The sequence below is a fragment of the Myotis myotis genome, unplaced genomic scaffold (assembly GCF_014108235.1).
Source record: "Myotis myotis isolate mMyoMyo1 unplaced genomic scaffold, mMyoMyo1.p scaffold_m19_p_13, whole genome shotgun sequence".
Lineage (NCBI taxonomy): Eukaryota > Metazoa > Chordata > Mammalia > Chiroptera > Vespertilionidae > Myotis > Myotis myotis.
Window position 1 is genome coordinate 51,496,914 of NW_023416317.1, and position 105,639 is coordinate 51,602,552.

A 105,639-nucleotide genomic window follows, 5' to 3' on the forward strand; every position below is an offset into this window, starting at 1 on the left:
TTTAAAATCTGGTAAGTATTTTGCACTTACATCACATTGCTATTGAGACTAGCCATACTTCAAATATAGCCACATGTGACCAGGGTGACTGTATTGGACAAGGCAGCTCTAGACATTATCATATTGAAACCACGGCCCTCAGGGAGACTGACCCACTTGCACAGGTTTCAGTCACATGCCAGAGGTGCTCACACCTGAGTATGGTTTCATTATTTCCTCTTCATAGAGGCGATCACACTTCATCACCACCTTCTTGCCTGCCTTCCCACTACACTGAAACATCATGAGGGAGGGAACTGTGTCCACCCACCGCCAATGCCACCACCATCAATTCCCAGCAAGGATTTGTTGTCCGACTGCTTGCACAATTAGAGGAGAAGTGGCTATTTGCTCAGCACCCTCCCTGAGCTAGGCCCGCAGTCACTTTATCATCATTCCCCATCACAGTCCCAGAGGGCCCACAGCCACACATTCATTATGGAGCATAACACCATTTGGGGAGGGAAAGCCATTTGCCCAAGGTCACCCATGTGGTAAGTACCCAAGTGGGACTAGAATCCAGGCCTGGTCGGTTCCCACACTTCGTGCCTTCCACCTCACCAAGGGCAGTCTCAGAGGGGCTGTCATCATCCAGTCCAAGTCTGGTCTTTGGGGACAAGAAAGAGCTATATTTTATTATAAATGTTTACCACTGTTCAGTTTTTTGCATATATTACTGGGATAAAAATTAATTATAAGTTTAAAATCCCCTATATACCACCTCTCCTCCCCCGAGGAAAAGTGCATGAATTAACCTTTATGTGTTTCATAGGTCAGATAGCTATTTTTGTTTCTGCTCTGACGTTATCTGGAAATAAAATTATTTTGAGGTTTTCAACAAACCTGCTGACGTTATAAATTTCTGTATCTCTCTTGCTCATGTGAAGGGCTTTGTAATCATCCCTTCTTTGAATTTCCCACCTCCTGCCAGTTATCAGGGCCGGAGAAAATGCCCAGTCCACACCAAGTAGTGGGCACAGTGTTTTGGTAAGAGTGTTGAGATAAGACTTAGTTATAAAACAGTTGGTTAGAATAAGAGTTCTGTTCAAAAAGAAACAACAGGCTCAAGGTGGAGTCCCTTGTCCCCATCACAGCAAACCAAGGTATTTTTTTTAAATACATTTTATTGATTTTTTTTACAGAGAGGAAAGAAGAGGGATAGAGAGTTAGAAACATCAATCGGCTGCCTCCTGCACACTCCCCACTGGGGATGTGCCCGCAACCAAGGTACATGCCCTTGACCGGAATCAAACCCGGGACCCTTGAGTCCGCAGGCGACGCTCTATCCACTGAGCCAAATCGTCTACGGTGCAAACCAAGATTTAATTGCAATTTCAGCTCCTTCCGGATATGCGACCTTGAACCAATTTTTGTTCATTAAGAGTTCTGATCTGTAGCAAGTCCCCCAGTATCTCCTGAAACCTAACATTTTCATAGAGTTCTGGTGCTCAGGCAGCTGGCTTTGAGCCAATCTTGCCACTTATTAGCTCTGTGACCTTGGACAAGTTATTTAACTGATTTAAACTTGTTTCCTCATTCACAAAATGGAAATAATTATAATGTCCCCATTTCTTAAGAGTTTTGGTGAGGATTAAATGGGACAATGAATGTATGTGATAATGTATGTAGTATTTACTTGGATTGGCCAATAAATTAGCTATGGTCAGTATTATTTATAAGAACAATGTTGATCCTATGCAAACACCTGTATATGCAGTTAGCGTAAGTGGTATTAAAAGTAATATAATACATTAAAAATAATATTTCATGGGGTTGGTATTAGATAGACTGTAGTTCAGATCTGAGTCAGTTACTTGCCTTCTCTAGGATTCAAGTGCAGTGATCAAGCAAAGTTAAGGTGGTCTGTGCACCCCACTGGGGCTTATGTTAGTGCAGACCTCACATATCTGGGCCTACATTGATGAAACAAAATTCACTTGCTGAGATTTTTGAAATTTGATAAATAGAATTTGAAAATCAGCTTTCATCTTAGGGCCATATAGACAGCATATACAATGCAATAATGTCCATGATATAAAGAGTTCTTCTATGTCAATAAGAAAAAGGCAACTGAATAGAAAAATGGGCAAAGGTTCTGTCAGAAGAAATAGAACAAAATGCTACCTGTATGAAAAGATTTCCTAGCAGTAATACTCAAATAAGTGGAAACATTTTAAATAATACAAATGGTTGTTTTGGTGTATGGGAAACAAATTAATATTGGTGTTTGTTTGCTTAAATTAACCTTATTATTTTGAGATAATCATAGATTTACATGGATTTTAGGTAATAATACAAAGAGATCAGATGTACCCTTTACCTAGTGTCCCCCAATAAGTGTCTTGCAAAACTATAGAACATGTTTACAACCCGGGTATTGACACTGATACCGTCAGGATACAGAACAATTCTATCACCATAATGGCCTGTAATGTTGTTTTTTAGACTCATACCCAACCTTTTTGTGAGTGCGTGCCAAAACCAGCAAAATCTCTGAATCAAAATTCTTCTGCGTGCCAACCCTAATTTTTTGAGGACATGTTACGCCTACTTGATATCTCTTAAGGTGTATGTATGTGAAGAACCTTGAATAATAAAATTCATCCGAGCGACAAAAACACAGTATATGATGATGAAAAATACATTTACTTTTTAATGTATACATGTACACTGATAGTCCGACAGAAAACTTTATGACTCCGTCTGATATTATCAGTGGGACTTTTGCTGCTGCATCACTGATGACAGAGATTCTATATCAGGTTTCTATTTCGTGACCTTCAGAGATATGCAGGAGCTACTACTTTCATCCGTCAGGCTACTCCTATTACGAGACATAACAGAATTCATCACTGAGAACAAAGATTCACAAGCATATGTGGATGAAACCAAAACACTGGTCGGATCTAGGAAGGCAGGGAGAGTTAAGGCAGAGGCATAGAAATTGCTCTTCCCCTCTCTTGTCAATCCATGTTTATGGTCTTTAAGATAACTTGTTATGTAAAATTATTTATTTATCTAAGATGCACCTACACTGAATTTATCTGAAAAATAAAAAAGTCGATATTAAGAAAAAAATTGTAAATGGAAGATTATAAGGGAGGGTTTCGCGTGCCAGCAAGAGTTACTGGCGAGCCGTGTTTGGCACGCGTGCCAGGGGTTGCCCACCCCTGCCCTAGAATGTTATATATATGGAATCATACAGTATGTAAACATTTGGGCTTGGCTTTATCTTTTTTTCTTTCCACTTAGCCCAATTCTTCAGAAATTCATCCCACTTGTGATGTGTATCAATAGTTTGCTCCTTTTAACTGCCATTTGGTATTGCGTGGTTTGTTTGCTTGCTCTGAACAACTGGACCATTTAATAAATTATGCTGGCCAAACTGGTTATCCATGTGAAATAAATTTTTCATTATTATTTTGTTGCTGTTGTTAATCCTCACCTGATATTTTTCCTTTTTTTTTTTTTTTTTTTTTTTTTTAGGGAAAGTGGAAGAGAGAGGGAAAGACAGAGAGAGAAACATCCCTGTGAGAGAAACCCATCAACTGGTTGCCTCCTGGGGAGGAGCGTGCAGCATGCCCTTGATGGGAATCAATCCCCGGACCCTTTGGTCCGCAGGCCGACGCTCTATCCACTGAGCCAGACCAGCCAGGACTGAAATACAGTTTTTAAAGACATTTTTATCCCACAACCAAGGGCAAAGAAATGAATTTCAGCGGAATAAAAGGCTCCAATGAAACAAAGCTGTTTTACAGAAAACCGCTCCTACCCTAGTGAATGTCACCTTCCTGAATAAGAACGCAAAGTCAGAATCCAACAAACACAAGGGCGCTTTGGCGAACCCCAGACACACAGAACACACTGGTCTGGGCAAAATGTGTCCACATAGAGATGACATCGCTCGAAAGCATTTCCAACAAGGTTCATTCCTAGGTCATGTAAGAAATTCATGCAAACCAGCAAGCCAATTTGGGGGGAAAAAAGTCATGGAGAGTAAGGCCACCACAGGCCAAGCCAGGACCACACACGCAGCGTTGGCCACGCCACGCTTCCCCCAGGACGGCCTCGTTCCTTCGTCCCCTCCACCCGAGTCGCCACAATGACAAACGCAAGGAAACCGGACAGCCCTCCCTTCGCCCAAATGAAAAACCGAGTGCGGAAAAGCGAAACGCCAGCGCATACCCGCCATGCCGCCATGCCGCCACCCTGCGAGCGGGGCCGCCCTGCAGTCCTGGCGCCAGACTCCCCGGGGAGGACGCCTCCCCCAGAGCAGGAGCCCCACCCGGCCGGGCACCTGGCTCTCTGCCCGGCCCAGGCAGCATGGCGGCCGCTCCTCCCCGCAGGCCGCCGGCCTACCTTCGCCAGGCGGGGAGGTTCACCCACTCCGGTCCAGGTCCGCTCATCCAGGGCGGTGTCCGCACCGGTTCCGCGCGCAGGAAGCCCCGCGGGAGCGCAGTGGAGGGAACCCAGGGGGCGAAAGGCGATGGGCAGGTAGGTCTGGGCACAGGCACGGCCCTTCGGTCAGAAGCCTCAGGGCGCCAGCCGACTCTTAGCAGTGAGGGCCTCAGCGGGCAGGAGCTTCCGCTGCGAGAGGCCTCGGCTGGGAGCCATCACGTGTGGGCTGTGAGAAGTCGCGTGTGGGCTGTGAGACATCACGTGTCGGCTGGGTGATGTCACGTGTGGGCTGTGAGAAGTCGCGTGTTGGCTGGGAGACATTACGTGAGGGCTGTGAGAAGTCACGTGTCGGCTGTGAGACATCACGTGTCTGCTGTGAGAAGTCGCGTGTCTGCTGAGAGACCGACTGGGAGATGTCATGTGTCGACTGGAGACGTTTTGGCTGTAAGGCGACCTCGGTTATAAGGGGCCTCAGCTTTTAGAAGCCTGGGTTGTGAGGGCCCCGGGCTGTGCGGGCCCCGGGCTGTGAGGGTCCCCGGGCTGTGAGGGCCCCGGGCTGTGAGGGGTCCCGGGCTGTGAGGGCCCCCGGGCTGTGAGGGTCCCCGGGCTGTGAGGGCCCCCGGGCTGTGAGGGCCCCGGGCTGTGAGGGGCCCGGGCTGTGAGGGCCCCCGGGCTGTGAGGGGCCCCCGGGCTGTGCGGGCCCCGGGCTGTGAGGGTCCCGGGCTGTGAGGGGCCCCCGGGCTGTGAGGGGCCCCCGGGCTGTGAGGGTCCCGGGCTGTGCGGGCCCCGGGCTGTGAGGGCCCCGGGCTGTGAGGGGCCCCCGGGCTGTGAGGGCCCCGGGCTGTGCGGGCCCCGGGCTGTGAGGGTCCCGGGCTGTGAGGGCCCCGGGCTGTGAGGGCCCCGGGCTGTGAGGGCCCCGGGCTGTGAGGGGCCCGGGCTGTGCGGGGTCTGGGCTGTGAGGGTCCCCGGGCTGTGAGGGGCCCGGGCTGTGAGGGGCCCGGGCTGTGCGGGGTCTGGGCTGTGAGGGCCCCGGGCTGTGAGGGGCCCCGGGCTGTGAGTTGGCCCTCAATTTGGAAAAGGTCTGCCAGGCCCAGTAGGGTCTGCACAGTCCGCTCTCCTTCCCTCTCCCTAAGAGACAGGATGACCCGCTCTGGGGAGACATCTTTGCCCTCTGGGTCAGCACCACCCGGAGAACGCAGCCTGGGGGGGCAGGGGGGCGGGTAGCGATAGTCTGTGCGGGGTTTGTATGTAGTTCAGCCTCCACTCGCGTTCCTGGCAGTTGAGTTGTTGGCAGTTGGCGCTATTATAATTAACGCTGCTGTTAACATTCGTTTCAAATTTTTGTGTTTACTTACGTTTTCATTTCTCTGAATTAACACCTCAAGAGCAGTTCAACACCTCAAGAGCAGTTGCTGAGTTGTATGGTAGTTTCATGTTCAGTTTTTTTAAGAAACTGCCAAATATTTCAGAGTAGCTGTTATCAGTTTACATTCCTACCAGCAACGTCTGTAAATGATCCAGCTTCTCCATATCCTTACCAACATTTAAAAACCGTAGCTGTTCATATGCGCGTGTGGGGGTATCACAGTGTAGTTTTAGTGAGGTCAACCATCATTTCAAGTACTTCTTTGGGGGCATTTTAAATTTAGGTTTGTTTTATTTAGAGTTTAATGTCCATCCCATGTTGTGTTTCAGTAAGAACAGTGCAGATGCGGTATCTCTGGCTCCAGTCCGGTACCCAGTGGTACAAATTAGCTCCAAGCTACACATCCTGAACAAAAGAGGTGCGTGAGTGAGAGGAGGGGGGGCAGAGAGGCAGGAGAAGAAACAAAGAGCTGAGCGTGCATGCGGGCTTTTCCTACCGCCTTCCATGCGAGCCTGCTCAGAGGGAGAGGAACAGCAGGCAAGGAGGCGCGGCCGCGGATTGTTGAACTGTTACCGGCACCATGCTTTTCAGCAACATTTCGGCAGAGTTAGAAACACTTTTTACAGCAGAACGATTACAACCAACTCCCCCAAACAACCTTTAACCACCTCAGGCGAACACCCAGTTAATTGTGAACCTTGGTATAAAATTCAATTTAAACAATTAAAAAAGGGGGGAACGATAACACATCGTTATCTGTAGTGTGATTAACCTCTCCCCTAGATGCTTGCTTGGCATAGAAGTCATTTCTGTTTCTAATGGCGACATCTGGCAGGAGACAATGCAGTGATGCTGAAAAAGCCTCCATGCAGTCCTGTTAGTGTGCTTTTTTTTTTTTTTTTTACTTTAATTGATTTGAGAGAGAGAGAGGAAAGGAGAGAGGGGAGGGGAGAGAGAAAGAGAGACAGACATCGACTGGTCACCTCCAGTTATGAGTACCTAAAACCCACAACCTGGGTGTGTGCCCTGGCTGAGAATTGAACCCACAACCGTGGTGTATTGGGAGGACACTCCAACCAACTGAGCTATGGGACCAGGGCTATGGTCCTGTTAGTGTCTTAAAGAACTTAAAAGTTGGGATGAGTAAAATCCACAGAAATTCATTCTGGTCTTTACGAACTTTTGGAAACTGTGTTTAAAAAAACCAATAGGGCAGGAACCTAAATCCTGAGACCAAATGAAAAAGTCAGATTTGGTGGTTCTCAGTGACAATGGGGGAATTTCCAAGGGAGGGGCGATGGAAAGCAGTGGCGTGATCAGAAGTACAGAGGTTTCTCTTGTTGGCCTTTATTTCATTGATCATCTTCCACATCCTGCACACAGCGCTTCTTTATGCTGCTCTTCACTCTGCATGACTGAAGTCTGTAGTGTCCGATTTAAGAGACCAGTTGGGAGCCGAAAACCAGGATTTCAGGCTTTATTAGGGGAAAGAGACCTGCCGGGCTGTCTCGCAATGGGAGGACAGCAACCCATGCAGAGGTGAACACATCTTTTGAGGGGAGGAATGGGGGCTTAGTGTACTTGGCGTATGCTGATTGGTGGCTTAATGTATGGTCCATATAGGAACAAGGGCTTAGGGTATTTGGCAGGTGTTGATTGGTGGTTTAATGTATAGTCCATATAAGGTACATGGTTAGTCACTCAGGTATTTCCAGGCTGCAGGTTACGTCATACTCCGCCCACCAGTTGGGGGAAGGGAGGATTATCAGGTAACAACTGCATAAATGTAGAGTCCTTACAGCTTTCTTCACTCAGCATATCCAGTTCTGCATTTGCGTCATCAAAAGCTGGTTTTGCCAACCTGCAGGCATGGGCAGGGGCTTTAAAAATTTAATATTGGAGCCCTATCTGGTTTGGTTTAGTGGATAGAGCCTCAATCCTTGGACTGAAGGGTCTTGGGTACAATTCCGGTCAAGGGCACATACCTTGATTGTAGGCTCAATCCCTGGCCCTGGACAGGGCCCATGTGAGAGGCAACCAATCTCACATCAGTGTTTTTCTCTCTCTCTGTCTCTCCCCATCCCTTCCACTCTCTCTAAAAAAAGAAAATGTCTACTGTGAAAGTCCACGGCCAGCATGGCTTTCTGGGTTCAAAGGCTTGGAGGAAGAGCTGATGCACAAATGACACACAAGATGAAATATTAATTTTGATACCAGGGGAACCAGAGGAAACCTTGACCATAGCAGTCAAGTTCTCTTGAGTCTCCATTCCCAGCTGCTTTTATTTACTAGAATACACAATTGCCTTTTAGGAATGCAAACAGACATATCAATGGTAATGTTTAATAAACAGTAAGATTGTCAGGTTTTGGGGGAGTTTGCTTTAGGCCATAGAGTCAGCAGCAAGTAATAAAATGTAAATATTCACCCTGTGAATATCAAAAGGAGTACCAGCTAGCCTTCTGCCAGACTCCTCACATTTATATTAATTACTGTTGATCTTGGTTTCCAGCAGTCTACCCTATATATAAAAAAAAAATAAGCTTTTTAAAAAAGGAATTTCATAGTGGAATACAGGAAAATTGAGAGCAAGATCTCCATCTCCCCAATTCTTGTCTCCCACCTCTCCCTCCCTCAGATGCTGCTCCCAAAGGCATCCCTTAATAAACTCCCTGAACTCTAATCTTCATTTTGGAGTCTGCTTCCCGGGGCACCCACTTGCAGCAGTCAATGCCAGAAGTGGTCCAAGAAAGCAGATGCTGAGATGAGATTTTATTGCCTCTAGAAATTTGTTTTCTTGGCATAGCACTAAACCCATACCAGTCCCCTAAAATAATCTCTTCATAGGATTCCTCATTTTTTACAAAATCATAATTGTATGTCATCTGGGTCTGAAGCTCACATCCTTCATCAAATGTAAGTTGTACCTATACTTTCTCCTCTACTGCCCCAATCTCCAGACCAAGACACTGCCTCTTGGAGGCTGGCTCAGATGGCTGTGGAGTGTCTCTGTCCTGAGTTGAGCCCCAAAGTGGCCTTGAGCTCACCTGTTCCATGCTTCTCTGCCCCTTGGTGCACCTGCCCCAGTCCTTTACTGGGCTGTGTTCAAAACTCGCTATAGGGCTGCCAGGGGTTAACTGACTTTAAAGAAAATGGAAACTAACAGAAAAGCCCTACTCTGGATTTGGACAGAGTGGGTGTTTGTATGTATTTCCTTGCTCTCTTGCAAGGCTTCCTGCCTCTGCAGAGATTCATTTCCCACAGTAGCTCTAGAGGTTGGTGGGCACTCGCAGAAGTCTATCAGCAACCACAAAGCATCCTTGCTTTACCCTCTTCTGTTTCTTCTCCAGTGGTCTCTCCACTGAGTGTTATCAGAGTGGTGAGTTTTCCTGGCACTTGTGACATTTCTGATTGCTCAGCTGCCATATCTACTAGGTGTGGCCATCTCTTCAGGCATCAAGCAATGGAGATGCACAGGGCCCCACTCCCAGTTTATTGGACAAATCTCAAAATACCCCATCCCACAATAATAATACATTCCATTTTTAAACAAGATCTCCATTGAGTAACCAGGGTTTCGGCAGACCAGATGAGAAAGAAGTTAACTCTGACTGTTCTGATGACTTTGGGTAGTTTTAGATAGCTCACTCCATTTCTGATGAGGATTGATAAGAGGTAAGAGAAGGGGCATTGGTGTCCAAGTGGATGTTATAATCTGGACTGTACCTGTTCCTCCCCATAAGAGTGTGCAAATCTTAGAAAAGTTATCTAAAATACCTACATGGTTGTTCTGAGGATTGGATTTACTGTAGGTGAAATGCCAGTGTGGCTGGTAGTCTTTTATAAACTGTAGCCTTGCCCGAGCTGATGTGACTCAGTGGTTTGGCATCTGCTTATGAACCAGAAGGTCTTGGTTCAAATCCTGGTCAGGCTACATGTCGGGATTTCAGACTCATTCCCCAGTAAGGGGCATGCAGGAGGCAGCCTATCAATGAATCTCTCTCATCATTGATATTTCTATTTCTCTCTCTCCCTCTCCTTCTCCCTTCCTCTCTGAAATCAATAAAAATATATTTAAAAAGAAAAGACATGTCATCATTAAAGAAAACTTGAAAAATAATGAGGAATAATCTAATCTATGACTTTTAATTTGTGCTTATTTCATTCTGGTATGTGATCACATGTACCCATGTCTCATTACAGATAAGCATAAGCATTCATGCCACCTTAGTCTGCTTTGTTGTTGTTTTTTAATGCCCCTGACCAAAATCGAACCCAGAACCCTTCACTCTGCAGGCTGATGCTCTATCCACTGAGCCAAACCAGTTAGGGATATTAGTCTTCTTTTTTTTTTAATCTTAAGATTATTCTGGGTTTCTACATAGTTTTCATAATGATTTTTTTAAAATATATTTTATTGATTTTTTACAGAGAGGAAGGGAGAGAGATAGTCAGAAACATCAATGAGAGAGAAACATCGACCAGCTGCCTCCTGCACATCTCCCACTGGAGATGTGCCCGCAACCCAGGTACATGCCCTTGACCGGAATCGAACCCGGGACCCTTCAGTCCGCAGGCCTACGCTCTATCCACTGAGCCAAACCGGTTGATTTTTTTCTTTAAGAGACGCACTACCTCCTGGGACTTCTGTGATGAAAGTGCCTTTGATTGCTAAACTCCTTAAGGGAGGAACCATATACTTTCAACCCTTCTAATGACTAGAACAGTGTGGGAATATGCTAGTCCTCATTAAGTGTTTGTAGCCTTGAAACACACACACACACACACACACACACACACACACTAGTAGAAGATAAATTCTGGGAATAAATGACCATCAAAGGACTGAGATCTAATCAATCCTTGCACACAATGTGGCATGAGTTTCCTGAAAATGCAGCTAAAAACGCAAGTACTATCAACCACACATAGTTCTCCATGTTCAAACCTTCAAAACAATATTGTGGTCATACCTTTGACTCTATGCAGGCAATGTTCCTGCCTACACTTACACAGAAAATAAAAATAGACCACATGTTAGGCCACAAAATAAGTCTTAATAAATTCAAGAAAATTGAAATATCAAGAATCTTCTTTGACCACAAAAATATGAAACTAGAAATCAATTACAAAAATATAGGAAAATTACACATGGACGCTACAAAACATGTTATTAAACAATGAATGGGTTAACAGTGAGGTCAAGGAAGAAATCAAAAGTTACCTTGAGAGAAAATAAAAACACAACAACACAAATTTTATGGGACACTGAAAAAATAGTCCTCAGAGAAAAATTCAGCAATAGAGGCCTTCCTTAGGAAGTAAGAAGTCTCAATCTAACCTTTTACCTAAAGGAACTAGAAACACAACAACAAACAAATCTTAACGTGAGTAGAAGGAAGGAAATAATAAAGCTCAGAGTGGAAATAAATGAAGTAGATCTAAAAAGCAATGCAAAAGATCAATGAAACCAAGGGTTTGTTCTTTGAAAAGATAAACAAGATCAATAAACTTTTAACCAGAGTCACCAAGAAACAACGAGAGAAGACCCAAATAAATAAAATAAGAAGTGAAGGAGAAAAGTAATAACTGACACCTCAGAAATACAAAATATTATAGCCCTAGCTTGCAGACTGAAGGGTCCCGAGATGTTTCTCTCTCTTTGTCTCTCCCTCTCCCTTCCACTCTTTCAAAAAGTCAATGGAAAAAGATCCTCAGGTGAAGATTAACACACACACACACACACACAGGAAATATTACACAACTGTATGCCAACAAATTGGACAATCTGGAAAAAATGGATCAATTCCTAGAAACATACAGCCTTTCACAATTGAATCAAGAAGAAACAAAACTGAACAGACCAATTAGAGCTAATGAAATAGATAAGAATAAACTACTAGCTAACAAAAGTCCTGGATGGATGGATTAACAGGTGAGTTGTACCAAACATTCAGTAAAAGAACTGGTGCCTATACTCTTCAAACTATCCAAAAAATCCAAGAGGAAGGAACACTTCCAAGCTCTTTTCATGAGGCCAGCATTATCCTAATGCCAAAACTAGATAAAGACACTACAAAGAGTATTACAGGCCAATATCCCTGATGAACATCGATGCTAAAATCCTCAACAAAATATTAGCAAATTGGATCCAGCAGTATATTAAAAAGATCATACATCATGACCAAGTGGGATTTATTCCAGGGATGCAAGGTTGGTACAATATTTGCAAATCAATAAACATGACACATCACTAAACAAATCGAAAGACAAAAATCACATGATCATACCAATAGAAGCAGAAAAAGCATTCGACAAAATGCAACACCCATTTTTGATAAAAACTCTCAGTAAAATGGGAATAGAGGGAGCATATATCAACATAATAAAAGCCATATATGACAAACCTACAGTGAATATCATACTCAATGGGAAAAAACTAAAAACATTTCCCCTAAGAAGAGGAACAAAACAGGGATGTCCACTTTTACCACTCTTATTCAACATAGTACTAGAAGTCCTAGCCACAACAATCATACAAGAAGAGGAAATAAAAGGCATCAATATTGGAAAGGAAGAAGTAAAACTCTCATTATTCACAGGTGACATGATATTGTACATAGAAACACCTAAAGGTTCCACCAAAAAACTACTAGATTTAATGAATTTTACAATGTAGCAGGATACAAAATCAACACCTCAAAATCAGTGGCTTTGTTATACACCAATAATGAATTCTCAGAAAGAGAAACTAAACAATCTCATTTACCATTGCAACAAAAAATTTAAAATACTTAGGAATAAACTTAACCAAGGAGGTAAGAGACTTGTACTCAAAAAACTATAGGACATTGAAAAAAGAGAAGATATAAACAAGTGGGAGAATATACCGTGTTCATGGATTGGTAGAATCAACATCATTAAAATGTCCATACTACCCAAGATAATCTACAGATTCAATGTAATACCTATTAAAATACCAACAGCATATTTCCCAGATCTAGAAAAAATACTCCAAAAATTTATATGGAACCAAAAAAAAAAAAACCCTGAATAGCTGCAGCAATCTTAAGAAAGAACAACAAACTTTGAGGAATCACAATACCAGATATCAAGTTACACTTTAAAGCCACCATAATCAAAACAGCCTGGTACTGGCACAAGAACAAACATATAGATTAGTGGAACAAAACAGAGACCCCAGAAATAGACCCAAGCCATTACACTCAATTAATATTTGACAAAGGAAGCAAGAGCATACAATGGGGTCAAGACAATCTCTTCAATAAATGGTGTTGGGAAAATTGGACAGATACATGCAAAAAAATGAAACTAGCCCACCAACTTACACTATACATAAGAATAAACTCAAAATGAATAAAAGACTTAAATGTAAGTTGGGAAATGATAAAAATCCTAGAAGAAACTAAAATCTCAGACATCTATTGTAGCAATATATTGACAGATACATCTCCTCGGGCCAAGGAAACTGAGGAGAAAATAAACAAGTGGGACTGTATCAAAATAAAAAGCTCTGCACAGCAAAAGAAATCATCAACAAAATGAAAAGGGAGCCCACTGTATGGGAGAACATACTTGGCAATGATACATCTAATAAAGGGTTAATGTCCAAAATATATAAGGAATTCATACAATTTAACAAAAGATAAACAATCCAATTAAACAATGTGCAACGGACCTAAATAGACACTCTTCAAAGTGGACATACAGAAGGTCAAGAGACATGAAAAAAATGCTCAAAGTCACTAGTCATCTGAGAGATGCAAATAAAAATGACAATGAGGTATCACCTCACACCTGTCAGAATGGCTATCAGCCAATCAAATGACAGGTGCTGGTGATGATGTGGAGAAAAGGGAACCCTAGTACACTCCTGCCATTATGGAAAACAGTATGGAATTTCCCCAAAAAATTAAATATGGAACTGATACTTGAACTAGTGATCCCACCTCCAGGAATATATCCTAAGAAACCCTAAACACCAATCAAAAAGAATGTATGCACCCCTGTGTTCGTTGCAGCACAATTTACAATAGCTAAGATCTGGAAACAGCCCAAGTGCCCATCAGTAGATGAGTGGATAAAAAAGCTGTGGTACAGCCCTAGCCAGCTTGGCTCAGTGGGTAGAGCGTCAGCCTGCGGACTGAAGGGTCCCAGGTTCAATTCTGGCCAAGGGCACATGCCTGGGTTGCGGGCTCGATCCCCAGTAGGGGGTGTGCAGGAGGTAGCCAATCAATGATTCTCATCATTTGTGTTTCTCTCTCTCCCTCTCCCTTCCTCTCTGAAATCAATAAAGAAATATATATATATATATATATATATATATATATATATATATATTTTAAAAAGCTGTGGTACATTTATACCATGGAATACTATGCAGCAGTAAAAAAGAAGAATCTCTTACCCTTTGAGACAGCATGGAGGGACTTGGAGAGTATCATGCTACGTGAAATAAGCCAGTCAGAGAAAGACAAGTATCACATGATCTCACTCATATGTGGAATCTAATTAACAAAATAAACTGATGAACAGAGTGGATCCAGAGACATGGAATCATGGAACAGAGTGTGGAATCTAGGGGGGAAGGTGGGTGGGACGTAATGAACCAAAGAATTTGTATGCATATACATATACAGTATACATAACCCATGTACACAGACAATAGAGTGGTGAAGGCCTTGGGCAGGGGTGGGGGGTTGGAGGGGGTCAATGGGGAGAAAAAGGAGGCATCTGAAATACTTTGAACAATAAAGAATTATTTTAAAACATTTACTTTTATTTTTTTTAAATGTATTTTATTGATTTTTTTTACAGAGAAGAAGGGAGAGGGCTAGAGAGTTAGAAACACCAATGAGAGAGAAACATTGACCAGCTGCCTCCTGCACACCCCCTACTGGGGATGTGCCCGCAACCAAGGTACATGCCCTTGACCAGAATCGAACCTAGGACCTTTCAGTCCACAGGCCGATGCTCTATCCACTGAGCCAAACCAGTTAGGGCTAATTTTTTTTAAATTAAAAAAAAAAAACCCCACACAGGATGTCTATACGTAGGTTCAACCTCTTACCACAGAGGTATTATCACACATGCATGCAGACTCTGAAAAGAAGAAACTAGCAACTGAAACAAAGGCTGGAATTAAGGTATGTGTTAATCAACCTCGGAGAACAAGGATAGGGACATGTTTATGTTCTTGGGAAGGAGGCTAAGGGGAGGCTAATATTTCAAAGGTTTGCTATAAGTGGTAATTTTTTTAAATCTTTGTATGTCCCAGCTTACACAAATCCTGCATGTCTTAGTGGCTGCCTATAGCTCTGGCTGAAGGAACTGTGTTTGTAAAATATATTTGGAGTAAATACTTAAATAAAATTAATATCTTTAAAGTTTTTTATTTTTAATATATTTTATTGATTTTTTACAGAGAGGAAAGGAGAGGGATAGTTAGAAACATCGATAAGAGAGAAACATTGATCAGCTGCCTCCTGCATACTCCCTACTGGGGATGTGCCTGCAACCAAGGTACATGCCCTTGACTGGAATCGAATCTGGGACCCCTTAGTCCGCAGGCCAACGCATAATCCACTGAGCCAAACCGGCTAGGGCAAAATTAATATCTTTAAAAATGGCTATCTTGCTTGGAATTTCAAATTAGAGAAAGGTGGCATAGTGAATAGGGATTTCTGAGTGTTCAGCAATCAAATGCCTTGAAAAATAGTAAGTGTAGATTGAAATTACTTTGAATGAATATATCAATTTGAGAAAAAATTATTTTTTTCTAATGAATTTATTGGAGTTGCATTGGTCAATAAAATTATACAATCAAACCAGTTCTCGAACATCTCCCATCTCAAACAATTGGGTTCTTGACCAAGTTATTCATGGAGAACATATCTTGGTTATTGGAATAAATTTCAGTTCTCAACCTGACAACCTTTTCAGGCTGATACAGCAGCATGATAAAAAAAAAAACCTCTCTCAGGCCACAAAGGAGAAAATACAATATGAGTCAGGTTACCTTAAATCTCACCTTGTTAACATCTCAGGAAATTGTGCTGTGAATTTTCCCCCCTGTGGTTGCTATTGAAATAGACGATTAGCACAATTTTAAAATATAAAGAGGCTATCAAGAGTGCTGATTTCGCTACAGGTGTGAAAGTGTTCATGAAACACTTGAACAGGCAATGGAACAGGTAGAAAAGTTATTGATTTGGATAAATGAAAGGAAGTCAGCTAGTGACAGCATTTCAGAGGCAATGGTATGTGAAAAAGTGAAGATGCTGCATTTGACCTCCTGAAAGACACCCTTGGAATGAATGCTGAAAGTGATTTGTTTAAGGCTTGTAGGGGATGGTTTGATAAATTAAGAAAAGAATTGTGTTTGCTTATAGATTAAACAGTACATTAAACATGTACTTCATACAAGAAAGGTGAAAACAATCATTTGGAGGTCTGGAACAAATTAATTCAATTTTCATTATTTCTAATGAGGAAAAAATGATTTAGTTTTTGAACAAATTGCTTCTCTAACAGCCTTCTGGAATGAATTAAGTTCGGGAACCAAAGTTCCACTGTATAGGTATCAAGTGTACCATCTATAGTACATTGTCTGCACGTTGCATTGTGCACTTTGCATTTAAAGTCTAGTCTCCTTTTTTATTTTTTTAAAATATATATTTCTTTATTGATTTCAGAGAGGAAGGGAGAAGGAGAGATAGAAACATCAATGACAAGAGAGAATCATTGATCGGGGATTGAGCCCACAACCCAGGCATGTGCCCTTAACCAGAATCGAATCTGGGACCCTTCAGTCTGCAGGCTGACGCTTTATCCACTGAGCCTAGCCAGCTAGGGCGTTCCCTTTTTTCATTATGAATCCCCTTTACCCCTTTTCCCTCTTCCATCTATCCCTACACTCCTCCCCGCCCCTGCCCCCTCCTCGCCCCCCCCCCCCCCCCCCCCCCGCTTCCCCTAGTAATCACCATACTGTGGTCTGTGTCTATGAGCCTTTTTTTTTTCTTAATTCCTTTACCTATTTCACTCACCCCTCCAGCCCTCTCCCCTCTGACAGCTGTCAGTCTGTTCTCCATATCTATGAGTCTGTTTCTATTTTGTTTATTCATTTTGTTCATTAGATTTCACATATAAGTGAAATGATATGGTATTTGTCTTTCTCTGACTGGCTTATTTCACATAGCATAATACCAGGTTCATCCAGGCTGTTGCAAAAGGTAAAATTTCCTTTTTTACAGCTGAGTAGTATTCCATTGTTTAAATGTACCACAGCTTTTTAGTCTGATGGGCACTTGGGCTGCTTCCAAAACTTGGCTGTTGTAACTAGCACTGCAATGAACATAGGAGGGGTCACATATTCTTCCAATTAGTGTGTCAGCTTTCTTTGGATATATTCCCAGAAGGTGAATCACTGGGTCAAGGCAGTTTTATTTTTAATTTTTTAAAGAACCTCCACACTGTTTTCTACAGTGGCTGTATCAGCCTGCATTCCCACCAACAGTGTATGAGGGTTCCCTTTTCTCCACATCCTGGCCAGCATTTGTGGAGTCTTTAATCATAGCCACTCTGACAGGTGTGAGGAAATATCTCATTGTAGTTTTAATTTGCATTTCTCTGATGATTAGTGACATTGAGCATCTTTTCATATGTCTATTGGCAATCTGTACGTCCTCTTTGGAAAAGTGTCTGCTCAGGTCCTTTGCCCATTTTTTAATTGGATTGTTTGTTTTTTTGGTGTTGAGTTTTTTTATAAATTTTTGATATTAACCCCTTATCAATGCATCATTGGCAAATATGTTACCCCATTCAGTGAGTTGTTTTTTCATGTTGTTGATCATTTCCTTTGCTGTGCAAAAACTTTTTAGTTTGATATAGTCCCATTTGTTCGTGGGGTTTTTTTTCTTTTGTTTCCCTTGCCCAAGGAGATATATCACACACAAAAATTGCTACAAAGAATTTGCAGAGAGAGGGGGGTCTTTGGTATCTCATCCTTTTCTTATGAGGACATCAGTTTAATCAGATCAGGGCGCCACTCGTAGGACCTCTTTTAATCTTCATTACCTTTCTAAAGCCTTATCTCCGAATAACATCACATTGGGGGTTAGGGCTTCAATATCTGACTTTCGGGGTGGACACACATCAGTCCATTACTCTAGTCTCACAAAATTCATGTCCTTCTTACATGCAAAATACATCCACTCCATTTCAACATCTTCCACAATCTTAACCCATTCCAGCATCAAAAGCTTCATCTAGATATCATCTAAATCAGGTCTGTGTGAAACTGAGCTATGATTCATTTTGAATTCTTGAGAGAGAAGCAAGAATGTTTAGTCTGAAACAGGGCTTTAAGACTTCAATATATGAGTTGGGAGTTGGGGAGGCACATTCAGTCTGTACTTTTGAATTAAAATATTTTTAAAGTTGAATATCTCTTAGGTACTCCGTGACCAGGTCCTCCTGCCTTGATGGATTATACACTCGAACCCAACATGACAACAAGTGACTACTACTACCCTGATATGTTCTCAAGCCCCTGTGATGGGGAAGTTATCCAGAGAGAAAGCAAATTGCTTCTCGCCATCTTTTACTGCCTCCTGTTTGTGTTCGGTCTTCTGGGAAACAGCGTGGTCATCCTGGTCCTTGTCATCTGCAAGAAGCTGAAGAGCATCACAGACATCTACCTCTTGAACCTGGCCCTGTCTGACCTGCTTTTTGTCTTCTCCTTCCCCTTTCAGACTCACTATCAGCTCGACCAGTGGGTGTTTGGGACTGTTATGTGCAAGGTAGTCTCTGGCTTTTATTACATTGGCTTCTTCAGCAGCATGTTCTTTATCACCCTCATGAGCGTGGACAGATACCTGGCAATTGTCCACGCTGTGTATGCCATGAACGTGAGGACAGCCAGAATGGGCACAGCCCTGAGCCTGGGAGTCTGGCTGGTCGCCATCATGGCCACCAGCCCACTGCTCGTATTTTACCAAGTGGCCTCTGAAGATGGCGTCCTCCAGTGTTATTCGTCTTACAATCACCAGACTTTAAAGTGGAAGCTCTTCACCCACTTTGAAATAAATATCTTTGGCCTGCTGATCCCATTCACCATCCTAATGTTTTGCTACATTAGCATCCTGCACCAGCTCAAGAGTTGCCAGAACCAGAACAAGACCAAGGCCATCCAGTTGGTACTCATCGTGGTGATCGCATCTTTAGTCTTCTGGGTCCCATTCAATGTGGTCCTCTTCCTCACTTCCCTGCATGACCTGCACGTCTTGGACGGATGTGCCATGAGCCAGCAGCTGATTTATGCCACCCATGTCACAGAAATCATTTCCTTCACTCACTGCTGCGTGAACCCTGTTATTTATGCTTTCGTGGGTGAGAAGTTCAAGAAACACCTCTCAGAAATATTTCAGAAAAGTTGCAACCACATCTTCCTCTTCTTGGGGAGGCCAATCATCAAGGATATGGGGGAGAAACCATCCTCCTCCTACCAGCACTCCACCCGTTCCTCCAGCATAGACTACATTTTGTGAGGACGGTGCCTCAAAGTGGGTCTCTGCTTTCCCAGCCACTCCTCTTCCAAAGGACAAAAATGGTTTATACTGGGGTCTGAGTATCTTTTTAGTCTTAGAAATTTGGTTATAGACACAAGATATATTTCACATTATACTTGTATTAGTAGGAATGTATTGAAGTTGTATATAGGAAACCTTTCTCAAAAACACTTTCAAGTGCTGTTATAATTCTTATTTCAATGCTTTTGCATACAAAATAAAAGTATTTTGTTTTGAGTGACTGAAGTTTCTGGGGTAAAATGACTGGGCTTGTATAGCAGGGATCCAAAGGATAAAATTAATCAGGGCGAATTTTATTTTGTTACTTTTTTTTTAGCTGTGGAATTTTAGGCAACTTACTTTAAATGCTTCAGTTAGTTTCCTTACATGTAAAATACATACCTTTGATTTATGTGAGAGGATCATACAGGGTTACGAAGCTGTGTTCTGATGCCACCTACCTGCCATTCAGTAGCTGACAGTGACAAGAGTCGCCTGCAGTAGAAGAACTGGAGCTTAGTTCTGTATGCGTTTGGTTATATGTGTCATATGTTAAGAATATGTCAAGGGAAGACTGAAGAACTATTCCAGATTGAAGGAGACTAAAGAGACATGACCGCTAACAAGTATATAATCCTAAATTGGATTCTAAATCCAGGGGGAAGTGCTGTGAAGGACCGTTTGGGTACAGTTGGTAAAATCTGAATTTGAACTATATATGCGATAACCCAAGTATGAAAGTATCAGAAGAGATAAAACAGAGAAACACCGCCCTGACCGGTTTGGTTCAGTGGATAGAACATCAGCCTGCGGACTGAAAGGTCCCAGGTTTAATTCCAGTCAAGGGCATGTACCTTGGTTGCGGACACATCCCCAGTAGAGGGTGTGCAGGAGGCAGTTGATCGATGTTTCTAACTCTCTATCCGTCTCCCTTCCTTTCTGTAAAAAATTAAAAAAACACACACACACAAAGAAACAGAACAGTACAGGTACAACAGTGAATGTTACCTGTTATTACTTACTAGGAAGTAAGCCCCATGAGGGCATCAACTTCATCTGTTTTATTCACTGCTGTATCCCCAGAGCCTGGAACAGCCCCCAAAACAAAATTCCTCCGGAAGTACCTACCATGCTCCGGGGTGGGGGCAGGGAAACGGCGGGTCCTGCAGTTCCGATGTCTTCACCAGGTGGCAGTAAGGAGCGCGCCCTCACCTGCTCCAGGCCAGCCTCCGACCCCGGAAGTTAAATCCCCGGGCTCTTTCTAGTTCCTCCAGCCTTCTCCACCCCTGATACATTGAGCCGAATCCTCTCCAGCCCTGAAGTCTGGGCAGGATGTACCGAAGGGCAGAGCCGCGGTGTCTGCCCAGCGAGTGAAAAGCTGCTCGTGGTTCCCGGGCGCAGGCTCGTACGCCAGCCCGGAGCCACGCGCGCAGCCCGGGACCCCGCAGGTCCCAACGCCGACAGGTGCAGACGGTAGCGAGCCCCCGCCTAGAAACGCGTCATCTCCTCCAGAGTCGCCAGGGCCGGGCCGGAGCTGCCGCCCACGGCCCCCCGAGTCCCGTGCACTCGCAGACCTCCTCCATGATTCAGAAGTCACGCCCGGCGCTGCTGCAACCTCAGGATGTGGGAGACAGGATGGAAACGCTTATGGTAAACTGCGGGGAAGGGAAGGCAGAGGGTCCCGGGCTGCCGGCTCAGGGAGGCTGCCAAGGCTCAGCGGCCCTTGTGGACCCTTTCCCGCGCCCCGGGTGCGTGCAGATTGGGGGGCTTGGCGAGGAGGGAGGAGGGAGGAGAGGATTGCAGCTTGGGACACACGACCAAAGGTCGCGCCGGTGCAGTGAATGGTATCTGGGTAGAGATGGGCGGAATTGCCGGGCCCGGGGGGCGGGACAGGTCGGGGAGGGGGGGGCGGGTCGGGGAATGTGCACGTGAGGCCCCAAACGAGGTGCGAGCGCTGCGGGTCGCCGCTTAGAGTTGGGTGCCTGGAGTGACGGAGGGGGAGGACAGTGGGCAGTTATTTGGACCATCTCAAGGCCAAGGCGGAGACGTTGGCATCGCTGCGGGCGGAGGGAGGGGCATCTTCGGGTCTCCAGCCCCCAGCGGGCAGGGAAGGGGTGCGGTCGGCCGGCGCCGCGAGGCCACGCCCCCGGGCGTCCGGATTGGCTGCCGCGGTTGAGCCACCGAGTCCCCATTGGTGGTGACGGAGGCGGGGCTGCTACGTCAAGCTCTGGCCCGGAGATTTATCGGATTTACAATTGAATTGGATTTAGGATTTCCTTGTTTACTTTTAAACTTTTTTTTTTTTTTAATTGATTTCAGAGATGAAGGGAGAGGGAGAGAGAAACATCACGGATGAGAGAGAATCATCCATCTGCTGCCTCCTGCACGCCCCCTTCTGGGGATCTAGCCACAACCTGGCTTGTGCCCTGACCAGGAATAGAACCATGACCACCTGGTTCATAGGTTGACGCTCAAGCACTGAGCCATGCCGGCTGGGCTAGGATTTTTTTTTTTTTTTAAAGGGGTGTAAAAATTGCTTGGGGAACTAGTTTGCTGACTATTTAAGTGCTACTATTTGTGTACCTGTGTAGTATAGTTTGGTTCTTTTTGCCCTACAAAACAAAGAAACTGGATTACTCATTTTATTTACCTTGAATAATTTTGGCTATTTAGGAAAAAATCAAATAGTTATCGGCTCTATTTATATATTTTTCAAATATTTATTGAGCCAATAATATGCCTAAGCACTGTGCTATGAAAAAAGGATGTGAAAAAGATAGTTTATGTAATGGAGAAGGTTCTTTTTTTAATCCTCACCTGCTTTTTTATTGGTTTTATAGGACATATTTGTAACCTGTGAGAGGAAGAGAGAGAAACATTGATGTGAGAGTGAAACATCGATTGGTTGCCTCCTGCGTGCAACTCAACCAGGGATGGAACCCAAAACCTGGGTATGTGCCCTGACAGGGAATTGAACCCAAGATCTCTCATGTTCCAATGACACCCCAAACGTCTGAGCCACACCAGCCAGGGCTGATTCATTCATTTTTTTTTTTAATATATTTTATTGATTTTTTACAGAGAGGAAGGGAGAGAGATAGTTAGAAACATCGATGGGAGAGAAACATCGATCAGCTGCCTCCTGCACATCTCTTACTGGGGATATGCCCGCAACCCAGGTACATGCCCTTGACCGGAATCGAACCTGGGACCCCTCAGTCCGCAGGCCGACGCTCTATCCACTGAGCCAAACCGGTTTTGGCAAATGATTCATTCATTTTTGACAGTTGAGCACCTACAGTGTACCAGGCTCCATGCTAGAGGTACCCATGAGCTGTACAACCAGGACCTGTCCTGGACCCTCAGTCATAGGGACATGGGCTCAGGTGTGGTGGAAGCACGGATGGGGGTTAGGTCTAAGCGGAGGCCCTGATTAATTAGACATGGGAGGAGCGTGGGCAGAGTTCTCACAGGTGAGAAGAAGGCAGAGAGTCCATTGTAACTGCAGAGTGTAAGAGGCAGGAGGCTGAGAGCACAGGCAACAAAGATAAGATGGGGCCTGTTGATTCATGGAAGGTTCTGCAAACCAGCAGTTTGGACTTTGTCCTGAGAGGAATAGAAACAAACAGCATTGTTTTTAAATTTTAATTCAAGTCTCTCCCTGAAGATGTTTGTGCCTGGAAGCAGTGTGGTCAGATTTGCAGTTTTAAAAGATGACTGTGGCTGCAGGCTAGAGGGATCAAAGAGATGAGGTGAGGGAAGAGGTGGTGGCTGTCACCAAGGATGCTGGGGCCCTGAGCTGGGATGACAGCAGGTGAATTTGAGAGCTGTTAGGTCCACAGCAGTTCTCAACCTGTGGGTTACGACCCCTTTGGCAGTCGAACGACCCTTTCACAGGGGTCGCCTAAGACCATCCTGCATATCAGATATTTACATTACGATTCATAACAGTAGCAACATTGCAGTTATGAAGTAGCAACGAAAATAATTTATGGTTGGGTCACAACATGAGGAACTGTATTTAAAGGGCCAGAAGGTTGAGAACCACTGTGTTAGGAGGTAGGATGAGCAGGTGCAGAGGGACCGAGTCAGGGGAGCTGCCCAGGTTTCTGGCTAGGGCAGTGGGTCGGTAAATAGCATGGCATTCACTGGGATAGGGCAGCCAGGAGAAGGAGCAGGTTGGGGGTGAGGGAGGGAGATGAGTTCAGGTTTGGAAATGTGCCTGTGGCACAGCTGAGTACATGGATATGTGGGTCTGAAGCTCTGGAAGGAGTTGCAAGTGTGGACAGAGGGCTGGAGATGGAGCCATGGGAGTGGACTGTTGTCAGGGAAAGAAGGGGAGCGTTTCCACCCAAAAAAGAGGCCAGAGAAGTGGGATGCAATCCCTGAAGCCAGGAGAGAGCATCCCAAGACGAAGCCAGCAGTGGTCAACAGTGGAGCCAAGTGCCCACTTCAGGCTGGGAGTGTGGTGAAAAGAGCCTGAACTTTGAGTCCCCGCCCATTGCTTCAAACGCTGGGTCTTAGACACATTTGTAACCTGTGTGAGCTCTAGTTTCATTTGCCAAATGGGTAAACACCTAGCTCTTAAGTGTTGTGAGATTTTTGAGGTGGTGGGTGTAGGTGCCTTGCCCAGTGCTGCTCTGGGAGCACGGTGGAGGGTGGGTTGGCACAGTTAGGGCTGGAGAATGCCCAGGAGGCCACCAGGATGGATCAGTGGGGGCAGACTCTGGGTGAGGGGTCATCAGCAGGGCTTGGTCCTGAAGCAGTAGATAGACTGAGGAGTCTTATAAATTTCCCATGGGATAAGTCGTTGTGGATTGGAGAGGAGGCAAGTGTGTGGAGAACTGTTGGCTGAGTTTCCGTGTTGGAATGTTGAGTTTGAGATGCCTGTGTGCCAATGGGAGGTGGAGGGGGCGTGGGAATATCGGTGTCTGGACGGAGGCTCCTGGGCTGGAGGTGTGGGTGTGGGCGTGGGCGTGAGCAGGGTGAGGTTGCCCTAAGAGGCTGCAGCTGGAGGAGATAAGAGGAACAGCAACATCTGCAGGCAGGCCGAGGAAAAGGAGACACAGCAGGGCAGCCGGAAGAAGAGAGAGAATCCCAAACTGAGAGGGGAGGCCATCAGCCATCTCAGATGCACCAGAGAAGCCACGTAAGAAACGGATAAAGACGGGAATGGGGTCCTGGGTGCTGTGGGTCCTTGGCAAGCTCACAGGGCAGCTTAGTGGAGAAGCCTCGGCTGGGTGGCAGGTGATGGTGGGGGCCTGAGGGGTGAAGAGGGAGAGGAGAGGGCTGGCCGTGGAGCTGGGAAGCTGGGGGGGCTTATGAGCTTGTTTCCAGGCAACGGAGAGGATGCCTCTGGGTCGGAGAGGCCAAGAGTGCAGGGAAGAACGCTCATTGGTGACGTCTCGGACGAGGCTGAAAAACACAACACTTGGGGGATGAATATGTGTTAGCAGAAGGAGCAGGCCCCGCTCCTTGGGGGAGGGGCTTTGTGACACAGACCTGTAGTACTACGAATTTTGCTCTGTTTCACTGTTGTCTTACCGATTCTTTTTTAAAAAATATTTTTTTATTGATTTCAGAGAGGAAAGGGGGGAGAGAGAGAAACATCAGTGATGAGAGAGAACCATTGATCGGCTGCCTCCTGCACACCCCACACTGGGGATCAAGCCCACAATCCAGGCATGTGCCCTGACTGGGAATCAACCACTGAGCCACTGGCCAGGTTGTCTTGCCAATTCTACCATCCTTTGATACTTTTACAAGCTGCCTGAACGTGGTTATAAACTCCACTACTTACTGTCTGAACTTATCTAACCCTTTCCCCAACAATTTTTTAAGTAAGAGATTATAACTTATAACTTGCGACTTGGTCGTTTGGTGGAATGTGGAATGATCTCTCTTCTCTGGAAAGCAAATATCACAGATCATAATCATTTTGGTTACATGATGTGCATAAAGGCAACTTTATATTCATCTTAATAGTGTTTTAGGACCATGTATGCCATTTATTTAAAAATAGCAAGGGGGCCCTAGCTGGTTTGGCTCAGTGGATAGAGCGTAGGCCTGAAGACTGAGGGGTCCCAGGTTCGATTCCAGTCAAAGACACAGGCCCAGGTTGCAGGCTCGTTCCCCAGTAGGGGGCGTTCAGGAGACAGTCGATCAGTGATTCTCATCATTGATGTTTCTATTCTCTCCCTCTCCCTTCCCCTCTGAAATCAATAAAAATATACTAAAAAAAATAAATAACGAGTGGGAGAAGACCGTTTTGAATGGAGCTTGCCAAGTAATTCTTTGGAGAAGGCTTTCTTTCTTGACTAGATTTTTATTTTTCACAGTATTTTTTAATTGTTTATCTATCAAGAGCTATTCCTTAGCTCAGATATTCATGTTCCATAGTTCAGGGACTCAGGTCAGTGACAAACTTCCGTGGAACACAACCCAGAGAGATTCTTGACATTCCAAAGGCACTTTGCACTCTGAAAGATGTCAGTCTTCCTCATCTCCTCAAAATCTTTCTTGGGATCGTAATTTCTGTAGAAATCTGCAAATGTCTTCTTTCTTGGTTCAGCCACACAACACTTACAGCAAGCTGCAACCCCGGGGATGCAGTGATCGCTCCAACAATATGAATCGCAGACGTGTGGCCAGAAGGCTGCGCAGCTGAGGTTTTGTCAAAGCACTGGAAGGCCGGCTCGTCCTACTCATCTTAACACCAGCAGCTGGGGAAACGGGGCGGGGGTGGAGGGTGGGGGGCTGATTGGATTTGTGCAAGTGACTTTTCTTTTTTTTTTTTTTCTTTTTTTTTTGCAAGTGACTTTTCACAGCCCCATGTAACCGAGGCTGGATCCTGGGGCATGCTGTGAAGGCTCTGCAGCTTGCCTGGGGGAGGACATTTCGTTTTTGATGGGTTGCTGCCCTTCCGGGTGGTGCCTCTGGATTCATCGGTGTGTGACAGTCCTGACTTAGAGGAGAGCCAGCAAAACCAGCACAGGCCACCGGGCTACCGCACCCTCAGCCAGCTGCATAGGTCTCAGTGAGATGGGTGGTGTCAGGAAAGGGGAAAATTTTAAATGAAGGAAACCCATAGGTTTCACAGGAAGTGGCGCCTATGGTCTTACTGTGGCCGAGCTTAAGGTTTCATTTCCTTTGTCTTGTTCCTATAAGCATCGGCAGGCCCTGCGGCCGGGTAGCCTGGAAACCAGCCGTTCAGAGTCCAAACACTGTGTTCAGTCGGTTTTGCTTTTGTGAAGATAAGGAGATAGCCAATCATTTTTATTGTGGGGACACAGATGAAATAGACATGTCGCCCAGTGGGAGCCAAGGTATCAATATGGAGACCAGAGAGCGCCCTGCCGTGTACTATGCTCTCAGCAACCTTGCAGCCCCGTTCACTACTGACTGCGGTTTTCCCTTCTCCCGAGCATGAAGCCAGTAGAGGGCGCCACCAGGTGGTTTCTAGGAGGTCCTTCCCCGGGTGAGGCCGCCTGTGGCTGCCCCGCTGACAGCGTTCTCTTGCCCTGCAGTTGCACCCGGTGATCAAGGCTTTCCTGTGCGGCTCCATCAGTGGCACCTGCTCTACCCTCCTTTTCCAGCCCCTGGATCTCCTCAAAACACGCCTGCAGATGCTCCAGCCCTCAGCCCATGGGTAAGGCCTGCTGCCCCCCATTTCCCTGAGGAACTGGTCTCAGAACCTCTCTCCGGCCAGGAGCACCTGTACCGTGTGAAGTCCACCTCCATTCTGTTGGCTGCTGGCTGTTGGAAGCAGGCCAGGCCCTACCTTCATGGGTTTTGTGTATATCTTCTCTGTGAATATTTTTTTATATTAATTAGTGTAATTGATGTAATTTAATGTTGATTGAACGGGGTCCTGCCCTGAGCAGCTTCCTGGATCTGCCGGGGTGACATTTGCCTGTTATTGTGCTAGCCCATCGTGTCCCTGTGCTGCCAGTATGGAGTGTCTTTCTTGCTTCCCCGCCTTGGGCTCAGCACTGTGGGCAGTGTACTAAATATGCATGAACTGGAAGGATAAATCAGGTTATTCCATTGTTTGTAGGATGACTGGGCAGATAAACATGTAAGTGTCAAATCATGACACTTAAGAACTCCGAGATTCCAAGACGCACTGTAGATTCTAAGTGCCCTGAAGGGTCCACGCAGAGGAGTCTTGGAGCAGGGAGTTCCCCATGCGGATGTGGTCTGTGACTTTCCCTCCCTGTTGTCTGCCCCCAGATCCAGGCGCATTGGAATGCTCACTCTGCTCCTGCAGGTGGTCCGCACCGAGAGTCTTCTGGGTCTGTGGAAAGGGATGTCCCCTGTAAGTTGCCTTTTAAACTTTATCTTGCACCCTCTCCTTCATAACCACTTCTCATCTACCCCATGTTTCCTCCTTTAAGCAAACGTGAGAGGTGGGAGTGGTGGGAGGACCTGCGTGGTCTTCCTGCCTGTCTTGCTGTTGCTCCCTTTCTGTGTTAGGGCTGGGAGACATGCACCAGTTCTGTAACAAGGTCCAGTGCGCCTGTACACTAACAAGGTCCAGTGCGCCTGTACACTAACAAGGTCCAGTGCGCCTGTACTGTAACAAGGTCTAGTGAGCCTGTACTCTAACAAGGTCTAGTGCGCCTGTACTGTAACAAGATCTAGTGAGCCTGTACTCTAACAAGGTCTAGTGAGCCTGTACTCTAACAAGGTCTAGTGCGCCTGTACTGTAACAAGATCTAGTGAGCCTGTACTCTAACAAGGTCTAGTGCGCCTGTACTGTAACAAGATCTAGTGAGCCTGTACTCTAACAAGGTCCAGTGCGCCTGTACACTAACAAGATCTAGTGAGCCTGTACTCTAACAAGGTCTAGTGCGCCTGTACTCTAACAAGGTCTAGTGCGCCTGTACTCTAACAAGGTCTAGTGCGCCTGTACTGTAACAAGATCTAGTGAGCCTGTACTCTAACAAGGTCTAGTGCGCCTGTACTCTAACAAGGTCCAGTGCGCCTGTACTCTAACAAGGTCCAGTGCGCCTGTACTCTAACAAGGGCCAGTGCGCCTGTACTCTAACAAGGTCCAGTGCGCCTGTACTCTAACAAGGGCCAGTGCGCCTGTACTCTAACAAGGTCTAGTGCGCCTGTACTGTAAGAAGGTCTAGTGCGCCTGTACACTAACAAGGGCCAGTGTGCCTGTACACTAACAAGGGCCAGTGCGCCTGTACTCTAACAAGGGCCAGTGCGCCTGTACTCTAACAAGGTCTAGTGCGCCTTGTACACTAACAAGGTCTAGTGCGCCTGTACTGTAACAAGGTCTAGTGCGCCTGTACACTAACAAGGTCTAGTGCGCCTGTACTCTAACAAGGTCTAGTGCGCCTGTACTCTAACAAGGTCTAGTGCGCCTGTACTGTAAGAAGGTCTAGTGCGCCTGTACACTAACAAGGTCTAGTGCGCCTGTACTGTAAGAAGGTCCAGTGCGCCTGTACTGTAAGAAGGTCTAGTGCGCCTGTACACTAACAAGGTCTAGTGCGCCTGTACTCTAACAAGCTAGTGCAGCCTCTACCTCACTCCCCTCCTCGGGTGGAGGGTAACTCTGAGGCATGCCCTCCACCTATGCCCAGAGTTCCCCAAAGGGATTCCGTTGCCCATGGGAGTAACTGATTAGATAACACGCCCTCTGTTGACCATCTTCCCTCTCTCCTGTTGGTGTTCCCTCCACACCTTAAAGTTTAAGGCTTAAACCAACTGCTTGCATGCAAATCCCGGGTCCTTTGGGGAAACCCAGCTAAGACAGTATCTGATAGTGCCCGTCTTTGATTTCTTTCCTCCTCCAACTCTTACCACTCCCACCCCGCTTCCCTGCAGTCCATTGTGAGGTGTGTCCCTGGTGTTGGAATCTACTTCGGGACTCTCTACTCTCTGAAGCAATACTTCCTGCGAGGCCATCCCCCCACTGCCATGGAGTCCGTCATGCTGGGGGTGGGCTCTCGCTCGGTCGCAGGGGTCTGCATGTCGCCTATCACTGTGATCAAGACGCGTTACGAGGTGAGTTTGACCGCTTTAGGCCCTCGGGATGGGTAAACAGAGGCCTGAAGCTCCTTGAGTCCAGTGACCACTGATGTCACCTCCCAGAGAACCCATTTGAGTATTCAGGCCAAGACATGTGTGAGCCAAGGCCCCAGTGCTCTGGTAAGGCCCCCCACCCTGCAGTTGGCTTGCTTCAGTGCTCACACCCAGGGCCACTGTGCGAGCCCCTGTTCTGTGCTTCCTTTGCAGAGCGGGAGGTACGGCTACGAGAGCGTCTACGCAGCCCTGCGGAGCATCTACCGCAGCGAGGGCCACCGGGGCCTCTTCAGTGGCCTGACGGCGACACTCCTTCGTGATGCCCCCTTTTCTGGAATCTACCTAATGTTTTACAACCAGACCAAAGCCATCGTGCCCCATGGTACGGGTAAAGGAAGGTGTGGTGGGGAAAAGATCTCCCGAAACGCATTCTCACCACTTTCTCTGCGACTGTGAAACTGTTCATTACTCTTAGCAGCTCCAGATCCTCAGCAGAGTTTTAAGAACTGAGCCAGGGCCAGGCGCTGGGGTGCAGTGGGCAGCACAGACGTGGTCTCTGCTCTTTCACGTGCAGCCTTTGGAAAGGGATGTACTGTAATTCTTGGTGGGGGATGGGGCAGAACAGAGCACTTCTCCATAGGCCCTTAAGAATACTTCCTAAATTTGCCTGATTCTAAGATTGCAAGAGGACCACGTAAGTGATATTGTGTACCTTAATATCGGGAAGCTCATGACATTAGTCTGACACATTGTGGGTAATGTTAACTTTTTATCATGTGGATAAGGTAGCATCTCCATTGAAAACTCTATTATTATCATTATTATTATTATTATTATTATTTTGTAATTTGTATCTCTGTGGGGAGATACTTTGAAACTACATAAATCCATATAAAACTTCCCGTTCCCTTCATCCCTATGTTTGAACACTAGTCATTGGTTCTTGTTGAATCAATTGTGATGATTGTAAAAAGGTGAATTTTCACTCCATCAACACTTATTCGTTATACCTTTAAATTTTTTAATTCTTAACTTTGTTTGAATCCAGGCCCTTCTGGCTATGGGGAAAAATTAGTGGGCAACTTGGCATTGATACTTATCTGATGAATGAGATTTATTTACAACTGAATGTTCCCTCTGTCCTATTTCAGACCAGTTGGATGCAGCCCTTATTCCTGTTGTAAATTTCAGCTGTGGGATATTTGCTGGTGTTCTGGCCTCACTGGTGACTCAGCCTGCAGATGTTATCAAAACTCATATGCAGCTCTCCCCAGTGAAATTTCGGTGGATTGGCCAGGCAGTGACAATCATCTTCAAAGTAAGGCTGTACAATCAATATTTGTTCTTATTGTGATTGTGCTTAAGGCACTCTCTCTAGAGTAGCAGTAGCCCTTATCCTTTACCCAGTAGAATCACCTGGGGAGCTTTTAAAAATCCCCACAACCTGGGCTGATTACAGCAGAATTTTTGGGGGGTGAAACCCAGGTATCAGAATTTTAAGTTCCCCAGTGGTTCCAATGTGTTGCCAAGATTGAGAGCCACTGCTGAAAACCTGTGGTCAGTGGTTTGTTTGTTTGTTTGTTTGTTTGTTTGTTTTACCAGGGGCCCTACATTAGGACAACCTGTGATATTTGTTAAGCATGTAGATTGTAGATTGTCTGGGGTAGCCCAGACCTATTGAATCAGGCGATCCGGGGGGGGGCTTGTCAAGGACCCAGGAGGAAATATAGTCAAAAAAACCACAAGCACATTTTGTTTCTCACATTTGCTCTTATATAAATGATGTTACTGAAGATAACAAGCACAGTAGACATAAATGCTTTGAAGGACTATCTAAAGCCACTGAGTTGGCCCTTGGGAAACATGTACTATTATCACCCACCAGATACTCTTGTTTGCGGTAAATTTATCACCTGTATCTTTAGATTTTTCTGTACGTCTCAGTTTCTCTATGCAGCAGAGGAAACCTGAGCATATGCATCAGGTTCCACCCTAGATAAAAGCAGATATTTCTGAATCTGATCTTATCTTCACACTGCTTAGGTTGCCTGCTTCCTTCTTCTCTGTACCTAAAGTCACATAGTCTGAAATATATTCATATATATATATATATATATATATGTATATATATATGTATATATATATGTATATATATATACTTATTGTTGATAGTATTACAGATATCTCCCATTTCCCTGCTTCCCCCCCTCCCCCAGCCCCTACCCGAAATGTATTCTTCAGTATATGAAAAATGGCAGGAATGATAACAATAGGAATGAACAAATCAATTTACATTATGGGGGATGAAAAAGAGGTGTTTTGTCTTTAATTCTTATATAGAGCCATCAAGAATATACAGTGAGTTACCCCCCTTCCCCTCCCCCCTCCCTAAAAAGCTCCCAGAGAAATTGCCAAAAAGGCACCTGTTCCTTTTGCCCGGAGCCAGGGCCCAGGGCTGGGCGAGCAGACCTTGGTCTGGATTTCCGCTGCCACTGGGACCTAGTGCTTCTGTGCACTGCACAAGCTCTACACCTGTACAGCTAAGGAATAAATCCCCTGGGGAGGGAGTAAACCTGTAAAGAAAGTTTAGCAAGTAAGAAAGAAAAAAAAATTATTACAATGTTACTTTATGGTAATTGCATGGATATTAATTTCAGTAGGAAATTTTCAGCTTAGAAAACTCAAACCCAATGAAAGAAATACAATACTAAAATGTACAGAAGCTCCTTTGGAGTAAGGGACAATACTAGACATGTCATGAATTTAATGACGCCAAAGTGCTTGTCCTATAAAAGGTTGCCAAATCCATTTCTTGTCCCTCTCATTGGTAAGAATGGCCTCCCTGGGACTTAGCACAAAGTGAGACTATTTCTACAGCAAATGTTGAAGCCTGGGTTTTTGGAGTCCAAGTGGATGGGACCTCCAAATTCTGCCCCTACTGCAGTGTGGCTGACCATCCTCTGGAAATATAGCCTCTTTTCAGGGTGAAAAAAAATTATTTTAAAGTTCAGTGTCTTCTTGAGCTCACTAGTCATAGTTTGGACATTATTTATAAAAGTCTTCAGACTCAAAAATGGGGTACAGAGAGACCTCACTCTTGTGGCAGGTATATAATTATATTGCTACTTACCAGAGTTTTGACACTCATTTCCCCCCTAGGACTATGGGCTGCGTGGCTTCTTCCAAGGCGGCGTCCCCCGGGCCCTCCGCAGGACTCTGATGGCAGCCATGGCATGGACAGTCTATGAAGAGATGATGGCCAAGATGGGCCTGAAGTCCTGACCCAGCAGCACTGGGAAAAGATGGGATCTGGTGCCCTGCCTGGTTTCTGCTGAGAGCTGCTTCATCTCTAACCTGGACTGAGGTGAAGTCCTGTGGGGAAAGCCAGGCAGATGTGTCACCTTGTTACCCAGTTCACGTAGCGAATAGGTGGGCCAGACTCGAGCTTTCAGTATCTCCCGGAAGAGGAGCCACTGAGACAGACAGCACACGGGGGAGTTTGCAGAAGGGCTTGCACACCCTGCAAACCTGAAAGCACTTCCAGGGAGAGAGCTCTGTCGGGGGTCTCCACTTCAGCCACCCACCTATACCACGGTGCCTCTTTGGGTCTGTTCTTTGCAAGGAATTGCAAAGCCAGAGAAGCTGTGGGCCACCTGCCGTGACTGAGGAACTCCAGCAGGGCGCTGGTTCTGCAGAAAGAGGAGTCCCTGTCACCAGGCCGGAGATGATGTTGGGATGAGAAAGAAAAGGTGTCATGATGACTTAATTAGTTTATTAACCTGGCAGAGGTTCTGCAGAAGGGGGGACAGTGGCTTCCTAGCCTCTCAGTGTCCAAATAAAGGTTTTTTATTTTGTCCCAGCTCTGTTTCAACTCTGAGTTCTGGCATTTTCTGCAGCTGAAGTCCAGATAAAGAAATTGAAGCACTTTATCATTGAAAACTGCTTGGAAAACCTAAGTAGTGTCATCACTCTGTTTTAAGACCTAGATAGGTCCTAAGTTTTAGGACCTAAATTGTAAACAGCATTATGTTACTTGTCATCAGTGTGCCCATTACAAATACACAATTCAGTGATTTTTAGTAACTTTATTGCATTCATCACCATCAATCAATTTTAGAACACATTTATCCCTCCCTAAGATCTCTCAAAGTTAACCCTCGTTCCGGACCCCGACCCCAGGCAGCCACTGGTCTGCTTTTTGTCTTAAATTTGCCTTTTCTCTATATCTCATGTCAATGGAGCCATACAATATGTAGGTTCTTGTGTGTCTGGCTTCTTTCACTTTGCATAATGTGTTTAAGGTTCATCTATGATGTGGCATATCCAACACTTTATCCTTTTTTAATGTCAGAATACTATTGTATTGTATGCCTAGACCCTATGTTATTTATCCATCAGTGAACTAATATTTTGTTTCCACTTTGGAGTTCTTATGAATGATGCCACTATGAACATTCATGTACACATGTTAGTATGGATGTATATTTTTGTTTCCCTTGCATATACAGGGATGGCCAAAAATAGATTTGCATAATGCAAATCCTGTATAATAAAGATGTAATATGCAAATGGTTGTTACGCTGTGAAGCATAACAACCGACCACGTAATGACTGGATCATGGATCAGCAGGAGGGTGAGGCAGCGAGCTAAAAGCAGGTGGTGGAGAGCTACAGGAGGGGGCAGGGCAGCAAGCTGTGAGGGGGGACTGGCGGGGGGAGCTCCTGGAGGGTGGCAGCGAGCTACTGACACATGGATTCATGCCCAGGGCTACTAGTAATATAATCTATACTGATAATAGATAAATATGTAAATTGACCATCCCTTCATGATGCCCACAGCCAATCATAAGTGAGTATGCAAATTAAACCGACAAAGATGGTGGGCCTGTAGGGAAGCATGCACACGCACAGCCACTCCGGGCTTCTGGGCAGCGTGGGAAGGCAGAAAGGTGGTTCTGGGCCAGAGCGAAGGCAGTGTCAGCAGCCAGGGGAAGGAAGGCCTATTCTTACACACATCTTTGTGCATCAGGCCTCTAGTAATCAATCCTGTATAATAAAAGGGTAATATGCAAATTGACCCTATCAGCAGAACTGGGAATGACTGGTCACTATGACACATACTGACCACCAGGGGGCAGACGCTCAATGCAGGAGCTGCCCCCTGGTGGTCAGTGCACTCCCAAAGGGGGAGCTCTGCTCAGCCACAAGCCAGGCTGACGGCTGCCAGCACAGCGGTGGTGGCGGGAGCCTCTCCTGCCTCCTCAGCAGTGCTAAGGATGTCCAACTGCAGCTTAGGCCTGCTCCCCGCTGGCAAGTGGACATCCCCTGAGGGCTCCTGGGGTGCCAGAGGGATGTCTGACTGCCAGCTTAGGCCCAATCCCCTGGGGAGCGGGCCTAAGCCAGCAAATGGACATCCCCCGAGGAGTCCCAGACTGCGAGAGGGCACAGGCCAGGCTGAGGGACCCCCCCCCCCCCAAGTGCACAAATGTTTGTGCCCCAGGCCTCTAGTAATAATATAAGAATAAACTTTCCTGTACTCACAACTGTAGACCTACTTTTGCCCACCCCTCTAGGTCTAGGAGTGTAATTTGCTGGATCACATGTTAACTATAACCAATGGAGAAACTACCAGATTGTTCTCCAAAGTGGCTGCACCATTTTACATCACCAGCAACAGTGTATGAGGTTTCCAATTTCCCCACATTTTCCTCAACACGTGATATTTATTGCCTGTTATTTATTATAGCCATCCAAGTTTTTCTATCAACTTTCAAGCTTAGGAAAGGGCTGTTACTTTAAGCACCAGAAAGGGGAAGTTTGGTCTCCTGGTTAAGAATATGACCTGTGATCCAGGTTGAAAGCCTGGCTCTCCACTTACTGGACACACTTAAAATTGTGTAGAAAATGGAGGTAGTAACATTTCCTAACCCTAGCGTGGTGGTGAGGGTTAAATGAGCAGTTTGTATTAGTTTCCTAGGGCTGCCACAATAAATTTGCACAAACGGTGGCTTCTAAACAGCAAATTTATTCTCACAGTCCCGGATGCTATAGCATGAAATCAAGGTGTCAGCAAGGCCATACTCTGAAGGCTCTAGTTCCTTGTCTCCCCCAGCATCTGGTGGCTACTGGCAATTCTTGGCACTCACCACTCCAATCTCTGCCTGTGTGTCTCTAAGTGTCCAAATTCCCACCTTCTCTCTCCTTTTTTTTTTTTTCATCCTCACCCGAAGATATTTTTCCATTGATTAGAGAGAGTGGAAGAGAGAAGGAAATACAGAAATATTGATGGGAGAGAAATGTATCGATTGATTGCCTCCTGTACCAACCCCGACCAGGGCCTGGGCCGGGGAGGAGCCTGCAACCAAGATATGTGCCCTTGGCTGGAATCGAACCTGTCACCCTTTGGTCCACAGGCCGACACCCTATCCACTGAGCCAAACCGGCTAGGGCTCCATCTTCTCTTAAAGACACCAATCACTGGAGTAAGGCCCATCTACTCCAGAATGACCCCATCTTAACTTGATGATGTTATGCCCAGATTTCAAGATTCCCAAGAGCCCACCAGGGAGCCAGCGAGTCCGATACAAAAGCAAAGAGTCCTTTATTTCAAACCTAGGTCTGGCTCCCCCACCCTCCTTACTGACACAGCAGCAGGTGGCATAGAGAGGCCTAGCCTGATGGAACGAGGAGTTTTATAGGGGGGTGGAGTAAGGGCAGGAAAGGGGACTGTGGGCCCCGCCGACTGGCCAGGCGCAAGTCGGTGTCTCATTACACAGGATGTGGTCATATTGATGGCGTGCACTTCCCTTGATTATCATTGGTTAGTCCAAAGAAATCCTGGGTGTGGCTAGCAGAGGCTTGGGCTTCTGGGAAGAAGCCTTGCCGAGCACATGGCTCTGCCCAAAAATGGAGGACCCAGGGTAAGATGGAGGGCGTAGTCCTCGCCCTTTCAATGACATCTGCAAAGGCCCTATTTCCAAATACACTTGCATAACTGGGGCTTAGGACTCCAACATCTTTGGGGGGGAAACAAATCAACCCATAACATTAAGCTCAATGATTTATAAGTTTATACTTAAGGTTAAAATGCCCTATTTTTATTTTATTATTATTTTTAAAATATCTTTATTGATTTCAGAGAGGAAGGGAGAGGGGGAGAGAGAGATAGAAACATTAATGATGAGAATCATTGATCAGCTGCCTCCTGCACACCCACCACTGGGGATTGAGCCCACAACCCGGGCATGTGCCCTTGACCAGAATCGAACCCGGGACCCTTCAGTCCATAGGCCGACTTTCTATCCACTGAGCCAAACCGGATGGGGCTATTTTTATTTTGTAATCACATGGGAAGGAGTATAGGAGAGAACAGAGTAGGATACGAACCTCATAGTGGCACCTGAGTCCCTAGTGCTTGGTGTCAGGTGAGGCCTTGTGCTGGGGAAAGCAGGGGAGCACTTAGGACTGGAAATGGTGTGTTGGGACAGGAAGGAGACAGGTTAACACAAACACGGAGGAGCGGCTGTCTCCTAAGGACTCAGCCCTGGCATTCAGGTCCTTTCTGAGGGCCGCTTCAGGCTCCTTTGATTCTCATGTTGGGCCTCTGGAGCCTAAAGTCAGTGAGGCCCCTGGGAGGGGAGGGTCAGAGGTGAGGCCCAGCGGCGTGGGCTTCATCCCAGCGCAGATTTGCCGACCTTACACTTGGCTGGTGAATTTCAGCCACCAGAGACCCCATTCCATGCTCTTCATTTGTTCTTTTTGGGTCAAATAATCAAAAGATTGGAGAAATAGTCTAATTGTCTCTGAACCTGGGGTAAAACTGAAACTTGCCTTTGTGAACCTTGATTCCAGAGGCAAGTGACCCTGGGGTTTGCATATCCCAGGCCCCAAGAGTTTGTTTTTTCCTGTTCTGCAGTCTCCCAAGGATATTAAATTTCAGAAAGGAAGTGACTGTAAACAGGGCTCACTGTCCCCCTCCCCCCTTTTCTTTTAAATGGATTCATTTCTTGGCTGCCTCAGACAAATTACTTAGAGGCAGGGCTTCATGGGAGGAGAGAGAGAGAGAGAGAGAGAGAGAGAGAGAGAGAGAGAGAGAGAGAGAGAGAGAGACCTGGTAAGGCAGAGCTAAAAGAGGACAGATGCCAAGCTTTCAAGCTGCCATTATACTCAGTTTCCGCATATACATTGGGAAGTATTCCAAACAATCACAGGAATGGAGCAAATGGTGTGCATGGCCTTTCATTCACATCACCCCGATGGAACAGGTACCAGGATTTGCCACTCTTGTGTGGCTCTCCACTCTTGCCCCCACTTTTGTCCTTTGTGAAGCGTTTAAAAGCAGACCCCAGACATCACACCTTTCACCTTTCCACACTTCAATGTGCATCTCAAAAAACCAGACAGTTTGGTGTGTTTTTTTTTACATGACTGCAATGTTATTATCCCACTTGGAAAAAGTCAGTATTTTTTGGTATATCCTCCAATACCCAGCCTATATTCCCATTTCTCTGGTCTCTGCGGTGCACTTTCTTACAAGCCCCTGCCTGGGGCTCTTGCTCCTCCCGGCGATTTTCCTGTTATTCTCACGATTGGGTTCCTGAATAACCGACTTCAGTTTCCAGTAACCCACCTCACCCAGTTTCCAATGGACACCTACACCCGGCCCCCACCTGCACTTGGTCCCACCCCTTACTGGGACTGACCTTGACAAAGAGGCATAAATATTCCACTCCCTCTCCTCTGCCCCGCTGACGCCATTTTGGTCTCAGGCCTTCTGCTCGTAGATGTAACAATGAATTTATAGTTCTTTACCACTCTGGGCCTCCTGCATTCCTCCTTCAGCACTCTAACTGCCTCAAAAATGTTTACAATAGGGTTTATTTGAATCAGGATTCAAATAAGGTCCTGAGATCCTTTCACCAGCTGCTCAAAAGGGTGAGTCATTTGTGGGGGGCAAACCGTGATTAGAGTCACTGTCCCCCCCCCCCCCCCCCACGGGCCTAATCAAGCCAGGGAACCTAGCAATAAAGACTCTGGGGATTGTGAAACTGAGATCTGCTCACCAAGGTTTTTTTAAATTGTTGTTTAAGTTTTATGATGGATATTTTAAACATATACTAAAGTAGAGAGACTGGAAAAACGGATTCTCCAAACCGCAGCCCCGCATACTCATCCTGCTTCAACAATTAGCAACATAATGGTCAGTCTTGTTTCATCCCACAGGCTGAGCAGTGTGCACTTCTAACTTCTTGCTGATACCAACTTCTCAAATCTCAGCTTTCTGTCCCCAGGCTGTCTCCCCCAAAAGTTGGTTCAATGCAGCAGCCTCTAATGTTTCAGCTTCCAGGTGCTGGCTCCTTGGGAACCGCTGGCTAGGGAGCTGATAAACACCCTGGAGTGTAAGGTCCGTGGTTCTCAAACTTGGATAACCACTGGAGTCATCTGGAGAGCTTTCAAACCTACTGATGCCCGCGTCTGCCCCCCCAGAGATCCTAATATCTGCAGCCTAGGTGGTGGCCTGGGCGCGAAGAGCTTGGGCTGCTGCGCTTTGGGGTGATTGGCCCTAACGCGCAGCAGCCCAAGGCAGAGGACCACGGGGGAGCCCTGCAGGCTCGATTCCTCCTTCAGCTCCCGCAACCTGAGCTCCAAGGGTTAAGTCAGAGCTCGTTGGGGGGACGGGGCGGGAGCGCGTTGGAGGAAGAGGGGAGCTGGGGTGAGGGGCGGGGCTGGAGGGAAGGCGGGAGCGGCCATAGGCCCGGCAGCAGCAATTCAAGCGGAACCGCCCCGTGTTTTTTTTTTCAAAACAAAGAGGAGAGACGGGAGGCGTGAGCGGCGCGCGGGGCGCAGAGCTCCTCGGATTGGCCGGGCCTCCGGGGGCTTCCGATCGGTTGGGCGAAGATGGAGGGGAGCCTCGAAGGCGGCGGTCTCTCGGGGCCCGACGGCCCCCAGACCAACGGGGAGACCACGCAGACCTGTAAGGAGATGCAGAGCCGCGTGCAGGAGACCCTGGAGTGGCTGTCCCCGCAGGAGCTGCGCAAGTTCCGCGCCATCCTGCAGAAGGTGGACGAGGAGCCGCGCGTGACCGCGCTGAAGCTGGAGCTGGAGGGCGGCAGCACCCGGGGGCTGGCCCGGCTCCTCGCCAAGCACTACCACCCGTGGGCCGCGCCGCGCGTCCTCATCAAGGTCCTGCGGCAGCTGCCCCGCACCGACCTGCTGCCGCGCTGGCAGAGCGACCCCGCCGACGGCCAGGGTGAGCCTGGGGCCGAGGTGGTCCTCGCGGGGCGCGGGCTCCCGCCCTGCCGGCCCGCCCGGGGATTTCCAGCGGGTCCCCAGGGGCCTCTCCGCGCCCAGATCAGAGGCAGGAAGGGGGTGGGTGGGGGTGTCTGAACCAGGAGGGTGTGAGCATCGAGGGACTAATTGAACCTGCGGCGGGGAAGTGGGGTGGAGGTGGGGTGGGGGAGGGGTGGGGGTGGGATCCGGGGTGCGTGGGCAGGGTAGGCACCATTTCCAGGCTAGGAAACCCTGTGTCCAGTTGAAGAATAGCCATCAGGATCTACTCGTGCGTTTTGAGGCGGGCTCAGAGGTCAGAGGGACTCAGCAGGCCCGAGAAGCATTTTTAACAAGTACTGCACCTCCAAGGGTTTGTGATGTGGGAGGTTTTTAAGTGAGCAAGGAGCAGCCCCGTGTTGGAATCCTCGCTGCCATATCTCCAGTGGGTGTTTGGGGGAGGGAGGTCTTCGCCTCCTTGCACACCGTTAGCTCGTGGCCAAAATCTGGGAAGATGTGGTATAGGATCAAGACACGCAGCAGGAAAACAGTTAGTCCCTCCACCCCCAGTGTAATCCGTGTATGTGTGTGTAATATATGAGTGAACAGTGAGAGGCAGAGACAAGGCAATGCGTATATGGGAGGCTTTGAGGTGGACACTGAAATGTGCTGTCCCTGGCCCGTGCCCTCAGCCTGCCGATGATCTGGTTGAGTTTGAGGTACGGAGCCGTTGCTGATTTTTGCAGGTTGGCAACGGATGAGAACTGTAATTGCCAACAAACAAGGCCTGTGGCGGGATTCTGGTCCCATTGACCTTTGATTCCCCTTTCGTTTGCTGCACCTGCACAGCGCTTACATGGTCCCTCCGTTAGTTGTTTCTGTATCACAGTTTAATTACCATTTCCTTTACTTCATCTTCTCTTTATTGACGTCTTGGTCTCTTCCTCAGGAAGTGCGCGTGCCTAATATCAATTAGTTCTTGTCCTTTTAACCTCTGGCTGGGGTCTTTCTGTCCCTGAACCTCACTAGGGCCTAAAGGAGTTCTGTTTTGGGGTTCTAGCCTCATGAGTTGGGGGAAGGGGGCATTCCTAAGCCAAAGGAACCTGTTCTAAAAGGAGATCGAAGCCTGCTGGACCCAAAAACGTAAGAGGCAATTGAAATGCTTGGGAGGAGCTTGATTCAAAAGAAGAAAAAAAAAAAATAATAATAATGCTCTTTTTCTGTTCTCTTTCCATGAAAATTCATCCAGTGATCCCAAGGAAAGCTCTAAAGAGAAGCTATGACTGTGTGGACGGTGACTTGGTAAATATCATCACTCTTACTCCCACACTGGTTATTAAAAGCTAGTATTTGGCCACCACTGGAACATTTTAGGTGCTGCTCCTATTGGGTTAAAGATGACTCACTTATCTCCGGTGGTCAGATCTCACTGCTTTCTGTTATAACAGTGCAAGCCAGTTCAAACCACTGCTACTATCTCTATTTTACAAGTCAAAGAAAGTGACCACTGGAGATAAAACACTGTTTGCCGGCTTTAGGTTTATTTTAAATTGTTGTTTAAGTTTTACTATGGATATTTTAAACGTATGATAAAGTAGAGAGACTGGAAAAATGGCTCCTCCAAACCTCAGGCCAGCACACTTAGTGCTTCAGCAATTAGCAACATAATGGCCAGTCCTGTTTTATCTGGTCCCGCCTCTCCCTTATTTTAAAGCAAATCCAGATAGCTTATCACTTTCATCTGCATATACTTTATTTTAGTATGTATTTCTGAGAAAGCGTTTCTCCAAAACAGAACCGTAATTCCCTACTTCTACCGAAAACAAATCCCTTAAGCTTGGCAACGATGCAGTCAGCATTCAGATATCCTTGACTGGTTCCTATTGGACAGTTGGTTTGTTGGAATCAGAACTCTGGTCTACCCAACTACATTTGACTGGTTTGTCTCTTAAGACTTCTCCCTACCCTGGCCGGTTTAGCAAAGTGGGCAGAGCGCTGAACCCAGATAAAGGGTCCCGGGTTCGATTCTGGTAAAGGGCACTTAGTACATCGGTTGTAGGCTCCTCCCCACTCGGGCCCTAGATGGGGCGCGTGCAGGATGCAGGAGGCAACCAATTGATGTGTTTCTCTCACATAGATATTTCTGCCTTTCTTTTTTTTTTTTTAAATATATTTTATTGATTTTTTACAGAGAGGAAGGGAGAGAGATAGTGAGAAACATCGATGAGAGAGAAACATCGATCAGCTGCCTCCCGCACATCTCCCACTGGGGATGTGCCCAAAACCCAGGTACATGCCCTTGACCGGAATCGAACCTGGTACCTTTCAGTCCTCAGGCCGACGCTCTATCCACTGAGCCAAACCGGTTTCGGCAATATATTTCTGCCTTTCCCTCTCTCTTCTACTCTATCTCTAAAAAAAATGGAAAAATATCCTTGGGTGAGGATTTCAAAACAACAAAACACAAAAAACTTCTTCCTTCTTTAACCCTTTTCTAGTTGCATATATGTTGAAGAAACCAGAATCTCCTGTAAAATATCCCACATTCTGGATTTTAATGACTGCAACCCTGTGTTGTCATTTACCACTTTCCTCTGTCTGTCCTACTTCCTGAAACTGGTAGCTATGGTTGTATATAGAAATTTTCTGAGATTGGTCTGCTAGTCCTGGTCTGAGAAAGGTATTTGAACGAATTATAAATCAAGTCATGTCCCCCCCGCCCCCCCCCCCCCCCCACCCCCAGAGCTGGTAAGAGAGGCCATCACTATTGTGCCCCTGATCTGAACTGGGAAATCTCACCATTAATCCCAGAAGAAACTCATCGTTTCATGTACCGTTTCATGAACAACACAGGTTGGAACTGCGCGGGGTCCACTTACACAAGGAGTTTTCCATTGGCCAGCGCATTTCCAACCCGCATTGTTCAGGGTCAGCCATCCGTGCTGTATTTGGCTTTCCAAGTGTGGGTTGATCTAAATATTGTTTCTTGGCTTTGCTGGAAAACAGGACTGTTACGACCTGAGAGGCAGGCGGAACGCTTTCCTCATGTGTGTGAAGAAGAACAGGCCAGGGTCTGACCGGGATGTTGTTCTCATGAAGGAATGGCTTGGCCAGTGCCAGTTTGAATATACGTCATGCATCGACCCTGACAAAAAGGTAACAAAAGCAAAAATGAAAAATTGTAGTTGGGATTTTATAAGCTTCCTTCCTTTTTTTAGATAAATAGTTGGGCCCGACTGGTGTGGCTCAGTGCTTGAGCCTATGAACCAGGAGGTCACAGTTCGATTCCCAGTCAGGGCACAAGCCTGGGTTTCGGGCTCAATCCCCAGTGGAGCCATGCAAGAGGCAGCCAATCAATGATTCTCATCATGGATGTTTCTATCTCTCCCTCTCCCTTCCTCTCTAAAATCAATAAAAAAATATATTTTAAAAAAAATTGGGGCCTTAGTACCTTGGCAAGAACCAGGACCTGCTGAGCAGTGACCTGTATATCCTGATGAAATTGTTGGTACTTTTATAATTGGATGTGTGACACTCCAATCCCCTTCCAGTCAACCAGGTCCTCTTGGGTTTCAGTCTTAGCTGGGGCTGTGCAGTTGAAGAGGGAAAGGGAACTCAGGAAGATGTCCTAGGCAACATGGACAAGGAGGCCCAAGGATGAGCTGTGAGTCCAGAGTGGGCAAGGTTCAGGACATCTGGGAGAAGGGAAGACCAAGGAAATGGCTTTGAGAGGTCAGCAGAAGGCCAGGTCAGGGATTTCAGCAACACTGGAGCCCCTGGGCTTTGAAAAGTCCTTGTGGGACTTACCTGGAACCATGTGAGAGGTGGGTTACTGAAATCCTGGGCAGAACTGCTTTGTGCCTTAAGTAGATGACACAGAAAAAATAAGATTGATGAGCAGTGGGGAGGATGGGAACTCCGTGTTGATCTCTGACCCTAGCTCACTAGTGGCCTAGAGCTGCCATTATTGTGGGACAAGGACATAGGAAAACCCTTCAAGATCCCAGGAGTCACTGCTAGTGAGCATCAGGGAGCAGCATAGCAGAGGGGCTGCGAATGCAGTGCAGATGCCAGAGTTGGAATCCTGTCTCTTACTGGTGTGTTACGTTATATCTGGTTCTCAGCTGAAGGTGACTTTGTCCCCCAGAGGACATTTGGCAATGTGTGGAGACATTTTTGGTTGTCACAACTGATAACTAAAATGGGAGGGGGGACTATTTCCTTAATAAATAAAAAGTGCCTACAAATCAAAAAGGAAAAAACCTCAACAACCCAAAAGAAAGATGCGCAAAGGATATGGAAAGCAGCAAGTGGTGTCCAGTGGGTAGAAGCCAGGGAATGCTGCTAAGCATCCTGCAATGCCCAAGACAGCCACCTGCAGCAAAGAATGTTCTGGCCCCAAATGTCAATAATAAAATTGTTTTAGAAACCTTGCCTCAAATTATTTGACTACTAATGGATATTTTTTCATTGATTTTTAGAGAGAGTAGAAGGGAGGGGGAGAGATAGAGAGAGAAACATCGATGTGAGAGAGACACATCACTTGGTTTCCTTCTGAATGGGCCTCGAGAATAGGCCCTGGTAGGGGCCCAGGATCAAGCCTGCAACCGAGGTATGTGCCCTTGACCGGACTCAAACCCCAGGACTCTTCAGTCCACCGGCCGACACTCTATCACTGAGCCAAACCAGCTAGGGCTCATTGACTACCTTCTTATCTTTACAATGGGGGTGATGATAGTCAATTCTCTTGTAGGGTGCTTGTGAGGATGAAATAAGCTTCTGTATGTAAAAGTTCTCAGAATAGTAGCTGACTTATAGTTAAGTGCTCATATCAGTGTTGATTTTATTATTCCAAAGCTAAAAACAGGCTCCTTCATTTATCCCAAGGATTGTACAGAGTCTCTTCCGAGTTACATGATTTTTCATCAAGTCCCTTCCATTCGGATGGCAGATATTGCTAATGTTCTTTTGGTTTATTCTCTTAAAGATCTGGATGTAGCCCCTTTCTCTATATCCTGTCAACATTCATTTATAAATATTTCGTAATCTTACTGGCAAAAGAATTTCACTGTTTTAAGTTTCATTTTCTAGGTCATTAGTTCGGTTGAACATCTTTCGGCCATTTTTTTTTTCCTTCTGTGAAATATCTGTATCTTTTTTCCCCACTGGACTTTTTTTTTTTTTTTTACATTTTTATTGTTTTCAGAGAGGAAGGGAGAAGGATAGAGAGATAGAAACATCAATGATGAGAGGGAATCACTGATCGGCTGCCTCCTGCACTCCCCCTACTGGGGATCGAGCCCATAACCCAGGCATGTGCCCTTGGCCTGAACTGAACCTGGGATCCTTCCGTCCACAGGTCGATGCTCTCTCCATTGAGCCAAACTGGCTAGGGCTGGATTTTCTTTTTCTTATTCTACAGTTATTTTCCTGGACACTATTCATTTACAAAACATAGTGCAGATATTTTTCTCCTACCTTGTTACTTGCCTTCTGACAAATTTTGACTTTTTGTTGTCTTAAGTTATAGTGAAGTCTTCTACATTTTGTGAGTAAACTGGTCAGTTTTTTCTGTTTATAGGCTCTTCTTTCTTGTGTCTTGATTAAACCCACTGCCTTCCCAATTTAAAAAAGTTAAAATTATTTTTCTGTGACTTTCTTAAAATTAAGTTTTACCTTCTTCCTGTAATTTTAGTTTTGTAACAGCGTGGTGTAGGAGGTCATTCTAATTTTATTTCCAAATGGATAGTCAGTCCTCTGTATATTTATTGAATGATACACATTCTTCTCTCACATACACCTTTGTCATGAACTAAATTCCTATAGAGAGCACTTGAATTAGTTTCTGGATTCTAAAATATTCCATTCACATAGTTGTTTGTAGTTATACCAGTATATCACTATTTTCTTCACCACTATTTTATAGTACATTTTGAGGTCTGATAAGACTTATCCCCCACTCTTTTTTTCTTCTGAACATTCTTAGTATTCTTGAGAATGACCTGTTCTCTATGGCCTTGAGAATCATCTGGTTAACTTCTACAGAAATTCTTTGGGATTTTGATTGGCATGACACGAATTAAGATTAATTTGGAGTGAATTAGCAAATTAAAAGTATTGAGTCATCTCAGCCAGAAGCATCAGCATGTCATGGTTTGTTTATGCTCCCTCTTCACCAAATACATATATATTTTTGGTTTTCTTCACTTAGTAATGCGTATTCCTTGCTGGGTTTTTCTTTTCTCTGGGTATTTTAGTTTTGTGGTGACCATGGATGGGATCCCCTTTTCCATTATGTGGCTTAAATGATTATTGCTGGGTAATTGGGGGAATATAGACTCTGTAAGTGCATCTTGTATCTGGTCAACTTGATGATCTCTAATTCTAACAGTTTTTTTAGTTGATTTATTTTATATTTCTAGATAGTCATGTTATCTGTATATAATGAGTTTTGGCTCTTTGTTTCCAATATTTGAACTTCATTTAATTTTTTTTTAAATATATTTATTTATTTATTTATTTATTTATTTATTTATATATTTTATTGATTTTTTACAGAGAGGAAGGGAGAGGGATAGAGAGTTAGAAACATCTATCAGCTGCCTCCTGCACATCCCCCACTGGGGATGTGCCCGCAACCCAGGTACATGCCCTTGCCGGGAATCAAACCTGGGACCTTTCAGTCCGCAGGCCGATGCTCTATCCACTGAGCCAAACCGGTTAGGGCTATTTTTAATATATTTTATTGATTTTTTACAGAGAGGAAGGGAGAGGGATAGAGAGTTAGAAACATCAATGAAAGAGAAACATCAATCAGCTGCCTCCTACTTCATTTAATTTTTACTTTACTTCATTGAGATGGGTAGGGTCTTTATTAGGACATGCATGGGAGTAGAGATGGCTGCCCCCTGTGGGTGGACTTTGATAACATCTGCTGATAGGCTCTGGCAGGTGTATATTAATGGCTGGACTCTTCCATTCCCTTCCATTTCTACCTTATTAAGATTACTAATTTTATAAAATACTTTTTATATATTAAAATAAGTTAATACTAAGAACTAAAAACACCAGCCCTTTGAAGAGCTATAATTCTGTTGTATTTTGCGGTAGATAATCAGAAATGCTCTAATTTTGTCAAACTAGAACCAGTAGCACAAGAAGAAATCAAATGAATTCTGAGAGCAACCAAAAGGGAGTGACAAGTCAAGAAACGAATATTTACCTCATACTAACTCTGTTAGAGACGTAGGTATTTTCATATTTATCATCTCGTTGGATCACTTCCTTGTGTTTCTGAATTCCTCCCACCTTCAGTTCTTATCTATATATATAAAAGCCTAATATGCAAAGTGTCCCCTCAGGAGTTTGACCGACCAGGAGTTCGCTCGCTTGCTATGACGTGCGCTGACCATCGGGGTGGTGCGGAACAAAGAAAGGCCCCGGCCAGTAGCCGGCAGCTGCTAGGGACCCTACCCGTGCCCAAATTTTGTGCACCGGGGCCTCTAGTTTTAATATATTATTCTATTTCACAGGAGTTACTTGAAAAACTAACATCATTTCGTGATGGATTAAATGAAATTAAAGATGAAATTAGCTGCTGCCTTGTCACTCTTATGTCCCATGGAGAAAAAGGCTCTCTTAAAATAAGAGATGATGAAAGAGTCAGCCTGGAAGAGATTTTTGAAATGTTTAATAATAAAAATTGTCCAGCACTTAAGGAGAAACCAAAGATCTTTATAATCCAGGCCTGCAGAGGAGGTAAGTGGAAACGTCTTTGTAATCATCGTGTTTTTAGGGAATTCTCATACTGATGACAGAGTAAAGAAGAATAGGTTTAAAAACATATATGAGTAAATAATATATTTTAAATTAGAGGATCCTTAGCTGTTGTAACTTCAGTCGTGTAGTTATACTAGCGACTGAGCTGGGAGGAAGGGATGGATGGAAAACTTACCTGGGATAGAATAGCTAACTTGGGCTGAGGAACAGTCCAAGTCACTGACTTCATGAGGTAGGTCTGGGAGCCTCAAGTTCTGGGAGAGGTGTGTACAGTTTCCAAGGGATGTCCCACCTTCCAGGTGATTCCAGGTGGTTTGTGGGACTAACATCTGACTTAGCTTATTTCTCTCTTCTTATGAGGATACAAGCCGTGGTGACATTTATTTTATTTAAAAAAAAATTTTAAATATGTTTTTATTGATTTTTAGAGGGAGAAGGGAGAGAGAAATAGAAACATTGATGAGAGAGAAACATCAGTGGGCGGCCCCCTGCATGCCCCAACTGGGATGGGCTGCCTCCTGCATGCTCCCTACTGGGGATCGAGCCAGCAACCCTGGCAGGTGCCCTGACCAGGAATCAAACCAGCGACCTTTTGGTGCATGGGTCGATGCTCAACGACTGAGCCACGCTGGCCGGGCACGGAGATGTTTATTAAGGGTCGCTGGTGTCAGTGATATATCATTGTAGTTTGTCTCTTCATTCCTCAAAAAACAGAGAGAAGAGATAGTGGTGTTGAAACAGATGATGAACCCATGGACTTGGATGACATATCAGAGAAGAAGAGGCTGCCCACGTTCAGTGATTATTTCATCATCTATCCTACCCAGGCAGGTAAGACAGCAAAGCTCGATGATTGTGAGATGTCCGTTACCTCCTCCATCTCCCTTCAAAAATGGTTCCTATTTTCAGAAATGGTAGGTTGGCATCTTACCGTTCATTTCTTCCAGGAAGACATCAACCTCTGAGTAAAGTACCACAAAGTAAATAAGGTCATTGGCTGTCATGTGAAAACGATGTTGGCCCAAAAGCTAACTCTGTCACTGCTATCTTTTAGACCCTGCAATATTTTTTATGTCAGCTTGTGTTTGTTTTTTTTAATCCTTATCTGAGGATATTTTTCCATTGATTATAGAGAGAGTGGAAGAGAGAGGGAAAGACAGAGAAATATCAGTGTGAGAGAAGCACATCGATTGGTTGCCTCCTGCACGAGCCCTGGCCAGGGCCAGGGCCAGGAAGGAACCTGCAACCGAGGTATGTGCCCTTGATCGGAATTGAACCCAGAACCCTTCAGTCCCCAGGCTAATGCTCTATCCACTGAGCCAAGCTGGCTAGGGTGAGTATATATATATTTTTAATATATTTTTATTGATTTCAGAGAGGAAAGGAAAGGGATAAAGAGATAGAAACATCAATGATGAGAGAGAATCATTGATCAGTTGCCTCCTGCATGCCCCCGCACTGGAGACGGAGCCTGCAACCCAGTCATGTGCCCTTGACTGGAATTGAACCCAGGACCCTTCAGTCCACAGGCCAGTACTCTATCCACTGAGCCAAACCAGCTAGGACTAGGGTGAGTTTCTTCATGTAAAATGAGTGATAAAATTTACTTATGTCATTAGGATGTTATGTAAATTAAATTATGTAATGTAGGTGCTGTGCTTATCGTAATTGGCACAATAAATATCAAAAAATTAGCTAATATTATTACTAATGTATTTTGCTAATAACATCATTATTATTACTAATACTGTTACTAATAAGTTAAAAGTTTTAAAAAATCTTATGTGCTGAAGGGTGGACCTGACAGGGAAATGTAGAGAAGATAGAAGTAAATGGTCAAGGACATTTATTTAGCTGTTTTTATCTTAACCTTCAAAAAGGATTAAGGTAGTATGTAAGTATATATATATATATATATATATATATATATATATATATATATATACAGTTCAAGATAAAATGTTAGTGAAGAAATGGAAGCTAAGGATGTAAGGGCAGTAACGTAAAATGAAACATACTGAGTGGTGAGACATGAAAAATGTCCCCACTAAAGTTAGATGTAAGATTCCACTTCTTGGTTATTTACTCAAGAGAGATGAAAGCATAGGTCCTCATAGTCATTTGTACACACATGTTCATAGTGTACAAATAGTTATTTGAAATAGTCAAAAACTCTAAATAACCCAAATGACCATCAACAGGTGATTGGATAAGCAAATCATGGTATATCATATTTTGAATACTACTCGGCATTAAAAAGAAATGAGCTCCAGCCCAACCAGTGTGGCTCAATGGTTGAGCATCAGCCTATGAACCAGGAGGTCAGGGTTCGATTCCCAGTCAGGGCACATGCCTGGGTTTTGGGCTCAATCCCCAGTAGGTAGTTTGCAGGAGACAGCCCATCAATGATTCTCTCATCATTGATGATTCTATCTCTCTCCCTCTCCCATCCTCACTAAAACCAATAAAAATATATTTTTTAAAAATGGAAGAGAGATAAAATGAAGCAAATGTCAAAATGATGAAAACCATTGAATCTGAGGGATGATTATATGGGGGATTGTGAAACTTTGCTTTCCACCTTTGTGTATATTTGAAAACCTTTACTAAAAGAATGCCTTATTGAGAGGTTTTTGTGCTGTTCGTCACATGGACCAACTGTTATGGCCCCAGGCACACTTCTGCTAATGCAAGAGTGTTTCTGTGCTCTCAGTTCAACGCCATTTCCGAGGCTTCAACTATGGGCACAAGAACAGTTACGCAAGTGGAGGAGGAACATGGACGAAAGGTTTGTGTTTCAATTTGTAGATCATGTTGCTTTACGGCACCCCCGCACTGGCTCTGTGATGATCGAAGCAATGACTGAAATCTATCAACGGCATGGAAATAAGTGGCACATCGTTGACTTTTTCACCAAAGTAAGTCAGTTCCAAGGGTCTTTGTGCTTCATTCACTCCAAAGATGATGCACTTGATGAGAAGGTTATAATGACAAGATTGACCTTGGCCATGTAATCAGTGTTTGTGTTGGCTGTTACTGTGCTCATTTGCAACCTTTTCTAATTAACTCTCTTTTCACATAAAAATGCCAGATTAAGAAGAAACTTCCCCTGGCTGGCGTTGCTCACTTGCACAGGGGTGCTAGGTCAGCTCTTTGGTGTCAGCATGTACACCAAAGGGTTGCAGGTTTGATCCCTGTTCCAGGTCGGGGCACGGGCAGGAGGCAACCAATCAATGTGTCTCACATCAATGTTTCTCTCTTCTCTCTCTCTCCTCCTCCTCCTCCCTCTCTCCTTTTCATTCTCTCTTAAAAAATCAATGGAAAAAATATCCTGGGGTGAGGATTAACAAAATAAATTAATTAAAGTCAATGAAAGGAAAAAGAAGAGAAGAAAATGACTATTCAAAACCTGATGATAAATCACTGTAATTGGCCATTCTCCAAACTATGGTTCCTGTGTAAGCTCTTGCTGACTAGACAGACACTGGTGAAAAAAGTCCAGAACTGAGGATGAGGTGGCCTCTGCAGGTGACAGATGTGCTGACAGCCACCCCTGGAATTGTACAGCTGTTGGATACGTTGGACATAACGCACTCACACGCTTTCATCTCACCATGAGTGCCAAGGCTCAGAAAGGCTTCCTGCCGGGCCTGAGGCGGCCCAGGGGCAAGTTGGAGAGGGAGCCCAGGTCTGTGGGCTCCTCGGTCCGATGCTCTCTCCGCCTCACAGGCCCGAGCACGTGTTGGGACATCTCCCTTTAGGGATGTTGGCCTTGCGCTCCCAGGGGTCAGCGTTCTGCCGCCTCCTCCCGTGGGGTTTCCCGCTCGGGGCTTCGCAGGCTCGTGGACAGTTTGTGCTCTTCTCTTCCAGGTGAACAACAAGGTGGTGCACACGGAATTTTTTCTACGCGAGGAACCAATAAAAGTGTCGCTCGTCATGGAATCAACCCTAACTAGATTCGTGTACTTTTGACGTCGGGACGGTTTAGGAAATAAGGACTTCTTTATCATAGACTTTGTAAAGAACTGTGAGGCTTTGTAGCATAGGACAAATGAGTATCATTTTGTCTAATTTTTGTCACTGGTTGTATTTCTCTCATTTGTTTTGTATACGTATGCTGTTTTTCTAAGATTTAACTCCGCGTATTTGGAGTTTGTAAATAATTAGACTTTTTTTTTTACTGAATTTCTTACTTCCTGAACTGTTATGAAAACATGGAAGTCCAGCCCCCATGTGTGTACTGTTTTATCAATGTACTTCTCTTGCTGATCACCCCCATCCTCTCCACTGTCAGTGTGGTGCCGGTGTTAAGCCTCATCTTCTTGGCTTAGTATTCAGGAACTGCCTTTATGTGGTCTTCCTCTGGTCCCCGTTTCCCCATATTGCTGTCTGACCTTGGGTATCTCTACTTGTCCTTTGTGTCCTTGATGCCTTCATGTTTTCTCCCCCACCCATTCTCCAGCTTCCTCCTCGCTGCCTCAGTACCTTTGAACTGCTGGTTTCTGCCTGGAACACTCTGTTCCACACCATAGGCAAGTCCCTTCTGTCCTTCCAAGTTTAGTTCAGGATTCAGAGACCCTCTGCTTTCCTTCTGTAGCATTGAACACTACTGTACTTACATGACTGTGTCGTGGCTCTTAGTCTCTCTCCCCGTTCAGTTATAAGCTCCAAGAGGCAGAGGCTATGGGTCTTATTCATAACTGTATTCCAGCTTCCATCTGTGCCTTAAGACAGAGAGAAGCCCTGTGAGAAATGTTTAGCAAGTGACTGATGCCTGTCTTTTCATTATTTTATCCGTTCCTCAGACCTCACCTTATTACCTCTATGCCTATCTAGCCACATGCTAGTCATCCCCACCTATGTGTCCCATGGCCACTTTTAAAATATATATATATTGATTTCAGAGAGGAAGGGAGAGGGAGAGAGAAATAGAAACATCAATGATGAGAGAGAATCATTGATCGGCTGCCTCCTGCACGTCCCCCACTGGGGGTTGAGCCCGCAACCCGACCATGTGCCCTGACCTGGAATTGAACCTGACCTTCTGGTTCATAGGTTGATGCTCAACCATTGAGCCAGGCTCCATGGCCACTTTAATCAGTTGGAAGTTAAGCTGTTTCCCCTAAGTCTCCCCTAAATGCCCCCGATTGTTAATCCTTACACTCCTCACTGCCTACAGAATATGCTCCAGATTTTCTTCGGAGAATATCCCAAGTCCTCTGCCAGGCCCTACCGACACTACCGGAGTGCTCCGTTTGTCCTGGTCGTGGCTATTCCAGATGATCTGCTGTTCCCTCAGTCACCCCCTCACCAAATGGGACTTGTGATTTAATGAATGTTGACTGAACACTCTCAGATACTTTATGTCATAGTTCACTCTCCTTCCCACCTGAAACGCCCTCAGTTCTGACTGTGCTTCCTCCAGAACACATTCTCCAGGGTGCCTCTTGGGTCCCAACCCACTAAAAGGGAAATCTGAATGCAGACCAGTGTCTTCACAGTAACAAGCTGTGGATTGGGCATGGGCTTTCATTGTAATGATGTTCTAACTTCCTATGTGACGTGGACTGTGTTGGGACCTCGGTTTCCCCATCTGTAGAAAAGGAGATGTGGCCCAGCTGACTCAGAACTCTTCCCACTGGACCTCAGGGAACTTTGACTTCTCAGGGAACTTGCTCGTGAACATCCTGCAGAGGTGACTGTTCCTAAACCCGGAGGTTCGAGATGGCATTTGCATCCGACTGTTGGGCCTGCAGGAGAAGGCAGGTGGTTTGGTGAGGATGCTGTGAAGATTGACGGGAGCAACCCAGGATTTCCAGGCCCATTTCCATTTCAGGGATAGTTGTGTCCTTTTTGGTTAGTGTGATTTCTTAAGCTTACATACATGTGACTTAATTTTGTAACTTTAATTTTTGCATAAAACATTAAAAATGCCTGCTTGGTTCATAAATAACACCAGGTGAGCCTCTGCATTCACTTGCGTCTGTAGGATTTCCAGGGGGACGCTTCCAGGAGGATGGCAGCACCTGAATTATCACCAGCTCTCATTTCCTAGGAGAGGTTAAGTGACCTGTTCAGAGTCACAGTTAGAAGGTGGTACAGCTGGGGTTCCAAAGCATGAATTTAACCTAAGACGCAGAGTGCAAAGTGATGGAGAAAAGTTATACAGAGGAAAGCTTGCGGTGGACAGAAGGGACCATACCATGTAACAGGGCATGAGAGCTTTGGAACAAAGGAGGGAAGAGGGATTTTGGGTCATTGCTCAGGCCACTACAGCTAAAGTGCACGGAGAGGACCATCGGACAGCTAGGTATCAGGCAGACAGGTGAAGAGGAGCGATAAGGAAGTCTGGTTAGGAAGCGTGGTGGGAAGATGCCCAAGATGAACTTGATGCCTGGGGCCAATTAGATGCCCCATATTCTCCCAGCTTCAAATCTCTTCGCTACCCAATGCCATGTGAAGCGTAGTCCAAAATACTATGGTCCCTAGCACAATTTTATATTTGGGGGAAAAATAATTCATTTAGTTTTTAAATACAAGGCCCAGAAACCAAAGTTTGGAAAAGGAAGGCTCTGAGATCTTTCTTCATCACAAGTGGGCATGAATAAAAAAATGATGGAGCCCTAACCGGTTTGGCTCAGTGGATAGAGTGTCGGCCTGCAGACTCAAGGGTCCCAGGTTCTATTCCTGTCAAGGGCATGTACCTGGGTTGCGGGCACGTCCCCAGTAGCGGGTGTGCAGGAGGCAGCTGATTGATGTTTCTCTCTCATCGATGTTTCTAACTCTCTATCCCTCTCCCTTCCTCTCTCTAAAAAATCAATAATATATATATATATTTTTAAAAAATGATGGAAGTGCTTGTGCAGAGGACCTGGAGCCTGCGCAATGGAGCCACAGCCATTTGACAAGTGCCTCTTAGTCTAGGGCTCCTCACGGGGACTGCCTATCACCACAGTGCATTTTTCATCTTAGGACTTTTCCTCGTCAAGCGTTTTCACCGTGCAGATCAGTGGCCAAGGGCAAAGTTAATTTTGTGGGGGAAATATTAGTGTCTGTGAAGAAACAAACACATAAACGTAATGACAGTACAACGTCCTGGTAGTTACAATGGTGGAAGGTATTCTTTTTTTAAAAAATATATTTTATTGATTTTTTTACAGAGAGGAAGGTAGAGGGATAGAGAGTTAGAAACATCGATTCAGCCGCCTCCTGCGCACTCCCCACTGGGGATGTGCCCGCAACCAAGGTACATGCCCTTGACCGGAATCAAACCTGGGACTCTTCAGTCCGCAGGCCGATGCTCTAGCCACTGTGCCAAACCAGTTAGGGCGGTGGAAGGTATTCTTCAGACCCTGGTGGGCAGAGGAGGGAGCTGATGAGATGGTTTGGGAGTATCCGGAAGGCTCTCCAAGAGTCCTTAACCACCAGCCATTGTTTCCATAAAGCTACTCCAGGTCTTCCCTTTTGTGAGAGCCAAAACGTCTCCAGATGCTTAGTTTCTAAGGATGCTGAAAGCCAAGCCTCTACGTTTACTCCTTTTCTATGCCAGCTTTGTTTAAAAGCAGTGGGGTTTTGTTTGAATTTACAAACCTATGTCCCTCAGAACATTTTTAAAAATACTGAAAAATGAGGGGAAAACCCCACCTACTTTCTGTACTTGTACATCTGTAGTTCTCACCTTGGCTGTACATTAAAATGATCTCAGGAACTATTTTTTATCGTTTTATTTTTGAGGAGCTATTTTTTCAAATCGGATTTTCTTGGTTTGGGTTAGGCATGTTTAAAAGCTTGCAAGTGATTCCAAGTGCAGGCAGGGTTGAAACCTACTGTATACATAATTATTAATACTTTGGCCATTTAAAATAAACTTTTATGCGTTTCAGTTTTTTTAAGAATCACCCTCATCCTCTAATTCTCTTTTGTACCATAGAATTTTAATCATCTTTTTAAATGGTTGAATAGTATTGTATCGACATGGTAAATTTTTAGTAACGAATCGATTGATGGATATTGCAATTTTGTATACATCCCCCCCCCAATAAAGTTCTCATGCATCTGTGCAGTCTTGTCCTTTTTATTTTTTCAGGAAATTTTCCCATAAGTGAACTTTCAGAATCTGAATTACGTACTTGTAAAACTGTCCTCCAGAAAAGTGACAATAGCTTCTGCAGCTTTTTTTCATCAAACACGCAGACTTGTGGGTTGCACACTCCTTCCCACGCAGGGACACTGCAGCTTCGGGGAGGGACCCGCTCGCCTTCCCAGGTCAGCACAAAAGGCTCGCGTCGGGGCAGGCGGCCTGGCTTCCGGCTCGCGCCCCGGACCCGATTACGGCAGCATCGCCGAGAGCCGCGGCCTTCGGGGCGCCGCTGGCGGGGAGGAGGTGGGGGGGGGGGGTGGAGGGGGGGTGTCCCAGGTCACGCTCCGCCCCGCTAGCACCAGGGCGCCCCTATCCGCCGCTCCGAGAGCCCGCGCCGCGCCGTCAGCCCGCCTCCCGGAAGGAGAAGGCCTGGATCCGCCCCTTTTCCGCCCGGCTTTGGTTGTCATTGGCTGGCGGCGGGGTATATTAGTACGTCACTTCCGCCCGCACGGCCTTTCCGCGCTACCCAGGGAGGGCTCCATACGGCGTTGTTCTCGGTGAGTCCCCTGTGAGGTTCCCTGCGATCCCCCCCAAGGGCCACCTGAACCTCCGTCCTGCACAGACGAGGGGCGCGAGGACCGGGGGTGAGACCTGCAGATGGAGCGGGTCTGGCGGGGCCCGGCGCGCCCCGCATCGGCCCGGCGGCCCGCACGTGGCCTACTGGGCCCGCGGGCTCCCACAGTGCCATCGGAGGTGGCGCTGGAGCCCAGGCTCGGGGCTGGGGTGCGGTCCGAGCTGCTGGTGGGCGCGGGTTCAGAAAGGGGGAGAGTGGGGGATGCACCGCGCTGCGGTCGCCTGGGACCCCCAGGCTTTGGCTGTGAAACCAGAGGCCTAGGCTCCACCTTACACCTGCTGCTGGGGCGCGTCGGGTCTTCCGTTTTTTGCTAATGGGTTTGGGGGAAAAGGAATTCATTGCTCCTGGCGGGAGAGGTGAATTCCAACGCGCCCACCTACGAGCTAGCTGAATGCCAACCTGTTCGTCTCTCCACTGCCTTGGCTCCGCTTATGTTCTCGAGTGTGGCTGCTCCTCGCACATCTCTGCTCATCTATACCTTGAGCTTAACTCCCAGGTACCTGGAGAAGTGTTGGTTTCGTTTAGTTTATTACCCGGCTGTTTCCCTATCCCCACACCACTCTCCCCTCAGTACGATTTGATGCAGTTACGTGTGTACGAAGTCTGTACAGTTGTGTCTCATCCCACTGGACTGTACGGTCAACCTAGAAGGTGGGCTAGATTCCATTGAAAGATGAAGTTGCTTTGAGGAGTAATTAGAACGCACCTGCTTCCCCTACCCCCCTGGAATGAAAAGGACTAGATGGTCAACTTTTGTTTTCCAGGTTCCCACGTAACTTAAAGGGAAACTTTCCACAATGTCCGGAGCCCTTGATGTCCTGCAAATGAAGGAGGAGGATGTCCTCAAGTTCCTTGCAGCAGGAACCCACCTAGGTGGCACCAACCTTGACTTCCAAATGGAACAGTACATCTACAAAAGGAAGAGTGATGGTCAGTCATTGCTTTAGTGGCTTTTTTTTTTTTTTTTTTTTTTTTTTTTTTTTGCCATTCCACCTTTCAGGGCAAATTTTGACTCCCGCCGTTCTGTGGAGAAGTGCTGGGTGAAGTAATTTCTGCCTCTGCCTTGGAGGGCTCTCTACTAAGTAATAAAACCAGGTCTCTACATTGAGAACAGGCTTTAAAACTAACTGTTCTCGCTGTGGCTGGAAGGAAAGGTTTCTGGGCTCCAGTGGAAAAGGGTCGTGGGACTTGAGTTGGGTCATGAAGGTGTGAGATGAGGTGCCGAAGCTCATGAGCTGAGTTCCCCTCCCATAGTACCTTAATTTCACAGGTGCTGATAGAGGTTAGTTCAACCAAATTTGGAGGAAAGTCAAGCAAGAGAAGAGGGGATTAGCAGTTGGGCTTGGGAGGTATTAGAAGAGGGAAGATACGTTGTGACAGTGTAGAAGGCATTACCTGGGTAAAGCAGTTACTCAGTTTGTAGATGGAGCCACGGAGGGATTTCAGCTCTGATGGAGTTTTAGAGTGAATTCGGTGTCAAGGCAGATGGAAGAGTAGTGAGAGGCCAGACAGTGGGCAACAACTCATAGGTATTTCTGCAGAGAAAGAGGTGATGACCTGCGGGTGGAAAGCTGCACACTATTAAAGCTCGGGGTGGAGGCCAGTCTTGGCCGATGAACTTCTGAGTGTCGGAAGTGTGCTATATTAATGGCAGGACTTTCGCTGACACCAGTAGAGCTTGCCTCTATGACTGGAGTTGATAGTGCTCTCTGCCACATCCAGCTGTTCAGAAGAATGTCCATTTGCAAAGCCAGGTCAAGTGCTAACACCTTTGCTGCCACTAGGCATCTACATCATCAATCTGAAGAGAACCTGGGAGAAGCTTCTGCTGGCAGCTCGGGCCATTGTTGCCATCGAAAACCCAGCTGACGTCAGTGTCATATCGTCCAGGAATACTGGCCAGGTTTGTGGAACAATATGCTTGGTTTATATTATTTAAAAAATAAACATTTGGGGATGTATGGAAGAGTATAAAAATAACTCATGATTTCACTCCAGAAATGTTGAGCGGCCAATATGGCCAATATTCAGCATTTCGGTGTATATTACACTTGCCACCTGACAGTGTGTTGAGCTTCATTTTTCGTGTCATGTATTTTCTTATGCCACTAAACATCGCGAAATGACCCTGATAAAATGGCTCATCGGATTTAATGGTAGTCAAATTTTTTATATTTAAATGAAGTACTGGGTTAAAAGAAATTTTGTTGTCAGCTGCAAAGGTTTTCAACTCTCTCCTGGGAGCACACCCTGCTTTTCCCTTTCCCACCCTTGGCTCCTAAAATAAAAGAAAAGTTGTATAAGTATGGTGCTAGTCCTCTCATCCAAGTCTTCATAAGAAGCAAGAGTAAGGATCTTTTCCAACTTAAATAAAAAAAGCTTTTTTATTCACCCCATTTCTAATTTTGAAAAAAATGCTTGGCTGTGATTTGAACGGAGCTTTTAAAATCATGGGAGAATCCTTTCATGTTTCATTGTTTAGCTTGACAATAAAATTAGTTCCCATTAGCTTCCAGTGTGTTTTGTGGGGGTGGGGGTAGTGGAGTTGGTTGGTCCCCAGAGGCTGGCTTGTGACTGGGTCCCTCCAGTTCGGTGCCGGGTAGAAGAAAGTGCTGTGGAATGAACTTAGTGACCACTCTTAGCTTCCTTCAGTGGAAATTTACTAAGCATTTATGCTGATCTAGGAAGTGTTGCTAGGTGCTTGGGGTGTAGCTGAAAAACAGCCAAATGTGCCTTTTGGAAGGCAAACAGTGACCGGTTTGTCGCTGGTCTCAAAACCCTGAGCCTCTTAACACGTTAAGCGCCCAGCCTGTTTTGTCTTAAGGACGGAAAGTATAGTGTCACTCACAAGCTCTATAGAAGAAAAAGGTGAGGGAAGGTAAAGCTGGCTGTTTCTGCTTTTTGTAGGATAGCTGTGTGATGACCAGAGCTAGAAGTGCTTACTGGTTATCAGGGACTGTCATATTGGTTCGTTTAATTTTATGACCCTACTAATGTGCACGAAGTCGGGCATGGGTGGGGTCCTTAGGCCTGGCCAGCCCCAATTGGGGCCAGAGGCTGGCAGGGGTGGGGGTGACGGGGGAGTGCACTGACCACCAGGGGGCAGCTTCTGCATGGAGTGTCTGCTCCCTGATGGTCATTGCCTGCCATAGCGATTGGACGTTCAGTTGTAAGGATTGCTTAGGCTTTCCTATATGTAGAGGAGGAACCTGGAGGCATATGGGTAATTAGCCCAAGTCACTCACAAAGTGGCCCACGTGGGTAGAAATCAAGCAGTGTGGCTATATCCTCCAGAAGCAAGGGAGCCAGTGAGCCGCAGGCACCTGAGGGCATGGCGATATGAGTGTGGGGTGTGGGTTTCTTTACTCTAGTTTTGTAAGTATTTGTCAGGTAACATGGAGGCCAGAATTGCTGGAATTTGATGCTTCCATTTTTTTGAGAAAGGGATATTTGGGGGTTCTGGCTAAAGAGGCTGCTTCACGTGATAACAGAACCCATCACACGTTTACTCTGAGGTTCCTCTGTCACCGGAGCACTGCTAACTCTTAATGTTAATTCTGAAGCGAGCTGTGCTGAAGTTTGCTGCTGCCACTGGAGCCACTCCCATTGCCGGCCGCTTCACTCCTGGAACCTTCACCAACCAGATCCAGGCAGCCTTCCGGGAGCCAAGACTTCTGGTGGTTACTGATCCCAGGGCTGACCACCAGCCTCTCACAGAGGCGTCTTACGTTAACCTGCCCACCATCGCTCTGTGTAACACGGACTCTCCGCTGCGCTATGTGGACATCGCCATCCCTTGCAACAACAAGGTAACTGCTTTTCCATCTAAACTAGATCTTGAGGATGAGTGCTCCAGAGAGGGTTGGGCATTCCTCTGCACATTGTTAGAGCTTGGAGTTGCGGCCCCTGGTGGCCCATTGACTCCCAAGTGTAGGTAGTGTGCTACATGAGAGGCAAGACTTGGCAAACACCACAAGGGTCTCTGGCCCAATGAGTGGAGTTTGATAGTAATTCTTGCTACAAGTGTGAGTTGAATGTATGAGAGCTTTAAGGATATGAAAACATTTGAAAAAGTTCGTTTTCTTCTGCTTTCTCCAAATTTCTTGCTTTACTTGGGCTTCTCAGACATTACTTGGCCTTTCTGTTTTCAGACCAGCTTGATGAATCCTGTTATAAGATCCTTAAAAGGTGGGCTGCATATGGTTCAAGTTGGTCCGGTTTGTCACTGATCTCAAAACCGAGTCTCTTAACACGTTAAGCGCCCAGCCTGTTTTGTCTTAGGGACGGAAAGTATACTGTCACTCACTGTAACTGACATGGTGCTTAATGTGCTAGAGGTTTTTAATTAAATAACCAGTGTCCTGGCACTGATCTTGGGGTATTTAATTTTGTTGCCTAGGATAGAAGCTTGACAGCAGTACTTTTATAAAATTTCAACCAATCAAGGTGGAGAACCACTGATAAATTGAACAATCTTAATATTCTTGTTATAAACACTAAATACTGAGCCATGTCTGTTCTCTTGGTACCAAGAACCTAGATGATGTGGGTTTGGGTTAGGTGGAATGGGAGGTCCACGCTGTTTGGGGTTGACCGAGTGTCACTTCTATTGATTTCAGAGAGGAAGGGAGAGGGAGCTAGAAACATCAATGATGAGAAAGAGAATCATTGATCGGCTGCCTCCTGCATGCCCACACTGGGGATTAAGCCTGCAAAACCCGGGCATGTGTCCTGACTGGGAATCAAATCGGGACCTCTGGGTTCAGGGAGATGGTCAACCACGGAACCGCATCGGCCAGGCCCAAGTGTCACTTTCTAATACCCTGGCATTCTTGCAGGGGGCTCACTCAGTGGGTCTGATGTGGTGGATGCTGGCCCGGGAAGTACTCCGCATGCGTGGCACTATCTCCCGTGAACACCCGTGGGAAGTCATGCCTGATCTTTACTTCTACAGAGATCCTGAAGAGGTAAGCTTCCTCCACAAAGGCTTGTGGTCACATAAGCAAATTGGACACCTTGGTTTATACTTCTTGCAAGTAGAAGTTGTCAGTCCTTATGAAAAAACAAACACTCTTTTTTTTTAACCAGATTGAAAAGGAAGAGCAGGCTGCTGCTGAAAAGGCTGTGACCAAGGAGGAATTTCAGGGTGAATGGACTGCTCCTGCTCCCGAGTTCACTGCTGCTCAGCCTGAGGTTACAGACTGGTCTGAAGGCGTGCAGGTGCCCTCTGTACCCATTCAGCAGTTTCCTACTGGTACGTACAGTAAAGCCTCCATGTAATGGACTAATTTGGGTGAGGGGTGTTAAACCCAAAGTCCATTAAAAAATTAACAAGCTAGATTGCCTGTTTTTACTTTAAGTTCGTCCTGGTATTCATAGCTGTGTTAACCTGAGAGATTGAATTCAGGTGCATTTGAACTGATCTGGCCGTGATCTGATTTTGAAATGTGTGTCTGACAGAATGCGAGGCAGATTGCTGGTGCCAGGGAGGTGACAAAAAATACTATGGGAACAGAGCTGATGGCTTTTCTTTTTTGGTATTTTCTTAACAGAAGACTGGAGTGCTCAGCCTGCTACTGAAGACTGGTCTGCAGCCCCCACTGCTCAGGCTACTGAATGGGTAGGAACAACCACTGAGTGGTCCTAAGCTGTTCTTCCACAAATTCTTAACAGAACGGAAATAAGGTTGATGGAAAATAAACAGTTTCTAAAAGTCGTGTCCATTGTTTCAGTTTTTTATTCCAGATCAAGATGCCTGGAGTTACTTTAGGTGCCTTGACAAGTGTATTGCTTTTCACTTGGGAGTTTCCCTGAGCTTTTTTGTATAAGGATCATCATGTGTTCTGGAAGTAGATGTGTATAGCTGCACATAAGTGCTAACCCTAGGATTATTTTTCCAAGGTTCTGATGTTCTTAACATCTGTATTGGTCAATTCTATAGAATCCAGATTTTAATTGGTTTTCATTGAGAGCCCCACTATTGGACAGTTGTGTGGGCAATGTATGAGTAACATGTAGCATTAAAGACCCACTTTGGGCAAAGGTGGGATATGGTCTTCAATTGTAGAACCACTGGAGGTCACAGCCTCCCCAGCTTTGAGAGGCATCTATTTTCTGTCACCTAGTCAGCTTATCTATAGATTCTGGGAGAGGGTTGTACACGTGTGCAGAAATTCCATAGAATATTGCATGGTGCTCTGTACATTTCAGTTCTTTTTTTTTTTTTTTTTAAATATATTTTATTGATTTTTCACAGAGAGGAAGGGAGAGAGATAGAGAGCCAGAAACATCGATGAGAGAGAAACATCGATCAGCCGCCCCCTGCACATTTCCCACTGGGGATGTGCCCGCAACCCAGGCACATGCCCCCGACCGGAATCGAACCCGGGACCCCTCAGTCCGCAGGCCGACGCTCCATCCACTGAGCCAAACCGGTTTCGGCTACATTTCAGTTCTATTAAGAATATGGCTCTCTGCTGAGGTCACAGTGCCACTCAGCCAAGTGAAAACCATTGACTTGAATGAGAATAGAGCAGTTAAGTGGTTCCAGATTTGGAGTAGCTGCAATGATTTACATAGATTTTTTTGTACCCTTAGAAATGGACAAAATGTCCATGTAACTTTGCAGGGCCCCTTGCAGTGGAGCAGAGACATGGGGGACCCCTCAGCTCAAGCAGCGTTAACTTCATAGAAAGTCTGCCACGAGCTGTGTTTAGGAACAAGTTTGGACAAATCTGCCATGTTCTTCAAAGCTCCAGTGTGTGGAGCTCAAACCCATGACAAGTGGTCAGCACACGTGCGGTAATTTCTGGAATCAGGGTGGCTGGAAAGCAGGGGTAGATGGGGAGAAGGGACGCTGGGTGTAAGGGCCAAGTGAGGGATGGAAAGCTAATTTGTCAGTATGTTTTGTGGTTAAGGAGGCTGTTTAGAGAACAAGGAATAGGAAAACATGGTCGGTTTCATCTAGAGCAGCCGTGGGCAAACTACGGCCCTCAGGCTGGATCCGGCCCATTTGAAATGAATAAAACAAAACAAAAATGACCATACCCTTTTATGTAATGATGTTTACTTTGAATTTATATTAGTTCACACAAACACTCCATCCATGCTTTTGTTCCGGCCCTCCGGTCCAGTTTAAGAACCCATTGTGGCCCTCGAGTCAAAAAGTTTGCCCACCCCTGCTCTAGAGTGTACATTTTTTGTCATAAATTGACTCCTGCCTGTAATTGCTGAACCCTCCAGGACAGTGGTTCTCAACCTTCCTAATGCCGTGACCCTTTAATACAGTTCCTCATGTTGCGACCCCCCAACCATAAAATTATTTTCGTTGCTACTTCATAACTGTAATTTTGCTACTGTAAACAATATGTAATTATATGTTTTCCGATGGTCTTAGGCGACCCCTGTGAAAGGGGTCGCAACCCACAGGTTGAGAGCCACTGCTCCAGGGACTACCCAATCTATTCCCTTACTGCCTCGGATCCCCTCCAGTTCTGTGTCTTAGTGCCCAATATCGCCAAGCTGGAAACCTTGCTGCATTCCTCTTGGGGTACTTCTGGCATTGGCACAACATCAAACAGCCTTTTGTCTTCCATATATCATATAATTTTAAGGATGAGATGTCTGGCAAGGTTATTGTACCCCATTCCAGAAGCCAGGTCCTAGATTGGGAATTTGTTTACAGACTCTTTACCTGACTGGGTTAAACTTGCCCTGAGGATCATCCTCTTCACAGCCTTCATGAGAAGTCGTAGACACGAGACTATTGTAGACCAAGTAGCCATTGCTACTACAGGAGCCATCAGACAAAGTAGTTCTTCAGAGTAGTCCCACAAAAGAGGCCTCATGCTGATTTGTGATGCTCGTACTACCTGTACATAACATCCTTGCCTGCACACATGCATATGGCAAATTGGCCCTGATCTTCGGGCCTACTCTTAATAGGGTTCCCACACCACCCCTTACACAGGATGGTTTTCTAGGCGTACCCTGCCCATTTGCCAGCTCCTTGAACAGAGTCTACAACAATAATGGGTCCGCCCTAGGTGAAGCTCGCATTCCTGTCCCCTCACGGTGTGCCATCAGGCCATTACATAGTTAAGCCTGTAAAGACCAGCTGGCCAAAGGGCTACTTTGCTCAGCATCTGAACCGAACTATATAGTTCGTCAGTATCCAGATGGACAGTCTCAGTTGTGCATGTAGCAGGGTTCTTTACTGGACCCATCCTTACACCACTTGGCCTCCAGGAGGGGTGGCGTACCTTCTCAGGGACAGACTAAGGACTACCCCTCCGTAGAGGTTTCATCTCTTGACGGGTCTCATGTCATAGGACCCAACAGGGTTTGCAATTACTGTGACAGAGGGCTGGTACTGCTGCTCTCCATTGGTAGTTACTGAAACTAGGTTAAAAAAAAAATAAGGATTTCCTCCCTAATTTTGTATATAAAAATTTTTTCATAAAAATAGACTGCCTAGTTATGTTGAACATTGCAATTCACTGAAATTTACTGAGAAAAAAACCCAAATTAACCAATATCAAATATTGACATGAAAATACCATACACTATCACCTCCATAGTAGATTCCTGAAATAGACTTTCAACCAAACCTGGCCAGCGTGGCTCAGTGGCTGAGCACTGACCTGAGGTTAGTTTGATTCCTGGTCAGGGCATATGCCTGGGTTGCGGGCTGGATCCCCAGTGTGGGGCCTGCAGTGGGCAGCCAGGTCAGGATACTCTCATCATTGATGTTTCTGTCCCTCTCCCTCTCTGAAATAAATAAAAAATACATTTTTGAAAAGAGAAAATTGTGCTTGATCATTAATTCAAATCTATTAACTCAAATGGCCACAGATTACCTAGGATCTGTGATTTTCTCAAGGCATTTTCTTAAACCACCAGACAGAATGGTAGATGCGTGGCTGTTGGTGAGCACAGAATTAAAGGCAGTTCTCTTTTCTGTTAATGTCGGGTCTCTGCTTATTTCCTGTCTCTGTATTGATAGCGGTGCTTAGACTCGGGGCTCCCCATTGCGATGTGCTGACCTCTGACCAAGGTCCCCTTGACCAACTTTAGTCAGGAGGCCTCTACCTTGGGACGTCTGCCTGTCTTTGTATCATCCCATTTGAACAAGAATCTAGTTGAGTCATTTTAGCAAGAATGCCCCACCCTTGATATCTAATTGAATCTCCCCCCCCCCCCCCATCCTCTCCACCCCCATAGTGATGTCTGCTCAGTTGGGCCTGACTCAGCAAGAATCCTATCAAGTGGGTTTGGCCAGAACACGCCCCCCCCCCCCCCCCCCCATATTTCCTCTCAGTAATTTTCCATTCACCAAGTCCCTCAACCTGCTCCTGGGCTGTAAATCCCCACTTTCCTATGTTGTCTTTGGAACCGAGCCCAGTGTTACACTGAAGTCTCTTTTTCTCCTGCAGTGGTTCTCAACCTTCTGGCCCTTTAAATACAGTTCCTCGTTGTGACCCAACCATAAAATTATTTTCATTGCTACTTCATAACTGTAATGTTGCTACTGTTATGAATTGTAATGTAAATATCTGATATGCAGGATGGTCTAGGCGACCCCTGTGAAAGGGTCGTTCGACCGCCAAGGGGGTCGCGACCCACAGGTTGAGAACCGCTGTCTATTGCAACAGCTGAATAAAATCTGTCTTTAACCCTTTAATTACTGTTCAGCTCTGGTTTTCTTTAACACAGTACACTGATCCATTCTTGTTCTGAATCTCTATTTTTGCTAGAATCCTTGAATTTTGCTACCCTGTGCCCACCCTTTCCTTCTCTAATAGTAATGATACAAGGGGTAAAATCCACGAATTGGGCTCAGAAAGTTGAATAGGAGAAGCATGTCACCTTAAGAGTGAGTGTTTTTTTGTGTGTGTGTGTGTTTTTTAATCCTCACCCGAGGATATTTTTCCATTGATTTTTAGAGAGAAAGACAGAAGCATCGATGTGAGAGAAAATCGATTGGTTGCCTCTTGCCCGAGCCTGGGCCAGGGAGGAGCCTGCAAATGTAGTACGTGCCCTTGACCAGAATAGAACCTGGGATCCTTCGGGCTACAGGCCAAAGCTCTATCCGCAGAGCCAAACTGGCTAGGGCAAGAGTGAGTTTTAACAGCAAGTTGGATAAAGCCCAGTCCCTTAATTAAGGACTATAATGTACATTATTCCGCAGGTCATTAGTGGCCAAACAATTCACAATTCTGACTGGGCGGAGGATAGGAGAGAGGAAGAGGAGAGGGAGAGGAGAGGGGAGAGAGTCTGGAGCTTGGGAACACAGAGGCTTTGTCTGAGCTGCTGGCAGCTCAGCTGGTGCTGTATTCTTCTATTTACCAAAGTTGGGGACTGTAGCTAAAAAGCTCTAAGATCAAGGTCAAAGTCTCGATGGAGACAGATCTGCTCTGAAAGTTAGGATTAAAGGACAAATGAAGACCCATTTAGGTTTGTTTCTTTCAGTTTTGATCAACCAATTCACTATATACCTTGAAATAATTAAATGGTCTTACAGCTATTCATAAAACTCATTTTTTTCCATATTTCTACAGGAAAAAAAATAGCATTTTTGTCATGAACCTGAAAATCTTTGGCTTGTTTTTTAAGTCTTTTAAATAAAAAAAAAAACAATTTTTACAACACATTGTGACACAAGGTTTTGTTAGCTAAACAACAATGCTCTAATTGTGGATGACTTCATGTACATTGAAGCTTTAGGGTGAAATAATAGAGATGTCCTTATCTCGTCAGAGTCTTTCCTAAGATAACGTCCCTCTATAAATGACCCACTCATTTCACACTTACCTTCACCAATCTCCATAACGATGTCATACCCTCCAGGCCTTTTTCTGCTTGAATCTTTCTACACTCATATGAAATAGTGTATGTTTCACTGTGAATGAGTACGGATTTATTTTTAAAGTAATGAAAATGTCAGAGAATTTGATAGTGGTGATGTTTCTACACCCTTAAATATATTTTAAAAGCTCTACATTTTATGCCTAATATTTTGAATTCTATAGTACGTGTATGTTATATTACAATAAAACAATTACTGTGTTTTTGGTTAAAAGTGGCAGGTGAACAACACATACTGTTTCTTCCAAAAATATGGAAAAACGATGCATCCACAATTTTGAGGGAGAATAATTTTCAATCTGGAATTCTATACCCAACAAGGCAATCAAATGTGAGGGTAGAATAAAGCAGCTTTCAGGTATGCAAGAACTAAAACAAAATTCACTTAACGCGTGCTCTTTCCAATGATGGCACTAGAGAGTGTACTTCAGAAAATGAGGGAGCAGACAAAAAATGAGAATGACATGGGATCCACGACATAGGTGATCCTTATGGCAAAAAAGTGCAGGGAAGTTTCAGTCCCGCACCAGACTTTGAGAGCAACCAGTCCAAAAGTCGAGCAAGAGAACAGATTACGAAGACAATAGAAGTAAACAGTTATTTGATAGATTGGAATATTTGAAAAATTGATAGTTATTTGACAAGTCTGTTGGAATATTTAAAAAAGTGAGAAATAAAACACTAAGCAAATTAAAATAAATGAAAGCAAAATAGAACAATTATTAACTCCAGGAAAAACAAATTTATATAAAGAAATGCAGTTATCATAATTGATTACAAAGTTGTGTAGGAAAGATATTTACTTATTGATAATAATATAAATATTGACAGGTATAACTACATTCAGTTGGTAAGGGGAGAGGGAGAGAAAGGAGGAGAGTGTAAGAAAATTAAACCTCAATTGGGAGCCAATAGTCTATAATAAGCAAGCATATATGTAGCTGTTTGAATTTTTAACAGTATGGAAATGAATAGAGAAAAATAGCTAAAATTTGTTGAACGTGTTGCCTTTGGTGAGTGGGATTATGGAGTGGGATGAAGTGCAAAAGGGACTATTGTTTCTCATAAGCTTTTTGATGCATTATAACTTTGTGCAAATATTTTGATAAATACTCATCAAAATGAATTAAAAAAGTAGTTACAGTAACTGATGTATTCGTTTGCTAGGGCTGCCATTACATAGTACCACATAGTATCACTGAGTGGCTTAAACAGCAGTTCTCCAGGCTGGAAGTCCAAGCAGAAGATGTCAGCAGGTTGGTTCCTCTGGAGGGCTGGAGAGAAGGTACGTCCCAGGTGACTCTCGTTGGCTTGTAAATGACCATCGCCTCCATGTGTCTTCACATTGACTCCCCTCCATGAATGTCTCTGTATCCAATGTCTTCTTTTTAAAAAACATTATATTTTATTGATTTCACAGAGGAAGGGAGAGGGAGAGAGATAGAAACATCAGTGATGAGAGAGAATCACTGATTGGCTGCCTTCTGCACACCCCCTACTGGGGATCAAGCCCACAACCCAGGCATGTGCCCTTGGCTGGAATCAAACCTGAGACCCTCCAGTCCGCAGGCAGATGCTCTATCCACTGATCCAAACCGGCTAGGGCCAATGTCTTTTTTTTTTATAGGACATCAGTGACCCACCCTAACCTCATTTTCACTTGATTACCTTTGAAAAGGCCCATTTCTAAGTAAGGTCTGGGAGTTAGGTCTGCAGCCTGTGAATTTGGAGGGGGCACAATTCAGCCCATAACATGGGGGGATTGTCGGTGGCAGCCAGAGTTTCTGTGGAGAAATTATCTGTAACGTTAGCAAGTCATTTAATTTTGGCCACGAATCCACTTGAAGTTCTAGGAGGTGGTGCCCTCTGTGGAACACAAAGTTGCCATTCAAAGAAGTGCCCCTGACTCAGGTGTGGCTCCTACACTGTCTGTCTGGGACTGAGAACACCACTGCATGAGGGGCAAACACCCAAATTTAAATAGGAGTAAAGAGAGACGGCATAATGAGTGTTCTGTGGGAACTCCATACTTTGGTTGCATAAATTGTGCATCACTCCATATATCATGGAGTAGAAGGTCAAAGACAGGACTTGACAAGGTTTGCCAGTAAGGACGTTTGTTAGAAAGGTTTGAGAAGCAGAGGAGTCCTTTAGGGAAGAGGTTATCTCTATAATCTACCCACTCTATCTTGTACTTTTAAAATAATCTGAATTCACCAGAGAGAAAGGGGGTGGGGGAGGAGAAGAGGGTACAGAGGGGATAAATGGTGATGGAAGGGGATTTTACTTGGGTTGGTGAACACAATACAATATATAGTTGCTGTATTATGGAATTGTACACCTGAAACCTATGTAGTTTTATTAGTGTCATCCTAATAAATTCAGTTATAAAGTAAAATGCAAAAGAAAAGCCTGAAAAATAAAATGAAGTGCAAAAAAACCCCAACAAAACCTATTTAGACAACATCGCCAGTTGTTTTCTAAGTAGGAAATGTGTTCTTACAACTGTTTCACAAGCTTCTTTAGGGCCAGACCACAATAGCTAACATGGATGTAGCACTGTGTGCCAGGCACAGTTCCAACCAGTGTGACATCCTAACCGGCTTAGTGACTATCTCTGAGTCCTCCAGAGCCCGTGCTCTGAGCCACCTTGTTCTGCTCCCGAACCCTCACGCACATCCATGCAGTACAGGCAAAGTGCTGGCCTCACAGCAGGAGTGAACCAACCAGCAGACGTATGTACCTTGTTACACAGATCAAGAATGTTTAAGTAGCCATGAAGTTAGGGTGCAATGAGATTTACATGGTATGTTTTCAGTCTTCTTGGATCGCCTCCTCAAGATCCCCTAGGATGATTCTTTTCGCATTACTGTGACAAGAGCCTGGAAAGAAACTTTATGACAGTGTTGACATGTAAATCTCACTCTCATGCAAGGAGTTGTGGGAATTCAAGAGGCAAAGCTACTGTTGGTTGGATTAGTTTCAGAAATATCCTTTCATCTTTCAAATCATTAGTATGTAATTCTCCACATAGAATGAAATTTAGCAAAAGCACTGGTTGTAGGATTCATGACATTTATTTTATTTATTTATTTTTATTTCAGAGAAGAAGGGAGAGGGAGAGAGAGATTAAAACATGAATGATGAGAATCATGAATCAGCTGCCTCCTGCATGCCCCTACTAGGGTTCCAGCCTGCAACCCAGGCATGTGCCCTGACCGGAATTGAACCAGTCCCAGGTTCGATGGTCTATCCATTGAGCCAAACCAGGTAGGGTGGATCCATGACTTTTAACCGAGGGACAGTTACAGGATTCAATGGTGTAACCCCCAAACTCCAGGAAAATGATAAGAAAATGCCATGTCCAAGACTGAAGTCAATATTATGGGGTGTTCTGTTAATTAAATGAGGTTCTTAATTTACAGAAATCATCTATCATAGATATTTTTTAAAGTTTTCATGAATTTGAACGTAAATGGTAATTGTTATAGAATAATCCAGATCTAATCTCAGTAGTAACTACACTGAGGTACTCTTGCTAAATTGTGTGAGGGCATGCATGTATGCATGCTAGTCTTGGATGTGTGTATATATGCATGTTTGTGTATGTAGGGAGTGTTAGGGAGGGTGCGTGTTTACTCTGAGTAGAGTGTGGAAAGAGATTCCAAAGGCAGGGATTTGTCAGTGTGGTTCCAACTCTGTTCGTCGCTTGTGGGTTTGGCTTGTGGCATGTGCGGTGAGGTGTAGCGCGGTGGGAGCTGGGATGACTGCTGTGGTGGTGCCACGTTGGCAGAAGCATGTGTAGTTTGGTGGAGTGAGTTGGTGTGTGGTTTGATTTGGGGAAAGTGAGTATGGAGAGAGCCTTGGTGAGGGCGTTGGAATGGGGTGTGATGTAGGATGTGAGAGGTGGGAGACTGGGATATGAGAGTGTGGGGCTGACGTGTAGATATGGTTTGTGACTGTGTGTATGTGTGTGTTTGTGTGTAATGTGGTTGTAACTTAGCTTTTGTTTAGATTTTCTTTTGCCCTTTGTTTCAGTCTTTGTTTTGTCTTTGTTTGGCCTTTGTGTTGTCTTTGTTTCACTCTTTGTTTAAACTTTCTTTGGCTTTTGTTTGCTCTTTCTTTAGCCTTTTGTTGAAACTTTGTGTGGCCTTTTTGTAGTCTTTGTGTAGCTTTTGTTTTTAAGTGAATCTTGGCTGAGATTCCATCAAAAACACCTTGTGTAATGAAAAACCCGGATATATAATCCCTCCCTATATATTCCGCATGCATTGAGTAGCCTCATCCTCTCAGGCGCCTGGTACAGACGTGGAACCTGTTTCACACAACTGCTACCTGAAGGTAAGGGGATTCCGTTGGTTTTCATCTTACTTCATGTTGTACTTCATCTCCAGTGGCAAGTGCGCATTTGTGTGTGGGCCGTTTCACTGTGTCCCAGGGGAAACCTGGAATAGCTGCCAGGAGTGGGAGGGCATAAAAGGAGGGAGAACGCAAGCACAGAGGACACCGAGGCTATTCAGATGTGTGCAGAGGGCCCTCCTGGAATGTTCTGGCAACTGCCTGGAAATTGTCTGAGCCTGGGAAAGGGCTCTGGACCCTAACTCATTCCAGTCTAAAGCCCCCTGTTCCTTGAACAGCACTATTGGCTGCTTCTTTTTCTCTCCTTTTATAATTTATCATGATTTGAAATGAGTTTTCCTTATCTAGGAACAACGCTTTCCTTCATACAGCCGGTTTTATGTGTGTGTGTGGGGGGGGTGGGTGGGAAGGGGATGGACAGCACAGCCCCAATCTTGGAAGAACATTGTTTCCTAGAAAACTTAAATGGAAAGACATCCGTGCTTTGTCTTGAGCAGAATTTCAGAAATCACAGAGGTGTTTCTTTTTATTTTCAGTTTTGTGGTTGATAGAAAAAGGAAAAGATTATGTGTCAGGGGAATAACGTTATAAACTTGGCTAAAGTTCTAGGAAGAACATGGGGAAAAGAATTTTTAATGCTACATGAATAAATCCAGGAGGCACAAAACAGACTATTGTCAGATGTGCAGCTATGCTATTTTATGTTTATTCCGAAGAGCAGGAGAATGCCTTGGTGAGTGGATTATAAAAATTACTTCATGTTTACAGAAAAATCACAAGCAGTACAAAAATTCAGATTACTCAAATGCTGACAGGTTACTACATTTGCTTTATTATCCTTTCTTTCTCTGTATACACATATACATATTTCTTTCTGAGCCATTTGAAATTAAATTACAGATGTGAACAAAATAAAAAAATTAACATGGAGAAAATACTATTATCTACTCTGCACACAACTAGATTTCACCAGTTATCCCAGAAGTCAGTCCAGGATCATGCATCCCCTTTAGTGACCATGTCCTTTAGTCTCCATTACTTTGGAACAGTACCCAAGACAGTCATTCTCTTTCATGCCTCGACTAGTTATTATTTTGAGGAGTTATTATTATTATTATTATTATTATTATTATTATTTTGATAATCCTCACCTGAGGATTTTAGAGTGGAAGACATTGATATGAGAGAGACACACTGACTGGTTGTCTCCCACACGTACCCTGACTACCAGGGCTGGGGTCAAATCTGCAACCCACGTAGGTACCTTCCTTTGACCAGGAATCAAACCTGGACCCTCAGGTGGACCCCTGGGGTGCACGGGCCAATGCTCTACACTGGCCAGGGCAAGGAGTTATTTTGTTAAATGTCCCTCACTTGGGGTTTGGTCTGATGTTTTCTCATGATTAGGTCCAGGTTATGAAGTTTGGAAGGACTATGCTTGCATTATAGATCATAAATATACAAAGTCACACTTAAATCCGATTGTACAAATTTTTAATTCAAGATGTTGTTTATCTAGTGGTTAGTAGGATTTTAAATGAGTACCTAAAATTACAAGAAAGTGAAAAAAATTAAAAATCCAGGGCTTTTTTTCTGATAATTCCCAATATTCACCAAAGTGTGTAAGTGCTGTCCCTTACTTATAAATAGTAATTATAATGATGTGTACATGAACTTGATAGGTGTATGGTGAGGTATTTAATTTAGATTCTTTGTGTGTGTTGGATTCATGTCTGCTGCTCTGTGAGTATGAGTGTCATAAATGTGATCATTTCTTTCTAAGCAAAACCCTCTGCTGAAAACAGATACAGTTCAATAAGAGCTGTCCTGACGAGCCGCTCCGGGCTCGCTGGCCGCCTTCAGCACGCTGACAGGGTGTCTGGTAAAAGGAACTTTCATTTGTTTGCTCGTAAGTGGGAAAACTGTTCAGAGGTGGCTGGCAGTTTTATTATTCTTAAAATAGATTCTTTAGATACAAAAATATAAAGCACCCCCCCCCAAAAAAAACTCTGATGTTATCATAAATCTGAGTGAGGGGGAGTTGATTAATTTGTTATATGATCTTTGTAGTTAAGTGAATGTATTATGGCTTTCACAGGACTATTCCCTGGATTAGGTAGATAAATATATTTTTTCTAAATATGAAATTAGGTTATAACTTTGGGATTCTGCAAATGGTGCTATTTAATGTTGAGGAACCCAGCTTTTGAGAAAATGTAGCATCAGCTGTTATAATTGCCTTATCTGAGCTGTAAAAGTCATCCTGGAGTTGGAGAAAGTGTTTTCTACTTGAAGGATTATGTGTTCCTGTGATGAGCCATCCTGGGGTGGAAAATAAGGGCCTCCTCACACTTAGTCAAAAAAATTGGGGTCAGGACATGGAAGGCTTGCAGGCCAGGAGAGTCTTGTGGCTGGGAGTTGAGTTGCTTTCCACAGTCTGAAGACTGCCAACCCGAGGATTAGGTACCATCGCATGGACTCCAGGAGTGACGTCTTGTATGGCTGTGAAGGTCGCTCTGGATTCTGGTGCTTCTGTTACAATGCATTAGGTAAAACCTGGTGTTAACTGTGGTTAAGGGACCAATATATTTTAAAATGTACCTGGGATTTTGTTTTTGTCTAGGTTTGGTGAGGCCAGCAAATCAGATGACTGCCATTGAAAAGATAGTTTGTTACCCTGGCTGGTGTGGCTCCTGTGCACCGAAAGGTTGCCGGTTCTATGGTTCGATTCCAGGTCAGGGCCCAGGTTGTGCACTCGATCCCTGGTAGGGAGTGTGCAGGAGGAAGCCAATAGATGTTTCACGCTCATACTGATGTTTCTCTAAACTGTCTCTCAAAAAAAAAAATTTTTTTTTAAATGAAAAGTTAGTTTGTTATTCACAGTTCCCAAGAGGAGAGGGCATGCCAGACCATGGAGGGCTAGATGGGGAAGCACTAGAGTCTGCCAGGAGCCAGAAGGGGCTGGAAGGCATGAGCAAGAGACTTTATTGTACCTTTGTACAGGTATGAATGAGCCAGGCAGGGTAAGCAGGGTAAGCAGGTTTAGGATGGGCAAGTTTAAATAAGTTCAGTGGGGGACTCTGGAGTGTAGAGTTGACCTGAGTCATCTGGTACTTGGCTCTGGGATGATTAGGATAGAGGAATTATGGCTCAATCTGTGACAGTTTGTTTGTTTTTTTTAATATATTTTATTGATTTTTTTACAGAGAGAAAGGGAGAGGGATAGAGAGTTAGAAACATCGGTAAGAGAGAAACATCCATCAGCTGCCTCCTGCACACCCCCTACTTGGCCCGCAACCAAGGTACATGCCCTTGACTGGAATCGAACCTGGGACCCATCAGTCGCCAGGCTGATGCTCTATCCACTGAGCCAAACCAGTCAGGGCAATCTGTGACAGTTTGATAAAAAACAAAAATGGTAGTTGGTGTGCTTAGGCTCTGGATTGGTTAGTTTGCATATAAAAGGCACTCTGAACAGGGGAGTCCTTTGCTGTGTCTAAGAATTAATTAGCCTTGAGAGGGGCAGTCTCTCCAGGAACAGCAAGGCCCCAGATGCCAGAGCATCAAGATACAGGAAATAGAAGAATATAGTTAATCCCTAGTTAGAGTCCACATGTGGCAGGAATGGGCATAGGGGAAAGAGAGCAGCGTTTGACTCGGGAGCAACAGCATTTAAAAGTCAGGAATCGGATGCAGAATGTGAGAGGGAAGCTCTGTGCACAACGCACTCGAATTGACTACAACCTGAGTAACCAGAACACATTCTGCTGCTTCACTTTTAGGAAAAGAAAAAAAAAGAAGAAGAAGCAAATGATACCAAGACAAGCTCATAACAGAGACCTAATCACCAGATGTGTACGGATGAAAATACAGGTACCAGTGAATCTCTTACACTCTTTTGGACCTGACGTAGATTACTGTATAATGATCATTAGTTCAGAAAGTTCAAGTCGAGTGCTCAGCAAAAGACTGAGCAATCCAATTTTTAATAAGAGTTAAACACTTTAAAAAACTATTCCAGGTGTTTCTAGGTTTGGGTAGTAGAAATTTTGGGGGAAAAACCCTATGTCTGTGCATTAAGACACTATGACCTAAGCCACCATTTGTCTACCTTTATCAAACCCATGTACTGTACACTCTGCCTCATCCATTCATTGGCACACTGTGGAGCTTGCCAGTACTTGAAACTGCCTCCTCTCTAATTCAAGTAGTGCAAACATCTAGGGTCTCATTCATGACCTTCCTTTCTTTCAACTTACTATGTTAGGCACCCTACTAAACTCTGGAAACCACTTACTTCCTAGCTTCCATGACTCTCTCCCCCTTCATTCTCAAACTCTGGCCTCAGTTGACTTAGTTTTTCTCTCCAAATCCTCAGCTCCTATTCCCGCCACAAACCCTCTAATCCAATTTCTCTTTTAAACATTCCATGGCAACAATTCTTGCTAAAGTCACCAATTACTTTCATGTCTCTTAATCTAATGTACTCTTTATATCCTCATATCACACCACCAGTGTCTCAGAATCTTTCTACGAAGTCGACTACTTCCTCTTTTGAAACACTCCTTCCCTTTGGCTCCCGTGCTCATATGTCCCAGTGTCCCTCCTTCCTCTCCGACTTTTCTCTTTATTCCTTGCCAATCACTCCTCCTCCACCTAGACTGTAAATGTGGGGGTGTCCTACGGCACAGTTATATCCTCTTCTCACCCAGCATTTTGCCACCAAGGCAATTCCATCCATCAAGGCTTCATTGCCACCTACACTCCAACAACTCTCAGATTCTATCTCCCGCCCGGACGTCTCCTCTGAACTTTCCACTTGACGTCTCCATCTAGATGCCCCTCTAACGCCTCAACTCCACTGCATCCAAAACTGAACTCATGATTGTGCTTCTTCCCCCAAACCTTCTCCTCCAGCAGATGCTTCCACTGCCCACCTGGTCACTCAAACTATATACCTTGGAGTCCCCCTTGACTCCTCCTCTGGTTTTTTTGAATAGATGGATAATTTCAATATAACATGGTAAATATAAAGATGGAGGTATATAAATTACAAAGATAAGTGGCCTTTTATCCAACCGAAGAAGTCTACAAATATAACTGCCATTGGATGACTCAGATAATGGCCTTGGACACAAAATAACGAAAGGGGTGGTCAGCAATCCAGTGCATATCTTAGCTTGTCTCTGGCCTGGTCTCTTCATCTCCCCGAGACTGATGCCCTTGGAGAGCCCACGGCAAAGTAATCAACCAGCCCAGCAGGTAATCCGGGTTCTTTCCCTTCGCCCCCTGCCCAGACTATGGGCCACACTGACCCTTAGGCTTTTCTATAAACAAATGCAAATCTGGACGATTGCTTGCCTCTCCTTTATCCAGGAAAAATTACCAGAGAGGATTTGTTTACTTACATGGGAGTACATTCAAAACCCCATCATTTTCATAGAGAAGGAGAAACACAATTCTTATTTTTAAAATCACAAACAGATTAAGAAAGACAAATGATTATAAAACTAAGCACACATTGAAAAATAATATTGTCTATGGAGAGAGCACTTACGTTAAAACCTTAATTCTTAAAATAACCATACTGAGAATCTACCCAAAGCCACCTGATTTCTACATACCACCCCAGAGGATTGCAAAGCTACTCAATTCAGTAAGGGTGGAGGGCACAGCAGAGCCCTGGGGATTCAGACAGAAGCCCTTCTCTTAAAGAGATCAAGCTGGGATCCCAGACATGCAGCCACACTCTTCCAGTGGGACATGCCCACCAATGGAAGTATATGCAAAAGTCACAAAGACAGCCCCAAAGTGGGTGCATCCTTTAATGAGGTGAGACCTCAGCTGGGTTGTTGAGGATGAATAGACGTTCACCACACAAGCAGGATGTTTCTGACCTATTACAGAGTGGGGTGGTTGTGAGAGATAAAGGGGCAAGGTGGACAGGAGGCGTCCTGTGGGCCATATTCACTAAGAAGCAAGGACTTTGCTCTGTAACTGGGGAGAGCCTCTGAAATTTTCGAGTAGGGGAAATGACAAACGAGACAAATCATACCTTTGGTTCCATTTCCTGGACCCATTTGCCCCATCTGTAGAAAATTTTGGAATTATTTATCCACATACCATTCTAGTGCAAATTCACATTCCATTAAGGTAAAAAACAATGTATTGTATAATTTTAGATGTAACAAAAACAATGTCATTAAAATTGCATTCAGAAAATTACTTCTTACATGTTTTTTTTTTTTTAACTATATTTTATTGATTTTTTACAGAGAGGAAGGGAGAGAGTTAGAGAGTCAGAAACATTGGTCAGCTGCCTCCTGCACATCTCCTACCGGGGATGTGCCCGCAACCCAGGCACATGCCCTTGACCGAATCTAACCCGGGACCCTTCAGTCCGCAGGCCGATGCTCTATCCACTGAGCCAAACCGGCTTCGGCGACTTCTTACATGTTTATCTGGCTTCACTATAACGAGCAAGGTTTCTATTCCTAAAAGACTTGCCAGATATATTGGCTGTGTGCGAAGGATGCCCACCTGGGGTCACACGTATTCCCTTTCTAGAAAAGCCCGAGTCAGGCAGTGTTTGCTCAGTCAGAACGGTCTTTCGCACAAGTCTGTGAGAGAGCTGACTGAGCAGTGTGGTCCTTGGACAGCTTTAATTTATCCTTGCTGCCGGAGCCAAAGAAAGCAGTGAGGGTGTTGTTTTGTCTCCCAAGGAGGTTGTCAACCCCAAGACAGTCAGGATCCTATTTTCACAGCCCCTGCAGGTCCTCAAATCAGTTTTGGGTTTTGACAAGACGCTGCTCTTTGGGGAAAAGCACCCTGATTCAAGTGAAGGGAAACTTTTGAACCCCTAATTTTTATTCCAAAAACAGCTCCTGGTCAGAGCATCCGTGTGCACTCCTCACTTGTTGGAAGTCGGAGGCATCCTTCTGACAGCCCAGGGCTTGCAGCCTGGATGGTTCACTGAACCCAGCTCCAGCCCAGTCCTTGTTAGCTGAACGCTGCTAACCACCCCCCCAACCCTAACCCTAACCCCCCCCCCCCCACTCCCCAACACACTGATTGGCAGCCTTTTCCCCATTCTTTGCTAATGTCATCCCCTCTTTTTTGGGCCAGTCGGAGTGGGCACGAATTGACATTTCTTTGCTTTTATTTCTCTTTCTTTTAATCTTACAGACTTAAGCCTATTGGTATATTATAACTGGCTTTTATAGATTCATCTTTTTCTATTATTTGCCTGTTTTTTTAAAAAATATAGTTTTTTTCTGTAAACATTCTGGTTATTAGCACCTTATATTTTTATATGTTCATATATTTTCTTCTCTACAGGTACAGCTCTTTTAACTTGCAGCTTTGTAGTATCTTCTGTTCTATTAAATCATCTTTGATTTGCTTCCCTCCTCTTCATGTCTACTGTTAGAAACCGCATAGTGTCAAGATTAGAAATAGTGACCAGTCTGCCTTGGTTGAGATCTTGGGGCCCCCACTTACTAGCTCTATGTCTTCAGCTTTCTCATGTGCAAAAACGGTGCTATTGTGAGGTTGTGAGGATTAAATGAATTGAATATGTGAAGTCTTTGAAATGTGTCTGGCTTGTATCTCCTGACATGTATTTGCTGTTATTATTCTAATTGGGGTCTTGGATCTATTCTCATTTTTGTCTCTCTTTTGAGTAGTTCATCTATTTTCCATTATAAAATGCCCCCTTGGAGAAATCCTGTTTGTTCTTCTTTCCTGCCTGCCATTAATCCATCTGCAAGCCCTGTTCATTGTTGGTCTTCCTGCCTAGCTCCTTGCTCATGTTATACTCTGGTCCTTAGCAATTTTGAGGCCTAGGCCAATGCTTCTACTACAGACCAGTCATCAGCACTAGATCCTCATAAGCATCTCAGCTTTAATATTTTCGACGCAAAGTGGATGTTCAATTAATATTTGTTGAATAAATGAATGTCCCACTAAACCCTCACTCCCCTCCCCCTATCTCCTCCATCTCAGTAAACTGCTCTATTAGGCATTTGCTCAGGACGAAAGCCTGGCTGTCTTCCTTGCCCTGTCCTTTCCAATGGACTCTACACCCAATCCATCCTTAAGTCTTACTTCCAAGATCCACCGTCACTGCCACTGCCCTAGGTGAATTTCCTATCCTCCCTCACTGGTCTTCTCGCTTCCACTTCTGCCTCCTGGTCTCCATTGCCAGAAGCCCGAGTGATCTTCCCGGAACATGAACAGGAAGATTTACCTCCTTTGGTCAAGACCTTTCCGTGCCTTCCCATTCTTCCTATTCACTAGCTCACCATCAAGGCCCTGGGCTGTCTGGCCCACATGATATTCAGCCGCGCCCCCTTCTGTGGTTTCCTCAGCATGTCAAGTCTCAGCGCCTTCTGTCTGCAATTCTCTCCTCCCCTACACCCGGGTGGTTCCCACGCATCCTTTAGGTCTCAAGTTAAATGTTTCTTCTTCCGGAACCCTCCCCTAGCCCCTCACTCCTAGCACCCAGGAGTTTAATCACACTTCAGTTAGACATTGACTACCTTGTTCATAATATGATCTGTTAGAGTCCCCTTCACTGTTCCCCAAGCTCCATGAGTACAGGCACCTACTTTGTCTTATTCACAATTGGCACTTAGTGGGCACTCAATAGTATTTGAATGAGTGGCTGGGTGTTACTATTGCATCTACCTTCCGTCTTTTTCTGTGTATATTTTTTGCATGTGTTACCTGGCCTGCACTGTCAGTGGGTCCACTGTGGTCCCAACTGTCTTAATAGCTCCCACCAACAATTCAGAGAGTCTTTGCCATCCTGGAAATTAGGCCTAAGATTGCTCGAAGTCTCCAGAGTATCAGTGTCTCATCTATTCAAGGCAGGGTCTCAGTGTGTGTCTCTCTCCTGCCGAGGCCACCCTGGCTTCTGTCCTAGACCCTCTGGAGGTGTCTGAGGAAGCTGGGAGCCCTCTTGATGTGGTCAGCCTCTGACTCTCAACTGGCTGCAGCTGGACCCTGGAGTTGATGACATACAAGGAATAGTCTAGCCCTAGCTGGATTAGCTCAGTGGACTGAAGGGTCCCAGGTTTGATTCTGGTCAACGGCACATGCCCGGGTTGCAAGCTCAATACTCAGTAGGTGGTGTGCAGGAGGCAGCCAATCAATGATTCTCTCTCATCATTGATGTTTCCAACTCACTCTCCCTCTCCCTTCCTCTCTGAAATCGATAAAAAAAATACTAAAAAAAGAAATAGTCTAGCTTCCTGCTGCCTTCACTTGATATTACAGAAATATTTTCTTATGTCAGCATAATCTCTTCATAAGCATCTTTAAAAATGGCTGCCTAATATTGTTCTTCAAATAGCTATCTAATATTTCCATAATTAAATCAAGTATAAGAATATTAATAATTAAATAAAGTCAAAGCCTTACTGCTTACATTGTGTTTTTATAAAAATGCTAGGATTCCCTTGCCCATAGTCTCGCCTTTTTTTTTTTTTTTAATATATTTTATTGATTTTTTACAGAGAGGAAGGGAGAGAGATAGAGAGTTAGAAACATCGATGAGAGAGAAACATCAATCAGCTGCCTCCTGCACATCTCCCACTGGGGATATGCCCGCAACCCAGGTACATGCCCTTGACCGGAATCGAACCTGGGACCCTTCAGTCCGCAGGCCGACGCTCTATCCACTGAGCCAAACCGGTTTCGGCTAGTCTCGCCTTTAATAAGCTAGTCTGGTTTTAAGAAATATATAGAGTTACGGATGCTTCACGCTTTCTGTTCTGGCAATGTCTTGAAAGACCATCCCCTGATTCTGTGTAATATGCAAAATTAAGTCTGTTTGTTTTTTTTTAAATCACATATCCCAGCTGCCTCCTTATGCTTACCAGTCAGTAAAATTCCATTTACTATTTTCACCCATATTCATGCATTATTACTGTAACTATATTTCTGTCTCCTCTCAGAAAATGAAAGGTTAACTGCTTTTATTGCTCTCAAGGGCTTTGATTTTCAGAGAATAAATATTACATTGTGAAATGGAGGCAAGATCTAATAGAAATTCATTAAAAATTTATAAATATTTTAAGCACTTGAAGTTAATTCTTCATGTTTTGAAGTAATAGTGCTTTTAATGCTAGACATTTCATCTTGTTCTATGAAAATGCCAATTTCTGGTTACTTCCATCTTTTCCTTACAATTATTCCCAACCACTTGAAGGCAGAGAGGGTGGCCGGTGGTTTCAGTGAGAAGTGATAGCCATGTACGGGGGGGGGGGAGGGGGGGGGCTGGGGAGGGAAGGAACGGCCTGGGAGGGAGCATGGCCTCCTGCGCTCAAGCCTTTCCACCTGGTGAGTTTGTGGAAGAATTCTGTCCACTGTGGCGCACATTCATGGGGAGAGAAACTGAAGGAGGCAGGCGGCCATGTTCTCGCTTTTCTTCAGATGAAACCCCAAGATCAGGGCGGGGTGTGGCATGGTGTAGAAATGTCCAGACAGATTTGGAAGTGTGTGTGGTGGGTCCTACTGACACACTTCAACAGGAATAGTGGGGGCAGATTGCAGGCCCTTGGAGGATGCCTGCCCTCATCCCCTGAGTGAGTACACAGCTTTTTGGGGGGGCTGGGAGGAGCTGTCTAGGCCAGTGGCCCCAAGAAAGGGCTCTTGATTCCCCATATGTAGTGCATGGCATGCGTGGGACCCGGAAGTTACCTGGAGCGGAGGTGTAGGGGCTGAGAGGACAGCTGGATCACAATAGGAGGCTGCTGAGTAGGGACCAGTGGCTTTGGTGGGGTCAGGTGGTAAGTGGTAATGTGTCATTCATGCCAGGGGCCAGGTGAGACCACACAGGTACCCTGTAGCAGAGTCTAGCAGAAGAGGACATGACCTAGACCAGCCACCCCTTCCTCCTTGCCATGAGGACTTTCAGGTTCCCTATACTCTTGTCCACTTTGAGAAGGAATTGTCTCATGTAAAGGTGTACAGTGTTCAAGAGTCCAGGTTTAGAGTCCAGGTGGAAACAGCAGCTCCACTGTCACCACGAATTCGGGCTCCTCCAGGTTTTGTGCTCCACCCTGAGGCTTCATCTTCATGGTTGAGCCACCATCCAAGGTGGCTGCTGTGCCCAAGAATAGATGGCTACACTGTATTTTGTGCATACTTTTATCTTCGTTAGATAACCCCAAATTGTTTCCAAAATGCACATTTTTTTCCAAGCACATGTGGAACGTGGAACAATGCTGAATATATACTAGGACATTATGAAGAAAATCTCAACAAATATCAAAGAGTCATGATCATATACACTCCTTTCTGACTAGAATGCATTAGAATCAGAAGTCAATATAACGAAATTAATTCCATACACTTGGAAATTTTATAACAGATTTTTAAAGAGAATTGATGAATCAAAGAACTCATCCATATTTAAAATGAAGTGAAAATGATTTATGTTAATACTTTTGGTATGCAACTAAAGTTGTATTTAATGGAAAAGTTACAGTCATAAATGCCTATGTGAGAAGCATTGGATTCAAGAATAGAGAAATAGAACAAGAGCATAAGAGAAAAGAAACTGAAAAATAATAAATGCATACAGAAATTCATGAACTAGAAAAAAAATGGGCCAAGATAAGCAAGAAAACCAGGAGTTTGCTTCTGAAAAGAATATAAAGGAGATGACTTCTGGCAAGATTAATCAAGAAAAACGAGAGAAGATGAAAATATATAAACTATAAAGGGGGCTGTAACTATATGTGCTCTGACTGGGCATCGAACCGTGACCTCCTGGTTCACAGGTTGACATTCAACCACTGAGCCACGCCAGCTGGGCAGAATTTGTATTATTTCCATTCATCCAAAATATTTTATTTTCAACAGTGAGTGTAGATTTTAAAACCTGCTAAGGCCAGGTGGTGGGGGAACAGAGGGAAACACCTGTCTGTCATTCTCCCTTCAGGACCCTCTCTGAGTTTACATTCTAGTTCCCCACTGTGGGCTTTCTTGCTTGCTGGGGAAGTCCTTGCTGCATATGCACACTGTGGAGGTCTCCAAATGCCGTTCTCTACCTTTCCTTCTTCATTGAGCTCTTTCCCCAACTTTCAGTCTTTTTCAGCCCAGGACCCATGCACATCTATGCAGACTATCCCTTCTCTGGGCCCATCTCAGTCCCCCAAAGTCCAGTCTGGGCCCAGCGCCTGGCCCCCTGCTGCTGGGAGAGAAGGGCTGAGCACAGGGAGCACAGATAGTGCTGGGCCTGGTCAAAAGGCACAGGATTTTGGAGTCAGAGAGGCATGGGTTCAAATCCTCTGTCTGCCTCTCACAGGCTTTATGAACTTGGTCATGTTTCTTAGCTTCTCTCATCTGTAGTTTGTTGACAATGCCATATGTTATAACAACGAGGTGACGTATATAAAGCAACCACCATACACTAGGTGCTCCGTAATGTTTGGCTTTGTAATATCTTTTTCTATCTTAAATGGATCATTAAACATATGGGAAAAAGAGTCCATTTCCAGAAAACAAAAAATATACAAAAATTAATCAACCCTTAATTTAGTTGTTCTCCATACTTGGGTAGGAACTTGCTACTTCAGGTTTTTGTTGCATAAGACAGCTCTGGGAGTAGCAGGGGTGCATTCCTGAGTAGAACACTCTCTCACCTGACCTGCTGTTTCTGTCCCCCCCCCGCATGGATGACTTCCAGTGAGATGAGTCAGAAAACGGGTAAGGAGGGTCCCAGACTCTCCAAGAACCAGAAGTTTTCTGAGCAGTTCAGCATACGTTGCTGCCCGCCATTCACCTTCCTCAACTCCAAACGTGAGATTGTGGACCGGAAGTACAGCATCTGCAAAAGTGGCTGCTTCTACCAGAAGAAAGAAGAGGACTGGATCTGCTGTGCCTGCCAGAGGACCAGGTAAGGGGCCGGCACCTGGGCTGGGCGTTGGCCTGTCGTCTCTCAGCTCCAAGCCACCCCCCACCTCTGTACCCCTACCTTTCTACTCTACTCTGTGATGCTGGGGCTGGGACTCTGCAGGCGGCTCTTCCCCCAGTCCCCTGACCGTCGGATCTGGGTTAGGTTCTGCCATCGGAAGGTGCTAGAGGGAGACTGGAAGGTGGGAGGGGGAGCAGGGCCTGCCTCCCTGTTTCCAGCTCCTGTCAGCATCCCTTAAGCAGCAGAGGAGAGCCATGGCTCCAGCCTCCAGCTTCTTTTGGCCCTCTCAGAACCAGGCGCCGTGCAACGTCCCCCCAGAGGCCCAAGATTCAGCCAGCTGCACCCCCCGCGGTGGTCAGAGCACCAGCCAAGCCACGGTCCCCTCCGAGGTCTGAGCCACGGTCCCCTCCAAGGTCTGAGCGTCAGCCACGACCCCGTCCAGAGGTCCGACCACCACCAGCCAAGCAGCGTCCCCCTCAGAAGTCCAAGCAGCCGCCACGCAGCAGCCCCATCAGAGGGCCAGGCACCAGCCGTGGGGGGTCCCCCATCAAAGCTTCTAGGTTCTGGTAACACCATCTCTTCCCTTGTGTTCCCCTAGCCCTAAGGTTAGTAGCTGCTTCCTGTGTTTACTAATACCTGGGTATCTCAAGGGCCCTCCTTCAGCCTTTCCAAACCTCTGCCGTCAATTCCCTGCATGAAATCCCCTCTGTTTGAAAGACCTAGTGTGGCTTCTGCTTTCCTTATGCCTGCCATCGACACGATACTTCAGATGGCAGTTTCCATGGTTTCCTTGGTCTACTGGAACTGGAAGTGATCAATTTATCGGTTCCGAGTACTGACCACAGTAACAGATTGAGTAGATGAGAGTCTGGATTCCTGTGCCTCGGAGAAGGAGAAATGGTCTCTCTAAGGAATATCTGGGTGTGTGTAAAGCAGAGGTTCAGCCATTTTGTCTATCCTTCCTCCCAGCACACTTCATCTAATGTTAATCTCATTCATTTATATATAGATATAATTTAATTTAGAGAGGAAGAGAGAGAGAGAGAAAGAGAGAAACATCAGTGATGAGAGAATTACTGATCGGTTGCCTCCTGCACGCCCCCCTACTGAGGATCGAGCCTGCATCCCAAGCATGTGCCCTTGACTGGAATCGAACCCGGTACCCTTCAGTCCGCAGGCTGATACTCTATCCACTGAGCCAAAACAGCTAGGGATAATCTCATTCATTCATTCACTCACTCAGTCAGTCATCTAACAAATTTGGTTCCATACCTACAGAGTGCCGGGCACCATGCTATAGGAAGAGGCATGGCAATGAACAGCCAGTTATGTGTGTGTGTGTGTGTGTGTGTGATTCACTAGGGCCAAACAAGAGAATAGCTGGTCACAGTGTAGGGTGGTAGAAATGTCCTAATATTGTCACAGTCAGTGTACATTGGGCTATAGGAGTCTGGAGCAGGGCCCTGCTTCACTGACGTTGCACAGAGGTGGTCAGGCTGGAATGAGTAGAGGGTAAAAGGCGGGGGATCCATGTAGAGAGAAAAGATGCAGAGAGGCACATTTCATCTGCATCATCTTAGGCAGGTCAACTTTTTTTTTTTAATCTTTATTTTATTTTATTTTTTTAAATATGTTTTATTGATTTTTTTTACAGAGAGGAAGGGAGAGGGATAGAGAGCTAGAAACATTGATCAGCTGCCTCCTGCACACTCCCCACTGGGGATATACCACAACCAAGGTACATGCCCCTGACCGGAATCGAACCCAGGACCCTTGAGTCCGCAGGCCGATGCTCTATCCACTGAGCCAAACCGGCCAGGGCTAATCTTTTTAAAAAAATATATTTTATTGATTTTTTTACAGAGAGGAAGGGAGAGAGATAGAGAGTTAGAAACATCGATGAGAGAGAAACATCGATCAGCTGCCTTCTGCACATCTCCTACCGGGGATGTGCCCGCAACCGAGGTATATGCCCTTGACCGGAATCGAACCTGGGACCCTTCAGTCCGCAGGCCGACGCTCTATCCACTGAGCCAAACTGGTTTCGGCTAATCTTTATTTTTTAAAGCAATTTTAGGTTCACAGCAAAATTGGGCAAAAGCTACAGAGATTTCCCATATACTCCCTGCCCATACACATGGCAGCCCAACTTTTAGTCCTTTTAATATTTGGAAATGAGCCTATATTATAAGTTATTAGTGGGTGTTCATTGTATTGGAGAGTCTCATGTCTACTCTGAAGCCCAGCACCTCATAGCATAGTACCCTGTGTGCATGTCACATGGTATTTACAGAGTTAATATGCAGAAGAGTCAACTGGGGAGCATGTCACAGATTCTCACCTGAGAAACTGACCTACATCTCCCATAAATCAACGATCCACATTACTGTGGTGTGGAACGTGACACATTATGGTTCTAAAAGTGAAAGCATTAAGGAGTTTCCTGGGTTGAGCTGCTTTTAGCTCTTCAGGGCTCCACTTCTGAGAGCGGGATCTGTGGTTTTCTGAAAACCGTTGTGGCTGTGAGTGACTGATCTGGGGCCAGTCACCGGGCAGTGCTGTGTGTGCCTGTGACACATTTGTTCACAGCGTATCTTGTACCAAATTGCACCTTGCACACAGGAAGCCTGGAGGACCAATTTATTTCCATATGTATTTTCAAGCTGATTTTCCATGACATTGTGTACAGCACTGAACCAGGCTCTGGCAATCAAGGGAAATGATGCATGTCCCTGGTCCAGATGCTCAGATGGTCACGACAAGTCACTATGCCACACACTGACCACCAGGGGGCAGACACTCAATGCAGGAGCTGCCCCCTGGTGGTCAGTGCACTACCATAGGCTCAGCCAGAAGCCAGGCTGGCGAGTGCAGAGGTGGTGGCGGGAGTCTCTCCTGCCTCTGCAGCAGTGCTAAGCTGGCAGTCGGACATCCCCCAAGGGCTCCCGGACTGCAAGAGGGTGCAGGCCGGGCTGAGGGACCTCCCCAACCCCCACAGTGCATGAATTTCAGTGCAATATAAACACCTATAATTGACAAGCTAGGTCTTACTTCCATGAGCAATTACTATAAGGGGTTGGATAGTGTGCATTGTTAGAACCAGGTGTTGGGGACAGCTGCTAAGGTCCAGACTGTTAGCGGGAGGTAGCTTGCCTGCTCTTCAGTCATGTGGACCCAAACATCGCAGACATTTTCTATGACATGACTTGTCTTCCTTTGTCCTTCCTGATGCCAAGATGTTCACTCTGAATTTTCTCCTTCTAGAAAACCATGGAGCATTCTTCCTTTCGTGCAGGATTGGGTAAACTGGCCCTCCCAGTCCCTTTTCTGAGCCCTCCCTCTATTTCCCCAGACAATAACATTGGCGTTGTAGTCATGTCTTAGAACTTCTGTCTTACATGTTTGTGGAAAAATTGCATCCAAGCATATAGTATGCTTAATTTCACCTGGTGTTTATGCCTTGGTAATCTATCTTTGGTCATATCAGCCAAACAAAATCAGAAGTTCACCAGTCATTTCCCAGGGAACAGCAGAGTTAGGAAAGAGACCTGAGCTTCTGTTGTCAGATCAGGCTCTTGCCCTGCCTGCCTCTCAGGTTACGTTATTGCTTTTGTGAGTTTGGGTGACTGAACTCCTGAATGCTGCTCTCCATAAATCATAAATTCCCTCCCATTCAGAAGCAGGCCTTTGCACATCATGATGGTCCCTAGAGCATCTTTGCACATCATAGGTAGTTCCTATGCAGAGGCCTGGGTTAGGCAGCTGTGTGTCCCCCCAGTCTGACAGCTCCTCCCTGGTCACATGTCCTTAACCTAGACCACATGGTTAACCAGCCTCCCTCCAATAGCCTTAATCCTATTGTCCTGTATCTTGTTACCTTCATCTCACAAATCCCTGATCTTACATCAAACTGATGACTCACCTGCACTACTGCAGTTTCCCAACTGCTGAGCCCGTGGCTGCTGAGCATGCTAGGAAAAGCCTTATAGCCCCACAAATGGGTGAGTCTGAGTCCCTCTCCAGGCCAGCCTGCCCCACCAGCCCTCACACGTTTATCAGGATTTACACCTGTTTTTAAATGCTTCCCCTCAGCCTCAGAGGACAAAGCACGCTTTTCTGATCAGGTCAGCCACACCTGTGATCTTCCTTCCTTCTGTCTCCTCCAGGGTCTTGCATGTGCATGTATGTGTAATACACACCCCTACACACACACACACACACACACACACGCGCGCGCGCGCATGCACACACACACACCCCACATGTCAAGTTTATTAAGATACACAACCTTTTCAGAAAATAGCTCTATGCACACAACCACCACCACAATCAAGTTATAGAATATCTTCATCACCTATAAAATTCTCATACTTCTTTGCAATTAACCCCAAGTTTCTGAAAACCACTCATCTTTTTTCTGTCTACAGTTTTGTCTCAACCAGAATATTGTATAAATGGAATCATACAGCATGGAGCCTTTTGAGTCTGGCTTCTTTCACTTAACATAATGCATTTGAGATTGAACCACATTGTTGCATGAATAAATAGTTCTTTCATTTGCATTGCTGAATAGTAGTCCTTTGTATGGATGTACCTATCATACTTTTCCATTCACCAGTTGAAGGAGATTTAGGGTTTTTCCAGTTGTGGGTGATTATAAATAAAGCTGCTATAAACATTCATGTGAGCATAAGTTTTCTTTCCTCTTGAGTAAATAACTAGGACTGGTATGACTGGGACATATGGCAGTTGTATATTTAAATGTATAAGAAAATGCTAAATTGTTTTCCAAAGTGGCTGTATCATTTTGTACTCTGACCAGCAACATGCAATGCTCTGCATTCTTGTCAGCACTTGGTATGATAGTGTTTAAAAGTTTATCCATTCTAATAGTTGTGTAATTTTGCATTTTCCTAATGACTAATGATGTTGAGAATCCTTTAATGAGCATGTATTTCATCCACCATTTATTGGTGAAGTGTGTGTTCAATCTTCTGCCCATTTAAAAAAGTGGGTTTTTATTTTCTTATTATTGTATTTTGAGAGATTATAAAATTTATCTAGATACAAATATATGTTTTGCAAATATCGTTTCCCAGCCTGTGGCTTGCTTTCTCATTTTCCTAACAGTGTTTTGTGTTGAACCAGTTTCAAATTTTACAAAGTCCAAATTATCATTTTTTATGAGTTATGCTTTTTGTATTATATGTAAGAATTCTTTGCCTAATCTAAGGTCACAAAGATTTTTTTCTAGAAATTTAAAAATGTAGGTTTTACGTTTATATTATTATCCATTTTGAGTTAATTTTATGGTGTGAGGCATGAATTAAGGTTCAATTTTTTTTCATATTCATTTTCAATTGTTTCAGCACCATTTATTGAAAAGATTCTCCATTGAATTATTTTGCAATTTTGTTGAAAATTTGTTGGCCATAACATGTGAATTTATTTCTGGACTTTGTATTTTGTTCTGTTAACTTATATATCTTTCCTTTCAACATCACCACACTTAATTACTGTAGCCTTAAAGGAAGTATTAAAATCAATTAGTGTGAATTACCTAACATTGTTCTTCATTTTTGAAATTGTTTTTGGCTATTCAAGTTTCTCTATTTTTCCATATATATTTTAGTGTCAGTGTGTCAGTTTCTACAATATATCTTGGTAGAATTTAGAATGAGATTGTGTTGAGTTTATAAATCAGTTTGGGAAGAAGTAGTAACACTGTTGAATCTATTAACATGGTATATCCCTCTATTTATTTAGGCTTTTTTTACAGATCTTGCACATACTTTGTTTTATACCTAAATAGTTTATAAAAGTGCTATTGAAATTGTTCATTAGTAGTATATAAAAACAATTGGTTTTTGTATATTGATCACGTATCCTGTGATCTTGCTAAACTCACTTATTCTACCCTTTTCTGGGGGATAGACTGGGATTTTCTACATTGACAATATTGTTGTCTATGAATAGAGATAATTTTATTTTTTTATTTTTAATCTGTATGCTTAACCATATGCAAACCTAAGCTATTTATCTTAGGATATTTGTTTCTTAGAGAATTATTTTAACAAGATTAGGTCCTTGACAATTTGGCTTTCTGGATCACTAAAAGGGATTAGAGTCCAAAAAGCTTGAGCCCAACCAGATAAGGTACTTGGATTGGGTTGTAGGTTTATACCTGTACTTTCTTCATATTCTCATTTCAAGATATGGTTAATCTTTCCTCATGGTTCATTGATTGACATGCTCTATCATTAAACCAGTGAATAGGCATGAATGTTGTTTGGATTTAAAACACAAAGAAGTTCTAATCACTACTAGAATTTGGGGCCTATTTTGAGTTGGTCAATGTGAATGATGCGTAAACTATTTCATGTAAGTAGAGAACCTCTCTCCTGTGTCTGCAGAATCATCATGATTGTCAGTGGTTAGGAGCATTGGCACAGCCTTCATATTTCTTGCTTAGCAGATGCCCACCCCCTCCCTAGGCTCAGTTGGTGTCTCCACTTCTACATATCGGACACCATATAGTCTATCTCCCTTGCTGGAGTGTACACGAGTCAGGAGCAGGGACTTTCACTCCTGTCTCCAGGGCCTGACTCGGGGCTTAGCTGATGTTATTGGCTGAACGAGACCTATAAATACACCTGGTCTGGCGCAGTGGGGAGGGCAAGGACACTGGCATCAGGCTTGCATCTGAGCTCTGCTGCCGGTCCAAGTTACTTATTCTCTCAAAACCGCATTTTTTCCCATCTGTAAAACGAGGATGTTATCTACCTCACTATTTATCATTGTAAAGTACTTAGTGTAGGATCTTATAGACTAGATAGGTGGATGGTATTAGCACTGCTACTTAATGGATACGTTGTGCCATTTAAACCTAACTATTAGCCCATTCTCCTCAACTCAGTTGCTCCCACTTGTTGAAATCGAATCCAGGGGCTGTTGCTGCACAATTTGGCCATCCCCAGTGCCATCGATGGGCTGCCATTGCCAGTAAAGTGCCAATTACGTAACTAGGTGCTTATATTTCCTAAGATGCCACAGTGGCTGATTGCAGTGGTACCTGCACGGTGATGCCTGGGATCTGTGGGCTGCTATGCTACTGTGCTCATCCAGGGTTTTCTGTTCGGCAGGACCTGTGTGGAGCTCTAATATGAAAAGGCTGTTTCCTGTCGGAGGTCATAGAGGCAATCAGGAAAATACAAAGATTCCCTCCCCAGATTTCAAGGGATGTGTTCCAACCTCCCAGGCTACTAAACTTCACTCTGCAAATTTCAACAATTATTTCTTCATTAATCCTTAATCCTGTCTGAAGGGCACCAGCGTTGTTAGCTTGATGTATAATTTGGGGTTTTGGAAAATGCTATTGTTAATGCGAATTTTAGGTCTAAAATAACATTATAGGAAAAGCTGTGATTCCCATAAGTTCAGCCCATAGTGTAAAAGTATGGCACACTCTGATATATGCATCTTTGCTATTTTTTTTCTTTTTTAAATGAAAAACGTTATGATGATCTGAAACTGACAGTCTCATTTCATAGGTGGTCACAAAAAGCTCTGCTGTCTAAATGAATTGCAGTTAATATGCTATGGAGAATAAGCTTACAAACAGTGCTTGTCTGGGGCCACATTTTCATATCTTTCCTGGGTGTTGTTTATTTTCTTGAACACAGTCTGGTCCCCATTAAAATGGGAACATGTCAATATAGTCACAATTTTATCATGTGAGTGCATATGCCCTATGTGTATATTTGTGTACACTCATGTCTTTACATTCCTGGGCAGTGTGACTGTTTTTTTTTCCCCCCATAGGAGTGGGGTGGTACTTTGATTTCCTTTATGTTTTTCTGTGTTTAAAATTTATCTGCAGTGATTAAATAGAAAAGCAATAGTTGTTGCACATAAAAATAGAAAGACCTTTAAAAAGTATCTTATCTAGGATCAGGCTAGGAAAAAATATTATTTTAGCCAGGTACTACCAGAATTGAGAAATTAAACAGAGGGACTCTAACGATTTTCCAGAAGACAGATCACCTCAAAGGTAGTCTACAAATTCAGAGTCACATGAACTGAGCACTTACCAGGGTCATGGATTTTTATGTCTCTCTTTGTAAACCAGATTGAGAAGGAGGAGCAAGCCAACCCCAAGGAAGAAGTAACCAAAGAGGAGTTTCAAGTGAATGGATGGCCTCAGCTCCTGGACACACTGCTGCCTGACCCACATGCCCTTGGGCAAGCTCGCCGGTTCCGAATATGATGCAGAGGCAGACACCTGCTGATGCCCAAGGTCTCCATGGCAGGAGGGCCAACGGGCAGCCTGCCTGGAGGTGAGAGGGGCATCTCTGTGTTATGCTCCAGTCGGTGGGTCCCAGCACCCCACGGGCTCCAGAACTCAGGGCATGGCCCTATTGGTCTCACCTGCAGTCCTTTCTCCCCCGGATGTGCCAGGCCCCCAGGGTCTTCGGATCAGGATGGTTGAAGTGCCAGCCCACGTGTTAACCTCTAACCACTATTCCTTTCTGTCCCTGGCATCCTGTTGCAGATCCTTGATCCTGTTTAGATCCTTGATCTTCTTCTTTGTAGTGAGTTCCCTATACTAGTCCACAGTCAGAGGCACAGTTTGCTCTGGGGAAGATCCACATTCTTCTCAGAGTAAGATAATAGGCTCTCAAATAATCTAGAGATGCACAGATATTCCCAGGGATGGTCAGAGGGGTCTACATCCACATGGAGCCAATGTACTGTGTCAGAAGCTAAGAGAAAAGGCCCGAGAAAGCAGCCCCTGCCACTCCTCAAGCCCCTGTCTCCAGCCTCACGGAGGAATTTGTGAATGTCTCCTCCTGATCCCGGCCCGAGTGAGAAAAAATACTCTAAGGCACCGCTTTTGAGCTTGTCAGCCCATCTGGATGGTCTCAACTCCAGAATTCATTGCTTTGCAAATTGTGCCACTTTGAGCAGGTTATTGGCCTCCCATCCCCCCTTCTGGGGAGTCCTGGAAACCGGGCTGCTAAGATGGACCCTCCTTGTAAAGCAGGAAATACTGTTTTCCCACCTCCTCACTTCCCTGAGTGGGCAGATGGCCCCTGGGCACTTTCACGAGACCAGAAGGTGTGCTCAGAGAGTTGCTATAGCAATAATGCCCAGTTCCTAGCTGGACCCCTTCACATTTCTCTCTGATACTGTAGTGGGATCAGGAGAAAAAAGCTTGGCTTTGGGGAGAGGAGAATTAAGTGGGTGGAGGGGTGAGTTAGGGGAGGTTAAGCAGCCCAAGACTTCTCTTCCTGTGTAAGAGGCCATGCAGGGTGTGTGTGTGGGGGGGGGGGGGGGAGAGACTTGTCCCAATCATAATGATGCAGGATTGTGGTTGAATGCCCATCTCTTCTCTCTGTTTTACTCCCACTACCTGTAGCCCTAGACTCTTGGGAAGGACTTTGGTGTCAGTATGGGCTCTCTATCACCACCATAGGAATTAACTCTTCCCCGCCCCCATCTACCCTAGTTCCACCACACCCCCTACACACATACACATGCTATAGGGAGGGAGTGTGTCCACAGGTTAAATGAAGGACTCTTGGGTCACCTTGTAGATTGGTGTGTGTGTCTGTGTGTGTGTGTGTGTGTGTGTGTGTGTGTGTGTGTGTGAGGTTAGGGAACTTGGCTTTGGGAGAACATCTTTGGGCTCTCATTTTTCTCTCCCACGCACAAATACTGGAAAGTCCCTCCAAGTCCACATTGGATCCATGTCCCCTGAGGACCCTGACCTCTTAAGCTGATCATCAGAAAAAACAAACTCTGACATACTCCCTTCTGGGCCTGTCTTTGACTTAGGGTTCCTTTGCATGCCACACACTAGCCTTATAGGAGCCCCTCTTGGCCATTTTCCTTACATCAGAGTTGGAAGGTGGAAGGAGAGGGTTGGAGTGGATCCATCTCTCTTTAGGCTCCAGCAGGGTCCATTCCAGAAGCCACCCCAGCTTATTTGAAGGCCAAGCTTGGCTGATTTATATGCTGGGATTGAAGGGTGAAAGATGCAAGCAGTAGATACTTCCTCCACCCTCCCCACCTCCTAACACTTTTCTTCTTAGGTCTGGAGGTGATGTGGAGCCAGGCTCCAGACCATAAGGGTAAAAGGCTTATGGTTCATCCAGGCTTGGCGCACTCTGCCTGGGACTCAGATGCCCTTTCTCTACTGAGGAAGACCACACTTTCTTGCCTTCTTCCTGTCTCTCCTTTTGTACTTGTAAATAAGATGCTGTCATATCTCCTCAGTGCTTGTCCCCATCTCGGGGCTCTGTTATTGTTCATTCTGCCTGTGATGCTCTGGCCTAACATCTTTGCACTGGTGCCTTCAGCTCAGAGTGGTTTCCATGGTTACTTTCTAGCCCGTCACTCTAGTTTGTCTGTCTTCACGGCGCTTATCACCCTGTGGAATGATCTTGTTCATTTTTTCACTTGTTTATTGTGTGGCTCCCTTTCCTTCCTAATGAGGACCCCAGGACTGCCAGTACCCATTTACTGCTACACCCTCAGTCCCCAGCACTAGTAAAAGCAATAAATACTTGTTGATTGAATGGATGTTTGTTTGTTTTTTATAGGAACAATTTTTTAAAAATTTAGAGACTTGAGGAATCAAAGATGTCTGTTGTCTTTAGTAATAAGGAATTTTTGGTGACTTTGTAGGGCACCCTCTGTATGGAGCAGATGGAAGGTGAGGAACAGGAATTCATGAAGATTGATGTAACTCCCTCAACTAAGCTTGACCATAAAGGGAAGCAGAGGATAGGGCAAGAGCAGGAATTTTCCATGAACTCAGGAGACACCTGAGCATGAGGAATGCCCCTGGGAAGAAGGCAGCAGAGAGGGTGCATGAAGGGGGAGGAGCTTAATTGATAGAGTCAAGAACTGAGGATGTGGGAGGTGGAATCCAGATAACAGATGAGGGGGGAGGCATGGATTCAGAGGTACCTTTTTGTTAGGAAAAAATTGAAGAAGAAAAGGAGAGTAGAGTCTGATGGGTATGCAGGGCCAGTGGCAGGAGCTTGGGTCATTTCCCACCTTTGGCTTTGATTTTCTCTTGAAGTTGGAGGTGAAGAGTCCTGTCCACAATGAGGGTGCTGGTATTGGGGTCAGAGATAAGAGTGGTGGAGAAGAAACCACTTTATCTGAGGTCATCAAATCTTCTTAAAAAAACCTTCCCCTGGTGAACTTAATTAATGAGTTAATTAATTTACAATTCAAGGCGATATTTGGCCACTAAGTCCTTGCCTACAACTTCATATTTAGATGTAAATCCCCAATCTAACTTGAGACCCATATGGTCTCAGAAGAGTTGGAGCAAGAGAGAGGCTAATCTTAAGGAATAAAGAATGATGAGGAAGCCTTCACTCTTGGAAGCTATAACATTTCTGACAGCTCACAGCCAGATGGGGCTGTTCTGTGAGACAGTAGTTTGCTGAATGTCATCTGGGCTGCTGTTCTAACATCAGAGGAATGTGGAAACTCACCCTGGAAGGGTCCTAGGAGGGCTTCTTGCCTGACTCCATAGCACATGTGTCAGGCCCATTAATAGCACCATTAAAGGGTACTTATTACCTCTGTTGAAATATAATAAAGTGTTCTTTTGTTTAAAGATATTTTTTATTTCAGAGAGGAAGGAAGAGGGAGAGAGAGATAGAAACATCAATGATGAGAAAGAATCATTGATTGGCTGCCTCCTACATGCCCCACACTGGGGATTGAGCCGGGCATGTGCCCTTGACTGGAATCAAACCTGGGACCCTTTGGTCCGCAGGTTGACACTTTATCCACTGAGCCAAACCAGCTAGGGCTAATGAAGTGTTCTTAATGGACAAAGATGATTCTGTCGACTGGACAGTAGGGTGTACAGTTGTGATTTGGAGAGATTTTTCACACTTGCTCTTCTTATTTGTATGGCCGGTACATACTCAGAGGAATGTTGGGTAAAGATTGTGCTTCTTCTTTATTGAGCATAAGCTATGCATCCATCTTATAACACACAGTGTTTTGCATTTGTAAATGGGAGAGGTAGGTCATGGCCCCCATGGCCATTGAAATGTGACCTTGACCTTGCTGCCATAATGCTGTGACCTAGAAGTTTCCAATCTGAGCTGGTGGAGCCCTGGAATACTTGGAGATGCCACCTTATGAGATAAGAGGGAGGTGAAGTCAGCAGGTTCCTGGCCACACCTCCACATCATCTAAGGCAGATTTTAGGATCTGTGTTGATTTCTAGTTTTATATAGTTAAATGGTTCCACTGGAATAAAAGAATCTGACAATCTCCACTTTCATGACTGAAAGCAAATATTGATAGAATAGTTATGTTAGTGATTCTCTGAATGATTTAGTGAATTGAAGAGTATACTGTTTGGAATTACATCATAGGTTTGGGTTACTTATTTCCACTTATGAAACAATTCGCCAACACAAAGTTGATTGTTTTGACCTTTGATTAACTGACTAGGTTTATCCAAAGTGTAGCTGAGCAAAAGAGCATAGATTAACAAACATTCTTGATAATTATACTTTAAAAAATTTTATGTAAAAGTATTACACTCAACATGACACTCAACATTTCTGTTGCATATACTACATTAACTATATAAACTACATTAATAATGCATAAAATGGGTTTGAGGAGAGTGGAGAAAATGAGAGACTAGAGTTTAAGTGGTAGCCTTCATAGCAAATAAAACATCTAGCAGATTTGAATAATTTGGCTCATAAAAGATCTCTTAATAATAAAACTAAGCTCTAAAGTGTTAAATTTAATTACCAAAGTAACATTCACATTGGGTTTTGAAGCACATAAATTCTCCCAATAGTTTCTTTATAACCTAAGGCTGGAAGCCTGTGGGGCCCAGGTTTGGCACCTGGAGAAGCTAATGGCCTTCTCTCTAGACCCCATAGGCTGGAAGTATTTTGTAGAGAGAGAGAGAGAAAGATAGATAATCTCAACTAATTGGGTTCCAGAAAGGAGGTAGTCTCTTATGGAGAAAGGCTTTAAGTTTCTAAAGGCTCCTTTAGACAGAATGTAAGCCCACCAGGAAGAAAGTGTGAGAAAGAGTGTCTGGGTCCACGTTTGAGAAGGTGGCTGGTAGCGGTGGGAGTCTTTTCTGTGCTGAGTTAATGACAGGTGCTCCTGATAAAGATAGGCAGTTACTTTCATCAGCATTAGCCAAACCAGCCCTTGCTGTAGAAAGCGGCCATTCTTCATTAATGAAGCCACCGGGATTGAACCTGGGATCCTTTAGTCCAGGGGTCCTCAAACTTTTTAAACAGGGGGCCAGTTCACTGTCCCTCAGACCGTTGGAGGGCCGGACTATAGTTTTAAAAAAAAAAACTATGAACAAATTCCTATGCACACAGCGGCGGCCAAAACACCTGGTGGGCCGGATAAATGTTTTCCGTAGGCCGCATGTGGCCCGCGGGCCGTAGTTTGAGTACCCTTGCCTCAGGCCGATGCTCTATCCACTGAGCCAAACCAGCTAGGGCTAGAGGTAGATATTTTCATCAAATACTGAAAAAGTCCCTTGGCCCAGGCGGTGATCCATGAACAGTCCTATGCAAACATCCAGGCAAATCTATTTGATTAATGATGAAATGGAGATATCACTCTTGTGTCCACCATCAAGGAGGGTTGGGTAGTGTGTCATCAGAGGGTGTGGGACCCACTAGACATTCTTCATGTTTGCATGCAGATTAGAGAGTAAGGTTTTTCCTGACACCACATATATACCTGTACCCAGGTACAAGCCCACTCACAACTAATTCACTTCTAGGCATTCATCTTCCATAGTAAAGAAAGGTGAATGGTACTGTGGGGAGTACAGTGCCCTGTACTCAGCAGAATATCTCATGGGAGCCCATCTGGGTTCCAGAACCTCTTATTGATGGGAGCTATTTAGTAGATCTTGCTGGATTTGGGTTTATTTCTGAAGTCTCTGAAGTACAACAGTCTTTGAGCTTGTTACCTGCAATTTCTGTCTTATGCAATTTCTGTCTCAGGAAAGCAGCGTCTCTCTTTTCTACAGGAAGAAATCTTGATGCATCAAAAAGAAAAAAAGCCTGGTGTCCTGGGGTTTTTTGTTTGTTTTTCTAGCTGAGTTTTACATAATCTATTTTCACTATAATTCACCCTCCATATCTTAAATTCTCCATGAACACCCTCTTCTGCAGCCAACAGCTTCTGTTCTTTCTCTTCTGTCTTGTAAGCTTTCTGAGTCAGGCCCTTGAACAGTCTTAGTTTTCTGATGGGGATCATTAAAGATCTCTACTGTCAGCTGCAAGATATGGCATTTATTTTCAACCAGAGCTTTGGCTGCAAGTAAAAAAAAGCATCATCTTCCAACTTTTCCCCACAGCTGACGTCTTGCTGACACCTCATTATGTAGCTTGTAATGTTAATGATGTCTGTCTTCAACTCCTGGCAATGTGGATTTCGCTACCATCTGATTTCCCTGACTTTTCATCTCCTTACTATGGTAATCTGCCAACTAACTTTTTATTTTAAAAATAATCCTGTCCATTTCTTTCCCTAAGGGTTTTCTCCTCTGATGCAAAGATCAAGTGGTTTCAGCTGCATAATGTATTTATTCAGAATGTCAACTCCATTATTTTTCTAAGCCACACTTTCTTAAACAACCAAAGATCTTACGTGATTTGCTCACTGATCTCAGTAGGCAGTGCTGGGAGGGCAGGAACAGCTAGGGGCAGACGGAGACCGTAGCCTTCTCTTCACTCCAGGGTCCTGCATGCCCTCCAACTGCCATCCTCCTTTCAGCTCCTGTCTTCCATTTCTTTCCCTCACTCATCTGTCTTTCTACAACTTAAATTCACAAAACATCCTGGTTTTCAGATCTCTGGCAGAGCTACTATCAGTCTTTCTACACTTTCATTGCTGCGGGCTTCACAGTCTACACTGCCTTCTCCAGATCTTTTCCCAGGTGCTGACAGATTCTGCCAAACCAACACCACTTTCACTGAGGCAGGTCCCCACTGTCAGGTAACTAAGAATGGCCCCTGATAGGGCTGCTGTTCTACAGCCAGGAGTGTTCTCTCCAATCTTGGTTTTTTCACTTCCCCAAATGGCCTGGTGCCCAGGTGCCATTATGCCCTGCAGGAGTGTTCACCTGCATTAGGATGGTTGTATCATTGCGGAACCCATCTCCTTAACATCCTTTCACCTACATATTTAATTTGCTGTTACTTGCATTGTCTCAAATCTCCGAAAGTCCTCAGTCAGGTTTTTGAACCCAGTTCCTCAGGTAGTGCCTTCCATTTTTTTCTAGTGTAAGTTTCCCTTTGGAGAACTATTTGGGTCCTAATATAATAGAATAGCTGGGGTCCTAAGGAAGAGCTGGTAGCATTGAGCACCAAAGTTTTTCTTTCTTCTTTGAAAAGCTTCCTCAATGGACTGTCAGATGCAAGGGGCCAAAACAAAGAAAATGTATATTCAAAGCATTGAGAATGTCCAGAGCTCGCTCTTTCTTTTAAATATATATTTTTATTAATTTCAGAGAGAGGAAGGGAAAGGGAAAAAGAAACATCAATGATGAGAGAAAATCATTGATCGGCTGCCTCCTGCGTGCCCCCAACTGGGGATCGAGCCCGCAACCCAGGCATGTGCCCTATCGGAGAATCCAACCATGACCTACTGGCTCATGAGTCAACACTCAACCACTGAGCCACACCGGCCGGGCCAGAGCTCTTTGTTTATGTGCCTACTCTTGACAGTCATGTGACCAGAAGGCACGGGTTCTAGGATTTGCCCAGCTTCAGACACCTACCCACCCCTTTGGTCAAGGGACAGTTTCTATTTCTGAAGAAGGTGGGGGAGGTCCAATAGAGAATGTACAGATAAAATCACCAGGAGACTAATATAGAATTCTAGTTTGACTGTTTTTATTCCCCCAAACAGCATTTTGAAGATACCATTCTATTGTCTTCTGACCTCTATAATTGCCAATGAGAAATCTGCCATTCTACCTGCCTTCCATTGTAAGTAAATTGTATTTTCCCTTTGGTTGTTTAAAAATGTTTTTTCTTTTGTTTTGGTATTCTAAAATTTCACTATGATGTTACTCACTATGGACTTATTTCTATTTATTTTGCTTAGGACCCAAGTTTCTTCAATATGAAGATATATATCTTTCTTCAGGGCTATGAAAAAAATATATTGTACAACCATCATAATGGCAAAAACTAAAAATTTTCAAGTGTTGACAAAGATGTGGGGAAAATTCTCATAAGTTACCAATGAGGATTTATAAACTTCTACAACACCTTTGGGGTGAAGTCTGTGGATACTAGTAAAGCAGGATATTGTAGAGAACAAGCAATTATAATTTTAAATACCCATCCTAGAGAAAACTTGCATTCATAGAAAAAAGGAGATACTAGTGTAAGTTTAAATCTGTTCAGTGAAGCATGGTTTGCCATTGGGAAAAAAAGAGAGAGACATAGAACGAAGTTAATCAATATCCACCAATAAGAGAATGAATAAGTCAATAATCATATATTTAAATAACTAAACAAGCAGTTAAAACAAGTGAATCAGATATACCCATACCAAGTAGATAAATTTGGAAAACAAGATGAAAAATATAAAAAGCAATAGGAGATGGTAAGTGCAATATGATGCCCTATGAAAGATTTGAATGACTCACAATGCTCTAGTTGCCAAATAAGCAGAAACCTTAAGATCTCACACTTTCTCTGTAATGCAAGAGAATTTAAAAAATGGCAGCAAAATAAAAGGTTACCCAAGAAATATCTGTCCTCTTGGAAAGCAAGCAGAAGATTTGAAATAATTATTGGCTTGAAGAAATAATAGAAATTAAAAGCTATATGGAAATGGCCAACAATATTAGCCAGATGCAAATGATTTTGGAGAGATAAGTGGGGGACTGATGATAAGTCTAGCGTCTCTCCAAGGTTATAAGTCTTAGAAAACAAACACATCTGTTCTGAGCCAGTTTTGGATCTGGATTGTATTGTGATTCCTGCAGGTTTCTGACATGGGGAAACAGGGGAATAGATAGAATACTTCCTCTCTCCCAACCTTCCTTTAGTAATACATAGAAAAACACAGAAGATAATAGAATGTTGTAGAATGTGGAGGGATGTTAGGTGGAGCGAAACTCTGCGTAAAGGAGAAAGGGGGCATCCAGAGCAGTCTTGTGCTGGGAGCCAGGGTAGCCAAACACTGGCTTATTCCTGAAGCTCTACCAAGGCATGGCCTATGTCCTTCAGTGAGCGCAGGCAGACCCAGCCAAGTGTAAGGGGCAGGTAAGACTATGGAGGCAATGCCAGAGGAAGTCCTGTTTAAGGTGTGGGGCTGGGTTAGAACAAATAGCAGAGAGTAGGGAGGAAGTGTAGTAGATTCAGATGAAATATAGCTCAGAATACCAACCCCTCAGAAAGAGGAATCTGGCCAAGAACTGTCCCAAGGCAGCTGGAGGGCGAGGCCTGAGTGTCCTGGCTTAGGCCATCATTCTCTGTTGAAGTGGCAATAAAAAGGCAGGGGAATTCAGCTACAGAGCCTTCAGGTAGAAGTGTTTCTCCTGCCTAAATTAAGGTGCTAAATGAACAATAAAATGAGAACCTCTACTGCAGTGGTTCTCAACCTTGGCTGCACATTAGAATCACCTGGGAATCTTTTAAAAATCCTGATTTCTGGGCCTCGTCCTCCAGAAATTCTGTTTCTTTGTTATGGGGTGAGGCCACAACATTCGTAATAAAGAAACAGAATTTCCAGAGGATGAGACCCAGAAATCAGGATTTTAAAAAGATTCCCAGGTGATTCTAATGTGCAGCCAAGGTTGAGAACCGCTGCTCTACTGCAAACAATTTCCAACGATGAGTTATCTGAGGCCATTACATTCCTGGGAATAACACCAGGGGTGCCGTGACAGACTACTAGAAAGAAGAAATTAGTGGGCCAGCCCCACTCAGACTCAACAAGGAAACGATATTTCTTAAGTCCGTTTTAGATTTTGGCAAAGCCAGACAGACCCATACTCAGGCTTGCTAGGCTCTATTCTCCATATCATCCAGAAGGCACACAGTTATTCAGAGTATAAAGTTGGGGAGGAGAGAGCATAGCATGTATTCATTCATGTCAAGAATTGGATGTCAGCATGGAAATTTAATCACTAGACATTACTGAATTCTCTATGTTTGTCTGTTGTGGAAATAAAACCCCCTGGAAACTGGTAGATAACTAAATGTAATGTGCCTTGGATATTATAACTAAAATGTACTATTAATCTAATTGTATTTTTTGTCTTTTTTAAAAATCAAATTACTGTCTTAATTTATCACACACACACATATATATAAATATATATACATATATATTTATTTCAGAGAGAAAGAAGAGAGAGAGAGAGACACACACATCAGGTGATGAGACAGAATCATTTATTGGCTGCCTCCTGCATGCCCCACACTGGGGATTGAGCCTGCAACCCGGGCATGTGCCCTGACCAGGAATCAGTCCTGGTTCATAGGTCAATGCTCAACCTCTGACCTATGCTGCCAGGCTGTATTTTTTATATTTTAAGGGTTGGTTCTGGAGAATGTTACGCAGTGACAATTGCAGGAATTATATAAAGCTCCCAAAGCTATTCTGTATAGGCCTCTTGAGTGGGAATTCTCAACCATAATGTTTGGCATATTACTCGGATAATTCTAGATGTTAATCGATAGCATGTTCTGACATTTTGACCGATTTTGGGAAAACTGAGGTGTGTGCCCAGAATTGTTATGTAAATGCTTAACAATCGGCTCTCTGGGTTAAAAAGTCCTGATTTACAGCATTTGCCCATTCCCATGGTGTAAATACTTCTACTGTGGGTGAGTGCAGGCTATGAGCATGGTGTCTCTGAATGCAGAATTGGGAAAAGACGTGCACAGTCGACTCTTGAGTTGGTACAGGCCACTGTATGTACCCATGGGCTCTGTGAAACTAGTTTTCTACTCTAAGTTCTGTCCCAAAATATACAAAGGCACCAGTGGAAGAAAAAATATGAAGGGAAAGCAAAACAAATTCAAATCAGGGAGTTCACATGGAGAAAAGTGACAGATTTTTTGGGAACTTTGAGAAGTGGTATTTGTCTATAATCTACATTTCACTATTATCTTCTATTAAGCAGACATGCCGTCACACAGTGCACTGAGCTCATAGTTTCTTTGGTGTTTTCTTGGACGAAGGCAAGGCTTTTTTCTTTACAGATTTTGGTGCTAAGGCCATGCTGACCAAAGAATCAATGGGACTTGCACACCGTGAAGCCAGTTGCAGGATGGCTGGTCTGAGGGCCAAGGAAGAAAATAAGATAGGAAGCCTTCTGGTTTGCTAGTCAACACTGAAATGTAGAACCCTGGTTTGGTATGATCATTTAAAGCTTTTAAAAATTAACATTAATTTAAAAAAGAAAAAGCAGTCGTTCAAAAAGTGAAAAAAAGGGATGACTACACTTTTCTATTAGAGTAAGTAAAAAAGAAGTTGTTTAAATAGCAGTGAACTGGAAATAGCAGTAAGAATCCATGGACATTTTTTTAAAGGAGGCTTTATCTGTTCTGTCCCACCGTGATTTATACTGTTGGAGAGTTTTGCTGCCATCCTGCCAAATTCCAGTCAAAATGTGGAACAAGCTTATTCAGAGAAACTCCTGTGGCCTCTGAAACTACTCTCCGGTGAAAGGAACAAATCGCCTTGGAGGACAGTTGATTCCATATTTCCAAGCTCAGGACTAGTTGATGAATTCTAGATGTTGAAACAGGGCTGTATTATCAGAATCATAAATCCAAAATGATGTAAAAGAGAAGATAAAACAGAATTGCCTGAAAACACCCCTGGTTTCTGATGTGTTTACTGAAAAGACTACATTGTCTAACACAGCAGTTCTCAACCTGTGGGTCGCGACCCCTTTGGGGGTCAAACAACCCTTTCACATGGGCCGCCTAAGACCATCGGAAAACACATATATAATTACATACTGTTTTTGTGATGAATCAGTATGCTTTAATTATGTTCAATTTGTAACAATGAAAATACATCCTGCATATCAGATATTTACATGACGATTCATAACAGTAGCAAAATTACAGTTATGAAGTAGCAACGAAAATAATTTTATGGTTGGGGGTCACCACGACATGAGGAACTGTATTAAAGGGTGGCGGCATTAGGAAGGTTGAGAACCACTGGTTTAACACAAGTTGTAAGAGGCCTACACTTAAATGGTTTTTTTGTTTGTTTTTAAATACATTTTTATTGATCTCAGAGAGGATGGGAGAGGGAGAGAGATAGGAACATCAACAATCAGAGAATTATTGATTGGCTGCCTCCTCCACACCCCACACTGGGGATCGAGCCTGCATCCAGGCATATGCTCTGACCTGGAATCGAACCGTGACGTCCTGGTTCATGGGTCAATGCTCAGCCACTGAGCCACTGGCCAGGCTATGTGGGCATTTTGTGACTTAGTCAGGCTGACATAAAATTAACCATTACATCAAGTAAGTTTTTGTGTGTTTTTTTAAAGAATTTTACATTTTATTTTTCAATTACAGTTTACATTCAATATTATTTTGTATTAGTTTCAGGTGTACAACACAATGTTTACATCAAGTAAATGTTGCTTTATTTATATTGATATGATTTTCAGAGATAGGACTATCAATCATGGATTTCTATAACCTATAGACCGAAATGGGTTACAAATGATCTAAAGCCCTCCCTTCTAAAAGATCAGGGGTATTTCATTTCCCCAAGAATTTGTTGTCCAAATAAACAGCCATTAGAGGGAGCTCTTGTTGCAGTTGGGAAACAAAATTATTCTGCATGTACTGACAGTGTGAACTCAGAACCCCAAGTTTCTAAGTTTTAAGGGAGACACAGAGGAAAAAACAAACACACAAACAAAAAATACACACATTTAAAAAACTACAGTAAAAAATAAGTATCCTTTAGCATCACCATTTTCTATTTCTGAACTTAGTGAGACCCAACTTGCCCCATGGGGTGCAAGAGCCAAGGCGATCCAGAGACAAGGCTGGGTGGAACGGGAGGGCGCTGAGTTTGAGTCCAGGTCCGTCCTGGAGCAGCTGTGTGCCTCCCTCTCTCCTGGCCTGGTTCTTCTTCCGAACAATGAAGAAGATGACAGAGATTGGTGTGGACCCCACAGTGGTGTCTGTGGCTGGGAGAATTCTAGAATTTAAATATTTTTCTTTTCTCAATAGACAACCTTCCCAAAAGTGTTATGTT

At 44.6% G+C, this 105,639-nt stretch overlaps 5 protein-coding genes and 2 non-coding genes across 22 annotated transcripts; all 7 read left to right on the plus strand.

Moving 5' to 3' along the window:
• Window positions 1-14,908: 14,908 nt before the first annotated feature.
• Window positions 14,909-19,771, plus strand: CCR8 (C-C motif chemokine receptor 8). Of its 2 annotated transcripts, none has more exons than XM_036333220.1 (2): window positions 14,909-14,970; window positions 18,263-19,771. In XM_036333220.1, the coding sequence occupies exon 2, from the start codon at window positions 18,307-18,309 to the stop codon at window positions 19,369-19,371; it is 1,065 nt and encodes a 354-aa protein (XP_036189113.1). In that variant the 5' UTR covers window positions 14,909-14,970; window positions 18,263-18,306; the 3' UTR covers window positions 19,372-19,771. The 2 variants fall into 2 exon arrangements, with proteins under 2 accessions (XP_036189113.1, XP_036189112.1); XM_036333219.1 differs by having other exon boundaries at window positions 14,926-14,970; window positions 18,278-19,771.
• Window positions 19,772-20,653: 882 nt separating this feature from the next.
• Window positions 20,654-33,999, plus strand: SLC25A38 (solute carrier family 25 member 38). 9 transcript variants are annotated; one of them, XM_036333223.1, is made up of 8 exons: window positions 20,655-21,042; window positions 24,437-24,541; window positions 26,919-27,040; window positions 27,625-27,709; window positions 29,233-29,412; window positions 29,644-29,812; window positions 30,582-30,748; window positions 32,590-33,999. In XM_036333223.1, the coding sequence occupies exons 1-8, from the start codon at window positions 20,974-20,976 to the stop codon at window positions 32,710-32,712; spliced, it is 1,020 nt and encodes a 339-aa protein (XP_036189116.1). In that variant the 5' UTR covers window positions 20,655-20,973; the 3' UTR covers window positions 32,713-33,999. The 9 variants fall into 9 exon arrangements, with proteins under 9 accessions (XP_036189122.1, XP_036189116.1, XP_036189118.1 ...); XM_036333231.1 differs by lacking the exon at window positions 20,655-21,042 and adding an exon at window positions 26,207-26,422 and having other exon boundaries at window positions 22,555-24,541; XM_036333230.1 differs by lacking the exon at window positions 20,655-21,042 and adding an exon at window positions 26,207-26,339 and having other exon boundaries at window positions 22,556-24,541.
• A 5,234-nt stretch (window positions 34,000-39,233) lies between these two features.
• LOC118668360 (caspase-14-like) lies at window positions 39,234-53,428 on the plus strand. Of its 2 annotated transcripts, XM_036333221.1 has the most exons (7): window positions 39,235-39,679; window positions 40,946-40,998; window positions 42,703-42,852; window positions 47,229-47,454; window positions 48,190-48,306; window positions 50,284-50,393; window positions 51,346-53,428. In XM_036333221.1, exons 1-7 carry the CDS (start codon window positions 39,328-39,330, stop codon window positions 51,445-51,447), a joined length of 1,110 nt encoding a protein of 369 aa, XP_036189114.1. In that variant the 5' UTR covers window positions 39,235-39,327; the 3' UTR covers window positions 51,448-53,428. The 2 variants fall into 2 exon arrangements, with proteins under 2 accessions (XP_036189115.1, XP_036189114.1); XM_036333222.1 differs by lacking the exon at window positions 50,284-50,393 and having other exon boundaries at window positions 39,234-39,679.
• A 2,538-nt stretch (window positions 53,429-55,966) lies between these two features.
• On the plus strand, window positions 55,967-61,907 carry RPSA (ribosomal protein SA). The gene is made up of 7 exons (XM_036333233.1): window positions 55,967-56,112; window positions 56,954-57,119; window positions 57,974-58,092; window positions 59,753-59,998; window positions 61,028-61,156; window positions 61,278-61,443; window positions 61,742-61,907. The coding sequence occupies exons 2-7, from the start codon at window positions 56,987-56,989 to the stop codon at window positions 61,834-61,836; spliced, it is 888 nt and encodes a 295-aa protein (XP_036189126.1). The 5' UTR covers window positions 55,967-56,112; window positions 56,954-56,986; the 3' UTR covers window positions 61,837-61,907.
• Window positions 57,760-57,909, plus strand: LOC118668734. The gene has a single exon (XR_004971739.1). It is a non-coding gene; the product is annotated as a small nucleolar RNA SNORA62/SNORA6 family (small nucleolar RNA).
• Window positions 60,063-60,214, plus strand: LOC118668732. Its single transcript, XR_004971737.1, has one exon. It is a non-coding gene; the product is annotated as a small nucleolar RNA SNORA62/SNORA6 family (small nucleolar RNA).
• Window positions 61,908-69,340: 7,433 nt separating the features above from the next.
• LOC118668364 (myelin associated oligodendrocyte basic protein) lies at window positions 69,341-101,280 on the plus strand. Of its 6 annotated transcripts, none has more exons than XR_004971635.1 (7): window positions 69,341-71,396; window positions 75,197-75,287; window positions 84,112-84,321; window positions 84,630-84,899; window positions 92,468-92,675; window positions 100,288-100,367; window positions 100,486-101,280. XR_004971635.1 is itself a non-coding variant. In XM_036333234.1 (5 exons), exons 3-5 carry the CDS (start codon window positions 84,116-84,118, stop codon window positions 92,505-92,507), a joined length of 516 nt encoding a protein of 171 aa, XP_036189127.1. In that variant the 5' UTR covers window positions 69,341-71,396; window positions 75,197-75,287; window positions 84,112-84,115; the 3' UTR covers window positions 92,508-94,919. The 6 variants fall into 6 exon arrangements, 2 of the variants coding, with proteins under 2 accessions (XP_036189127.1, XP_036189128.1); XR_004971636.1 differs by lacking the exon at window positions 69,341-71,396 and adding an exon at window positions 71,841-73,963; XR_004971637.1 differs by lacking the exon at window positions 84,630-84,899 and having other exon boundaries at window positions 71,152-71,396.
• The last annotated feature ends 4,359 nt before the right edge of the window (window positions 101,281-105,639 follow it).

Excerpts from the sequence above, each read along its gene's own strand:
- CCR8 (XM_036333220.1), top strand. The coding sequence starts at position 18,307 with ATGGATTATACACTCGAACCCAACATGACAACAAGTGACTACTACTAC.
- SLC25A38 (XM_036333223.1), top strand. The coding sequence starts at position 20,974 with ATGATTCAGAAGTCACGCCCGGCGCTGCTGCAACCTCAGGATGTGGGA. Across the intron at positions 29,413-29,643 it reads TGATCAAGACGCGTTACGAG|AGCGGGAGGTACGGCTACGA; the intron begins GTGAGTTTGACC and ends CTTCCTTTGCAG. Across the intron at positions 30,749-32,589 it reads CAGTGACAATCATCTTCAAA|GACTATGGGCTGCGTGGCTT; the intron begins GTAAGGCTGTAC and ends TTTCCCCCCTAG.
- LOC118668360 (XM_036333221.1), top strand. The coding sequence starts at position 39,328 with ATGGAGGGGAGCCTCGAAGGCGGCGGTCTCTCGGGGCCCGACGGCCCC. Across the intron at positions 47,455-48,189 it reads AATCCAGGCCTGCAGAGGAG|AGAGAAGAGATAGTGGTGTT; the intron begins GTAAGTGGAAAC and ends CTCAAAAAACAG. Across the intron at positions 50,394-51,345 it reads TCGTTGACTTTTTCACCAAA|GTGAACAACAAGGTGGTGCA; the intron begins GTAAGTCAGTTC and ends CTTCTCTTCCAG.
- RPSA (XM_036333233.1), top strand. The coding sequence starts at position 56,987 with ATGTCCGGAGCCCTTGATGTCCTGCAAATGAAGGAGGAGGATGTCCTC. Across the intron at positions 57,120-57,973 it reads CTACAAAAGGAAGAGTGATG|GCATCTACATCATCAATCTG; the intron begins GTCAGTCATTGC and ends TGCTGCCACTAG. Across the intron at positions 58,093-59,752 it reads CGTCCAGGAATACTGGCCAG|CGAGCTGTGCTGAAGTTTGC; the intron begins GTTTGTGGAACA and ends TTAATTCTGAAG.
- LOC118668364 (XM_036333234.1), top strand. The coding sequence starts at position 84,116 with ATGAGTCAGAAAACGGGTAAGGAGGGTCCCAGACTCTCCAAGAACCAG. Across the intron at positions 84,322-84,629 it reads TGTGCCTGCCAGAGGACCAG|AACCAGGCGCCGTGCAACGT; the intron begins GTAAGGGGCCGG and ends TGGCCCTCTCAG. Across the intron at positions 84,900-92,467 it reads TCCCCCATCAAAGCTTCTAG|ATTGAGAAGGAGGAGCAAGC; the intron begins GTTCTGGTAACA and ends TTTGTAAACCAG.